This window comes from Rutidosis leptorrhynchoides, chromosome 8, assembly GCF_046630445.1.
Source record: "Rutidosis leptorrhynchoides isolate AG116_Rl617_1_P2 chromosome 8, CSIRO_AGI_Rlap_v1, whole genome shotgun sequence".
Taxonomy (NCBI): domain Eukaryota; kingdom Viridiplantae; phylum Streptophyta; class Magnoliopsida; order Asterales; family Asteraceae; genus Rutidosis; species Rutidosis leptorrhynchoides.
The window spans coordinates 367826167-367970345 of NC_092340.1; positions in this window are offsets into that span (position 1 = coordinate 367826167).

A 144179-nucleotide genomic window follows, 5' to 3' on the forward strand; every position below is an offset into this window, starting at 1 on the left:
GTGGAGATAAAGCTCTTCGTATACCACAAGGAGATAGTGAGCCACTGGTTATATACGGAGAGAGATGTAGTTCGAAACTGAACCTCATTAGTTGTATGAAAGTGCAGAAGATCATGAAGAAAGGACGTCTTGCTGTTTTAGCACACGTGAAGGCTTTAGAATCAGAGGAGAAGAGTGTGAATGATGTGCGAATCGTGAATGAATTCCCCGACGTCTTTCCGGAAGAGTTGCCTGGATTACCGCCAACAAGAGCAGCGGAGTTCCAGATCGATCTAGTGCTGAGAGCTGCACCCGTAGCTCGCGCACCTTATCGACTAGCACCTTCCAAACTGCAAGAGTTGTAGAGTCAACTGCAGGAATTGCTCGACCGAGGGTTTATCCAACCTAGCTCGTCGCCTTGGGGCGCACCTGTTTTATTCGTGAAGAAGAAGGATGGATCCTTCCGCTTGTGTATCGATTATCGTGAGCTGAACAAGTTGACGATTAAGAACCGATATCCTCTTCCCTGAATTGACGATCTTTTTGATCAGCTGCAAGGATCACACGTTTATTCTAAGATCGATTTGCGATTAGGTTATCACCAATTGAGGGTGAAAGAGAGTGATGTGATGAAGACTGCGTTTAGAACCCGCTATGGTCATTACGAGTTTCTCATGATGCCGTTCGGATTAACCAATGTACCAGCCGTGTTCATGGACCTCATGAATCATGTCTGCAAGCCTTATCTGGATAAATTCGTTATCGTCTTCATATATGATATCCTCATCTATTCCCGAAGTGAAGAAGAACATGAACAACATCTTCGGTTAGTGATCGAACTCTTGAGACAAGAGCAGCTTTATGCCAAATTCTGCAAGTGTGAATTTTGGCTGAAGGAAGTCCAATTTCTGGGTCATATTGTGAGTGATCAAGGTATCAAGGTTGATCCCGCCAAGATCAAGGCTATCAGAATGTGGAAAACCCCCACTACTCCGACTCACATCCGCCAATTTCTAGGTCTTGCCGGTTATTACCGAAGGTTCATTGAAGGTTTCTCTTTGATTTCGCGTCCTTTGACTGCGTTAACCCATAAAGAGAAGAAGTTTGTTTGGGAAAAAGAACAAGAAGCAGCATTTCAAACCCTGAAGCAGAAGTTAACCACCGCACCCATCTTATCTCTTCCCGAAGGCAGTGACGACTTCGTTGTGTACTGCGATGCTTCGAAGAATGGTTTTGGTTGTGTGTTGATGCAAAGAATGAAGGTCATTGCTTACGCATCTCGTCAACTGAAGGTCCACGAGCGAAACTACACTACTCACAATCTCGAACTTGGAGCCGTTGTCTTCGCATTGAAGCTGTGGAGACACTATCTTTATGAAACAAAGAGTACTATCTTTACCGATCACAAGAGTCTCCAACACATCTTCGATCAGAAGCAACTGAACATGAGACAGCGTCGATGGATTGAGATGCTAAACGACTACGATTGTGAACTTCGCTACCATCCGGGCAAGGCCAATGTTGTAGCTGACGCATTAATTCGAAAGGAGAGGACGGTACCTCTTCGTGTTCGGGCTCTGAACATCACCATCCATTCGAACCTTCACAGCCAGATCCGAGCAGCCCAAGAAGAGGCTCTCACGGAGGAGAACATATCTCGTGAATACCTGAACATCCTGGTCTTTAAATTCGAGGTTAAGGAGTCTGGACTCCGATGTTATGCCGGAATAATTTGGGTACCTCGTTATGGAGATTTACGAAGCCTTTTACTTGATAAAGCCCACAAGTCGAGATATTCGATTCATCCAGGAGCCTAAAAAATGTACCATGATCTTAAGGAACAGTATTGGTGGCTAAATCTTAAGAAGAATGTTGCAACTTATGTTGGAAGGTGTTTGACTTGTTCGAAGGTTAAGGCTGAACATCAGAGGCCATCTGGATTACTTCAGCAACCAGAAATCCCACAATGGAAATGGGAAGCAATTATAATGGATTTCATCACGAAGCTACCAAAGACGGTGGGCGGATACGATACAATCTGGGTTATCGTTGACCGTCTTACCAAATCTGCTCATTTTCTAGCAATGAAAGAAACAGATACAATGGAGAGACTTGCTCAACTGTACATCAAAGAGGTTGTATCACGTCATGGTGTGCCCTTATCAATCATCTCAGACCGCGATCCTCGTTTTGCTTCCAGATTCTGGCGTTCTTTGCAAGAATCCTTGGGAACCCGTCTCGACATGAGCACCACGTATCACCCCCAGACCGACGGTCAGAGCGAACGAATGATTCAGACTTTAGAGGACATGTTACGTGCCTGTGTTATTGACTTCAAAAAGTCTTGGGAAAGGCATCTGCCACTAGCCGAATTCTCTTACAACAACAGTTATCATTCAAGTATTAAAGCCGTGCCTTTTGAAGCGTTGTATGGCCGCAAGTGCCGTTCTCCTATTTGTTGGGCCGAGTTAGGTGAAGTGCAAATCACCGGACCCGAGATAGTCCATGAAACGAAGGAGAAGATTTCTCAGATTCAGGCAAGACTTAAGACGGCCCACGATCACCAAAAGAGTTATGCTGATCTTAAACGTAAAGACTTCGAATTCAACGTGGGTGATCGAGTAATGTTGAAGGTCGCACCTTGGAAAGGTGTAATTTGTTTTGGAAAGCGCGGAAAGTTAAGCCCGCGATATATTGGTCCTTTTGAAATTTTGGAACGTATTGGACCCGTTGCTTATCGTCTGGATCTTCCGACTCAGTTGAGTGCTGTTCATCCTACCTTCCATGTATCAAATTTGAAGAAGTGCCTTGCTCCACCGGAACTTATCATACCATTGATGACCAACTCCACTTTGTGGAAGAACCTGCCGAAATTATAGACCGTGAGGTCAAAACCTTGAAACGCAATAAGATTCCAATTGTCCGAGTTCGATGGAATGCCAAGCGTGGACCTGAGTTTACTTGGGAACGAGAGGATCAAATGATGCAGAAGTACCCTCACCTTTTCCCGACTCCAACACCTGCCTCAGCTTAAATTTCGGGATGAAATTTCCAATAACAGGTGGGTAATGTAACGACCCGACTTTTTCGACTTGCTTTTGTGCTTTGTATTTTAGCGAAACTGCGTATCTGTGCGTACTGTGTTACTTTATACTCTAGAAACTTGATATACGTATTTTACTTCCAATTATATGTTAAAACATGCCTTAGAGTACGTAGGATACTTAACTTGTACATTGGATGCTTTTATAACCGTTAGTGTTACTTGCCATTACGAATAAACCGCGGACTGAGCGCACGTTTGACTTTTGTCGGAACCGGAACTTTTGGACTGCTAAATATTAATTATTATTTTATAATAATAATTACATGGGCTTTTGGATGCTTAATTTTATTTATTTAATTGCTAAAGCCCAATAGTTAGTCTTGTTGGACTTTCTACCTTGTTGGACTCAAGCACACCCAACTCTAGCTAGTGACCCAATTAATTAGCCCAAGTATTATTACTAGTGGCCCATAATAATAAATAAATAATAAATTAATTAATTAATGAGTCATACTAGCATAATGGATAAGGATTATCAACTTTGTCACATGGAATTCTAGCATAAGGACACACTATAGACAACCATTATCCTAAAAAGCAAAGTGGTGTCTCCCTCCCCCTACCCAAAACCCACGGCCACCAAGGCCACCATGGCCTTGTCCATGTCATCAATCCTTGTCATTTCATTTGCCTTTAAATACTAGCCATTTACCTCCCATTTTACACTTGATCATTTTGGTTTTTCACACACTTGTTCTTTCTTTCTTTCCATACTTGTAAGTTTTCCTTTTTCTTCCTCTTTTCTTCATCACATTCTTATGGAGATCAAGTTCCTTTTAGCTTTGATCTTACTTATATCTTGTTGATACAAGCATGAATCTTTCAAGAATATGGAAGATTCAAGCTTTCTAGCTTGAATCTTCATATCTTTTGTAGATCTACTTCTTTTATACTTTAATCTTTCTATTTTGTGATAAAAATTCAAACTTTTGTTTGTAATCTTCATGCATCTTCAAGATCCAAGTTTTATGCTTCAAGATCTTCAAGAACAAACAAGATGCATGCTTTCTAGCTTGAATCTTCATATATGTTTGTTAGATCTAAGTTCTTTTTGCTTTGATCTTGTTATTTTATTGAAAAGATTTAAACTTTTGTTTGTAATCTTCATGTATCTTCAAGATCCAAGCTTTATGCTTCAAGATCTTCAAGAACACATAAAGGTTCAAGCTTTCTAGCTTTGTAACCTTGTAACTTGTGTGAAATGGATCCAAGCTCTCTAGCTTAGGGTTCCATCACCTCATTTGACTTAGATTGTGCTTATACTTGTTGAATTGATGTAAAGTTTGTAGCTTTAGTTGTTATTGTGAATTGAAATTGTGTTAAGACTAAGGATATGATGTAACCTTGGTTCATCATCCATCTAAGACTCATGAATGAGTTGTTTTCTTACTTGGTCTTAACATATTGTGTATTGATGGTGAATCTTGATCAAAAGTGATGCTAAACCATCAACGAGTTGTACACTTGAAGCTACAAGCATCAATGATGAGAACCGTGATGAGCATCATGCACCAAGAACCCCACCGGAGCACTTGTCCACTAATTTTCGTATCTTATCAGACCACATGGGCTACTGGAAAGTTGATTTTCAGTTAGTTCGGTTCGAGTAGATGATTTTCCGTTTATGTAGTGACCCGAACTTTTCCATGTTTATATATATTAATTGAGATTGATATTTACATGATTAAATGTTTCCAACATGTTAAGCAATCAAACTTGTTAAGACTTGATTAATTGAAATAGGTTTCATATAGACAATTGACCACCCAAGTTGACCGGTGATTCACGAACGTTAAAACTTGTAAAAAACTATATGATGACATATATATGGTTATATATATAGTTAACATGATATTATGATAAGTAAACATATCATTAATTATATTAACAATGAACTACATATGTAAAAACAAGACTACTAACTTAATGATTTTGAAACTAGACATATATGTAACGTTTATCGTTGTAACGACATTTAATGTATATATATCATATTAAGAGATATTCGTACATCATAATATCATGATAATATAATAATTTAAAATCTATTTTGATATTATAAACATTGGGTTAACAACATTTAACAAGATCGTTAACCTAAAGGTTTCAAAACAACACTTACATGTAACGACTAACGATGACTTAACGACTCAGTTAAAATGTATATACATGTAGTGTTTTAATATGTATTTATACACTTTTGAAAGACTTCAATACACTTATCAAAATACTTCTACTTAACAAAAATGCTTACAATTACATTCTCGTTCAGTTTCATCAACAATTCTACTCGTATGCACCCGTATTCGTACTCGTACAATACACAGCTTTTAGATGTATGTACTATTGGTATATACACTCCAATGATCAGCTCTTAGCAGCCCATGTGAGTCACCTAACACATGTGGGAACCATCATTTGGCAACTAGCATGAAATATCTCATAAGATTACAAAAAATATGAGTAATCATTCATGACTTATTTACATGAAAACAAAATTACATATCCTTTATATCTAATCCATACACCAACGACCAAAAACACCTACAAACACTTTCATTCTTCAATTTTCTTCATCTAATTGAACTCTCTCAAGTTCTATCTTCAAGTTCTAAGTGTTCTTCATAAATTCCAAAAGTTCTAGTTTCATAAAATCAAGAATACTTTCAAGTTTGCTAGCTCACTTCCAATCTTGTAAGGTGATCATCCAACCTCAAGAAATCTTTGTTTCTTACAGTAGGTTATCATTCTAATACAAGGTAATAATCATATTCAAACTTTGGTTCAATTTCTATAACTATAACAATCTTATTTCAAGTGATGATCTTACTTGAACTTGTTTTCGTGTCATGATTTTGCTTCAAGAACTTTGAGCCATCCAAGGATCCATTGAAGCTAGATCCATTTTTCTCTTTTCCAGTAGGTTCATCCAAGGAACTTAAGGTAGTAATGATGTTCATAACATCATTCGATTCATACATATAAAGCTATCTTATTCGAAGGTTTAAACTTGTAATCACTAGAACATAGTTTAGTTAATTCTAAACTTGTTCGCAAACAAAAGTTAATCCTTCTAACTTGACTTTTAAAATCAACTAAACACATGTTCTATATCTATATGATATGCTAACTTAATGATTTAAAACCTGGAAACACGAAAAACACCGTAAAACCGGATTTACGCCGTCGTAGTAACACCGCGGGCTGTTTTGGGTTAGTTAATTAAAAACTATGATAAACTTTGATTTAAAAGTTGTTATTCTGAGAAAATGATTTTTATTATGAACATGAAACTATATCCAAAAATTACGGTTAAACTCAAAGTGGAAGTATGTTTTCTAAAATGGTCATCTAGACGTCGTTCTTTCGACTGAAATGACTACCTTTACAAAAACGACTTGTAACTTATTTTTCCGACTAGAAACCTATACTTTTTTTGTTTAGATTCATAAAATAGAGTTCAATATGAAACCATAGCAATTTGATTCACTCAAAACGGATTTAAAATGAAGAAGTTATGGGTAAAACAAGATTGGATAATTTTTCTCATTTTAGCTACGTGAAAATTGGTAACAAATCTATTCCAACCATAACTTAATCAACTTGTATTATATATTATGTAATCTTGAGATACCATAGACACGTATACAATGTTTCGACCTATCATGTCGACACATCTATATATATTTCGGAACAACCATAGACACTCTATATGTGAATGTTGGAGTTAGCTATACAGGGTTGAGGTTGATTCCAAAATATATATAGTTTGAGTTGTGATCAATACTGAGATACGTATACACTGGGTCGTGGATTGATTCAAGATAATATTTATCGATTTATTTCTGTACATCTAACTGTGGACAACTAGTTGTAGGTTACTAACGAGGACAGCTGACTTAATAAACTTAAAACATCAAAATATATTAAAAGTGTTGTAAATATATTTTGAACATACTTTGATATATATGTATATATTGTTATAGGTTCGTGAATCAACCAGTGGCCAAGTCTTACTTCCCGACGAAGTAAAAATCTGTGAAAGTGAGTTATAGTCCCACTTTTAAAATCTAATATTTTTGGGATGAGAATACATGCAGGTTTTATAAATGATTTACAAAATAGACACAAGTACGTGAAACTACATTCTATGGTTGAATTATCGAAATCGAATATGCCCCTTTTTATTAAGTCTGGTAATCTAAGAATTAGGGAACAGACACCCTAATTGACGCGAATCCTAAAGATAGATCTATTGGGCCTAACAAACCCCATCCAAAGTACCGGATGCTTTAGTACTTCGAAATTTATATCATATCCGAAGGGTGTCCCGGAATGATGGGGATATTCTTATATATGCATCTTGTTATTGTCGGTTACCAGGTGTTCACCATATGAATGATTTTTATCTCTATGTATGGGATGTGTATTGAAATATGAAATCTTGTGGTCTATTGTTACGATTTGATATATATAGGTTAAACCTATAACTCACCAACATTTTTGTTGACGTTTTAAGCATGTTTATTCTCAGGTGATTATTAAGAGCTTCCGCTGTCGCATACTTAAATAAGGACAAGATTTGGAGTCCATGCTTGTATGATATTGTGTAAAAACTGCATTCAAGAAACTTATTTTGTTGTAACATATTTGTATTGTAAACCATTATGTAATGGTCGTGTGTAAACAGGATATTTTAGATTATCATTATTTGATAATCTACGTAAAGCTTTTTAAACCTTTATTGATGAAATAAAGGTTATGGTTTGTTTAAAAATGAATGCAGTCTTTGAAAAACGTCTCATATAGAGGTCAAAACCTCGCAACGAAATCAATTAATATGGAACGTTTTTAATCAATAAGAACGGGACATTTCAGTTGGTATCCGAGCGTTGGTCTTAGAGAACCAGAAAATTTGCATTAGTGTGTCTTATCGAGTTTGTTAGGATGCATTAGTGAGTCTGGACTTCGACCGTGTTTTCTTTAAAAATGATTGCTTAACATTTTTGTTGGAAACTATATATTTTTAACATATGAATATTATGTGATATATTAATCTCTTAACGTGTTTGATATTATGTGATAGATGTCTACCTCTAGAACAAGTCCCATTGACTCACCTAATAATAATGAAGAGTCAAATGTAAATTGGAATGATTTGTGGACTGATTCACAAGTTCCCGAAGAGGAACCGGAAGAAGAGTCGGAACCGGAAGAAGAATCGGAACCGGAAGAAGAATCGGAACCGGATGAAGAAATAGAACCGGTGGGGGAAATAATAAAACGGTTAAGTAAAAGAAAATCCTCAACCAACCGACCAAAGTTAATTATGGTCAATGGTGTTTCCGCCAAGGAAGCAAAATATTGGGAGGATTACCAATTCTCCGATGAATCGGATTCCGACGAGAATTCCGATGATGTTATAGAAATTACCCCAAATGAATTTAAAAAGGCAAAAGAAAATAATAAGGGAAAGGGCATAAAAATAGAGAAATCTAATTCCAACCCCGATGAACTTTATATGTATCGTCAACCCCCGAAGTCCTTAACTTGTAACAATGACCCGGGAACCTCTAAACCACCAGGTTTTTCTAAACCAATGTGGACAACGACGGCTCGTATTAGGGGAACATCATATATCCCTAGAAACTTGGCAAAACGAACCAAAACCGAAGAAGAAGAAATGAGCGAGTCGAAATAAGATAGTTGTATTCGTGTGGTGTAATATATGGAATATAGTGTTCTTATGCTTTATGATATATGTAAAAATTGCTTGTATTAATAAGTATTTTTTTATGAATCTAACTCTTGTCTATTTTACAGTTTAAAAACACAAAATGGATAGACAACCCAATATTTTAAGAGACCTACCCGGAGACATGATTGATGAAATCTTGTCTAGAGTCGGCCAGAATTCTTCGGCACAACTATTTAAGGCGAGATCAGTTTGTAAGACATTCGAAGAACGTTCCAAGAATGTCTTGGTTTATAAGAGACTTTCGTTTGAAAGATGGGGGATATCACATTGGGAAACCCATAAGTTACGATGTGTTTACTTTGACGCATATATTGCGGGGAACCCAAATGCTATTTTACGCAACGGGTTAAGAAATTATTTTGACTCAATATATCCGAATATTGGACTTCGTGATTTAGAAAAAGCGGCTAACATGCAACATAAAGAAGCATGTTATGCTTACGGATTAGTAATGTTCGCTTCTCACCAAAGTGAGAACAAGAACATCGGGCTACAACTATTAAACAAAACGTTTCCACAAGTGACGGAGTCGGTAATTGGGGTAAGAAATGAGGTTTTTAGATTATTACGGGACTGTTGGACATTACGTAACCCTCGTCCCTTTGATGACGTTACAACACGCTGTCTTATCAACGGCCATAACGGTTATGTTGCACAAGACCAAGGATGGGAAGTAGTCCTAGTAAAACCAGAATGCATGACTTGTTTCTGGACGTATGAATTACGTGTCTTTATTGCCTTTGCTGAACGACTTGTGTACTAGCTAGAATTGTCTTCACAACTATCTTGTATCAAAGTTATTGTGTGCTATATTTCATGCTTTATGTAAAATAAGCGGTATTGTAAGTTTGTAAAATATTGTATAAAAGTTTGAACGCGAAATATTATTATAATCAGTTTTTCATATAGAATTGTAGTAGTTGAATTGTATATTAGCTACTAAGTATGAACTTAACGGGTAGGTACTACCCGAATTTAAACTTATAAAACGCTAATATGAAGAAAAAGCTTTTATAAATGAGTTCATATTATGCTACGAAATACTATTAACTACTCTTAATATTCGGTATGATTAACTTGTTCCATTTAACTATTTTGAAGGAAATGGCACCGACTACTCGACACACTGTGAATATGAATGAAGAGGAATTCCGTACTTTTCTAGCTTCAAACATAGCCGCAGTACAGGCTGCGCTACATACCAACAATAACCTTGGATCTAGCAGTACAGGAAATCGTGTAGGATGCACCTACAAAGAATTCACTGCCTGCAAACCTTTGGAATTTGATGGAACCGAAGGACCGATCGGATTGAAACGGTGGACCGAGAAGGTTGAATCGGTGTTTGCCATAAGTAAGTGTACTGAAGAGGACAAAGTGAAGTACGCTACGCATACCTTCACAGGTTCTGCGTTAACATGGTGGAATACCTATCTAGAGCAAGTGGGACAAGATGATGCGTACGCACTACCGTGGTCAGCATTCAAGCACTTGATGAACGAGAAGTACCGTCCCAGAACCGAGGTCAATAAGCTCAAGACAGAACTTAGAGGGTTACGAACCCAAGGATTTGATATTACCACGTACGAAAGACGATTCACAGAATTGTGCCTATTGTGTCCGGGAGCATTCGAAGATGAGGAAGAGAAGATCGACGCGTTTGTGAAAGGATTACCGGAAAGAATCCAAGAAGATATAAGTTCACACGAGCCCGCCTCCATACAACAGGCATGTAGAATGGCTCACAAACTAGTGAACCAGATTGAAGAAAGAATTAAAGAACAGACTGCTGAAGAGGCCAATGTGAAGCAAGTCAAAAGAAAGTGGGAGGAAAACGGTGATAAGAATCACCAATACAACAACAACAGCAATTACAACAATAATCGCAATAATTATCCCAACAATCGCAACATCAATCGCAACTACAACAAACGACCCAACAACAACAACAACAACAACAACAACAACAGCAACTACAACAATCATCCCAACAACAATAATAACCGCAACAACAACAACAATCAGAAGCAACTATGCCAAAGGTGTGAAAAGAATCACTCGGGGTTCTGCACCAAATTTTGCAACAAGTGTAAAAGAAATGGTCATAGCGCGGCGAAGTGTGAGGTCTACGGACCAGGGGTTAATAGAACGAAAGGAACAAATGGTGTCGGAACGAGTAATGGCGGAGCAAGTAGTGTCGGAGCAAGTTATGCCAATGTAGTTTGTTATAAATGTGGAAAACCAGGCCACATTATTAGAAATTGCCCGAACCAGGAGAACACGAATGGACAAGGCCGTGGAAGAGTTTTCAATATTAATGCGGTAGAGGCACAGGAAGACCCGGAGCTTGTTACGGGTACGTTTCTTATTGACAATAAATCTGCTTACGTTTTATTTGATTCGGGTGCGGATAGAAGCTATATGAGTAGAGATTTTTGTGCTAAATTAAGTTGTCCATTGACGCCTTTGGATAGTAAATTTTTACTCGAATTAGCAAATGGTAAATTAATTTCAGCAGATAATATATGTCGGAATCGAGAAATTAAACTGGTTAGCGAAACATTTAAGATTGATTTGATACCAGTAGAGTTAGGGAGTTTTGATGTGATAATCGGTATGGACTGGTTGAAAGAAGTGAAAGCGGAGATCGTTTGTTACAAAAATGCAATTCGCATTATACGAGAAAAAGGAAAACCCTTAATGGTGTACGGAGAAAAGGGCAACACGAAGCTACATCTTATTAGTAATTTGAAGGCACAAAAACTAATAAGAAAAGGTTGCTATGCTGTTCTAGCACACGTCGAGAAAGTACAAACTGAAGAAAAGAGCATCAATGATGTTCCCATTGCAAAAGAATTTCCCGATGTATTTCCGAAAGAATTACCGGGATTACCCCCACATCGATCCGTTGAATTTCAAATAGATCTTGTACCAGGAGCTGCACCAATAGCTCGTGCTCCTTACAGACTCGCACCCAGCGAGATGAAAGAACTGCAAAGCCAATTACAAGAACTTTTAGAGCGTGGTTTCATTCGACCAAGCACATCACCGTGGGGAGCTCCTGTTTTGTTTGTCCAGAAGAAAGATGGTACATTCAGGTTGTGTATCGACTACCGAGAGTTGAACAAACTTACCATCAAGAACCGCTACCCACTACCGAGAATCGACGACTTATTTGATCAACTACAAGGCTCGTCTGTTTATTCAAAGATTGACTTACGTTCCGGGTATCATCAAATGCGGGTGAAAGAAGATGATATTCCAAAGACTGCTTTCAGAACACGTTACGGTCATTACGAGTTTATGGTCATGCCGTTTGGTTTAACTAATGCACCAGCTGTGTTCATAGACCTTATGAACCGAGTGTGTGGACCATACCTTGACAAGTTTGTCATTGTTTTCATTGATGACATACTTATTTACTCAAAGAATGACCAAGAACACGGTGAACATTTGAGAAAGGTGTTAGAAGTATTGAGGAAGGAAGAATTGTACGCTAAGTTTTCAAAGTGTGCATTTTGGTTGGAAGAAGTTCAATTCCTCGGTCACATAGTGAACAAAGAAGGTATTAAGGTGGATCCGGCAAAGATAGAAACTGTTGAAAAGTGGGAAACCCCGAAAACTCCGAAACACATACGCCAGTTTTTAGGACTAGCTGGTTACTACAGAAGGTTCATCCAAGACTTTTCCAGAATAGCAAAACCCTTGACTGCATTAACGCATAAAGGGAAGAAATTTGAATGGAATGATGAACAAGAGAAAGCGTTTCAGTTATTGAAGAAAAAGCTAACTACGGCACCTATATTGTCATTGCCTGAAGGGAATGATGATTTTGTGATTTATTGTGACGCATCAAAGCAAGGTCTCGGTTGTGTATTAATGCAACGAACGAAGGTGATTGCTTATGCGTCTAGACAATTGAAGATTCACGAACAAAATTATACGACGCATGATTTGGAATTAGGCGCGGTTGTTTTTGCATTAAAGACTTGGAGGCACTACTTATATGGGGTCAAAAGTATTATATATACCGACCACAAAAGTCTTCAACACATATTTAATCAGAAACAACTGAATATGAGGCAGCGTAGGTGGATTGAATTATTGAATGATTACGATTTTGAGATTCGTTACCACCCGGGGAAGGCAAATGTGGTAGCCGATGCCTTGAGCAGGAAGGATAGAGAACCCATTCGAGTAAAATCTATGAATATAATGATTCATAATAACATTACTACTCAAATAAAGGAGGCGCAACAAGGAGTTTTAAAAGAGGGAAATTTAAAGGATGAAATACCCAAAGGATCGGAGAAGCATCTTAATATTCGGGAAGACGGAACCCGGTATAGGGCTGAAAGGATTTGGGTACCAAAATTTGGAGATATGAGAGAAATGGTACTTAGAGAAGCTCATAAAACCAGATACTCAATACATCCTGGAACGGGGAAGATGTACAAGGATCTCAAGAAACATTTTTGGTGGCCGGGTATGAAAGCCGATGTTGCTAAATACGTAGGAGAATGTTTGACGTGTTCTAAGGTCAAAGCTGAGCATCAGAAACCATCAGGTCTACTTCAACAACCCGAAATCCCGGAATGGAAATGGGAAAACATTACCATGGATTTCATCACTAAATTGCCAAGGACTGCAAGTGGTTTTGATACTATTTGGGTAATAGTTGATCGTCTCACCAAATCAGCACACTTCCTACCAATAAGAGAAGATGACAAGATGGAGAAGTTAGCACGACTGTATTTGAAGGAAGTCGTCTCCAGACATGGAATACCAATCTCTATTATCTCTGATAGGGATGGCAGATTTATTTCAAGATTCTGGCAGACATTACAGCAAGCATTAGGAACTCGTCTAGACATGAGTACTGCCTATCATCCACAAACTGATGGGCAGAGCGAAAGGACGATACAAACGCTTGAAGACATGCTACGAGCATGTGTTATTGATTTCGGAAACAGTTGGGATCGACATCTACCGTTAGCAGAATTTTCCTACAACAACAGCTACCATTCAAGCATTGAGATGGCGCCGTTTGAAGCACTTTATGGTAGAAAGTGCAGGTCTCCGATTTGTTGGAGTGAGGTGGGGGATAGACAGATTACGGGTCCGGAGATTATACAAGAAACTACCGAGAAGATCATCCAAATTCAACAACGGTTGAAAACCGCCCAAAGTCGACAAAAGAGCTACGCTGACATTAAAAGAAAAGATATAGAATTTGAAATTGGAGAGATGGTCATGCTTAAAGTTTCACCTTGGAAAGGCGTTGTTCGATTTGGTAAACGAGGGAAATTAAATCCAAGGTATATTGGACCATTCAAGATTATTGATCGTGTCGGACCAGTAGCTTACCAACTTGAGTTACCTCAACAACTCGCGGCTGTACATAACACTTTCCATGTCTCGAATTTGAAGAAATGTTTTGCTAAAGAAGATCTCACTATTCCGTTAGATGAAATCCAAATCAACGAAAAACTCCAATTCATCGAAGAACCCGTCGAAATAATGGATCGTGAGGTTAAAAGACTTAAGCAAAACAAGATACCAATTGTTAAGGTTCGATGGAATGCTCGTAGAGGACCCGAGTTCACCTGGGAGCGTGAAGATCAGATGAAGAAGAAATACCCGCATCTATTTCCAGAAGATTCGTCAACACCTTCAACAGCTTAAAATTTCGGGACGAAATTTATTTAACGGGTAGGTACTGTAGTGACCCGAACTTTTCCATGTTTATATATATTAATTGAGATTGATATTTACATGATTAAATGTTTCCAACATGTTAAGCAATCAAACTTGTTAAGACTTGATTAATTGAAATAGGTTTCATATAGACAATTGACCACCCAAGTTGACCGGTGATTCACGAACGTTAAAACTTGTAAAAAACTATATGATGACATATATATGGTTATATATATAGTTAACATGATATTATGATAAGTAAACATATCATTAATTATATTAACAATGAACTACATATGTAAAAACAAGACTACTAACTTAATGATTTTGAAACTAGACATATATGTAACGTTTATCGTTGTAACGACATTTAATGTATATATATCATATTAAGAGATATTCGTACATCATAATATCATGATAATATAATAATTTAAAATCTATTTTGATATTATAAACATTGGGTTAACAACATTTAACAAGATCGTTAACCTAAAGGTTTCAAAACAACACTTACATGTAACGACTAACGATGACTTAACGACTCAGTTAAAATGTATATACATGTAGTGTTTTAATATGTATTTATACACTTTTGAAAGACTTCAATACACTTATCAAAATACTTCTACTTAACAAAAATGCTTACAATTACATTCTCGTTCAGTTTCATCAACAATTCTACTCGTATGCACCCGTATTCGTACTCGTACAATACACAGCTTTTAGATGTATGTACTATTGGTATATACACTCCAATGATCAGCTCTTAGCAGCCCATGTGAGTCACCTAACACATGTGGGAACCATCATTTGGCAACTAGCATGAAATATCTCATAAGATTACAAAAAATATGAGTAATCATTCATGACTTATTTACATGAAAACAAAATTACATATCCTTTATATCTAATCCATACACCAACGACCAAAAACACCTACAAACACTTTCATTCTTCAATTTTCTTCATCTAATTGAACTCTCTCAAGTTCTATCTTCAAGTTCTAAGTGTTCTTCATAAATTCCAAAAGTTCTAGTTTCATAAAATCAAGAATACTTTCAAGTTTGCTAGCTCACTTCCAATCTTGTAAGGTGATCATCCAACCTCAAGAAATCTTTGTTTCTTACAGTAGGTTATCATTCTAATACAAGGTAATAATCATATTCAAACTTTGGTTCAATTTCTATAACTATAACAATCTTATTTCAAGTGATGATCTTACTTGAACTTGTTTTCGTGTCATGATTTTGCTTCAAGAACTTTGAGCCATCCAAGGATCCATTGAAGCTAGATCCATTTTTCTCTTTTCCAGTAGGTTCATCCAAGGAACTTAAGGTAGTAATGATGTTCATAACATCATTCGATTCATACATATAAAGCTATCTTATTCGAAGGTTTAAACTTGTAATCACTAGAACATAGTTTAGTTAATTCTAAACTTGTTCGCAAACAAAAGTTAATCCTTCTAACTTGACTTTTAAAATCAACTAAACACATGTTCTATATCTATATGATATGCTAACTTAATGATTTAAAACCTGGAAACACGAAAAACACCGTAAAACCGGATTTACGCCGTCGTAGTAACACCGCGGGCTGTTTTGGGTTAGTTAATTAAAAACTATGATAAACTTTGATTTAAAAGTTGTTATTCTGAGAAAATGATTTTTATTATGAACATGAAACTATATCCAAAAATTACGGTTAAACTCAAAGTGGAAGTATGTTTTCTAAAATGGTCATCTAGACGTCGTTCTTTCGACTGAAATGACTACCTTTACAAAAACGACTTGTAACTTATTTTTCCGACTAGAAACCTATACTTTTTTTGTTTAGATTCATAAAATAGAGTTCAATATGAAACCATAGCAATTTGATTCACTCAAAACGGATTTAAAATGAAGAAGTTATGGGTAAAACAAGATTGGATAATTTTTCTCATTTTAGCTACGTGAAAATTGGTAACAAATCTATTCCAACCATAACTTAATCAACTTGTATTATATATTATGTAATCTTGAGATACCATAGACACGTATACAATGTTTCGACCTATCATGTCGACACATCTATATATATTTCGGAACAACCATAGACACTCTATATGTGAATGTTGGAGTTAGCTATACAGGGTTGAGGTTGATTCCAAAATATATATAGTTTGAGTTGTGATCAATACTGAGATACGTATACACTGGGTCGTGGATTGATTCAAGATAATATTTATCGATTTATTTCTGTACATCTAACTGTGGACAACTAGTTGTAGGTTACTAACGAGGACAGCTGACTTAATAAACTTAAAACATCAAAATATATTAAAAGTGTTGTAAATATATTTTGAACATACTTTGATATATATGTATATATTGTTATAGGTTCGTGAATCAACCAGTGGCCAAGTCTTACTTCCCGACGAAGTAAAAATCTGTGAAAGTGAGTTATAGTCCCACTTTTAAAATCTAATATTTTTGGGATGAGAATACATGCAGGTTTTATAAATGATTTACAAAATAGACACAAGTACGTGAAACTACATTCTATGGTTGAATTATCGAAATCGAATATGCCCCTTTTTATTAAGTCTGGTAATCTAAGAATTAGGGAACAGACACCCTAATTGACGCGAATCCTAAAGATAGATCTATTGGGCCTAACAAACCCCATCCAAAGTACCGGATGCTTTAGTACTTCGAAATTTATATCATATCCGAAGGGTGTCCCGGAATGATGGGGATATTCTTATATATGCATCTTGTTATTGTCGGTTACCAGGTGTTCACCATATGAATGATTTTTATCTCTATGTATGGGATGTGTATTGAAATATGAAATCTTGTGGTCTATTGTTACGATTTGATATATATAGGTTAAACCTATAACTCACCAACATTTTTGTTGACGTTTTAAGCATGTTTATTCTCAGGTGATTATTAAGAGCTTCCGCTGTCGCATACTTAAATAAGGACAAGATTTGGAGTCCATGCTTGTATGATATTGTGTAAAAACTGCATTCAAGAAACTTATTTTGTTGTAACATATTTGTATTGTAAACCATTATGTAATGGTCGTGTGTAAACAGGATATTTTAGATTATCATTATTTGATAATCTACGTAAAGCTTTTTAAACCTTTATTGATGAAATAAAGGTTATGGTTTGTTTAAAAATGAATGCAGTCTTTGAAAAACGTCTCATATAGAGGTCAAAACCTCGCAACGAAATCAATTAATATGGAACGTTTTTAATCAATAAGAACGGGACATTTCAGTTTAGGCCTCGTCTTAATCCGAGTTACGGTTTAGGATTTATGACCTTCCGAAAGTCAATACTCCTTTGTAACGTTGTGCTGAAAATTCGGACCTACTCGCACTTAGACCATCACCACGGTCAAACTAAGACGAGTTTGAGTCTAGAAATTGGTCAGAAACTAGAGGACACATATACGGAGCCATAGCCACTGATTATGCGTCTTTCTGATTTACGTAGAGGTCGTAGCAGCTGAACGAAGTCAACCTATTGTTTCGATCTCTATTCTTGACGAACTTACTTAGCTTTCATGATGATGAATGATGATGATGATGACACTTAAACTTATTTTATGCACTATTAGAATTTATAAAGACAACCTGCTGATCTAGTAACCTTTAATTTAGGTTGACGACCTTTCGGACCGACTTACTACTTGCGTACTTTCATTACCGACTTTACCGCTTTTATCACTGTGAGTTATAGCATCCCTTTTTACCACTTTTACTATTTTTGGGACTGAGATTACATGCGCTTTTACGTTTTACATACTAGGCACGAGTACTAAAAACTTTATATGTGTGTGGGTTATATAACGGCATAAACATTCCCTTTAGCACGGTAACGTTTAGTCATTGGTCTTTGAACCGGTGAACGCGAATCTTAGATATGGATCCATAGGGTTTGACATCCCCACTCGGGCTAGTCGCGCTAGCATTTAATGGGTGTTTAATACTTCATGAACATACGCACTCGCCAAGTGTACTTTCAGGGGGTTATAAACGTTAAGTCTAGTTACTGGGTGCACACGGTTATGCATATACTTTTCATACTGTTTTGTTACGCTGTTGCGGCACTGAAATCTCGTGGCCTATCTTACGTTACTATTACAACTTAAACTATAGCTCACCAACATTCGTGTTGAATTTTTAAGCGTGTATTTCTCAGGTGCCTAGAGGTTTATTTCTTCCGCTGTTAGACTTGATGTCATGCTGTTATTGAATTGCTGTTAAGGACCTGATGTATTAGTTATCTGCTGCATTACTAGAGATGTCTCAAATTATGAAACTTATGTTTTGCATTCGTAAACTTATGTTATTTTGGAACAATGGTTTGTAATAAGTCTTATGACATGTTATCTTTGTAAAACTTTATCTTTTTAATGAATGTAAATCGGTTTCCAAACAGCATATAGTGTTTGACCTTGTGATGATCCTATTGTTGATGATCCGTACACGATGGTTTTGTACGGGGCGTCACAGTTGGTATCAGAGCATTGGTTGTAGGGAATTAGGTTGTATTAGTGAGTCTAGAACCGGACCAAGTAGGATTCACTAATAGGACTAATCTACAACTTGCTAGTTTACTTGTTTCTGCATGCTGCTGATTACTTTTACTGCTATGATCTTACTGGATGCTATTGCTTATCTTCACTGCCATGCGAACTTGTTGAATGCTTATTTCCGCTATTGCATGATTACAATCTGCTTCTGCATGTTATTTCTGTTTAGCACTATTGTTATTACCATGCTAGGTTGCTATAGTGCCTAATACATGCTTGCTTATGACTTACTGATATGGAAAAGTTATTTTCCTTGTTCAGATGTCGGATATTCCATCTGTCTTCATTTTGGACAGCAATTCAGACTCGTCAGCCACCTTACCTACTGCTGCTACCGACACACAGATCCCGTTAACCAGTGACCCCGACGCTTCATCCACCGGAACCAGCATCCACACACCTGTACCAGTGGTTACCGCAGTCGGAGCCCAGGACCCTCCGGAGATTCCAGCTCCAGTTGTCCCGGTACCTCAGGAGCCGCAGCCTCGCCCCGGTGGTGTTATGATTCCCGCGGAATTCGGGGAAGGTCCATTCCGTAATCATTTACGCATGTGGTGCCGACGCGCTTCTGATGGACTTCTTGTGCCGATTCCACCCGGCAGATACCGACAGATGATGGCCGCCCGAGGATAGCCTGTTCAGCCACCCTTGCAGCCACCCCCAGCTGATTCATCATTTGAAGACTCATCCACAGACGACACTAGTGACGATGACTCCGACTAGGAGGACCCTGATGATGCACCTGTACAGCCACCCTCCACCCCGCCGAAGAAGCGGTACCGTTTCGACGGCACCGTTATTCCTGGGATCAATGGAGGTTGAGCGTTCACTAACGCACATGGTCAGCGTCGTAGGGTTACCGCCCGTAAGTGGGTCGTGCCTTACCCGGCTGATCCGTTCGTGCGTAAGCCTTACCGCCGTGCAGCATCTACCTCTGGAGCCGGACCATCTGCACCACCAGCACCACCTGCACCAGCAGCTCCGCCTGCTCTGCCAGCCCCTCCCTCTGTCGAGGAACTGACGAGGGAGGTAGAGATCCTCCGTGCTCAGGTAACTGAGCTCGAGGAGCAGATGTCCCATGTGCTGGACATCCTTTACCCACCGTCACCATAGAGATTTGTAGTAGGTTTCATTTTGTAATCTCGTTTGTAGTTCCATGTTTTCCTTATGAAATGTGCGAACTTATGCGAATGTATGCAACTCTTTATTAATTAATGGAACTTTGCATTGTTTAATCCTTGCATAGTGTTCTATTTACGTTACTGTATGTTGGTTTTGTTGTATTTGTACCTAGTTGCGTTACTATATTGGCATACGTTATGTTATTTCCTTGTTTACTATATACGGTATTATTGTATGTTGTATGCTGGATTTTGACTTAAGTCAAAACTTTTGTTTCGAAGGGCAATGGTAAACACACGAACAACACCCACATCAGCTCAAATCGAAGAGATGATTAATGAACGAGTCACCGTAGCCTTGGCAGAAATGAACCCTCAAGCTGAACCACCGCCGGGTATCCAACCCGTTCGAAACGGGTGCACCTACAAGGAATTTCAGAGCTGTAAACCACATAACTTCAGCGGAACTGAGGGGCCTGTTGGTGTCACAAGATGGTTTGAAAAGCTTGAATCAGTATTTCGAGTCAGCAACTGTTCCGAGTCCAACAAAACCAAATTTGCTTCCTGCACGCTATCTGATGGCGCCCTCACATGGTGGAACACTATGGCTCAGGCACAAGGTATTGATGAGGCGTATGCTACGCCATGGGAGGAGTTCAAAGCGGCTATGATTGATGAGTATTGTCCAAGAACCGAGATACAAAAGATGGAAATGGAGTTTATGCAATTGAAAGCTGTTGGCAACGATCTCAATGGTTACAATCGGAGGTTTCTTGAGTTAGCTCTTATGTGTCCTACCACGCTCACCCCGGAATTCAAGCGTTTGGAGAGATACTTTTGGGGACTCCCTAAGTCCATCAAGGGTAATGTCACCTCGTCCAAGCCACCGAATGTTCCAGAAGCAATGCGCATGGCGCATACACTCATGAATCAGATTCTCATCGATGAACCGGAAAAGTCCAAGTCTGAAGCGGGTAGTAGTGACAAGCGCAAGTGGGATAATAACAAGGGAAGAATCTACGATCAAACCCCTACCAAGAGGCACCACAACGGTGGAAACCCCAACCCCAGCACAAGTTCAAACCCAACTACAAGGGCACTCTACCGCAGTGCAAGAGGTGTTACAAACACCACACTGGGTACTGTAATGCGGTCTATGAAAAGTGCAATAGGATCGGACATGTTGGTAAGAACTGCAAGATTCCCTTCCCAGCTGCAAGGACAAACCCAAATGGGCCAAGGAAATGCTATGAGTGTGGACAGTAGGGCCACTTTAGGAATGATTGTCCCAATAAGAAGAAGGACGGTGGACCACCGCGTAGTAGAGCTTTCATTGTTAATGCAAGGGATGCGTGAAAGAACCCCGACTTGGTGACAGGTATATTCACTATCAACAATCTTTTAGCTTCTGTCCTATTTGATACTGGTGCCGATAGAAGTTATGTATGTAGACACTTTTGTGATAAGATAAATTGGTCATTAGTTCCTTTAAAAGAAAGTATGCTTGTCGAGGTAGCCAACGGTAAACTTGAAAAGGTTGACCAAATTGGCTGAGGAGCTATTATTAACATAGCTGGCGTGGATTTCAAAATTGACTTGATACCCATCAAATTGGGAAGCTTTGACGTGATTGTCGGCATGGACTGGTTTACTAAAGTAAGGGCCGATGTTATCTGTGAAGATAAAGCTCTTCGTATACCACAAGGAGATGGTGAGCCACTGGTTATATACGGAGAGAGATATAGTTCGAAACTGAACCTCATTAGTTGTATGAAAGCGCAGAAGATCATGAAGAAAGGACGTCTTGCTGTTTTAGCACACGTGAAGGCTTTAGAATCAGAGGAGAAGAGTGTGAATGATGTGCGAATCGTGAATGAATTCCCCGACATCTTTCCGGAAGAGTTTCCAGGATTACCGCCACCAAGAGCAGTGGAGTTCCAAATCGATCTAGTGCCGAGAGCTGCACCTGTAGCTAGCGCACCTTATCGACTAGCACCTTTCGAACTACAAGAGTTGCAGAGTCAACTGCAGGAATTGCTCGACCGAGGGTTTATCCAACCGAGCTCGTCGCCTTGGGGAGTACCTGTTTTATTCGTGAAGAAGAAGGATGTATCCTTCCGCATGTGTATCGATTATCGTGAGCTGAACAAGTTGACGATTAAGAACCGATATCCTCTTCCCTGAATTGACGATCTTTTTGATCAGCTGCAAGGATCACACGTTTATTCTAAGATCGATTTGCGATCAGGTTATCACCAATTGAGGGTGAAAGAGAGTGATGTGATGAAGACTGCATTTAGAACCTGCTATGGTCATTACGAGTTTCTCGTGATGCCGTTCGGATTAACCAATGCACCAGCCGTGTTCATGGACCTCATGAATCGTGTCTGCAAGCCTTATCTGGATAAATTCGTTATCGTCTTCATATATGATATCCTCATCTATTCCCGAAGTGAAGAAGAACATGAACAACATCTTCGGTTATTGATCGAACTCTTGAGACAAGAGCAGCTTTATGCCAAATTCTCCAAGTGTGAATTTTGGCCGAAGGAAGTCCAATTTCTGGGTCATGAATGATTACTAATATTTTTGTAATTTTATGAGATATTTCATGCTAGTTTCCAAATGATGGTTCCCACATATGTTAGGTGACTCACATGGGCTGCTAAGAGCTGATCATTGGAGTGTATATACCAATAGTACATACATCTAAAAGCTGTGTATTGTACGAGTACGAATACGGGTGCATACGAGTAGAATTGTTGATGAAACTGAACGAGGATGTAATTGTAAGAATTTTTGTTAAGTAGAAGTACTTTGATATGTGTCTTGAAGTCTTTCAAAAGTGTAAGAATACATATCAAAACACAACATGTATATACATTCTAATAGAGTCGTTAAGTCTTCGTTAGTCGTTACATGTAAGTGTTGTTTTGAAACCTTTAAGTTAACGATCTCAATTAATGTTGTTAACCCAATGTTTATTATATCAAATGAGATGTTAAATTATTATATTATCAAGATATTATGATGTATGAATATCTCTTAATATGATATATACGTTAAAATATCGTTACAACGATAATCGTTACATATAAGTCTCGTTTCGTAATTCTTGAGTTAGTAGTCTTGTTTTTACATATGTAGTTCATTGTTAACATACTTAATGATATATTTAAATATCATTTTATCATGTTAAATATAGTGTATCAATATCTTAATATGATACATATATATTTAGTAGACGTTATCATAACGATAATCGTTATATATATCATTTCGAGTTTCTTAACTTAGTAATCTCATTTCTTATGTATATCATACATTGTTAATATACTTAGTGAGATACTTACTCATAATAATCTCATGTCAACCATATATATATGTCTATATATACCACAACATGTAGTTTTTACAAATTTGTAACGTTCGTGAATCGCCGGTCAACTTGGGTGATCAATTGTCTATATGAAACTTATTTCATTTAATCAAGTCTTAACAAGTTTGATTGCTTAACACGTTGGAAACATTTAGTCATGTAAATATCAATCTCAATTAATTTATATAAACATGGAAAAGTTCGGGTCACTACAGTACGGGCCATTAACTACTAGTTAATCGAGCTAGAGTTTACCGAAAGTTCCTGTTACTGTCTCCCTCGCATAGTAATCCGGACACAGGGGATGCGTCCTTCAAACTATACTACATGAATAGTAACTCTTGAACCCAACCTGACAGCAAGGTTGACCTTATGCTCAGCTTTATACCCAAAGCTGATTACCGACTAGACATCATAGCCGATAATACCCAAGTGTACATAATCATCACATAAGCATAAACATCATATGCTAACTCATCAGGTATAACATGGTAGGAAAACAGTAGCATAACCCGCTACTACATACATATAACAGTTAAGATAGTCCCACTCACCTGATAAACAGCAAGAACTCAGAAGTCTTATTTTACTGAGCCTTATTCGTTCCCTTATTACCTGAGAATATCATATCTCAAGTTAGCACATATCCAATAAATAATATCATCAATTCATACTCTAAACAACATCATATAGCATAATATATCCATATATGACAAGTTTACATGGTTCCCCATCCAATTGCAACTATCCCACGCGTGTAGAACGAAGCATACACGCTATCCCATCATTTTGACCCAAATTAAAGTTTGATTCAGTGTTTCAAAACTTCCCCATTAGAAATTAAATCTCATTACATTTCCAACGGTAGTTTATTCATAAAAAACAGAGTTACAGTTTGAAAGTTATGGCCAAAACAAGTTTTCCAAAAAGCTGTCAGACTGCAACCGCGCGGGAGCACTTGCAACCGTCCAGTTGCATCAGAAATGGTCTGGATACACCCTGTAACCGTACGGATGCATCCTGCAATCATATGGGAGCTGTTCATCAGTACCAGGTCGCTATTTTTGTCATTTTTAACCCCAAATCTCGTTTTTGCACTATTTTGATACTAGAAATCACTTAGGAAACATATATAATGCATATACAAACGTTTTCTAACATCAATTTGACATAAATAACACATTCAAATCACTTTTTGATTCAAAACCCACTTTGACATAAAAACTAAGAAAATCACTGATTTTAACTCGAATTAGAACATGAAATCGCTTGTTAAATACCTTATGATGTTACTGAAATCACAAGGAATGATTTCCAGTTTAAAAATGAGATCAAGAACAAGATTAGGGATTAGGGTTTGTGAGATTTGGGAACGTTTGTGTATCTATGTGTTATTATTTCCAAAAATGGTGATAGTGCTCCAGATGAACATATATTTAGTAGCAATATCCTTCCAATATGTAAAGTTTTCAGTTGCAATTGTTCTATTTTCAAGTAATATTCGTTTAAATAAATAAGTGCGAAGACAAAAGGCAAAAACGAAGATTTGAAGACGCAAATGTCCAAAAAGCTCAAATGTACAAGATACAATCCAAGTGGTTCAATTTATTGATGAGAAACGTCTAAAAATGACAAGAGTACAAGTTGCGGAACGCAAAGTACAAGATATTAAATTATACGAAAGGACGTTCGAAAATCCGGAACCGGGACCAAAGTCAACTATCAACGCCCGACGCAACGGACAAAAAATTATGAGTCAACTATGCACAAGAATATAATATAATATTTAAATAATTATATAAATTATTTATATATTATATATATTTAAATAAAACGTTGACAAGCAAATGGCCAAAAATTTGTGAGCTGGATTCCTGACCTCCGCACTCGCGGAGCTGTGAAGGCTTAAACCTCTATGATCGTGGAGCACACCAGGATAAAAATTTCCTATAAATGCAACGAGCTTCTTCCGAGTTTTAATACATAAAAAATAATAATACTCCTCTGTAATAATATATATATATATATATATATATATATATATATATATATATATATATATATATATATATATATAGTATAGTTTTATATTAGATTAGTTTTGGGTTATGCATAGGTTATTTTACGGGTTTTAAAGTCGGAGCTCTGTCCGTGTAACACTACGCGATAAATAATCAATGTAAGCTATGTTCTCCTTTTTAAATTAATGTTTCGTACTTAAGTTATTATTATGCTTATTTAAGGCGAAGTAATCATGATGTTGGGCTAAAATACTAAAATTGGGTAATTGGGCTTTGTACCATAATTGGGGTTTGGACAAAAGAACGACACTTGTGGAAATTAGACTATGGGCTATTAACGGGCTTTATATTTGTTTAACTAAATGATAGTTTGTTAATTTTAATATAAAGATTTACAATTGGACGTACCTATAAATAACCATATACACTCAATCAGACACGATGGGCGGGGTATTTATATGTATGAATAATCGTTCATTTAACCGGACACGGGAATGGATTAATAGTCTATGGAATTATTAAAACAGGGGTGAAATTATGTACAAGGACACTTGGCATAATTGATAACAAAGTATTAAAAACTTGGGTTACACGCAGTCGATATCCTGGTGTAATTATTAAACAAAGTATTAAGACATTGTTACAGTTTAAGTCCCCAATTAGTTAGAATATTTGACTTCGGATATAAGGATAATTTGACGAGGACACTCGCGCTTTATATTTATGACTGATGGACTGTTATGGACAAAAACCAGACGGACATATTGAATAATCCAGGACAAAAGACAATTAACCCATGGGAATAAACTAAAAATCAACACGTCAAACATCATGATTACGGAAGTTTAAATAAGCATAATATATTTTATTTCATATTTCCTCGTACTTTTATTTATTGTCATTTTAATTATTGTTATTTATTTTATATTGTTAGTTAAATATCATCATTTACTTTACGCTTCGCTTAAAATATAAAATCGACAAACCGGTCATTAAACGGTAAACCCCCTTTTATATATTATTATATATAATTATATATATTTTGTACAAATATAGTTAATTAAAATATAGTGTGAAATAAGCCAGCTCCCTGTGGAACGAACCGGACTTACTAAAAACTATACTACTCTACGATTAGGTACACTGCCTATAATGTTGTAGCAAGGTTTAAGTATATCCATTCTATAAATGAATAAATATCTTGTGTAAAATTGTATCATATTTAATAGTTATTTCCTAGTAAAATATAAGCTATTTCATATACACCTCGCACGACATCAAGTTTTTGGCGCCGCTGCCGGGGAATCGGCGAAACGCTATATTTTTTATTTTTAATATATATTTGTGTAAATATTTTTATATATAATTTTTAGAAAAACAATATAAAATCCTAAAAAAAATAAAAATTTCAGAACCTGTCGAACGAAACCAGCACCTCATTTGAATTTTCACCCTCCGCGACTCGTGGAGTTCTCCTGGCACGTGGCACCGTACTCGCGGAGCCGTCTGACACGAGCCTGATCCAGCAATTAATACGATTTAGGTTTTAATTAATTATTATTATTATTATTAAACCTAATTAGGTTTTATATATAATATTATTTAGTTTAAGTTTTTAATTAATTTGTAATATTAAGTTTTAATTAGTTTTATAAAATATTTAAATTAATACTTTTATAAATTATAAATATAAAGATAATATTTTTATAAAAATAAATAATTTTATCATTTTTAGCTTCTTTTTATAAATTGTATATTTTTTTTGTTTAATTCGTATTTTTTTCGTTCGTAGCTAGTTTTAAGTTTAGTTTTGTCGGAGCTTATTTTTATTTAGATTTTTAAGACTTTTCCGTAAAATCCCTTAAGTGCCTTTTCTTTAGACTAAGATTTAGGTGCTTTAGAATTTTGCGACACCATTTTAAAATTTCAGTACTTTTTAAGTTATTACCGTTTTGGATATAGAATTCCTTTTAAGCTTTAATACCTTTAGACATAACTTTAAATATTTAGTTTTTAGAATACTAAGTTTCGACGCTTTATTTTCTTATTTTTATTTTTCGACTGTTTGTTTTTCGACATTTTATTTTTTTCAACGTTTTTCGACGCGCTCTTTTTCTTTCTTATTTCTCGACGCTCTAGTTTTTAGGACTTAGAATTTTTTCTATTTCTTCTCTAAAATTTCAAAACGAAAAATTATTTTAAGAGGTTAAATTGATAGACATCCAAATTTTCTGCTTCGTAGTAATAGTTAGATTTGTTAGTGGCTGAGTTGTGAGCTTCCGATTTAAAGGGTTCTGGCTCCCTGTTGCATCTATTGGCTATTCGAAATGTGGGCAAAAGCAGAAAAGTCTATTAATTTGATAACTTATATAATTTTTATTTTTATAACTAATAGGATAATTAAGTAAATGCACCACATTGTAGCTAAAATTTGGTAATAAGTGTAATATGGAAAACCTTGAAAACATCTTGGGAACTCTTTATGATATCCGAAATCAATTTAATCAATACTCTCAAACGGGTGTTGATGACAATTCGTTCGGTCAATCTTGGATCACGAATGACGAAACAATAACTGGTTGTGAAATATGTGGAGATTATCACTCAACATGGGAATGTTTTTATTACGTTCCTATGGAAAATTATGCACCCATAGAACCTGAATGGAATGTTTATGAAGAATACAATTCAAATTGGGATTATTCCCAAGAATATTTCCAAACTCAACAACTAGAAGGCGAGAAAAATTATGTGTCTGAAAATCTTTTAGACAATATGAAAATCAAACTCGAAGAACTCGATGCTCAAAATGAACAAATGAGAGAGTTTGTAAATCGGCAAGCTGAAACTCTATCAGATTACACACCTGTTGATCTGAGGAGTATTGTGCAAGAAAATCACATATCATCGAATTTTGATGAATTCGAGAGCTCCGAAATCACCAATTATCCCGATGATACTTTTTATTCAGTTTTACCAATTTCACAACATATCGACACATTAGCCTCTACCGATGAAATCATCGATCCATCAATGGATGAAGAAGAAGTAAGGGTGATAAATTGGTACTCTTGGGAAAATGATAACGTTGAAAATTTTACCCCCAAGACCAAAGTGGTGGGACCGATAAGTACCGTTAATGAAGAAGAATCTACTTCGATCCCGAAATTCACCATTCCACAATCTCCCAACCCAATATTCTTAATAGACGAGTCATCTACCGAAGATGAACTACGAGCTGTAATAGATAATGACACCTCAGATTTCACCCAATTGGGTAATAGAGGTGAAACCTTTGATCCCGAGAATGAATGGAAGGAAATGTTAGGAATTGTCCACCTATAATAGGTATGTCAGTGTATATCGATCCATTTGACCAAGACCCAGAAAAGAGACATATCCATTTACTAAAAGCTAAACTTAAAAAGGAATTAAGTAGTGATGATAGGGTGGGTCTAAACTTTAAACCCATTGATATATTTTATACCACCCGAGATGTAAATAACTAGCTCACTATTTTAATTCGTGGAACTTATTCTACCAACTTCACATGGCGTCAGCTAAGTGTGGAGAAGTCTAACCCCACTTAACGTTAAATTAGGGGTTCGGGTTAATGCATAACTCGTTAATAAAAATGCACGATTAGGGTAAAAGACGCATTTTCAAAAATTAGCAAACAGTTCAGAAAAGCAACCGTTTTTGAAGAAAAACATGTGTGATAAAACAAGAAGGAATGAACGGTGAGGCGCACCATCTATCATTCAACGAGCTTTGAAATTACAAACTGGGTATTTTTAATTATTTTTCTACACCAATTACCCTCATGAATTTATAATTATAGTCTGATTTCATGCAAATGAGGGCATTGCATGATCTCAAGTGTGGGGAAGGGTTATAAATTCTCTCGGGTTTATACTTGGTTTATTTTCTAAATATTGTGAAAATTTTAAAATTTTTCAACTAAATGAATTCAAAATCATGTTTATACATATTTATGAACGATAAAACTAGTTGTTAATACCGAAATTATTGTTACCCAAAAAAAGGACATAAATTAAGAAACAACTAAAACGCTTGAATTTATTTATTAAGACATAAAAAGACGCATGAAAAAAGCCAAGTGTGAGGAGAATGTACCAAGTTACTCAATTAAAAACTATCTATCACATGTTTCTGTAAAGTTATCGCAGGTGCTTTTGTTTTGGACTAAATTAACTGGTTTACCCGATTTACTGTAATGAAAGATGGATCTACACGATGAATCAATTCCATCATTAAAAGGAAGTAAAGTCTTTCGAAAAATACACGCGCTTCTTGATTTAGGTCAGGAAGTTGTCGTCCAGACCAGCTGTAGGTTGATGAAAAATCTAGAAAAGTCATCTCTAAAATCAGCAGGAAATCCACGGACCTCGGCATCAAACAGGGTCGCCAAGTGGTCAGACTTATCCTGACCATGAGAGGATCTGTCTTGTAAAATGGGGAGGACGCCGTGCAAATTAGCTTGATAAGACTAATGAATCAGATCTCCAGAAAGGATAATCTCCTTAAAGATCAAAAATTAGCTTTTAAGACTGATATTACTCAATCATTGAGATTGACCTTAAAGATTGAGAATTACAAACTCATGGAATTCAATGATATCTAAACTCGAACTTGAACGAGAAAATATTTTGATCAAATTACAAACCGATTTGTTTTCTGAAAACCCATTTTCAATGCGTTCATTACCATTGAACATAAAATCCTATGAATTCACCTGGAATTCATTAGGTCACCTGAACCAAATCGGGTGTCAACCGTAAGAACGGTGGTTGCCTAGCATGGTCAAAGACAGGACCTTGTGCCAGACTGAAAAATCATAGGTTGATCTTTACTATTGCTCCTACAAAGGATAGTAATAGCATCTGACACGTTTTTGGACCATAATCAAATGCATGTCATTAGACACTGCCTTAACAGTTGCTTGTTCATCGCTTTCCTTTATAACCGGAGGGTAGTTTGCCGAAAGGTAATATACGGGACAAGTAAACTGGACGTGTTGCTTTCCTAAATACAAGGTTAGCAAGTGGGTAACACAAAACCGCAAGTGTTGAGCTAAAATTTTCAAATCTGAAACCCACAAAACCCACAAAAATATTTTGTAAACACCGGTGAAGGGTTATTCCAGAAAACTTATCTAGGGTAAAATCTAGAATGAAATTTTTAAAAGATCAAATGTTTTCATAAAGATCAAATTTCCTTAAAGGATCTAAATTTTTATAGTCATGTGGGACTGTAAACCACATCGTTACTATCATTGTTTATACCATCGTATCAAAATCACTGATGTATAAAGTGTGAAGAATAAAGAAGTGATTCGTGTGATTTAATTTCAAGTTCTGTATTACTTGAGGACAAGCAACGTTCAAGTGTGGGGATATTTGATAATGCTCCAAATAAACATATATTTAGTAGCAATATCCTTCCAATATGTAAAGTTTTTAGTTGCAATTGTTCTATTTTCAAGTAATATTCGTTTAAATAAATAAGTGCGAAGACAAAAGGCGAAAACGAAGATTTGAAGACGCAAATGTCCAAAAAGCTCAAATGTACAAGATACAATCTAAGTGGTTCAATTTATTGATGAGAAACGTCTAAAAATGACAAGAGTACAAGTTGCGGAACGCAAAGTACAAGATATTAAATTATACGAAAGGACGTTCGAAAATCCGGAACCGGGACCAAAGTCAACTATCAACGCCCGACGCAACGGACTAAAAATTATGAGTCAACTATGCACAAGAATATAATATAATATTTAAATAATTATATAAATTATTTATATATTATATATATTTAAATAAAACGTCGACAAGCAAATGGCCAAAAATTTGTGAGCTGGATTCCTGACCTCCGCACTCGCGGAGCTATGAAGGCTTAAACCTCCACGATCGCGGAGCACACCAGGATCAAAATTTCCTATAAATGCAACGAGCTTCTGCCGAGTTTTAATACATAAAAAATAATAATACTCCTCTGTAATAATAATAATAATATATATATATATATATATATATATATATATATATATTATATAGTATAGTATAGTTTTATATTAGATTAGTTTTGGGTTATGCAAAGGTTATTTTACGGGTTTTAAAGTCGGAGCTCTGTCCGTGTAACACTACGCGATAAATAATCAATGTAAGCTATGTTCTCCTTTTTAAATTAATGTTTCGTACTTAAGTTATTATTATGCTTATTTAACACGAAGTAATCATGATGTTGGGCTAAAATACTAAAATTGGGTAATTGGTCTTTGTACCATAATTGGGGTTTGGACAAAAGAACGACACTTGTGGAAATCAGACTATGGGCTATTAATGGGCTTTATATTTATTTAACTAAATGATAGTTTGTTAATTTTAATATAAAGATTTACAATTGGACGTACCTATAAATAACCATATACACTCAATCGGACACGATGGGCGGGGTATTTATATGTACGAATAATCGTTCATTTAACCGGACACGGGAATGGATTAATAGTCTATGGAATTATTAAAACAGTGGTGAAATTATGTACAAGGACACTTGACATAATTGATAACAAAGTATTAAAACCTTGGGTTACACGCAGTTGATATCCTGGTGTAATTATTAAACAAAGTATTAAGACCTTGTTACAGTTTAAGTCCCCAATTAGTTGGAATATTTGACTTCGGATATAAGGATAATTTGATGAGGACATTCGCACTTTATATTTATGACTGATGGACTGTTATGGACAAAAACCAGACGGACATATTGAATAATCCAGGACAAAAGACAATTAACCCATGGGAATAAACTAAAAATCAACACGTCAAACATCATGATTACGGAAGTTTAAATAAGCATAATATATTTTATTTCATATTCCTCGTACTTTTATTTATTGTCATTTTAATTATTGTTATTTATTTTATATTGTTAGTTAAATATCGTCATTTACTTTACGCTTCGCTTAAAATATAAAATCGACAAACCGGTCATTAAACGGTAAACCCCCCTTTTATATATTATTATATATAATTATATATATTTTGTACAAATATAGTTAATTAAAATATAATGTGAAATAAGCCAGCTCCCTGTGGAACGAACCGGACTTACTAAAAACTATACTACTCTACGATTAGGTACACTGCCTATAGTGTTGTAGCAAGGTTTAAGTATATCCATTCTATAAATAAATAAATATCTTGTGCAAAATTGTATCATATTTAATAGTTATTTCCTAGTATAATATAAGCTATTTCATATACACCTCGCACGACATCAAATGGAAATAAAAGGAGAAGCAGAGGTTTTAACTAAAAGGGGTTTCCTTTATTGGAAGGAAATCTCTTCCATGATACACACGGGTATTTACCAGTTATCTGAAATACGAAACACCACATTAAGTGGTCCAAACGAGGTCCAAATTAAATAAACAAACCTGTTCTGTGACCCTTGTTACAAACTGGTCTCAACTATATAATTAAATAATTATAAACATATAATTATTAAAATAACATATAATAACACCCAAGGACATTTAGGACAATTACTACTAGGCCCAATGTGAGGTTGTTACAAACATAATCTACATCATTTTGTATTTGAGGCTGCAGTACATCGTATAACATGTAACAATAATTTTTTGTGTTGTTATTTATCTTATTTTTCTTTTTTTAGAATTGTCACATTCAATCTTTCATATCAGAATTTACTAACCGGCGTTTAATCTAACTAATGGATGTACAAGTTAATTTAGAATGAAACAATCGAGTTAGCCCACTTGTATCCATCATTAACATTTTCTCCAGAATTAACTGTCACATTAGTACCGTATTAACAATTTTTTCTCAAAACTAAAATGAGAATTGGACGCTGATATCCATAGACACACTATTTCAAAGAATCCGAGACTCATAATATTATTTAATTAATCAAAGTATAAATATTAGTTTGAATTTACAACTATTTAATGCACAAATTGAGAACTATCATCTCATTTATTTACTCACCATCACGAAGTGCATGGTGGATTATTGAGGGCGGAGAAAGACATATATGCTAATAGGCGCACTGTGATGACCCGTCCAAATCCACTTGGACGAATACATCATTCATTGATTTCATAGTGAGGTTTTGACCTCTATATGATACGTTTTGTAAACATTGCATTCTTTTAAAAAGGCACACCATAAATGAATATATAAATCTAAGGTTTTCGACGTCTAATTATTTCTACGTATAGACAATCACCGTATTTAATAGTTTACAATACTACATCCGTTGACAATGCAGTCAAAATAAGATACATGGTGATGATTTTGTGAATGCAAAGTTTTCTTGAGTAAAGCATGTATGACTCCATGCACATAGCTTGTATAACGTATAAGCAAACAGCGGAAGACTTCTAGGAATCTGAGAATAAACATGCTTAAAAGTGTTAACACAAAGGTTGGTGAGTTCATAGTTTTAATGTTGCGCATAATCTGTATATAAAGGTGGATCACAAGTTTTCAGTTGTTTCATCCAGAAAAATTTATCAAAATATTCTACAAGATTGAGCACCCTGGTAACTAAACTTTAACGTTATAATAAGTACCCCTATTTTAACATACATGCAACCAACATGTACAATACACGTAATCCAACGTGTACTAAACTTAAATAGCATACGTCTGTTTTATAGTTCAGGCTAGGGTTTCTATACCTGGAACAGACGGGGATGTCAAGCCCTATGAATCCATATACAACTACTCGCGCCCACCAGTTCTTATAACCGGTAGTTACTAGTTACCAAAGCTTAGGGATTTTCGATTCAAACTCAGTGTAGAATTTAGTATGTACTTGTATCCATTGCGTTTAAAATAAAGTGTATGTATTCTCAGCCCAAAAATATAGATTGCAAAAGCATTTAAAAAGGGATCTATAAACTCACCTTAGCAGCACATAAGGTCATTCACCGAAATGTGACCGAAACTCGGAATGCAAAATAACCGTAGATCTCAACCTAGAGAACATATGTTGGTCAATACACGTCTAACAAGCTACGTCAGGTCATAGTGTATCACAATCCTAATGCTCGAGACCGACATGCAAAAGTTAACAAAAGTCATCTCAAAAGTCAACCTGACTCAATATGATCTTTAAATCTATACATGTTTATTATCATAGTATAAGTCTTGATAATTGAACGAATTTATAGTTTATCAAACTCAAAATATTATTTATTTCAGGAACTATATTATATTTGAATTATCATGGCAATCAAAAATATTTTATTATTTCACATAGCTTTCCAATACTTGTAAAATCAGATTATAGTGTTTATAAAGCTTTAAAACATGATAAGACAGTCAACTTCGACAATTGTTCAACAAGACAAGACGTGATTTATATAGTAATTCATTTACTCAATTAGTAATATTTGAAAATCCAATTTATTATTCTCATAGACAAGTTGTTTAAATATTAATTTACAGTTTCAAATACAATTTCAACTAACGTCAAACATAATTCAGTTGACCATATCTTTTAATCCGTTCATCGAAATCACTCGATTTCTAAAAGAAAAGTTATTAATTTTTTGCCAGCTTTCCAATAACATGCATATCATATACCTTATATCAGTAGTATATGTATTAAATTCGTGATTCATCATAAAACTATCTAACGACGAAATTTAGCATACAAGCATGTATAAACATATGTACTCAAGCACTAGACATGGATACACTATTAATATATAAAAGATAAGATATGAATGCTCACGTATCAATATTGTGATTCAATATTGTAGGAAAGTACGTAGACGCAACGGAGATGATAAACACTAGTTTGACTCACAAGCAATACTCCCGAACTATACCCATAACCTCCATAGCTATAACCCATAATTTCCTTAGCTCTATCCCGCTCGAAAAACCCGTTTTGAAAACATGCGAGCAGAACCTCGTCGTAGTATTTTATGTATAATACTAATAATAATAATAATATTACTAATACTAATATTAATAAGATTAATAATATTATTAATCTTTAATATTAATAATAATATAAATAATATATAATATAAATATAAACAACAGAGGGAGTAATTATATCAGTGTATGTGTGTGTGTTCTCGAGCCAAAATGTCGAATTTATATATGTGTCCAGGAATCTCACCCCATGCGATCGCATGGGTTTCATACCCATTTGCCATGCGATCGCATGGCCAGCTGGTACACACCCAATATGTTTTGTTTTCTTGTTTTTCGACATATTTTTCACTGTAGCAAATAGTTTACACTGTAGCAAATAGTGATTTTCGAAAACACTGTAGCAAAATGATTTTTACTGTAGCAAATAGTGATTTTTGAAAACACTGTAGCTTTTCAGGTACTGTAGCAATTCGAAAATACTGTATTAAATTAGTGTTTTACTTGTTCATCTTAAACGTTTTAGTTAATTTATCTAAATATCAATCGAATCAATAAACGAATGTTACTATCGTTTACTAAATAACTTGAAATTATATATATATATATATATATATATATATATATATATATATATATATATATATATATATATATATCTTTATTCAATATACATAAATCAGTTTTTAAATACACATTGCAAGTTATTTATGAATAATTAATATTCCAACTTATTGTATATATATATATATATATATATATATATATATATATATATATATATATATATATATATATATATATATTTACAAATAGATGTTCGTGAATCGTCGGTCAATAGTCAAAGGTTAACTGAATATATAACATTAGTTCAAAAAGTTTGAGAATCAATATTACAGACTTTGCTTATCGTGTCGGAAACATATAAAGATTAAGTTTAAATTTGGTCGGAAATTTCCGGGTCGTCACACGCACTTTTTCAGATGTTTCTTTTAATGTTTCTTTTAATGTCTAAACATTAAAGAGCTAGTAAGACGCCAAGTAAAGTACAAACAAAACCATTGAGTCTTTCCACCACAAGGTCCATTGATCAACAACGTGACTTTTTCTAAATGTACTATTACTAGAAAGTGTGAGGGCGGCCAACAAAGACCACCGATATCAGCAAATACTTAACAGGAAATAATGATAATGGGGTAATAATGATGCCTAAACTGATTAGTGCTCCATTTTAGGAATGATTAATGACTCCTAACAAGACTTGATAAACACTTGGTTATCAAACCCACTGACAATAAACAAATCAAACTAAGTAATGCAAAAATAAATTCAAGAATGTAAAATCACATGAGAATATAACGTGGTTATATCCAATATTGCATTTGGTTTAATCTACGACCAACCAAAGAGAATTCTTATTAAAATTTGTTCTTAATGGTACATGTTACATGAAGGTTTTATTTATATTGAAAACTACAACGAATTAAGAGCAAACAAGGAATCCAAATCGAACTCAAACTCCAGTTGACCATAACCTCGCGATCGCGATCAGAGGTCTCATGCCCTCGATCCCACCAACATAAACGAAGTTCCTCTCAGTCATGCATCTCGCGATCGTGACTTGCTTTTGTCGATCACGAAATTTATCAGCTACAACATTTTAATCTTTATTAAAACGACTTCACATTCCCAGCAATCTCCCACTCGAAGGAGAATTTAAACAAACCCATCTTCTACATTTTATAGAATTTAAACAAACCCATCTTCTACATTTTATACTCCCACAATAACATCTGACTCGCTGATTGCGACTCCTTTTGATACCGCCAGACACCCGAGTCATGCTGCACTTCACTCATTAACCTATGAGGAATGAAGTCTTTCGACATCAAAAAATACCGGAGAGCAATAATTTGATCTATGCTAATAGCTTGGGATCAAGAACCTCTCTTTAGATACAGCACCCATCTCTTTTGTTTGGGAGATAATGGTTCGGAGCCCGACCCGACTCTAACGCCCTTATTAGCCAAACAATCTATCTGTACACCACACCATCCACCCAATCTATCTCTCCAACAAAGAATAAACCCGCTGGTAGAACAAACACATGGACATTATCGATCAAAACCTTATACGAGAAAACAATCGCACCTTTAATCATCCACCTTACTGCTTCTGCTTTCACCGTTAGAACACCGACCACATATGTGCGCACGACTTTTGACAAACCCAAATTTTCATCCCCAAGCCAACTCTCACCGTACATATGTATTACTAACCGTGACACCACGCAAAACCTCTTTTTTATCTTCCTTAGCCAGTCGCAACAAAGTTGCCATTAGATAAGAACCACTTAAAGTATCGAAGACTCAAGTGTAACCAATTCTTCTCGAATCTCCACTAGTTTCGACCCTTCCCAAGCTACCACTTGAGCAAGACCCCTCAACAATACAAGAAACCTTAAACATATTAGGGTTTTCAAAACCTAGCCATTTCCTTGAAAGAACATCTACCGTATACATGGTTCCTGTCTTGTACCCGGGAGCAGCTACCTGACTGCCTTTAAACACCTTCCGCAATTAATCTCCAAACAAAACAAGACACCCATTATCATCTAACTGCCCAATAGATATTAATCTTTTCGTGATCTTGGGGATGAACCTCACGTTCCTCAAGATCCAAACATAATTCAAATGTCTTATGGCAAGGTCACCAAAACCCATAATATCTAGTAATTTCCTGTCCACAACACGAACCCTACCCAAATACCACCTAAATTTAACCATCTCCCTCATGTAGGGAGAATCATGATACGAAGCACCCCAATCCAAAACCCAAGATCCGAAAAGAACACCCTTTTGGAACATCAACGCATCTTCGATCACCGTAGTTATTGGGCCCTCACCTAATTAAACTTGAGCACTTTGACTTATAGTGAACAACTTGTTGACAGTTCAAACACACCACGTTCTTACTCCTTGATGGACTTCTTGATCTACTCTCTCCCGACTGACATTCAAAACTGAACCTGAATTCTCACACGGATCTTTTCTCCTAATTCCTTCACTAAGAATTAAATATCGGATTCCTCCAAAAGTAAGCTTAGTAGTTCCAGATGAACCACTAACCGTTGTTACAGTGCCAAATCAACTATCGGTTAACGAAGATAGCAAAAACAACGCCTTCAACTCATACTTGAATTTAACCCCAATAGATTTCAATCGGGTGAAAATAACCCCAAAAAATTTTAACTAGGTTAAAATCAAGTTAAACTCTAACATGATCTGCTACCGAGTCACCCTCCATCATCTAAACATTAACCAAATGCCGTATCAGAAAAACCTTATTCAAAGCAGAAGCCTTTTCATACATTTTAGACAAAGCCGCAATCCATCCCGCATTTATGGTTTCACCCAAATTGTTGTAAGCAACATTTTTGGCCAGAAAGTCGAGCAACCCTTAAGACTTGTCTATCTAACAAATCTCATTCACCTTGCTCCATTTCTTCTGGTTTAACCCTTAATAACAGCTGATAAAGCTTCATTTGATAGAGGACACCTTCAATTTGCATTTTCCAGAAACTAAAATTGGACCCATCAAACCGATCAATCTTCACCTAACTTTTTCCTGCTATTATTTCGTAAACACGTAGCCTAAGCTCTGATACCATTAGTTAGTAATGATTAATGGGCCCTAACAAGACTTGATAACACTTGGTTATTGATAATGCTAAAAACGAACATATATTTCATAGCATTATCCCTCAAGAAAGACAAGCTTTTAGTTGCAATTGTTCTATTTGCAAGTGATATTCGTTTAAATAATAAAAGGGGAAGACAAAAGACAGATTCGACGAATTGAAGACGCAAACGACCAAAAAGCACAAAAGTACAAAATACAATCAAAGTGGCTCCAATTATTGATAAGAAACGTCTCAAAATTACAAGAGTGCAAGACGCGAAACACAAAGTACAAGATATTAAATTATACGCAAGGACGTTCAAAAATCCAGAACCGGGACCAGAGTCAACTCTTAACTCTCGACGCAACGGACTAAAAATTACAAGTCAACTATGCACATGAATATAATATAATATATAATTAATTCTTAAAATTAATATATATATTATATTATATTATAATAACCGTCGGCAGAAGAAAACAACAACATGTGAACCTCCCCAGCTGGCCATGCGATCGCATGACCTGGAGGAGCAAAACTCATGCGATCGCATGAGCCCCTTTTCCAGTCCACATTGCCTATAAAACTCGCGTTTTTGGTGAACATCAAACACATCTTTTTCTCCTCATTCATCAACGTATATGTATATATATTTATATTATAATTATAATTTTAATTTTAATTTCTAATAATAAGGGTGTGTTAGCGAATATTGTAAGGGTGTAAGTCGAAATTCTGTCCGTGTAACGCTACGCTATTTTTAATCATTGTAAGTTATGTTCAACCTTTTTAATTTAATGTCTCGTAGCTAAGTTATTATTATGCTTATTTAATACCAAAGTAATCATGATGTTGGGCTAAAAATATTTAAATTTGGGTAATTGGTTTTTGTACCATAATTGGGGTTTGGACAAAAGAATGACACTTGTGAAAATTAGACTATGGGCTATTAATGGGCTTTATATTTGTTTAACTAAATGATAGTTTGTTAATTTTAATATAAAGATTTACAATTGGACGTACCTATAAATAACCATATACACTTGATCGGACACGATGGGCGGGGTATTTATATGTACGAATAATCGTTCATTTAACCGGACACGGGAATGGATTAATAGTCACTAGAATTATTAAAACAGGGGTGAAATTATGTAAAAGGACACTTGACATAATTGATAACAAAGTATTAAAACCTTGGGTTACACGCAGTCGATATCCTGGTGTAATTATTAAACAAAGTATTAAGACCTTGTTACAGTTTAAGTCCCCAATTAGTTGGAATATTTGACTTCGAATATAAGGATAATTTGACGAGGACACTCGCACTTTAAATTTATGACCGATGGACTGTTGTGGACAAAAACCAGACGGACATATTAAATAATCCAGGACAAAGAACAATTAACCCATGGGCATAAAACTAAAATCAACACGTCAAACATCATGATTACGGAAGTTTAAATAAGCATAATTCCTTTATTTTCATATTTAATTGCACTTTTAATTATCCCACTTTTATTTATTGTCATTGTATTTAATTGCACTTTTAATTATTGTACTCTTTAATTACCGCAATTTTATTTCATCGCACTTTTATTTATTGCAATTTCATTATCGTTATTTATTTTACGCTTTAAATTAAGTCTTTTATTTATTTAATATTTTATATTAGGTTTTAACTGCAATTAAAGTTTTAAAAATCGACAAACCGGTCATTAAACGGTAAAAACCCCTTTTTATAATAATAATAATATTACTTATATATATATTTATATTTTTATAAATTAAAACTAATATAGCGTTAAGCTTTGTTTAAAGATTTCCCTGTGGAACGAACCGGACTTACTAAAAACTACACTACTATACGATTAGGTACACTGCCTATAAGTGTTGTAGCAAGGTTTAGGTATATCCATTCTATAAATAAATAAATATCTTGTGTAAAATTGTATCGTATTTAATAGTATTTTCCTTGTAAAAATATAAGCTATTTCATATACACCTCGCATAACATCAAGTATTTTTGGCACCGTTGCCGGGGAGAATTTCTGCTAAAACGCCGGAAGCACAACGCTATTAAAAAAAAGAAAAAATTTAATAGTTTGTTAAAAATATATATATAATAAATATAAAGTTTCTTTATTTTTATTTTTGTAAAAATATTAATTTTATTTAAATATTTTGTAATTATATAAATCAGAAATTAAAACAGAAAAAAAATAAATATAAAAACACTCGGCCCGTACTGTAGCAGCCCACTCACTGGCCCGAAACCCTAGCCCATGCGATCGCATGGCTGGGTAACTTAGATCTCATGCGATCGCATGAGGTCTTCTGACATGCCATAGAAAACCTTAGTTCAGCATTAATTACGGTAATTATTATTAATATTATTTAATTTAAACCCTAATTAGGTTTTGTTTATTTAATTATTTAGTTTAGTTTTTAATTAATTTATATTTTAAGTTTAATTAGTTTTTATAAATTATAAAATTAATAGTTTTATAAAATAAATAATATAAAAATAATATTTTTATAAAAATTGTACTTTTTACAACTTTAAGTATATTTTTATATTTTGTACCTCTTTTTATTTGTTTTAGCGTAATATTTGTATTTTTCGCTCGTATTTAGTTTTAAATCATAGTTTTAGCCATAGTATTTTTATTTCTAGATTTTTAGGCTTTGCCGTAAAATCTCTTAAGTGCTTTTTCTTTAGACTAAGATTTAGGTGCTTTAGAATTTTGCGACGCCGTTTTTATATTTTAGTACCCTTTTTAAGTTATTGCCATTTGGGATATAGTTTTTCTTTTAAGCTTTAATATTTTTAGACGCAACTTTTTAGTTTTTAGTTCCGTTTTAAGTTTCGACGCCTATTATTTTTCGACCTTTTATTTTCTCGACGTTTTTCGACGCGCTCTTTTTCTCTCTTATTTCTCGCCATTCTAGTTTTTAGGACATAGAATTTTCTACTTCTTCTCTAAATTTCTTTAAATTACGAAAATTTATTTTAAGTGGTTAAATTGATAGACATCAAAATTTTCTGGTTCGTAGTAATAGTGGAATTTGTACGTGGACCGGGTTATTGGAGCCAAACAGTACTCAATTATATTGAGACCAAACGAATCCTGCGCCTCTGCTGCATCTTTTGGCTATTCAAAACGTGGGCAAAATCAGAAAAGTCTATTAATTGGATAACTTATATAATTTTTCTTATTTTTAAAAACTAATAGGATATTCAGTGAATTCACCGAGCAAAACGTTCACCACCTTTTGTACGTTCACCACCTGTAACTCGATCAAGACATCTAGCTAATATTACCGCCGTTGATTTTTCTTTAGAATCGTCATCCAGTCGACCAAGTACTCTAATTCAAATTTCCGATAATCCATTTTTTGAACACGACCTCACAATTGAGAATTCGGAGAATATTCAGGGACAATTCATAGATCCTGAACCATTAATCTTTCCTCCGGAACCACCAATCATTCAAACAGAGATTATTGAGGAACGAACCATTAAATCAGAATCCTCTAGTGATTCAGATTCAACAAATTCAATCATGGAAAATCTGGAACCTCTAAGTATGGAAGACCGAATGAGAGCTAAACGCACTGGCCAAGGTCACGCAATTACTCAACCTGACATTAATGCGCCAGATTATGAAATCAAAGGACAAATTCTACATATGGTGACTAATCAATGCCAATTTAGTGGTGCGCCGAAGGAAGATCCAAATGAACATCTTCGTACTTTTAATAGGATCTGCACTCTATTTAAAATAAGAGAAGTGGAGGATGAACAGATATATCTCATGTTATTTCCCTGGACTTTAAAGGGAGAAGCCAAAGATTGGTTGGAATCGTTACCTGAAGGGGCAATTTATACATGGGACGTTTTAGTTGAAATTTCTTAAACAATTCTTTCCGGCATCTAAAGCCGTGAGACTTCAAGGAGAAATTGTTACATTCACACAGAAACCAAATGAAACTCTATATGAGGCGTGGACCAGATTTGGAAAGTTATTGAGAGGATGTCCGCAACATGGTTTAGACACCTGTCAAATAGTACAAATATTCTAACAAGGATGCGACATCACTACAAGAAAAGACATAGATATAGCAGCTGGTGGTTCCATTATGAAGAAAACAGAAACTGATGCTTACAAAATTATTGATAACACTGCTTCCCACTCACATGAGTGGCATCAAGAAAAAGATATCGTTAGATCATCTAAAGCAGCTAGAGCCGATTCTAACCATGACTTAGATTCCATTTAGATGCTGTCGAGAGACGAATGGAAAAGATGACTAAGGATATTCACTATATACAAATTAGTTGTGAGCAGTGTGGAGGACCACATTTGACAAAAGATTGTCTCAGTATTGAACTAACAATGGAACAAATAGAGAATATTTCATACATAAACCAAAGGCCTGGAAATAATTATCAGAATAATTATCAACCGCCAAGACCAATTTACAATCAAAACCAGAATTATAATCGCAATGTTTCATACAACAACCAACAAGGTCCTAGCAATCAACAAGTATCCAATAATACTTACAATCAGCAAAGACCTAATTTTCAAAACAAACCACAACAAACCGATGATAAAAAGCCAAATTTAGAAGATATGATGACGAAGCTAGTTGAATCTCAAACTCAATTTTTCACATCTCAGAAACAAACCAATGAACAAAATGCTCAAGCATTTAGAAATCAACAAGCTTCTATTCAAAATCTGGAACAAGAAGTGAGCAATCTAGCAAGGTTGATAGGTGAAAGAAAACCGGGAAGTCTAGCTAGTGATACAAATGCTAACCCCCGGAATGAAACAGCTAAAGCCATTACCACAAGAAGTGGTATTACACTTAAACCACCTGAAATACCTGTAATTTCTAATGAAGATATTCCTACTCCACAAGAACCACAACCTGAGCAAGATAAGGAAACAGAACCGGTAGTTGAAAAGGTTAATGAAGATAACACAGTTAAGGCTAAACCTTATGTTAAACCATACCAACCACCACTTCCTTACCCGAGTAAAATGAGAAAAGAGAGACTCGAAGCCGAGCAATCTAAATTCTTGGATATGTTTAAATAGATAAATGTAAATCTTTCTTTCATTGATGTGATTTCAGGAATGCCTAGATATGCTAAATTTCTGAAAGATCTAATCTCAAATAGAAAGAAAATGGAAGAACTCTCGGCTGTTACTATGAATGCTAATTGTTCTGCAGTGCTGTTGAATAAAATACCAGAAAAACTATCTGATCCAGGAAGTTTCACAATTCCATGTTTTCTGGGTAGTATTAGTTCAATAAAAGCATTGACAGATTTAGGTGCTAGTATAAATTTAATGCCGTATTCACTATACGCTAAACTAGACCTTGGAGAATTGAAACCAACAAGAATAAGTATACAACTAGCCGATAGAGCAGTAAAATATCCTAGAGGGATAATAGAAAACATGCTAGTTAAAGTTGGTACTTTAGTATTTCCAGTAGATTTTGTTATTCTGGACATGGAAGAAGATTATCAAGTTCCTCTCATATTATGAAGACCATTCTTAAACACGGCTAAAGCAATGATAGACGTGTTCGGTAAGAAATTGACCCTAAGTATAGAGGAAGAGAGTGTTACCTTTTCAGTTGATAGAGCAATGCAACAACCGCAATCTGCAGATGATACATGTTATTATATTCAAACTATTGATTCACATGCAGAATTGTTAGAAGAATTTCCAGAATTACAAGGAACAGGAGAATGTTCTTTAGGAGAAGGTACTGAACCAATTGATGAAACTGAAATGTTAGCTACACTTATGGCTAATGGATATGAACCAACAACAGAAGAAATTCAAATGCTAAAAGAAGGAGACAGATATCGATATAAATCATCGATAGAAGAACCACCGACATTAGAGTTAAAGCCACTTCCAAACTATTTGGAATATGCTTATTTACATGGTGAATCTGAATTACCTGTAATAATATCGTCTTCTCTTACTGAAAATGAAAAATCTCAACTTATTTCTGTGTTAAAAGCTCATAAACCAGCCATTGCATGGAAGATTCATGATATTAAAGGAATAAATCCTTCGTATTGCACACATAAAATCCTTATGGAATAAGGTCATAAAATGTATGTGCAACGCCAACGAAGACTAAATCCTAATATGCAAGATGTTGTTAAGAAAGAAATTATTAAACTGCTAGATGCAAGTTTAATTTATCCAATTTCTGATAGTCCATGGGTAAGCCCAGTTCAATGCGTACCTAAGAAGGGTGGCATGACTGTCATCACAAATGAGAAAAATGAGCTTATTCCTACTAGGACTATAACAGGATGGCGTGTTTGTATTGATTATAGAAAATTAAATGACGCCACCAGAAAAGATCACTTTCCCTTACCTTTTATTGATCAAATGTTGGAAAGATTAGCCGGAAATAGTTACTATTGTTTCCTTGATGGTTTTTTCGGATATTTTTAAATTCCAATAGCACCCGAAGACCAAGAGAAAACCACACTCACGTGCCCTTATGGTACTTTTGCTTACAAACGCATGTCATTTGGACTTTGCAACGCCCCTGCAACCTTTCAAAGGTGCATGATGGCGATTTTTCACGACATGATAGAAGAATGCATGGAAGTTTTCATGGATGACTTTTCAGTCTTCGGTGATACATTTGAATCATGTCTAGTTAATCTTGAACGAATGCTTATTAGATGAGAACAATCAAATCTAGTTCTTAATTGGGAGAAATGTCATTTCATGGTTAAAGAAGGCATCGTTCTTGGACATAAAATTTCAAAAGAAGGAATTGAAGAGGATAGAGCTAAAGTAGATGTAATTGCTAAACTTTCACATCCCACCAATGTTAGAGGAGTTAGGAGTTTTCTAGGGCATGCCGGTTTTTACCGACGTTTCATACAAGATTTTTCTAAAATTGCCACTCCTATGAATAAACTCCTAGAAAAGGATGCTCCATTCATCTTTTCAGATGACTGCATCAAATCTTTTAATATTCTTAAAGAAAAACTTACTAATGCGCCGATCATGATAACTATAAATTGGAATCTACCATTCGAACTTATGTGCGATGCAAGTGATTTTGCAATGGGAGCCGTTTTAGGACAAAGGATTGAAAAACGATTTCAACCTATATATTATGCTAGTAAGACATTACAAGGAGCACAAATGAATTACACAACTACTGAAAAAGAACTCCTTTCCATTGTCTTTGCTTTTGACAAATTTCGATCATATCTCGTTCTAGCTAAAACGGTGGTCTATACTGACCATTCTGCTCTTAGATACCTATTTTCGAAACAAGATGCTAAACCAAGATTAATTCGTTGGATCTTACTCTTACAAGAGTTTGATATTGAAATCCGAGATAAAAGAGGAGCAGAAAATCTCGCCGCTGATCATCTTTCTCGTCTTGAAAATCCCGAATTAGAAGTTCTAAATGAATTGGCCATACAAGACAACTTTCTTGATGAATATCTATTGAAGATAGATTATAATGAAATTCCATGGTTTGCAGACTATGCAAACTACTTAGTATGTGGATTCCTTGAAAAAGGATTATCGTACCAAAAACGAAAGAAATTCTTTAGTGATATAAAACACTATTTCTGGGAAGATCCACATTTGTTTAAAAGTTGTCCCGATGGAATAATACGCCGATGTGTATTCGGAGATGAAGCAAGTAAAATTTTAAACCATTGTCACACAGGACCAACAGGAGGGCATTATGGGTCTCAGCTCACAGCAAGAAAAGTTTATGATGCTGGATTCTATTGGCCTACAATTTTCAAAGACGCACACCTTCTTTGTAAATCCTGTGATGCTTGTCAAAGGGCCGGAAAAATAAGTCAACGTGATGAAATGCCACAAAATGTCATTCAAGTATGTGAAGTATTTGACATTTGGGGTATTGACTTTATGGGTCCATTTCCAAAATCTCATAATAATCTATATATTCTCGTAGCCATTGATTATGTATCTAAATGGGTGGAAGCACAAGCTCTCCCGACTAATGATGCACGAGTTGTAGTCAACTTTTTAAAACGTCTTTTTGCAAGGTTTGGAACACCGAAAGCTTTAATAAGTGATCGGGGAACTCATTTCAGTAATAATCAACTTGAGAAAGTTCTTAAAAGATATGGAGTAACTCATAAAATCTCCACCGCATATCATCCACAAACAAGTGGACAAGTTGAAAATACCAACCGAGCTTTAAAACGTATTCTAGAAAAAACCGTAGGATCAAATCCAAAGGAATGGTCCATTAAATTGGAGGATGCACTCTGGGCTTTTAGAACAGCCTACAAAACTCCAATTGGAACCACACCTTTTAAACTCGTTTACGGAAAAGCATGTCATCTTCCAGTAGAAATTGAACACAAAGCATTTTGGGCTTTGAAGACATGTAATCTTGATTTACATGAAGCTGGACGTCTACGGTTAAGTCAATTAAACGAACTAGAAGAATTAAGACATGAAACATACAAAAATTCGTTAATCTATAAGGAAAGAACGAAGAAATGGCATGATAAAAGAATCAGAAGTTCAAAAGAATTTAAAGAAGGAGATAGAGTTCTTCTTTTCAATTCACGATTCAAGCTATTTCCTGGAAAATTGAAATCAAGATGGTCTGGACCATTCATAGTCAAAAGAGTTTTCCCATACGGAACAGTAGAATTGATAAATTTAAATGGGATTGAATTTAAGGTTAATGGTCACAGAGTTAAATATTACATAGATAGTCCGATGGAAGTCGACAACGAAGTTAATCACAATTTCGACACCACAGCTAACTAAGTGTGGGGAGAATCAAGTCTTTTAAAGGATAATATGTATTTCTGTTAGAGTTAGATTTTCTGTTTTCGTGTAGTTCTCGAAAATGGAACCCGAATGGTCTTTCCCTAGCAGACCCTAAAGAACTAGTCTTCTCCCCCCATTCTGAATTTTTATTTTTTTTAGGTTTTACGAAATGAAGACTTCCTGTGAACTAAACCATGGTCTAATGCTAAACGCTTTGATCACTAAACGTAATAATGACACCCTTCCAATTGAAATAGTATCATTAATCAGAGGTAAATTGGATGAAGTAAGAAAAGAATCCAGAAACGAAAATAATAAGTTACAGTTTGGTAAAGGAAAATCAAAATCCGCAGCGAAAAGGAGAGCTCGGCACCTTAAAAGATGTCACAAATGCGGAAAATGGTCACACGAAGGAAAATGCTCGACGAATCAGACATATTCCAATACCGAGTTCGTTACTTTATGCAGAGATGGACCGTTCATATGTTTAGAAGAAAAAACGTTGAATGCTCGAGGTTACGCCTATGTAGCCATGGAAAACCAATTAGTCCGACTATCTTATGAGTGGGCTAGAGCATATCACTAAGAATACTATTTCACAGGTAAGTATGTACAGTTTTCAATTTTTATTTTTATTTTTATTTTTAACCTTTTGATTATAAACGCTAATTTGTTCGCTATAAAGTATTAAATTGGTATTCGATAAAATTAGGTCTTGCGACCGAAATTATTGATATCATACAAAAATTTATTACATCACTGCGAAATTTACCGTTTATTCTTAAGGTATAAATATCGTTAATCAATCAACCCAAAATATTTCAAAAATTCGTCATGAGTTAAACTAGGTTATGAACCGAAATTACTTTACCGAAAAGAGGGGCGTATGTTTTTGATAATATTTGATTGATTAAAGTGGGATAAAAGACCAAAAAGATTTTTAATTTTACTTTGTTTTTTTAAAATTAATATTAAAATAATATTGTAAACTTTTTAAATCAATATATTTAAAATTGTAAATATTTAAAAAATTAATATTTTTAATATAAATTTGTATGAAAACAAAAATATAATTTAAGTTTGGTGTGAATTTTTAATATGAATTTTTAATTTTATGCATTTTAAATTTAAGTTTGGTGTGAATTTAAAAACAAAAATTTACTTTATTTCATTAAGTTAAAAATTTGATTTTAAAAATTCATCGTGAGTTGAAGACTAGGTCGTTGAACCGAAATTGCTCTACCCAAGGGAGGGACGAGAACTTTTATTATCATTATTTTTTTTAATCTTATTGAATTAAAGTATGCCAAAAACATTAAAAAAACCCAAAAATCTTTACTTTTAAAACCGCGTTTTGAATTGACGAAATTTTAAAATTTTGTCGAGGGACGGACTAGGACAACGTTCCGAAACGCCCTCATCCTAAAAAAGAAACAAATTTTTAAAATTTTATTAATTATATGTTTTATAAAGTATAAGGTTTTTATAAAAAAAAAAGGCAAAAATACTGTACCCGGGACTCCATGCGATCGCATGGAGTTTGGCCTTTGCAGCCATGCGATCGCATGGCCATAAAAATCAGACCAGAAACAAAAGGGCAGCGAGCTGTTCTTCACACCACAACACACAACACATACGAAAACACACTCAAATTCTCTCTAAAATTCATCATTTTTCAACCGTAATTCATCAAATTTCTTGCTCTAATCATGCCTAGATTCTCATTCTTCAGCAAAAAGGTAAAAATTACACCCATAAACTCTATAAATTCCTAGTTTTTGTGATAATTACCAATATTTTACCTAATACAATTTTGTTAATTTCTAGTGTAATTAGTGATAAATTGTTAGTATTTTATGCATGTATAACCTAGATTGATGATATTTAACATGATTTGAAGCCAAAAACTTCAAAAATTTTAGAAATCTAGGGTTTGTGTTCTTGAGCAATTTGGGGCTTTTTGATATAAACAGGTTATGGCCGATTTTTGTCATGAATTATTGCTAAATTGAGTAGTGTAACATGTTTAGGTAGTTAAATGATCCAAACATTGATCCTAAACATGATTTTTGGAGATTAAAGTGGACTTTTTAGGTGCAAAATTCATGAACTTGATTAATTTGATATAATTGCCATTTGAGACTTGTTTAATTATTAGTAATGACTATTTTGACATGTTATTTGAGTTAAATGCTTATGAACTTTATATACATTTTCATATGTGCTCATTTGAAAAAGTATAAAATTGTAAAAAATGTGAAAATGTGTATAAGTTTAATTTTGATTTAACATGTTATTGTGATTGTTTTAAGTTGTTATTTTGCTAACACTAATGCATATTTGGATGCACAAATTTTGTGTTTAATGTGTTTTGCAGAAAGCCGATACTGGAGGTTCATCATCATCATCATCTAGACGACCTGCTCCAGAACCAGAACCAGAAATGCAATACGAGCCAGAACCTGAACAAGTACCACAACAGGAACCACAACAACAGCCTGATCAACATGTACCCTATTATGATCCGCTACAGTTACCTAATGAATTCATAGTATTTTCGCCACATCCGCCTGTAGAATACCCAACGATTCCTAAACACACGTTGCATCCTAATCTGAGATTCGATAGACGATGGAGAGATTACCCATCATATTAAAGTAATAAATTCAAATTAGTAACAAAAGAGGTAGAGGTGCCGAGGGTAATTGATTGGAATCCTTTAGAAACGGTCCATCTAGCTGACCGTGTTAGACAGCATTTGATTCAAAGGTATGGCAGTTCTTCTTTTACAGATTGGGAACGTCTTTTCACCATTCGTAGACCTGTATATAAGGAATGGTGTATTGAGCTGATGAGTACTATAGCGTTAAATGTAGATGTAGATAGGTTAGATGATAGAAGTTTTCTTAGATTTATCCTTGGCGGTAGGATGTACAGAATGTCCATGATGGACATGGCCAGGGCATTACAGATTTACACTCCTAGTGAATTGCTACTACCCGATTGTATGAGTTTGATTTATCGTGGTGAAAGGGTAGATAGGAACTTTGACGCGAACGCCGTTTGGAGGCGTATGTGAAACTATAATGTTTTTACACTGGGAGGAAAACACTCCTACTTACATATTAACAAAGCCGAGCTTCGTGTAATTCATAGATTTTTGGCTAACTCGATTACACAGAGAGGTCACAATAAGGAGAAAATGACCTTACATGATTTATTTTACCTAAAGTGTATTCGAGACCCGAGAATCTTTCTTAATATCCCTTACTGTGTTGATTTTTATTTATCTAAAATGGTAGAAGGAATGCAGGACGGGAGTATAATAGGAGGAGGTATTTTTGTTACTCTCATTGGAGAGTATTTAGGTGTTGATAGGAACCAAGGGGGTCCATTACAGGTTTGTAGAGAACAGGATGAGACCATAGGATTGCGGGTTTATGTGGGTGCTAAGGTATTAAAGAGTAGACGCAACCAGGCATTTCCCTATGAAGGTAATCATCCTCAGGTAGAGAGAGGCTCAGACGAGGAAATGGAGGAAGCGGAAGACATTAGGGATGTCTTTCGAGATGCTATTCTTGACGTCCACGTTCGTATAGATGAGGAAGCAATGATGAGCGCAGCCAGACATAGTATGTATGAGCAATGGAACTCCGAGCGAGTATATGAGGATTATAGGCGACGCCAACACGATAGCTGGTTAGTTCATCAGCACCAAATCATGAGCCAGCTATCATATCAGGTACTAAATAATTACGTGCCTACTCGACCTGCTCATTTTTCGCCACACAACCCCGACATCCGACCACCCTTTAACCGGTATGACTATAACCAAGCCTATCAGAACACCTATAACCAACAATGGAACCCACCTGACGAGATGAACTGGAACACCTATCCAGACTGATTTAGTTCCATTGGTTATATTTATGATTTTTATGTTTTTATCTTTTTAATTATTCATGTTTAAACTTATGTTATTGGATATATTTATGTAATTTTTATCATTTTTATTATTATTGTGTACTAATATTTCACATTTAGGATTTGAAAGTGGGATATTAAGTCCCATTTCAAATTGTCATGCATGTTTATATTTGTATGTATGTATATTGTCGATTGTACAAAACAAGGTAAAACAGCGCATTTTCAAAGACTGACATTAAGTTCAGCAAAAGCTAGTAATTTTGACGACGAGATGAAAAATAAATGTGATGTAACAACAAGATGGAATGAACAAATGATATGCACCATTTATCATTCAGCAAATAAACGCCAATATGTTTGGAAACTTTGGTAAAATTTAATCATTTTTCTACGCTATTTACCCTCAATAATTTAAATTGTTACTGATTTCTTGCAAATGAGGGCATTGCAAGATCTTAAGTGTGGGAAGGGGTTAAATTCTTTCGGAATTTTAAAAATTTTTGATTTATACACTTGGTTACCATTAGAAATACTAGTAAAGCAGTAGTTGTATTAGAATCTAGTGCTCTCTGATAATAAAGAACAGCCATAGTCTTATATACTGACTACCCAATTCTAGTAAAATTTTTCAAAATTTTCAATTAAATGAACTCAAAATCATGTTTATACATATTTATGAATGATAAAACTAGGTGTTAATACCGAAATTATTGTTACCTTGGAAAGGACATAAATTGAGAAACAAATCAAAATATTAAAATTCATTTAAAATGGAATAGAGGACAATAAAAAGGAAAACAAAAGCCAAGTGTGGGAAAATTTACTAAGTTATCTTAAACATATGTCACATATTTCTGTAACAAATAATTGAAGATACTTTTGTTTTGGACTAAACTAAACAGTTTTACCCGATTTATGTAATATATTTGAAAGAAAGATGGATCTACAGGATGAATTAATTCCATCATTAAAAGGAAGTAAAGTCTTTCGAAAAAGAAACGCGCTTCTTGATTTAGGTCATGAAGTTGTCGTCCAGACCAGCTGTAGGTTGACGAAAAATCTAGAAAAGTCATCACTAAAATCAGCAGGAAATCCACGGACCTCAGCATCAAACAGGGTCGCCAAGTGGTCAGACTTATCGTAACCATGAGAGGATCTGTCTTGTAAAATGGGGAGGACGTCGTGCAAATTAGCTGGATAAGACTAATGAATCAGACCCCCAGAAAGGATAATCTCCTTAAAGATTAAAAATCAGCTTTTAAGACTGATATTACTCAATCCTAGAGATTGACCTTAAAGATTGAGAATTACAAACTCATGGAATTCGATGAAATCTAAACTCGAGCTTGAAAGAGAAAATATTTTGATCAAAATTAAAACCGATTTGTTTTCTGAAAACCCATTTTCAATGCGTTCATTACCATTGAACGTAAAAAATCCTAGGAATTCACCTGGAATTCATTAGGTCACCTGAACCAAATCGGGTGTCAACCGTAAGAACGGTGGTTGCATAGCATGGTCAAAGACAGGACCTTGCGCCAGACCGGAAAATTATAAGGGTGAGCTTTACTATTGCTCCTACCAAGGATAGTAATTGCATCCGACACGTTATAGACCATAATTAAAAGCATGTCAGGGGACATTGCCTTAACAGTTGCTTGTTCAACGCTTTCCTTTACAACCGGACAGTAGTTTACTGAAAGGTAATATACGGAGCAAGTATACTGGACGTGTTGCTTTCCCAATACAAGGTTAGCAAGTGGGTGACACAAAACCACAAGTTTTGAGCTAAAATTTTCAAATCTGAAACCCACCAAACCCACAAAAACAATTTGCAAACACCGGTGAAGGGTTATTCCGGAAAACTTATCTAGGATAAAATCTAGATTGAATTTACAAAAGATTAAATGTTTTCATAAAGATCCAATTTCCTTAAGGATCTAAATTTTTATAGTCATGGGGGCTGTAAACCACATCGTTACTATCATTGTTTATACCGTCGTATAGAATTCGCTGATGTACAAAGTGTGAAGAATAAAGAAGTGATTCTAGTATATTTCAAGACTATATTGCTTAAAGACAAGCAACGCTCAAGTGTGGGAATATTTGATAATGCTAAAAAGGAACATATATTTCATAGCATTATCCCTCAAGAAAGACAAACTTTTAGTTGCAATTGTTCTATTTACAAGTGATATTCGTTTAAATAATAAAAGGTGAAGACAAAAGACAGATTCGACGAATTGAAGACGCAAACGACCAAAAAGCTCAAAAGTACAAAATACAATCAAAGTGGCTCCAATTATTGATAAGAAACGTCTGAAAATTACAAGAGTACAAGACGCGAAACACAAAGTACAAGATATTAAATTATACGCAAGGACGTTCGAAAATCCGGAACCGGGACCAGAGTCAACTCTTAACGCTCGACGCAACGGACTAAAAATTACAAGTCAACTATGCACATGAATATAATATAATATATAATTAATTCTTAAAATTAATATATATATATATATATATATATATATATATATATATATATATATATATATATATATATATATATATATATATATATATATATATATATATATATTATATTATAAAAACCGTCGGCAGAAGAAAACAACAACATGTGAGCCTCCCCAGCTGGCCATGCGATCGCATGACCTGGAGGAGCAAAACTCATGCGATCGCATGAGCCCCTTTTCCAGTCCACATTGCCTATAAAACTCGCGTTTTTGGTGAACATCAAACACAAATTTTTCTCCTCATTCATCAACGTATATGTATATATATTTATATTATAATTTTAATTTTAATTTATAATAATAAGGGTATGTTAGCGAATATTATAAGGGTGTAAGTCGAAATTCTGTCCGTGTAACGCTACGCTATTTTTAATCATTGTAAGTTATGTTCAACCTTTTAAATTTAATGTCTCGTAGCTAAGTTATTATTATGCTTATTTAATACCAAAGTAATCATGATGTTGGGCTAAAAATATTTAAATTTGGGTAATTGGGTTTTGTACCATAATTGGGGTTTGGACAAAAGAACGACACTTGTGGAAATTAGACTATGGGCTATTAATAGGCTTTATATTTGTTTAACTAAATGATAGTTTGTTAATTTTAATATAAAGATTTACAATTGGACGTACCTATAAATAACCATATACACTCGATCGGACACGATGGGCATGGTATTTATATGTTCGATTGATCGTTCATTTAACCGGACACGGGAATGGATTAATAGTCACTAGAATTATTAAAACATGGGTGAAATTATGTACAAGGACACTTGGCATAATTGATAACAAAGTATTAAAACCTTGGGTTACACGCAGTCGATATCCTGGTGTAATTATTAAACAAAGTATTAAGACCTTATTACAGTTTAAGTCCCCAATTAGTTGGAATATTTGACTTCGGATATAAGGATAATTTGACGAGGACACTCGCACTTTAAATTTATGACCGATGGACTGTTATGGACAAAAACCAGACGGACATATTAATTAATCCAGGACAAAGAACAATTAACCCATGGGCATAAAACTAAAATCAACACGTCAAACATCATGATTACGGAAGTTTAAATAAGCATAATTCCTTTATTTTCATATTTAATTGCACTTTTAATTATCGCACTTTTATTTATTGTCATTGTATTTAATTGCACTTTTAATTATCGTACTCTTTAATTATCGCACTTTTATTTATTGCAATTTCATTATCGTTATTTATTTTACGCTTTAAATTAAGTCTTTTATTTATTTAATATTTTACATTAGGTTTTAACTGCAACTAAAGTTTTAAAAATCGACAAACCGGTCATTAAACGATAAAAACCCCCTTTTTATAATAATAATATTACTTATATATATTTGTATTTTTATAAATTAAAACTAATATAGCGTTAAGCTTTGATTAAAGATTTCCCTGTGGAACGAACCGGACTTACTAAAAACTACACTACTATACGATTAGGTACACTGCCTATAAGTGTTGTAGCAAGGTTTAGGTATATCCATTCTATAAATAAATAAATATCTTGTGTAAAATTGTATCGTATTTAATAGTATTTTCCTTGTAAAAATATAAGCTATTTCATATACACCTCGCATAACATCAGTTATCAAATCCGCTGACAATTAACATCAGTTATCAAATCCGCTGACAATTAACAGATCAAACTAAGTAACGCAAAATAAATGCAAGAACGTAAAATCACACAAGAATATAACGTGGTTATATTCAATATTGCTATTGGTATAATCCACAGCCAATCAAAGAGAATTTTTTGTTAAAAATGTGTGCTTAATGTTACAGGTTACATGAGGATTTTATTTATAGTGCAAACGATAACGAATTAGAAGCAAACAAGGAATCCAAATCGAACTCAAATTCCAGTCAACCATATACTCGTGATCGCGGCTAGAGTTCTCGCAGTCGCGAGCCCATCAACTCTAACGAAGTTGTTCTCTATCATGCATCTGACGATCGTGACTTGCTTCTTGTGGTTGCGAAATTCATCAGCTGTAGCATTTGAATCTTTGTTTAAACGACTTGGCATTTTTAACACCCCATTGCTCAATTTTATAGGCAACGTGGTTGTAAATGCTTTGTCTATGTAAATCCGAATGGGTATTCAAAACAAGATTGAGAAAACTAGTAAGGGTCATTATTGAATTAAGTATAAACATGGATATTTTTTAAATAAGTTGATACTGATTTGACAGATACTGTTGAATGGGTTATCTTAGAAAGCAATTTGTGGGTTATATTGGTAGTTTCATCAGAATGCACAAATTAAATTGCACATGCAACAAGTGTATGGTAAGGAGGCATTGGGGTCTAGTTTGTGTTATTTATCTTGATGAACTAATAATTAAACATTTTAATATAACTTTGGGAAGTAATTAAGCGGCCATTATTTTCATCCACGGGATAAATTACATAATTTAATTCGAAGTTTTGATTTATATTGATTGACTCTATACTCTATACTCTAAGTCCGGCTCGAAACAGTCGAAACATCATCGGCTCGAAACAGTCGAAACATCATACTTCCATATTCAACTCAACTAAAATTTAGTTAGAAATATGGTAGATATTGTGAATATCTTCTATTACATTTAATGAAAATTTGTTCACTATATATCAGTGTTGCAAAAGTCGGCCGACTTGACCGACGCGTACGCCGACGAGTCGTTTTTTAGGCATGGCCGATGCGTCGTTGCTAAAAAGTCGGCCAAAGGTAAAAAGTAGGTCAAAGTCGGAAAAAATCGGTCAAATTCGGAAAAAGTCGGTCAAATTCAAAAAAAGTCAGTCAAAGTCGGTCATTTTTAAAAAAAAAAAATAATATTGTTAATAATTGTTAATTGATCATGTTTATAGTAAACATTGTTTATATTTTAAGATTCTATCTATATAATATTATATATAAATATATATTTAATAAAAATATTTTAAAAAGTCAACGTTAGTCAATGCCTGTTGCGTCGCCGTTGCGTCTGACGCGTCGTTTTTTAGGCATATCACGTCTTTTACAACCTTGCTATATATACATATACTTTATATATACAACTTTAGTACAAAAAGTTTTTTTGCCTAATCCCGCGAATTCACGAGACTTAAGCTAGTTACATATATTAAATCATTAAATAGATTTTCATCTATAGTATTTGCTAATGTTAAACATTGTAAATCATGTAAAGAGTATATTATCATAATGTGATATTTATATGTTTAACAGCTACTGTAAGTAATCTAAGTTGAGTAGTTAAAAGTTAAATATCTTAAAATTAAATGGTAAACATGTCCAATGAAGCATATAAAAAATCATCGTTGAACATGCACGATGATCATGAGGAAGCTAGGGTTATTTTGGTCCCGTGTGATGGATGGTGAAGCTTGTGCAACTCTATGATTATGTTCCTAATGTTAAAAGGTAAAAATAATAATAAAACGTACATAACATTTATGCAATTCAAAAGTAAAATTTTAAATATTAATTTTAAAATATTTCCTTCTTATTTTCTTAAATTAACACCTTATTAATCAATGTGGATGTGAAAACATATAATATAATATATAATATATAATAAAATTAAACAAAAAAAACTATAAGCTTTATAAAACTAGTGAGGTTAAAAAGTAAATAGAAAAAAAAAATAGGGAAATGAAAGGTGAGCGTGAAATGTTTTTCAATGATGGAAGTCACTTTTGTTTAGATGACTACCAATTAATCATAATATTGCTCCCTCGTTTTAAAGCCTTTGATGAGGGGCTCAATAACACATATACTACACGAATTTTGCTGCAAGTATGCATTGGTTTACAATTTTGTAATACAGCCTCAACCTTCAAAACTGTTAAAAATATATATGATACATAAGAAATATTAGAACAGTAGAAAAAATCTAGGGACTCAAACCCATGATCTCTTGTACAAGGTAAAATCACTTAAAGAATTTGACTACATGAGTAATTGTTCTATTAGTGCAACATCAATTTATTAAAACCATTAAAAAGGGATTAAAAAAGGCCATGTAACTAAGTTAGACAAAATGAATAGTAGATTAGCACTTTACTAATATATATAAATTTTGTAATATTTAAGTCACTTGTACCAATTAATTATGGATAAAGGTTATATGTGCAGTTGCTAATAAATGGAGAATGTTCACATCGTTCAAACAATTTGAAGAGTGCAAGTATATTAATAAATGGAGAACGTTTACCTTGTTCAAACTTTATGGAGAGTGCAAGTGCTTTTTTACATATTTGTACATGGCATAACCAAATTTTGAACCTTTTCATCACATTAATTTAAGATGTGTTGCTTGTGAGTTTAAGCCTGAAATTCTTTGTAAGGATATCATGAATAAAAGTTAGTTATCTTGTGATGACTACATGTAAACATATGAACACTTAGAGGACTAACTTTGTAAATATTTATGTGTTAATATTATTCAATAGCATCTTAACAATTGTATGGTTAATAAAAATATAAAATAGATATGGTTAGACCACCATTAAAGCGGCTTCAGAGGGGTCCCGTTTGAGCCCTCTGACACCTGTAACGCAACGTCACCACAAACGCCTTCGGGGCATCAGTCGGCAGGGAAACGAAAAATAACACGTCAAAGCCACGTGGTGTGTCTGATTGGCCGTTTCCCGTCACAACGGCTATATGACCGTTTGATTTTTTTTTAATTACTCCGTAAATTTGTATGTTTATATCCTTCCATCCATATCTTATCTTCACATTCATACTCATCTTTCTCTCTTTTCTTCTTCAATCTTCTTTAATTTTTATATAATAAAAAAAAACATGTCGCATCTAAATAAACGACCACCCAACTCAAACGAATTCGGAAACTCGAATCGAATACCACCCTCTCAAAACGAATTCGGAAATTTCATCGATTATATGCGGTACGGAGGTTATCTCGTTGGCGGTTCATCAAACCCGAGTAATCTTCAAGATTCTACCTCAATTACGCCCGATGACACCCGAAGAACAACATAAATTTTATATGCAACAATAATATCTTTTGGAGCAAGCTCAACATAATATCAATTTCTAAAATCCGATGATCCGATCACGCCGATGACTCCGATGAATCCGAGGACTGCGATCACACCTCGTCTGGAAACTCAAGTTGATACGATTCCGGAAACTCAAGAATGTCAATAACGCAAACTTAAAAAAAACAACGTATAATTTATTTATTTATGTATATTTTGATCTCTCTCTCTCTCTCTCTCTCTATATATATATATATATATATATATATATATATATATATATATATATATATATAATGTGTATAAAATATGTATATAAAATATTTAAAATATATATGTAGGTAATGTGTATAATATATATATATATATATATATATATATATATATATATATATATATATATATATATATATATATAATATGTATCTTAAATATGTATATATTTAAAGTATATTTATTGTGTATAATATATATATATATATATATATATATATATATATATATATATATATATATATATATATATATATATATATATATGTGTATAATGTGTATAAAATATATATATTTTAAATATATTTAAAATATGTAATGTGTATAAAATATATATATAATGTGTATAAAATATGTATCTTAAATATGTGTGTGTATATATATATATATATATATATATATATATATATATATGTGTGTGTGTGTGTGTGTGTGTGTGTGTTGACATATGTTTATGTAATAGTTTAGTGGCGCACGGTTTTAACCTTAGTTTGTAATGTATTTACTAGTATTTACCATTGTAACAATGTAACTTATGTAACTTGGGAGGTTGTCATATATAAACAACCTCCCCACATCTTTTGTATCTAGTTATCCATTTTGCACCTACAAACCTTATCTTATTTCTCTCAAGTGTTCATGAATAACTAATACCTCTAACCCACTAATCACCATACAAACCGGTCGATCTAGGCATCATTAGGGACTAACAATTGGTATCAGAGCGAGACTTGATATCTTGCTTGTAGATCCAAGGATTGAAGCCTCTAGATTCGTGTTTTGAAGTGTTTGGTGCTCTTCGGTTTAGGTATTTCGATAACTCGTTATTTAGTCACTGATTTACTTGATATTTGTTAACTACATCTGTTTTCTCTGCTTGAAATCTGTCTAAAATACTTAACAAGAACTGAAAATGTCATGCTTTAACTCAGATTAAATTGTTTCTTAAAGTTCTATGCATGAAAATTTATATAAAGTCCTAATCTATCGAGATTATCTTTTATGTGAAAGTGAGTTTAACATGTTTTATCTCATGAAATCGATATGTATGTCAAAATGGTCTGAAACTCATGAAGTTTTCTGTTAATTTATTGTTTAGTTTACGTACTTTGTTTATATTTCATGTTTAAATGTTCATGTTTCTGCTGTCATGACTGATTTACTATGAACTTGTCACTTTATAACATGATTTAATCGAAACTTGCATGATAATAATTACTCCATATGTGTTAAGATTAATTAAAGGCCCTAAATCTACTTGATTCATTATAGTTTTACCTTCAAATCTTGCTAAATCTGCTTAAATTCATTCGTTTCTCTTATGTTTTTGTCCAAGATCATATGCTCGAAAACCCCTTCTGGGTTTAGTTCTGCTCGAAAACCTCCTAAGGTTACATCACAACAGTGAAACCCTAAGGTTTTTGCTCGAAAAGTCTGTTCATTGACCCACGTGTTGACTTAGTTTTGGCTCCAAGTTTTGGACCTCTAGTTAATGCCCACCGAATAAGCTTTTATCCTATAGTCTTTAGAAGTGAAAAGGACATGTCCTTGACATAATCCCTTGATTTATGTCATAAAGGACAAAGGACTTGTCCTTTTGTGCATAAGCATGTACTATTGTGTAAGAAATCACGTGCATAGGTATTCTCTCTCATATAAGTCAAACTCTTTGAATTTGTATTGAAAAATCTGATTAAGTTGTTTTCAATCAAGAAAACGCTCGAAAACAGTGAGAAAAGTGAGACTTTTGCTCAAAAACAGGTTGTAATTTGATTCTTAGTTTGAAAATTGTGTCCTAAATTTATAAGAGTGTCTGAAAACAGTTATTTTTACTGCTCGAAAACCTTGCACAAAAAACTCTTAGCTGCTCAAAATTCTTAGACTTTGTCCCATAGTGCTCGAAAACTTAGATGTCAGAAAACCTGGCTTTGCTCGAAAACCACCCTGTTTTGAAGACTTGGTTTTTGTTTGAAACCCTAGTTGTCTGCTTGAAAACTTAACTGCTCTAAATCTATGTCACTGCTCTAGAACTAGGATTGTGCTCGAATACCTTAGCTGCTCGAATACTTTGCCTGCTCGAAAAAAAATAGACTAGTGCTTAGCTATCTTGCCTGCTCGAAATCTAGGTTTTGCTCTCATAACTGCTCTGCTCGAAAACCTTCCTTTTATAACTATTTTGTTACTGCTCGAAAACACTGTCTGTTTTGAAATTTGGCTTTGCTCAAAAACCTCTCTCTTCTTAAAAGTGGTTTTACACCAAAACCCTAATTTCACTAACTCAATACTCTTGATCCCCCACAATCAAAATTTCTACTTGACATTTTCTTGTTAAACCCCCTCCCTTTTGCACCACTATGTTTCCATTCTTAGTTAAGATGGCTACTGCAAACCATGATGCTTTGGTCGTGGGCTCGGATACTCATCCTCCCATGCTGTTCGAGGGACTGTTTGACGAATGGAAAGGAAGATTTGACAACTTCATCGATGGAAAGGGAGAATAAACCAAATACCTCTGGAATTCATTTCTCAATGGACCTAAGGTCTCACTTCATCCTGACACCGGCGTGGCTCTAAAACCCTATGAACTCCAGGGTGAAGAAGCCAAGAGAGCTCAAGCCGATATTGATTCCAGGTCCATTATCATGCAAGCTCTTCCTCACGATATGTACAAATCCGTCAGCTCTCTAAAATCTGGAAAAGAACTTCTAGATGAAATCACTCGTCAACAGGAAGGATATAGTCAATCAGAACAAACAAAACTTGACATTGCTCTCTCCATGTACGAGGACTACTTTCAGAAACCTGACGAACCGCTAAAGGACTGCTACAAACGCTTCTGTGAAGTCATCAATGGGCTGAAAAAAGGTTGGAGTGAAGAAAGAAAATCAAGAGCTGAACATGAAATTCCTGAAGAAGCTAAATGCCACTTGGACACCATATGGAAACAACTTCCGTGCTTCCAAAAACACCAAGAAGTACAACATCCATGAAGTTGTAGGCAAACTAATGAACCATCAATATGATGTTCAACCTGTTCAAAACCCTAAATCCAACCCTACCGAAACCAGTGATCTAATGGCTCTGTACATCAACAAAAGCTCCACCAAAACCACTTCCAACCGCACCAATTCACTCAAAGCAAAACAAACCGTGGCATCTGATGAGGACACATACTCGGATGTTGATGAAGAACATCGAGATCTTGTCAAGGCTGCTGCAATGTTCAGCAAGCAACTGAACCTTAGGAGATCATCCAGAGGGTTCAGCAGAAACAATAACAATCGAACCTCATCTAGCTCCTCGTACTACAAAAAACCCGAAACCTCAACCACTCAAAAGTGAGCTCCTAACAACAAGGACTCCGATAATGTGTGTTTCAACTGTGGTAAAACAGGTCACTTTGCACGAGAATGCAGACTACCCAAATATAAGGATGCCAAGTACTACAAGAAAAAGATGCTACTCACTCAATATGCTGAAAAGGGGAAGGTTCTCAAAGCCTCAGATGATGTCTGGCTAAACTGGTCAGACAATGAACAGGAGCCTGAACGTGCTAATGTAGTCAAACTCACCAACATGAATCATGCTCCTGATAATGTTTCTTCCGACGATGAGGAAGAGGTACAAATTTACTCTGACATAATTCATGAATACCATAACTCCGTAAATAATAATTCTGAATTTATCTCTGATGTATTGCATGCTCCCTCCGAAAAACCTAATGACCACACTGCCCAACATAGTATGTCCATTAGTGTTGAACCTGCCTCTAACAATCATGATAGAATACTCTCTGAACTGCCTGATATGTATATTGACACGTTTGATAAAATGAGTAAGGACCTTAGATTTTTTGCTAGTCAAGTTAAGGGACTACAAAATGAGAACCATAGGTTAAAAGCTGAATTAAAAATCAAAGTGTCAAACAATGCATACTTAAACCTTCAGAAGGATCTAGCTGAAAAAGTAGCACAACTGAAGGAGCTAGAATCTAGTGTGAGACCGTTATGCATAGAAACTGAAATGTCCCGTTCTTATTGATTAAAAACGTTCCATATTAATTGATTTCGTTGCGAGGTTTTGACCTCTATATGAGACGTTTTTCAAAGACTGCATTCATTTTTAAAACAAACCATAACCTTTATTTCATAAATAAAGGTTTAAAAAGCTTTACGTAGATTATCAAATAATGATAATCTAAAATATCCTGTTTACACACGACCATTACATAATGGTTTACAATACAAATATGTTACATCGAAATCAGTTTCTTGAATGCAGTTTTTACACAATATCATACAAACATGGACTCCAAATCTTGTCCTTATTTTAGTATGAAACAGCGGAAGCTCTTAATATTCACCTGAGAATAAACATGCTTTAAACGTCAACAAAAATGTTGGTGAGTTATAGGTTTAACCTATATATATCAAATCGTAACAATAGACCACAAGATTTCATATTTCAATACACATCCCATACATAGAGATAAAAATCATTCATATGGTGAACACCTGGTAACCGACATTAACAAGATGCATATATAAGAATATCCCCATCATTCCGGGACACCCTTCGGATATGATATAAATTTCGAAGTACTAAAGCATCCGGTACTTTGGATGGGGTTTGTTAGGCCCAATAGATCTATCTTTAGGATTCGCGTCAATTAGGGTGTCTGTTCCCTAATTCTTAGATTACCAGACTTAATAAAAAGGGGCATATTCGATTTCGATAATTCAACCATAGAATGTAGTTTCACGTACTTGTGTCTATTTTGTAAATCATTTATAAAACTTGCATGTATTCTCATCCCAAAAATATTAGATTTTAAAAGTGGGACTATAACTCACTTTCACAGATTTTTACTTCGTCGGGAAGTAAGACTTGGCCACTGGTTGATTCACGAACCTATAACAATATATACGTATATATCAAAGTATGTTCAAAATATATTTACAACACTTTTAATATATTTTGATGTTTTAAGTTTATTAAGTCAGCTGTCCTCGTTAGTAACCTACAACTAGTTGTCCACAGTTAGATGTACAGAAATAAATCGATAAATATTATCTTGAATCAATCCACGACCCAGTGTATACGTATCTCAGTATTGATCACAACTCAAACTATATATATTTTGGAATCAACCTCAACCCTGTATAGCTAACTCCAACATTCACATATAGAGTGTCTATGGTTGTTCCGAAATATATATAGATGTGTCGACATGATAGGTCGAAACATTGTATACGTGTCTATGGTATCTCAAGATTACATAATATACAATACAAGTTGATTAAGTTATGGTTGGAATAGATTTGTTACCAATTTTCACGTAGCTAAAATGAGAAAAATTATCCAATCTTGTTTTACCCATAACTTCTTCATTTTAAATCCGTTTTGAGTGAATCAAATTGCTATGGTTTCATATTGAACTCTATTTTATGAATCTAAACAGAAAAAGTATAGGTTTATAGTCGGAAAAATAAGTTACAAGTCATTTTTGTAAAGGTAGTCATTTCAGTCGAAAGAACGACGTCTAGATGACCATTTTAGAAAACATACTTCCACTTTGAGTTTAACCATAATTTTTGGATATAGTTTCATGTTCATAATAAAAATCATTTTCTCAGAATAACAACTTTTAAATCAAAGTTTATCATAGTTTTTAATTAACTAACCCAAAACAGCCCGCGGTGTTACTACGACGGCGTAAATCCGGTTTTACGGTGTTTTTCGTGTTTCCAGGTTTTAAATCATTAAGTTAGCAGCTAGTCCTAAAAACTGGCGTATGTGTTTCGGAGTTTTCGGGGTTTCCCACTTTTCAACAGTTTCTATCTTTGCCGGATCCACCTTAATACCTTCTTTGTTCACTATGTGACCGAGGAATTGAACTTCTTCTAACCAAAATGCACACTTTGAAAACTTAGCGTACAGTTTTTCCTTCCTCAATACTTCTAACACCTTTCTCAAATGTTCACCGTGTTCTTGGTCATTCTTTGAGTAAATAAGTATGTCATCAATGAAAACAATGACAAACTTGTCAAGGTATGGTCCACACACTCGGTTCATAAGGTCCATGAACACAGCTGGTGCATTAGTTAAACCAAACGGCATGACCATAAACTCGTAATGACCGTAACGTGTTCTGAAAGTAGTCTTTGGAATATCATCTTCTTTCACCCGCATTTGATGATACCCGGAACGTAAGTCAATCTTTGAATAAACAGACGAGCCTTGTAGTTGATCAAATAAGTCGTCGATTCTCGGTAGTGGGTAGCGGTTCTTGATGGTAAGTTTGTTCAACTCTCGGTAGTCGATACACAACCTGAATGTACCATCTTTCTTCTTGACAAACAAAACAGGAGCTCCCCACGGTGATGTGCTTGGTCGAATGAAACCACGCTCTAAAAGCTCTTGTAATTGGCTTTGTAGTTCTTTCATCTCGCTGGGTGCGAGTCTGTAAGGAGCACGAGCTATTGGTGCAGCTCCTGGTACAAGATCTATTTGAAATTCAACGGATCGATGTGGGGGTAATCCCGGTAATTCTTTCGGAAATACATCAGGAAATTCTTTTGCGACGGAAACATCATTGATGCTCTTTTCTTCAGTTTGTACTTTCTCGACGTGTGCTAGAACAGCATAGCAACCTTTTCTTATTAGTTTTTGTGCCTTCAAATTACTAATAAGATGTAGCTTCGTGTTGCCCTTTTCTCCGTACACCATTAAGGGTTTTCCTTTTTCTCGTATAATGCGAATTGCATTTTTGTAACAAACGATCTCTGCTTTCACTTCTTTCAACCAGTCCATACCGATTATCACATCAAAACTCCCTAACTCTACTGGTATCAAATCAATCTTAAATGTTTCGCTAACCAGTTTAATTTCTCGATTTCGACATATATTATCTGCTGAAATTAATTTACCATTTGCTAATTCGAGTAAAAATTTACTATCCAAAGGCGTCAATGGACAACTTAATTTAGCACAAAAATCTCTACTCATATAGCTTCTATCCGCACCCGAATCAAATAAAACGTAAGCAGATTTATTGTCAATAAGAAACGTACCCGTAACAAGCTCCGGGTCTTCCTGTGCCTCTACTGCATTAATATTGAAAACTCTTCCGCGGCCTTGTCCATTCGTGTTCTCCTGGTTCGGGCAATTTCTAATAATGTGGCCCGGTTTTCCACATTTATAACAAACTACATTGGCATAACTTGCTCCGACACTACTTGCTCCACCATTACTCGTTCTGACACCATTTGTTCCTTTCGTTCTATTAACCCCTGGTCCGTAGACCTCACACTTCGCCGCGCTATGACCATTTCTTTTACACTTGTTGCAAAATTTGGTGCAGAACCCCGAGTGATTCTTTTCACACCTTTGGCATAGCTGCTTCTGATTGTTGTTGTTGTTGCGGTTATTATTGTTGTTGGGATGATTGTTGTAGTTGCTGTTGTTGTTGTTGTTGTTGGGCCGTTTATTGTAGTTGCGATTGATGTTGCGATTGTTGGGATAATTGTTGCGATTATTGTTGTAATTGCTGTTGTTGTTGTATTGGTGATTCTTATCACCGTTTTCCTCCCACTTTCTTTTGACTTGCTTTACATTGGCCTCTTCAGCAGTCTGTTCTTTAATTCTTTCTTCAATCTGGTTCACGAGTTTGTGAGCCATTCTACATGCCTGTTGTATGGAGGCGGGCTCGTGTGAACTTATATCTTCTTGGATTCTTTCCGGTAATCCTTTCACAAACGCGTCGATCTTCTCTTCCTCATCTTCGAATGCTCCCGGACACAATAGGCACAATTCTGTGAATCGTCTTTCGTACGTGGTAATATCAAATCCTTGGGTTCGTAACCCTCTAAGTTCTGTCTTGAGCTTATTGACCTCGGTTCTGGGACGGTACTTCTCGTTCATCAAGTGCTTGAATGCTGACCACGGTAGTGCATATGCATCGTCTTGTCCCACTTGCTCTAGATAGGTATTCCACCATGTTAACGCAGAACCTGTGAAGGTATGCGTAGCGTACTTTACTTTGTCCTCTTCAGTACACTTACTTATGGCAAAAACCGATTCGACCTTCTCGGTCCACCGTTTCAATCCGATCGGTCCTTCGGTTCCATCAAATTCCAAAGGTTTGCAGGCAGTGAATTCTTTGTAGGTGCATCCTACACGATTTCCTGTACTGCTAGATCCAAGGTTATTGTTGGTATGTAGCGCAGCCTGTACTGCGGCTATGTTTGAAGCTAGAAAAGTACGGAATTCCTCTTCATTCATATTCACGGTGTGTCGAGTAGTCGGTGCCATTTCCTTCAAAATAGTTAAATGGAACAAGTTAATCATACAGAATATTAAGAGTAGTTAATAGTATTTCGTAGCATAATATGAACTCGTTTATAAAAGCTTTTTCTTTATATTAGCGTTTTATAAGTTTAAATTCGGGTAGTACCTACCCGTTAAGTTCATACTTAGTAGCTAATATACAATTCAACTACTACAATTCTATATGAAAAACTGATTATAATAATATTTCGCGTTCAAACTTTTACACAACATTTTACAAACTTACAATACCGCTTATTTTACATATAGCATGAAATATAGCACACAATAAATTTGATACAAGATGGTTGTGAAGATAATTCTAGCTAGTACACAAGTCGTTCAGCAAAGGCAATAAAAACACGTAATTCATACGTCAAGAAACAAGTCATGCATTCTGGTTTTACTAGGATTACTTCCCATCCTTGGTCTTGTGGAACATAACCGTTATGGCCGTTGATAAGACAGCGTGTTGTAACGTCGTCAAAAGGACGAGGGTTACGTAATGTCCAACAGTCCCGTAACAATCTAAAAACCTCATTTCTTACCCCAATTACCGACTCCGTCACTTGTGGTAACGTTTTGTTTAATAGTTGTAGCCCAATGTTCTTGTTCTCACTTTGGTGAGAAGCGAACATTACTAATCCGTAAGCATAACATGCTTCTTTATGTTGCATGTTAGCCGCTTTTTCTAAATCACGAAGTCCAATATTCGGATATATTGAGTCAAAATAATTTCTTAACCCATTGCGTAAAATAGCATTTGGGTTCCCCGCAATATATGCGTCAAAGTAAACACATCGTAACTTATGGATTTCCCAATGTGATATCCCCCATCTTCCGAACGAAAGCCTTTTATAAACCAAGGCATTCTTGGAACGTTCTTCGAATGTCTTACAAACTGATCTCGCCTTAAATAGTTGTGCCGAAGAATTCTGACCGACTCTAGACAAGATTTCATCAATCATGTCTCCGGGTAGGTCTCTTAAAATATTGGGTTGTCTATCCATTTTGTGTTTTTATACTGTAAAATAGACAAGAGTTAGATTCATAAAAAAAAAAATACTTATTAATACAAGCAATTTTTACATATATCATAAAGCATAAGCACACTATATTACATATATTACACTACACGAATACAACTATCTTATTCCGACTCGCTTGTTTCTTCTTCTTCGGTTTTGGTTCGTTTTGCCAAGTTTCTAGGGATATATGATGTTCCCCTAATACGAGCCGTCGTGATCCACATTGGTTTAGAAAAACCTGGTGGTTTAGAGGTTCCCGGGTCATTGTTACAACTTAAGGACTTCGGGGGTTGACGATACATATAAAGTTCATCGGGGTTGGAATTAGATTTCTCTATTTTTATGCCCTTTCCCTTATTATTTTCTTTTGCCTTTTTAAATTCAGTTGGGGTAATTTCTATAACATCATCGGAATTCTCGTCGGAATCCGATTCATCGGAGAATTGGTAATCCTCTCAATATTTTGCTTCCTTGGCGGAAACACCATTGACCATAATTAACCTTGGTCGGTTGGTTGAGGATTTTCTTTTACTTAACCGTTTTATTATTTCCCCCACCGGTTCTATTTCTTCATCCGGTTCCGATTCTTCTTCCGGTTCCGATTCTTCTTCCGGTTCCGACTCTTCTTCCGGTTCCTCTTCGGGAACTTGTGAATCAGTCCACGAATCATTCCAATTTATATTTGACTCTTCATTATTATTAGGTGAGTCAATGGGACTTGTTCTAGAGGTAGACATCTATCACATAATATCAAACGCGTTAAGAGATTAATATATCACATAATATTCACATGTTAAAAATATATAGTTTCCAACAAAATTTGTTAAGCAATCATTTTTCAAGTAAACACGGTCGAAGTCCAGACTCACTAATGCATCCTAACAAACTCGATAAGACACACTAATGCAAAATTCTGGTTCTCTAAGACCAACGCTCTGATACCAACTGAAATGTCCCGTTCTTATTGATTAAAAACGTTCCATATTAATTGATTTCGTTGCGAGGTTTTGACCTCTATATGAGACGTTTTTCAAAGACTGCATTCATTTTTAAAACAAACCATAACCTTTATTTCATAAATAAAGGTTTAAAAAGCTTTACGTAGATTATCAAATAATGATAATCTAAAATATCCTGTTTACACACGACCATTACATAATGGTTTACAATACAAATATGTTACATCGAAATCAGTTTCTTGAATGCAGTTTTTACACAATATCATACAAACATGGACTCCAAATCTTGTCCTTATTTTAGTATGCAACAGCGGAAGCTCTTAATATTCACCTGAGAATAAACATGCTTTAAACGTCAACAAAAATGTTGGTGAGTTATAGGTTTAACCTATATATATCAAATCGTAACAATAGACCACGAGATTTCATATTTCAATACACATCCCATACATAGAGATAAAAATCATTCATATGGTGAACACCTGGTAACCGACATTAACAAGATGCATATATAAGAATATCCCCATCATTCCGGGACACCCTTCGGATATGATATAAATTTCGAAGTACTAAAGCATCCGGTACTTTGGATGGGGTTTGTTAGGCCCAATAGATCTATCTTTAGGATTCGCGTCAATTAGGGTGTCTGTTCCCTAATTCTTAGATTACCAGACTTAATAAAAAGGGGCATATTCGATTTCGATAATTCAACCATAGAATGTAGTTTCACGTACTTGTGTCTATTTTGTAAATCATTTATAAAACTTGCATGTATTCTCATCCCAAAAATATTAGATTTTAAAAGTGGGACTATAACTCACTTTCACAGATTTTTACTTCGTCGGGAAGTAAGACTTGGCCACTGGTTGATTCACGAACCTATAACAATATATACGTATATATCAAAGTATGTTCAAAATATATTTACAACACTTTTAATATATTTTGATGTTTTAAGTTTATTAAGTCAGCTGTCCTCGTTAGTAACCTACAACTAGTTGTCCACAGTTAGATGTACAGAAATAAATCGATAAATATTATCTTGAATCAATCCACGACCCAGTGTATACGTATCTCAGTATTGATCACAACTCAAACTATATATATTTTGGAATCAACCTCAACCCTGTATAGCTAACTCCAACATTCACATATAGAGTGTCTATGGTTGTTTCGAAATATATATAGATGTGTCGACATGATAGGTCGAAACATTGTATACGTGTCTATGGTATCTCAAGATTACATAATATACAATACAAGTTGATTAAGTTATGGTTGGAATAGATTTGTTACCAATTTTCACGTAGCTAAAATGAGAAAAATTATCCAATCTTGTTTTACCCATAACTTCTTCATTTTAAATCCGTTTTGAGTGAATCAAATTGCTATGGTTTCATATTGAACTCTATTTTATGAATCTAAACAGAAAAAGTATAGGTTTATAGTCGGAAAAATAAGTTACAATTCGTTTTTGTAAAGGTAGTCATTTCAGTCGAAAGAACGACGTCTAGATGACCATTTTAGAAAACATACTTCCACTTTGAGTTTAACCATAATTTTTGGATATAGTTTCATGTTCATAATAAAAATAATTTTCTCAGAATAACAACTTTTAAATCAAAGTTTATCATAGTTTTTAATTAACTAACCCAAAACAGCCCGCGGTGTTACTACGACGGCGTAAATCCGGTTTTACGGTGTTTTTCGTGTTTCCAGGTTTTAAATCATTAAGTTAGCATATCATATAGATATAGAACATGTGTTTAGTTGATTTTAAAAGTCAAGTTAGAAGGATTAACTTTTGTTTGCGAACAAGTTTAGAATTAACTAAACTATGTTCTAGTGATTACAAGTTTAAACCTTCGAATAAGATAGCTTTATATGTATGAATCGAATGATGTTATGAACATCATTACTACCTTAAGTTCCTTGGATAAACCTACTGGAAAAGAGAAAAATGGATCTAGCTTCAATGGATCCTTGGATGGCTCGAAGTTCTTGAAGCAGAATCATGACACGAAAACAAGTTCAAGTAAGATCATCACTTGAAATAAGATTGTTATAGTTATAGAAATTGAACCAAAGTTTGAATATGATTATTACCTTGTATTAGAATGATAACCTACTGTAAGAAACAAAGATTTCTTGAGGTTGGATGATCACCTTATAAGATTGGAAGTGAGCTAGCAAACTTGAAAGTATTCTTGATTTTATGAAACTAGAACTTTTGGAATTTATGAAGAACACTTAGAACTTGAAGATAGAACTTGAGAGAGATCAATTAGATGAATAAAATTGAAGAATGAAAGTGTTTGTAGGTGTTTTTGGTCGTTGGTGTATGGATTAGATATAAAGGATATGTAATTTTGTTTTCATGTAAATAAGTCATGAATGATTACTCATATTTTTGTAATTTTATGAGATATTTCATGCTAGTTGCCAAATGATGGTTCCCACATGTGTTAGGTGACTCACATGGGCTGCTAAGAGCTGATCATTGGAGTGTATATACCAATAGTACATACATCTAAAAGCTGTGTATTGTACGAGTACGAATACGGGTGCATACGAGTAGAATTGTTGATGAAACTGAACGAGGATGTAATTGTAAGCATTTTTGTTAAGTAGAAGTATTTTGATAAGTGTATTGAAGTCTTTCAAAAGTGTATAAATACATATTAAAACACTACATGTATATACATTTTAACTGAGTCGTTAAGTCATCGTTAGTCGTTACATGTAAGTTTTGTTTTGAAACCTTTAGGTTAACGATCTTGTTAAATGTTGTTAACCCAATGTTTATAATATCAAATGAGATTTTAAATTATTATATTATCATGATATTATCATGTATGACTATCTCTTAATATGATATATATACATTAAATGTCTTTACAACGATAATCGTTACATATATGTCTCGTTTAAAAATCATTAAGTTAGTAGTCTTGTTTTTACATATGTAGTTCATTGTTAATATACTTAATGATATGTTTACTTATCATAGTATCATGTTAACTATATATATATATATCCATATATATGTCATCATATAGTTTTTACAAGTTTTAACGTTCGTGAATCACCGGTCAACTTGGGTGGTCAATTGTCTATATGAAACATATTTCAATTAATCAAGTCTTAACAAGTTTGATTGCTTAACATGTTGGAAACATTTAATCATGTAAATATCAATCTCAATTAATATATATAAACATGGAAAAGTTCGGGTCACTACAGTACCTACCCGTTAAATAAATTTCGTCCCGAAATTTTAAGCTGTTGAAGGTGTTGACGAATCTTCTGGAAATAGATGCGGGTATTTCTTCTTCATCTGATCTTCACGCTCCCAGGTGAACTCGGGTCCTCTACGAGCATTCCATCGAACCTTAACAATTGGTATCTTGTTTTGCTTAAGTCTTTTAACCTCACTATCCATTATATCGACGGGTTCTTTGATGAATTGAAGTTTTTCGTTGATTTGGATTTCATCTAAAGGAATAGTGAGATCTTCTTTAGCAAAACATTTCTTCAAATTCGAGACATGGAAAGTGTTATGTACAGCCGCGAGTTGTTGAGGTAACTCAAGTCGGTAAGCTACTGGTCCGACACGATCAATAATCTTGAATGGTCCAATATACCTTGGATTTAATTTCCCTCGTTTACCAAATCGAACAACGCCTTTCCAAGGTGCAACTTTAAGCATGACCATCTCTCCAATTTCAAATTCTATATCTTTTCTTTTAATGTCAGCGTAGCTCTTTTGTCGACTTTGGGCGGTTTTCAACCGTTGTTGAATTTGGATGATCTTCTCGGTAGTTTCTTGTATAATCTCCGGACCCGTAATCTGTCTATCCCCCACTTCACTCCAACAAATCAGAGACCTGCACTTTCTACCATAAAGTGCTTCAAACGGCGCCATCTCAATGCTTGAATGGTAGCTGTTGTTGTAAGAAAATTCTGCTAACGGTAGATGTCGATCCCAACTGTTTCCGAAATCAATAACACATGCTCGTAGCATGTCTTCAAGCGTTTGTATCATCCTTTCGCTCTGCCCATCAGTTTGTGGATGATAGGCAGTACTCATGTCTAGACGAGTTCCTAATGCTTGCTGTAATGTCTGCCAGAATCTTGAAATAAATCTGCCATCCCTATCAGAGATAATAGAGATTGGTATTCCATGTCTGGAGACGACTTCCTTCAAATACAGTCGTGCTAACTTCTCCATCTTGTCATCTTCTCTTATTGGCAGGAAGTGTGCTGATTTGGTGAGACGATCAACTATTACCCAAATAGTATCAAAACCACTTGCAGTCCTTGGTAATTTAGTGATGAAATCCATGGTAATGTTTTCCCATTTCCATTCCGGGATTTCTGGTTGTTGAAGTAGACCTGATGGTTTCTGATGCTCAGCTTTGACCTTAGAACACATCAAACATTCTCCTACGTATTTAGCAACATCGGCTTTCATACCCGGCCACCAAAAATGTTTCTTGAGATCCTTGTACATCTTCCCCGTTCCAGGATGTATTGAGTATCTGGTTTTATGAGCTTCTCTAAGTACCATTTCTCTCATATCTCCAAATTTTGGTACCCAAATCCTTTCAGCCCTATACCGGGTTCCGTCTTCCCGAATATTAAGATGCTTCTCCGATCCTTTGGGTATTTCATCCTTTAAATTTCCCTCTTTTAAAACTCCTTGTTGCGCCTCCTTTATTTGAGTAGTAAGGTTATTATGAATCATTATATTCATAGATTTTACTCGAATGGGTTCTCTGTCCTTCCTGCTCAAGGCATCGGCTACCACATTTGCCTTCCCCGGGTAGTAACGAATCTCAAAGTCGTAATCATTCAACAATTCAATCCACCTACGCTGCCTCATATTCAGTTGTTTCTGATTAAATATGTGTTGAAAACTTTTGTAGTCAGTATATATAATACTTTTGACCCCATATAAGTAGTGCCTCCAAGTCTTTAATGCAAACACAACCGCGCCTAATTCCAAATCATGCGTCGTATAATTTTGTTCGTGAATCTTCAATTGTCTAGACGCATAAGCAATCACCTTCGTTCGTTGCATTAATACACAACCGAGACCTTGCTTTGATGCATCACAATAAATCACAAATTCATCATTCCCTTTAGGCAATGACAATATAGGTGCCGTAGTTAGCTTTTTCTTCAATAACTGAAACGCTTTCTCTTGTTCATCATTCCATTCAAATTTCTTCCCTTTATGCGTTAATGCAGTCAAGGGTTTTGCTATTCTGGAAAAGTCTTGGATGAACCTTCTGTAGTAACCAGCTAGTCCTAAAAACTGGCGTATGTGTTTCGGAGTTTTCGGGGTTTCCCCTTTTCAACAGTTTCTATCTTTGCCGGATCCACCTTAATACCTTCTTTGTTCACTATGTGACCGAGGAATTGAACTTCTTCTAACCAAAATGCACACTTTGAAAACTTAGCGTACAGTTTTTCCTTCCTCAATACTTCTAACACCTTTCTCAAATGTTCACCGTGTTCTTGGTCATTCTTTGAGTAAATAAGTATGTCATCAATGAAAACAATGACAAACTTGTCAAGGTATGGTCCACACACTCGGTTTATAAGGTCCATGAACACAGCTGGTGCATTAGTTAAACCAAACGGCATGACCATAAACTCGTAATGACCGTAACGTGTTTTGAAAGCAGTCTTTGGAATATCATCTTCTTTCACCCGCATTTGATGATACCCGGAACGTAAGTCAATCTTTGAATAAACAGACGAGCCTTGTAGTTGATCAAATAAGTCGTCGATTCTCGGTACTGGGTAGCGGTTCTTGATGGTAAGTTTGTTCAACTCTCGGTAGTCGATACACAACCTGAATGTACCATCTTTCTTCTTGACAAACAAAACAGGAGCTCCCCACGGTGATGTGCTTGGTCGAATGAAACCACGCTCTAAAAGTTCTTGTAATTGGCTTTGTAGTTCTTTCATCTCGCTGGGTGCGAGTCTGTAAGGAGCACGAGCTATTGGTGCAGCTCCTGGTACAAGATCTATTTGAAATTCAACGGATCGATGTGGGGGTAATCCCGGTAATTCTTTCGGAAATACATCAGGAAATTCTTTTGCGACGGGAACATCATTGATGCTCTTTTCTTCAGTTTGTACTTTCTCGACGTGTGCTAGAACAGCATAGCAACCTTTTCTTATTAGTTTTTGTGCCTTCAAATTACTAATAAGATGTAGCTTCGTGTTGCCCTTTTCTCCGTACACCATTAAGGGTTTTCCTTTTTCTTGTATAATGCGAATTGCATTTTTGTAACAAACGATCTCTGCTTTCACTTCTTTCAACCAGTCCATACCGATTATCACATCAAAACTCCCTAACTCTACTGGTATCAAATCAATCTTAAATGTTTCGCTAACCAGTTTAATTTCTCGATTTCGACATATATTATCTGCTGAAATTAATTTACCATTTGCTAATTCGAGTAAAAATTTACTATCCAAAGGCGTCAATGGACAACTTAATTTAGCACAAAAATCTCTACTCATATAGCTTCTATCCGCACCCGAATCAAATAAAACGTAAGCAGATTTATTGTCAATAAGAAACGTACCCGTAACAAGCTCCGGGTCTTCCTGTGCCTCTGCCGCATTAATATTGAAAACTCTTCCGCGGCCTTGTCCATTCGTGTTCTCCTGGTTCGGGCAATTTCTAATAATGTGGCCCGGTTTTCCACATTTATAACAAACTACATTGGCATAACTTGCTCCGACACTACTTGCTCCGCCATTACTCGTTCCGACACCATTTGTTCCTTTCGTTCTATTAACCCCTGGTCCGTAGACCTCACACTTCACCGCGCTATGTGTAAGACCTGTGTAATTATTGTACATAATGTTTGTATGTGTAATTATATGACTAGAGTTGTGGAGTTCATGTTTCATACATTTAAAAAGGGGAAAATCATTGCTGAACTGGGGTCTGCGCGCCGCGCAGATGAGGCGCGCGCCGCGCAACGCGGCTGCCAGCTATTCCTTGTTTTTATTTAAATTTAAACGTGGGTATTTTGGTAAATTCACATCAAGGCCGAGTTTAATGCTTGGTTCAGTAGTTTGGGAGCTCATTTACTCCCTTGTTCACCAACCTTATCACCTCCCAATTTATTTTAGTGAGAGAGTGAGTTTTAGAGAGGGAAAGCTCACTTTGAAGAGGAAGAAGAGGGTTTCTTGCTAAAGTCCAAGTTCTAAAGTTGTTCATCTCGTCATTCGTTACATTTTGATAGTTGTGGTATGCCTTAACTTTCAATTCTTGTTTTGATTTCGTGTATGGGTTAGGGTTTGTGTGAAGATGAACATTAAGACCCATTTTTGGGTAAATTGGGTGTTCTTGGGTAAATTGGGTCATGTAGGCTCAATAATGGGTTAGCTAGGGTTTTAAAAGTATTAATTGTTGTCATGAAACCCTAATTGGCTAATAATTTGTTAGAACACCTTAAGGAAGAGTAAATGGGTGTGATTTGGGTATAAATGACCCAAAATGGGTGTATTGACTTTTATTGAGTCAAATGGGTCAAAATTGGACCAAGGTTGGTAAATGGTTGTGTTTTGTGATAAAACCTAGTAATCTAATGTGTAGAAAGGCCTTGAGTGCCAAGCGTTAGGGTTTTTGGTGAAAATGACCCAATTTAGGGTTAAGTGTCCAAATGGGTCAAGATGACCTAGGAGGGTGTGGGTTGTAAGATTAGACCAAGTTGATTGATTATATGCTTGTGAAAATAGGTACGTTACCTCGGAACTCAAGCTTGGTTTAATAATCACCGAAGGCATAAAGTGAGTGGAATAATTATGCGTATGTGTATATAATGTATTTATTTGTGTCGTATGAATGTGGCATTGTCGCGTTGCTTAAGACACCACATTGTAAAGAAGTGGATGTCGCGTTGTTTAAGACACCACATGGTAAAGAAGTGGATGTCGCGTTGTTTAAGACACCACAATGTAATGGAGTGGATGTCGCGTTGTTTAAGACACCATCCATCGTATTGAATGGCATGTGGAATCGTCGCGTTGTTTAAGACGCCACATTGTAAAGGGTGAGTGAGTCGCATTGTTTAAGACATCACCCGGGGGATTAGTGACTACGCGTTGATTAAGTAGCACTAACGGATGTTATGAACTCCAACGGTCTTGTATGTACCGTTTCCCTTGTTCGAATTGGTTAACCAAGGTTGCGTGAGTTATGTATTGAAAGTATTTATTTATGAATCGTATGCTTTTGTATTATTAGCTACTTGTGGATTTGCGGTTTATGGTATATGCATAATATTGTTGCATGATTGTCGAATTGTTAAACCGAGTATGATGTTGTGTAAGTGATGCAAGTAAGTAGATTATATATGTGTATGTATAATTATTGTGCTCACTAAGCTTTTCTTACCCTCTCGTTGTTTACCTTTTTATAGGTTCGTGTGTGGATAAGGGTAAGGGCATTACCTTGGATTGAGTTTCCTGCTTCGATGAATAAGAAGCGCTTTTGGTTTTGGCTTGGAGTTTGACCGAGACTTGGGTAGTTTAACCCCAAACACCATGCTCGTTGTGTCGTTTGGCAATTAAACTTTTGTGATCGAAACTCTAATTTGTATTAAACTTGTATTCTTACACTTAGTGGCAATTTGGGCACGTGTGGGCCCTACTTTGTAAAACTCGCTCAAACCTTAGTTATGTGCTAGTTTTACATATATTAATGTACGGTTAAAAGCGTTTTGGCTAAATGTGTCGGGAAGTCGCTCATCTTTTTCGCATTAAAGGCAACCGGCAACAGCCAGCTTTTGCGCGGCGCGCAAGCCGGGGCGCGCGGCGCGCAAACAGTCTGCCAGCAAAAATTTTTTTTTAGCTAAAATTTAACGAGGTTTAGTGGTGGTTGGTTTGGGTTGTTACAAGTGGTATCAGAGCATGGTCTAAGGGATTTAGGTGACTTAAGATAGGCGCCTAGACTTAGACTTTTGTGTGTGCATTGTGCGGGACTTGTAGGACTTTGGGTCGGACTGGGTCTTGGTTAGTACATAGGTTTATGTGAACTAATCATGCATTATTGGTTGTGTTGTATAGTAATCATCGAGCGAAATGGACATTGTACTAGCGCGTTAGCGCGACGTGCTCGCGTAGTAATGATTAGCTACCCTTACTACGGGTGCAAATCGTGTCAAACAAGCGATGTACGATGATCGTCGAGCGAGATGCGTATTGTCATGTCTTTCGTTTCGTTATTTAATCTATTCCGTTTTATAGAATGAGGACGCGAAACGGACACGACACCGAACTTGATAATGGGGGGCACGAGCGAGGACCCCGAGTTCACGGCCAAGGTTGAGGCCATCTTTGAACGCCAAAAGGCGGAGTTTCGCGAGGATGTTAAGAAGATGTTTTTAGAGACGATTGACGAACACGTCGTCACTATGGTTAAGGAGCAAATTAAGATTGCTCTTCAAGAAGAAAATGTGGGAAGACGAGACTTTTTCTTCAAGAACTTTAAGGACGCTCAACCTCCTACTTTTGAGGGCGATAGGGACCCACTCAAGAGTGCCCGATTCATCTCCGATATGGAGGGGGCCTTCCGTACTTGTGAGTGTCCACCCGATAAGAAGACTAGGTACGGTTGTAGCATGTTAAGGGGTGACGCGAAATTGTGGTGGGATGCTAAGATCCAACTTTATGGTGAAGAACAATGTATGGACTTCACTTGGGATGAATTTAAAGCGGAGTTCTTCGATGAGTACCGAACTTCGGCCGATCTTACAAGGCTTAAGGACGAGTTACGCACCTTAAGGCAAGGGTCGATGGACTTGAACACTCTCAAATCCGTGTTCTTGTCCAAGACGCAATTTTGCCCGGAGTATGTCGGGAATGATAAAATGTTGAAAGAAGACTTCTATCGAACCTTGAATGACAGTTATCAAGAAAAGATTAGCGTAAATGTGGTAAAGAGCTTCGATGAGTTGTTTAATATGGCGAAAGGGTTTGAAGCGATTGTGTTGAGGAAGAGAAAGTTTGAAGGTTCTAGTCATTCAAATTTTTCAAGCAAGAAGTCAAACTTTTCAAAGAAGGGTGCAACCGAGAGTGTCGGAAGTGTCAAGAAGAGTGCGCCGGGAGAGTTTCGTTATACTTGCCATAATTGTGGGCGAAAGGGACATATGGCCCGTGATTGCACCAATCCCTCTACTACACCCAAGTTTACTTGTTTCAATTGCGGTAAAGAAGGGCACAAACGGCCCGAGTGTCCCGAGTTGCGTAATGATAATGCTATGAGGATCGAGAAAGCGGCGGGTACGGCTAGGGGTCGTAATTATTTGATGACTAATGAAGAAGCTAAAAAATCGAATGAAGTCGTTTCAGGTACTTTCATGGTTAATTCTAATCCGGCACGGATACTTTTTGATAGTGGTGCTAATTTGTCTTTCGTATCTCCAAGATTTGTGCCTAAGTTAAATAAACCGCTAGTAAAGTTGAGTCGTCCGGTAGAAGTTGAAATAGCGGATGGCAAGACGGCGCTAGTGGTTGATGTGTGTAAAAATTGCAATGTTGTGTTTGGCGCCGAAAGTTTCGAAATTGATCTTATTTCGATGACTTTGGGTGATTTTGATGTTGTCGTTGGTATGGATTGGCTCGATCGTTATAGAGCCGATATTGCATGCCACGACAAGTTTATTCGTGTAAAGACCCCTAGTGGGGGAGAGATGATTATTCATGGTGACAAACGAAGGAGATCGGTGCCGATATGCACTTTTGCTCGGGCACGACGTCACGTTGTTACCGGTGGTATGGCTTTCCTTGCTCATGTTGTCGACACTCGTAATGAGCCACCACCAATTCGTGAAATTCCAGTAGTTAATGAGTTTGAAGATGTCTTTCCGGATGAGTTACCGGGTGTCCCGGCGGAAAGAAAAGTCGAATTTCGCATCGAGTTGGTTCCGGGGGCTACCCCCATTGCTAAAACTCCTTATCGTTTAGCACCAACGGAGATGCAAGAGTTATTGAATCAAATTCAAGAATTGCTCGGGAAGGGTTTTATCCGACCAAGTGCGTCGCCATGGGGCGCTCCGGTTTTATTTGTAAAGAAGAAAGACGGTAGTATGCGTATGTGCATCGATTACCGTGAGTTGAATAAAGTGACGATCAAGAATCGTTATCCGTTACCTAGGATCGACGATTTGTTTGATCAACTTCAAGGCGCAACGTATTTCTCTAAGATCGACTTACGGTCCGGCTATCACCAAATGCGGGTCCGTGAGGAAGATATTGAGAAAACGGCTTTCCGAACGCGTTACGGGCATTATGAATTTGTAGTTATGCCCTTCGGTCTTACGAATGCACCGGCGGCATTCATGGATCTTATGAACCGGGTGTGCCAACCTATGTTGGACAAGTCGGTTATTGTGTTCATTGACGACATACTAGTCTACTCGAAGAGTATGCACGAACATGAACGTCACTTGCGTGAAGTTTTGAAGACGCTAAGAAAAGAGAAGTTGTATGCAAAGTTCTCTAAATGTGAATTTTGGCTAAGGGAGGTTCAATTCCTTGGTCACATTGTGAACGAAAGCGGTATCCAAGTGGATCCGGGGAAGATTGAGACGGTGAAGAGTTGGGGACGACCGACTACGCCCACGGAGATCCGAAGTTTTCTCGGATTGGCCGGTTATTATCGTCGGTTTATCCAAGACTTTTCTAAGATTGCTTCTCCATTAACAAAGTTGACGAGGAAGAGTGCTAAGTTCAATTGGGAAAACGAGCAAGAAATTGCTTTTCAATTATTGAAAGAGAAGTTGTGTCAAGCTCCGGTGTTAGTGTTACCGGAAGGCGTCGAAGACATGGTGGTTTATTGTGATGCTTCCTTAAATGGGCTCGGGTGCGTTCTTATGCAAAGGGGTAAAGTCATTGCTTATGCCTCTCGACAATTAAAGGAACACGAAACGAGGTACCCGACTCATGATCTTGAAATGGCGGCGGTTGTGCATGCGTTGAAAATTTGGCGCCACTACTTATATGGTGTCAAGTGTACGATATATTCGGATCATAAGAATTTGAAACACCTTTTTACTCAAAGGGATTTGAATTATCGTCAACGTAGATGGATGGATGTGGTGAAAGATTATGATTGTGAGATACTTTACCATCCGGGTAAGGTGAATGTGGTCGCGGATGCGTTAAGTCGGAAGACTCAACATCCGGCGATACGTGTAGCATCGTTACGTTTGATTATCACTAATGACTTTCTTGAAAAGATGGGTGAAGACCAAATAGAGGCTTATGTTCACGATAAGCACGCGGAACGAATTGTGGGCCAATCAGAGTTCATTACAATGGGCCCGCGGGGTTTATTGTCGTTTCAAGGAAGGGTGTGGGTGCCTAAGACGGGTGATTACCGACGGGTGCTACTCGATGAAGCACATAAGTCGAAATATTCCATTCATCCGGGCGCGACGAAAATGTATCATGACTTGAAGAAAGATTATTGGTGGCTGGGCATGAAACGCGATGTTGTAAAATACGTTGAACGATGTGTTACTTGTTTGCAAGTTAAAGCCGAACATCAAAAGCCGTATGGTAAGTTGCAACCGTTAGAGATCCCGAAATGGAAATGGGAGCACATTACCATGGATTTCATCACTAAATTACCTAAGACGGCGAGAACTCAATATGATTCGATTTGGGTTATAGTTGATCGGTTGACGAAAAGTGCTTTGTTTCTTCCCATTAAAGAAGCAATATCGTCGGAGGCCTTGGCTAAGTTGTTTATCAAGGAAGTGGTCTCGCGACATGGCGTTCCTATATCTATTATTTCGGATCGAGATACCCGTTTTACATCTCGATTTTGGGAAAAGTTTCACGAAGATATGGGTACACAATTAAAGTTGAGCACGGCGTATCATCCTCAAACGGACGGTCAAACCGAACGTACGAACCAAACTTTGGAAGATATGTTACGGGGGTGCATTATCGATTTCAGTGGTAGTTGGGATGAGCATCTACCTTTGGTGGAATTTTCGTACAATAATAGTTTTCATACTAGTATCGGGATGCCACCGTACGAGATGCTTTATGGTCGAAGGTGTCGAACTCCCATTTGTTGGGGAGAAGTGGGACAAAGGGAAATCGGGAGTACCGATTTGGTTCTAGAGACGAATAACAAGATTGATATTATCCGGGAGCATTTGAAAAAGGCTCAAGATAGGCAAAAGTCATATGCCGATAAACGTAGACGGACGATCGAATTCCAAGAGGGCGACATGGTCATGCTTAAGGTTTCGCCATGGAAGGGTATTATTCGATTTCGAAAACGGGGAAAGTTAGGTCCTCGGTTTATTGGGCTGTTTAAAGTCTTAGCTCGTGTTGGTGAAGTTGCATATCGATTGGAATTACCCGAAGAACTTGCAGGGATCCATAATACATTTCATGTTTCCCATCTCCGTAAGTGCCTTGCGGATGATTCTTCATGGATGCCATTAGACGAAATCGAGCTAAACAATAAGTTGGAGTATATTGAAGAGCCGATTGCTATACTTGATGAAAAGGTCAAGAGGTTGAGGCATAAGGAGGTTAGGACTTTTAAAGTTCAATGGCGGCGGAATAAGGGTTCCGAGTTCACTTGGGAACCTGAAGAGTTTGTGTTGGTTTATCTTCCCGCTTGTCATGCAGCATGGATTGCGAGGACGCAATCCGAATAAGTGGGGGAGAGTTGTAAGACCCGTGTAATTATTGTACATAATGTTTGTATGTGTAATTATATGACTAGAGTTGTGGAGTTCATGTTTCATACATTTAAAAAGGGGAAAATCATTGCTGAACTGGGGTCTGCGCGCCGCGCAGATGAGGCGCGCGCCGCGCAACGCGGCTGCCAGCTATTCCTTGTTTTTATTTAAATTTAAACGTGGGTATTTTGGTAAATTCACATCAAGGCCGAGTTTAATGCTTGGTTCAGTAGTTTGGGAGCTCATTTACTCCCTTGTTCACCAACCTTATCACCTCCCAATTTATTTTAGTGAGAGAGTGAGTTTTAGAGAGGGAAAGCTCACTTTGAAGAGGAAGAAGAGGGTTTCTTGCTAAAGTCCAAGTTCTAAAGTTGTTCATCTCGTCATTCGTTACATTTTGATAGTTGTGGTATGCCTTAACTTTCAATTCTTGTTTTGATTTCGTGTATGGGTTAGGGTTTGTGTGAAGATGAACATTAAGACCCATTTTTGGGTAAATTGGGTGTTCTTGGGTAAATTGGGTCATGTAGGCTCAATAATGGGTTAGCTAGGGTTTTAAAAGTATTAATTGTTGTCATGAAACCCTAATTGGCTAATAATTTGTTAGAACACCTTAAGGAAGAGTAAATGGGTGTGATTTGGGTATAAATGACCCAAAATGGGTGTATTGACTTTTATTGAGTCAAATGGGTCAAAATTGGACCAAGGTTGGTAAATGGTTGTGTTTTGTGATAAAACCTAGTAATCTAATGTGTAGAAAGGCCTTGAGTGCCAAGCGTTAGGGTTTTTGGTGAAAATGACCCAATTTAGGGTTAAGTGTCCAAATGGGTCAAGATGACCTAGGAGGGTGTGGGTTGTAAGATTAGACCAAGTTGATTGATTATATGCTTGTGAAAATAGGTACGTTACCTCGGAACTCAAGCTTGGTTTAATAATCACCGAAGGCATAAAGTGAGTGGAATAATTATGCGTATGTGTATATAATGTATTTATTTGTGTCGTATGAATGTGGCATTGTCGCGTTGCTTAAGACACCACATTGTAAAGAAGTGGATGTCGCGTTGTTTAAGACACCACATGGTAAAGAAGTGGATGTCGCGTTGTTTAAGACACCACAATGTAATGGAGTGGATGTCGCGTTGTTTAAGACACCATCCATCGTATTGAATGGCATGTGGAATCGTCGCGTTGTTTAAGACGCCACATTGTAAAGGGTGAGTGAGTCGCGTTGTTTAAGACATCACCCGGGGGATTAGTGACTACGCGTTGATTAAGTAGCACTAACGGATGTTATGAACTCCAACGGTCTTGTATGTACCGTTTCCCTTGTTCGAATTGGTTAACCAAGGTTGCGTGAGTTATGTATTGAAAGTATTTATTTATGAATCGTATGCTTTTGTATTATTAGCTACTTGTGGATTTGCGGTTTATGGTATATGCATAATATTGTTGCATGATTGTCGAATTGTTAAACCGAGTATGATGTTGTGTAAGTGATGCAAGTAAGTAGATTATATATGTGTATGTATAATTATTGTGCTCACTAAGCTTTGCTTACCCTCTCGTTGTTTACCTTTTTATAGGTTCGTGTGTGGATAAGGGTAAGGGCATTACCTTGGATTGAGTTTCCCGCTTCGATGAATAAGAAGCGCTTTTGGTTTTGGCTTGGAGTTTGACCGAGACTTGGGTAGTTTAACCCCAAACACCATGCTCGTTGTGTCGTTTGGCAATTAAACTTTTGTGATCGAAACTCTAATTTGTATTAAACTTGTATTCTTACACTTAGTGGCAATTTGGGCACGTGTGGGCCCTACTTTGTAAAACTCGCTCAAACCTTAGTTATGTGCTAGTTTTACATATATTAATGTACGGTTAAAAGCGTTTTGGCTAAATGTGTCGGGAAGTCGCTCATCTTTTTCGCATTAAAGGCAACCGGCAACAGCCAGCTTTTGCGCGGCGCGCAAACAGTCTGCCAGCAAAATTTTTTTTTTAGCTAAAATTTAACGAGGTTTAGTGGTGGTTGGTTTGGGTTGTTACACTATGACCATTTCTTTTACACTTGTTGCAAAATTTGGTGCAGAACCCCGAGTGATTCTTTTCACACCTTTGGCATAGCTGCTTCTGATTGTTGTTGTTGTTGAGGTTATTATTGTTGTTGGGATGATTGTTGTAGTTGCTGTTGTTGTTGTTGTTGTTGTTGTTGTTGGGCAGTTTGTTGTAGTTGCGATTGATGTTGCGATTGTTGGGATAATTGTTGCGATTGTTGGGATAATTGTTGCGATTGCTGTTGTTGTTGTATTGGTGATTCTTATCACCGTTTTCCTCCCACTTTCTTTTGACTTGCTTCACATTGGCCTCTTCAGCAGTCTGTTGTTTAATTCTTTCTTCAATATGGTTCACGAGTTTGTGAGCCATTCTACATGCCTGTTGTATGGAGGCGGGCTCGTGTGAACTTATATCTTCTTGGATTCTTTCCGGTAATCCTTTCACAAACGCGTCGATCTTCTCTTCCTCATCTTCGAATGCTCCCGGACACAATAGGCACAATTCTGTGAATCGTCTTTCGTACGTTGTAATATCAAATCCTTGGGTTCGTAACCCTCTAAGTTCTGTCTTGAGCTTATTGACCTCGGTTCTGGGACGGTACTTCTCGTTCATCAAGTGCTTGAATGCTGACCACGATAGTGCATACGCATCGTCTTGTCCCACTTGCTCTAGATAGGTATTCCACCATGTTAACGCAGAACCTGTGAAGGTATGCGTAGCGTACTTTACTTTGTCCTCTTCAGTACACTTACTTATGGCAAACACCAATTCGACCTTCTCGGTCCACCGTTTCAATCCGATCGGTCCTTCGGTTCCATCAAATTCCAAAGGTTTGCAGGCAGGGAATTCTTTGTAGGTGCATCCTACACGATTTCCTGTACTGCTAGATCCAAGGTTATTGTTGGTATGTAGCGCAGCCTGTACTGCGGCTATGTTTGAAGCTAGAAAAGTACGGAATTCCTCTTCATTCATATTCACGGTGTGTCGAGTAGTCGGTGCCATTTCCTTCAAAATAGTTAAATGGAACAAGTTAATCATACAGAATATTAAGAGTAGTTAATAGTATTTCGTAGCATAATATGAACTCGTTTATAAAAGCTTTTTCTTCATATTAGCGTTTTATAAGTTTAAATTCGGGTAGTACCTACCCGTTAAGTTCATACTTAGTAGCTAATATACAATTCAACTACTACAATTCTATATGAAAAACTGATTATAATAATATTTCGCGTTCAAACTTTTACACAACATTTTACAAACTTACAATACCGCTTATTTTACATATAGCATGAAATATAGCACACAATAAATTTGATACAAGATGGTTGTGAAGATAATTCTAGCTAGTACACAAGTCGTTCAGCAAAGGCAATAAAAACACGTAATTCATACGTCCAGAAACAAGTCATGCATTCTGGTTTTACTAGGATTACTTCCCATCCTTGGTCTTGTGGAACATAACCGTTATGGCCGTTGATAAGACAGCGTGTTGTAACGTCGTCAAAGGGACGAGGGTTACGTAATATCCAACAGTCCCGTAACAATCTAAAAACCTCATTTCTTACCCCAATTACCGACTCCGTCACTTGTGGGAACGTTTTGTTTAATAGTTGTAGCCCAATGTTCTTGTTCTCACTTTGGTGAGAAGCGAACATTACTAATCCGTAAGCATAACATGCTTCTTTATGTTGCATGTTAGCCGCTTTTTCTAAATCACGAAGTCCAATATTCGGATATATTGAGTCAAAATAATTTATGGATTTGGGTTCCCCGCAATATATGCGTCAAAGTAAACACATCGTAACTTATGGATTTCCCAATGTGATATCCCCCATCTTCCGAACGAAAGCCTTTTATAAACCAAGGCATTCTTGGAACGTTCTTCGAATGTCTTACAAACTGATCTCGCCTTAAATAGTTGTGCCGAAGTATTCTGACCGACTCTAGACAAGATTTCATCAATCATGTCTCCGGGTAGGTCTCTTAAAATATTGGGTTGTCTATCCATTTTGTGTTTTTATACTGTAAAATAGACAGGAGTTAGATTCATAAAAAAAAAATACTTATTAATACAAGCAATTTTTACATATATCATAAAGCATAAGCACACTATATTACATATATTACACTACACGAATACAACTATCTTATTCCGACTCGCTTGTTTTTTCTTCTTCGGTTTTGGTTCGTTTTGCCAAGTTTCTAAGGATATATGATGTTCCCCTAATACGAGCCGTCGTGATCCACATTGGTTTAGAAAAACCTGGTGGTTTAGAGGTTCCCGGGTCATTGTTACAACTTAAGGACATCGGGGGTTGACGATACATATAAAGTTCATCGGGGTTGGAATTAGATTTCTCTATTTTTATGCCCTTTCCCTTATTATTTTCTTTTGCCTTTTTAAATTCAGTTGGGGTAATTTCTATAACATCATCGGAATTCTCTTCGGAATCCGATTTATCGGAGAATTGGTAATCCTCCCAATATTTTGCTTCCTTGGCGGAAACACCATTAACCATAATTAACCTTGGTCGGTTGGTTGAGGATTTTCTTTTACTTAACCGTTTTATTATTTCCCCCACCGGTTCTATTTCTTCATCCGGTTCTGATTCTTCTTCCGGTTTCGATTCTTCTTCCGGTTCCGACTCTTCTTCCGGTTTCTCTTCGGGAACTTGTGAATCAGTCCACGAATCATTCCAATTTACATTTGACTCTTCATTATTATTAGGTGAGTCAATGGGGCTTGTTCTAGAGGTAGACATCTATCACATAATATCAAACGCGTTAAGAGATTAATATATCACATAATATTCACATGTTAAAAATATATAGTTTCCAACAAAATTTGTTAAGCAATCATTTTTCAAGTAAACACGGTCGAAGTCCAGACTCACTAATGCATCCTAACAAACTCGATAAGACACACTAATGCAAAATTCTGGTTCTCTAAGACCAACGCTCTGATACCAACTGAAATGTCCCGTTCTTATTGATTAAAAACGTTCCATATTAATTGATTTCGTTGCGAGGTTTTGACCTCTATATGAGACATTTTTCAAAGACTGCATTCATTTTTAAAACAAACCATAACCTTTATTTCATAAATAAAGATTTAAAAAGCTTTACGTAGATTATCAAATAATGATAATCTAAAATATCATGTTTACACACGACCATTACATAATGGTTTACAATACAAATATGTTACATCGAAATCAGTTTCTTGAATGCAGTTTTTACACAATATCATACAAACATGGACTCCAAATCTTGTCCTTATTTTAGTATGCAACAGCGGAAGCTCTTAATATTCACCTGAGAATAAACATGCTTTAAACGTCAACAAAAATGTTGGTGAGTTATAGGTTTAACCTATATATATCAAATCGTAACAATAGACCACAAGATTTCATATTTCAATACACATCCCATACATAGAGATAAAAATCATTCATATGGTGAACACCTGGTAACCGATATTAACAAGATGCATATATAAGAATATCCCCATCATTCCGGGACACCCTTCGGATATGATATAAATTTCGAAGTACTAAAGCATCCGGTACTTTGGATGGGGTTTGTTAGGCCCAATAGATCTATCTTTAGGATTCGCGTCAATTAGGGTGTCTGTTCCCTAATTCTTAGATTACCAGACTTAATAAAAAGGGGCATATTCGATTTTGATAATTCAACCATAGAATGTAGTTTCACGTACTTGTGTCTATTTTATAAATCATTTATAAAACTTGCATGTATTCTCATCCCAAAAATATTAGATTTTAAAAGTGGGACTATAACTCACTTTCACAGATTTTTACTTCGTCGGGAAGTAAGACTTGGCCACTGGTTGATTCACGAACCTATAACAATATATACGTATATATCAAAGTATGTTCAAAATATATTTACAACACTTTTAATATATTTTGATGTTTTAAGTTTATTAAGTCAGCTGTCCTCGTTAGTAACCTACAACTAGTTGTCCACAGTTAGATGTACAGAAATAAATCGATAAATATTATCTTGAATCAATCCACGACCCAGTGTATACGTATCTCAGTATTGATCACAACTCAAACTATATATATTTTGGAATCAACCTCAACCCTGTATAGCTAACTCCAACATTCACATATAAAGTGTCTATGGTTGTTCCGAAATATATATAGATGTGTCGACATGATAGGTCGAAACATTGTATACGTGTCTATGGTATCTCAAGATTACATAATATACAATACAAGTTGATTAAGTTATGGTTGGAATAGATTTGTTACCAATTTTCACGTAGCTAAAATGAGAAAAATTATCCAATCTTGTTTTACCCATAACTTCTTCATTTTAAATCCGTTTTGAGTGAATCAAATTGCTATGGTTTCATATTGAACTCTATTTTATGAATCTAAACATAAAAAGTATAGGTTTATAGTCGGAAAAATAAGTTACAAGTCGTTTTTGTAAAGGTAGTCATTTCAGTCGAAAGAACGACGTCTAGATGACCATTTTAGAAAACATACTTCCACTTTGAGTTTAACCATAATTTTTGGATATAGTTTCATGTTCATAATAAAAATCATTTTCTCAGAATAACAACTTTTAAATCAAAGTTTATCATAGTTTTTAATTAACTAACCCAAAATAGCCCGCGGTGTTACTACGACGGCGTAAATCCGGTTTTACGGTGTTTTTCGTGTTTCCAGGTTTTAAATCATTAAGTTAGCATATCATATAGATATAGAACATGTGTTTAGTTGATTTTAAAAGTCAAGTTAGAAGGATTAACTTTTGTTTGCGAACAAGTTTAGAATTAACTAAACTATGTTCTAGTGATTACAAGTTTAAACCTTCGAATAAGATAGCTTTATATGTATGAATCGAATGATGTTATGAACATCATTACTACCTTAAGTTCCTTGGATAAACCTACTGGAAAAGAGAAAAATGGATCTAGCTTCAATGGATCCTTGGATGGCTCGAAGTTCTTGAAGCAGAATCATGACACGAAAACAAGTTCAAGTAAGATCATCACTTGAAATAAGATTGTTATAGTTATAGAAATTGAACCAAAGTTTGAATATGATTATTACCTTGTATTAGAATGATAACCTACTGTAAGAAACAAAGATTTCTTGAGGTTGGATGATCACCTTACAAGATTGGAAGTGAGCTAGCAAACTTGAAAGTATTCTTGATTTTATGAAACTAGAACTTTTGGAATTTATGAAGAACACTTAGAACTTGAAGATAGAACTTGAGAGAGATCAATTAGATGAAGAAAATTGAAGAATGAAAGTGTTTGTAGGTGTTTTTGGTCGTTGGTGTATGGATTAGATATAAAGGATATGTAATTTTGTTTTCATGTAAATAAGTCATGAATGATTACTCATATTTTTGTAATTTTATGAGATATTTCATGCTAGTTGCCAAATGATGGTTCCCACATGTGTTAGGTGACTCACATGGGCTGCTAATAGCTGATCATTGGAGTGTATATACCAATAGTACATACATCTAAAAGCTGTGTATTGTACGAGTACGAATACGGTGCATACGAGTAGAATTGTTGATGAAACTGAACGAGGATGTAATTGTAAGCATTTTTGTTAAGTAGAAGTATTTTGATAAGTGTATTGAAGTCTTTCAAAAGTGTATAAATACATATTAAAACACTACATGTATATACATTTTAACTGAGTCGTTAAGTCATCGTTAGTCGTTACATGTAAGTGTTGTTTTGAAACCTTTAGGTTAACGATCTTGTTAAATGTTGTTAACCCAATGTTTATAATATCAAATGAGATTTTAAATTATTATATTATCATGATATTATCATGTATGAATATCTCTTAATATGATATATATACATTAAATGTCTTTACAACGATAATCGTTACATATATGTCTCGTTTAAAAATCATTAAGTTAGTAGTCTTGTTTTTACATATGTAGTTCATTGTTAATATACTTAATGATATGTTTACTTATCATAGTATCATGTTAACTATATATATATATATATATATCCATATATATGTCATCATATAGTTTTTACAAGTTTTAACGTTCGTGAATCACCGGTCAACTTGGGTGGTCAATTGTCTATATGAAACATATTTCAATTAATCAAGTCTTAACAAGTTTGATTGCTTAACATGTTGGAAACATTTAATCATGTAAATATCAATCTCAATTAATATATATAAACATGGAAAAGTTCGGGTCACTACAGAAAGGACAGACTTTAGGTTAAGAAATGAAGTTCTTAGTGAGAAAGTAGACAATGCCGAGAAAGAAATTAAGAAACTCACTGCCTCTAAGAAAACTCTTCTAGGTACCTTAGAGCAAAAGATAAGAGAACCCCTTTTCGACCTTGCTAAGAAAACCTCTGAATGTTCTAAACTTGCTGCACATAATCTAGAGATTCAAACTTGCCTAGGTCAATTCGAATAGAAACTTTACAGGATCGAACAGTCTAAGGTTGTTTTAGCTGGACATATCTCGAATCAACTGTGTTCATGAATTGACCAAAGGACTCCTTCCGTGAAAACAAAGGATTAGGCATTGAAAATCCTCTCACCTTGACCAATATGGCTAAAGCTGAGCCCTGTCTGTATGATAGTAGATACTTGATGATTGGCCTACCTGCACGACTCACATTTGCATCCAACAGTGAGGTTGACGAAGCATTGGCTAAAAGATCAACCAAAATGAAACGAGAAATTGCGCTAATCTATGATAAAATCAATGCTCTTTACTTGAAAAAGAAAATCTCATTTTCACACGAAAGCTTACCTGATTTGTTTAATGAGTGCGAAAGTTCAGAAGGTCAAAAACGTGTTGTCTACTTACCAACCCTGGTCTTAGAAAAATACATCATCAGTTTAGAAAAGGAATTTTTTGAAAACAAAATGAAATCTTTTGACAATGAACGAAAATTTCTGATGATCATAAAGGCCTTGCAACACCAAATCTCACTCCATGTGTCCACAAATGATCGATTTGCTCATGATGTGCATGAACTTGAAAAACAGATTGCTATTCAAGCGACTACTTTCTGTGAAATGATTTCAAAGTCCAAAGCCCCTCAGGAACCGCCACCCTGCCACCTTGAAGAATCCTCAAATGCCCTTATTGATTCTCTCAGGGAAGAAATCGTTGACTTAAAACTTGAACTAAAAGGCTATAAAAAACATGTTGCTCTTATTGAAAAAGACAACATTGACTTGCAAATAAAAGTTTTAATGACCCGTGATTTTGAAAAAGCCGAAAAGAATTTTGGTCCAACATTAACGCAAAACTCTTTACAACAAAAGAACTCAAAACCAACGCAAGAGAAATTTATTCCATGGGTACCCACTTATTCTCAACGAGTTCTTCCACCACATCACCAAGGGCTTCCTTACACTACTGTAGTGAACTCAAGGAAACCTGTCATTCCTGCTGTTACCATCTTAAAAAACCCTAATCATGGCTCTCGTTTAGAAATGATTGTTACTAAAATGGGTGATGATCCCAAACCACCACATTCCGCAACATTGATGAGAAAGCCAAACAACCCTGCTCGAAGAATAATCCAAGAACAGGGTTGTATGACCACTCAGCAAGAAATTTACATAACCACCCTGCACCGTCTATTCCAGACAGGAGGGGTGGTTCAAGCAACACTCGTGCCCACCAAAATATCAACCACCTTAACTCTATCCAGAGCAACAGTGGTAGACCAGTGAAGCGCAACCCCGAATTTATCAAGAATCCGTAACGACCAAATTCTGATCATGTTGCAAAGCGGGTCTCTGATAGATTAACTAAGACTCAAAAGCGAAATCATCGCAAAAGAGCACAAAGGGCTAGACAATCATTACTTAAAAACATGAATCGTTTTCAATCTGAGTCTAAATTTGGTGTTTTAAATTCCACAGGACCCAAACCAAAACAAAGCATTTTGAAAGCATGGAAACCCAAGACTGAAACTGTCCAAGCATCCTCAAGTCTTGCTTCTCAGTCAGGGTCATTAAATTGTATTAGATGTAACAGACGTCTATATTTTGGTCATCAAAACCATGATTCGTGTGTTGTAATGAATGTTCAGACTTTGTTGAATGAACCATCTGATGAACTTAACACTTTAAATTCTCTGAATCTGTCTTCTTACAAGGAACCCGAGATAACTAGGGTATCTAAGATCTGTGCTTAACTCTGTTTTGCAGGTTATCCCAGCATGTGTTTGGTATTTGGATTCTGGGTGTTCCCGACACATGACTGGTGATAAATCTATGTTGATAAACTATGTCAACAAATTCTTAGGTACTGTTCGCTTTGGAAATGACGAAATTGCAACCATCGAAGGATATGGAGATTATGTGTTCAACGGAGTCACCATCAAGCGCGTGTCCTATGTTCGGGGCCTTGGATGCTGTCTCTTCAATGTTAGCCAATTCTGCGACAGTGATCTTCGTGTGATCTTTGAAACATCCATGTGATGTGTCCAAACCATGAAGGGAGACAATCTTCTCGAAGGGAAACATGAATCCACTCTTTACTCTCTTGCCATGAAAAACATGTCTGCAAACACTCAACCCCTCTGCCTGGTTTCAAAGGCATCCTCTGAAACCTCACGGCTGTGGCATCACCGAATGTAGCACCTACACTCTCAGAACCTCAACAAATTGGTTTCCAACAATCTTGTTGACGGTGTTCCACTCATCTCATTCGACTCCACTCACGTGTGCCCTTCTTGTGCTATGGTAAAAATTCATAAATCCTCTCACAAGTCAAAAACTGAATATAACACCACCAGTCCACTGCATATGCTACATATGGACCTTTGTGGACCAATGCGTGTTTCCAGCCTTGGAGGCCGAAAACACATTCTGGTGATAGTTGATGACTACTCACGTTACACCTGGGTCAGATTTCTGAAAAACAAGTCTGAAACTCCCAAAATAATCATTGTCTTCCAGAAAAGAATCCAACTGTCCACCAACAAACTTGTACGCATCCTCAGAACTGATAATGGCACCGAATTTCAAAACTCAGTTCTCAATTCATATCTAGATCATGCCGGTATCACCCATCAAACCTCTGTCGCTCGGACTCCATAACAGAATGGTGTTGATGAAAGACAAAATCGCACACTTGTTGAAGCAGCAAGAACAATGCTTGTTTATTCCAAATTACCTCCGTCCCTATGGGCTGAAGCTGTCAACATTGCGTGTTTCACCCAAAATCGGTCCATCATTAACCGTCGGTTTGATAAAACTCCATATGAACTTCTTTTCGATCGTCGACCTAATGTGAAGTACTTTCGCATCTTCGGATGTGTCTGCTATGTCCTAAACGATGAAGACAACCTTGGAAAGTTTGATGTTCGCGGTGATGAAGCAATTTTTATTAGCTACTCTCAGGATCGTGTGGCATATCGTGTATATAATCGTCGAACTCGAATCATTAAAGAAAGCACCAATGTTAAGTTTGACGAGATGTCTGGAATGGTACTTGGACATAATGGCTCTCGCCCTGGTCTCAATTCTGATTCTCACTTCCGACATGTTTCACTGGCCACCTCTAATGATCTAGATGTGTTGTTTGAACCCATCATCCCTCCAATGACGTCAAACCCCACGGTACCCTCTGAACCTGTTCTCCCCGAATCAATCACAGTTGATTCCTCTACTCCTGCGGTTGTGGGTGAATCACCATCCGATGAAAGAAATTCATTAGAGTTTCTTCTTCTGGATGACCTTGACACTGGAGTGTCTTCCTCAAACAACGCTCTCATTACCAACTCTCATACTCCAGCCGTTGAATCCTCTCCTCTTGAAACTAGTGAAGCTTCTCCTTCAAATGAAACAAATACTAGAATCTTCGATGCTACAACTCCTCCCATACTTTCCACTGGTCAAAATGTAGATACCCTTGTTCCACTGTGGGAAGAAAATGCCACCTACCCTACTGCCAACACTGAACCTACTGGATCTTCATCCTCTTCGTATGTCGACACCTCTCTTGATGATGGATCCAATTCACCTCTTCTACATACCACGAAATGGACTATAAATCATCCAATTCATTAAATCATTGGTGATCCAGATGCTCCTGTCCGCACTCGTAAGGCTTCCAACAATGAATGTCTCTTCGCTGCCTTTCTGAGCACGATCGAACCTAAAACTGCTTATGATGCCCTTCAAGATCCTGACTAGTCTATTGCCATGCAAGAAGAAATTTATCAATTTGATTATCTTGATGTATGGGAACTTGTTCCTCGTCGATTTGGCAAAACCATCATTGATACCAAGTGGATCTTCAAAAATAAGAAGGATCCTCACGGCATCATCATTCGTAACAAAGCACGTCTTGTATCAAAAGGATACAGACAACAAGAAGGAATTGACTAGAACAAAAAATTTGCTCCTGTAGCTCGATTAGAAGCCATCCGTCTGTTCCTATCATATGCTGCTCACAAGTGATTTATCGTTTATCAAATGGACGTAAAAACTGCTTTCCTGAATGGCATTCTTCAAGAAGAGGTCTATGTACGTCAACCTGAAGTTTTTGTAGACTCCAAACATCCCAATCACGTGTATCTCCTTTTAAAGGCTCTTTATGGTCTAAAACAGATGCCCATGGCATGGTATGAAACTCTGACCGCATTTCTTCTCAAGAAAGGCTTCTCTCGTGGAACCATCAACACGGCTCTATTCATCTGAAAACAGAATGACCACATCCTGTTAATTCAAGTCTATGTTGATGACATCATCTTCGGTTCCACTTCTCCCACTTTGTGCTACGAGTTCTCTGAACTTATGAAAAACAAGTTCGAGATGAGCATGCTCGAAGAACTTCATTTCTTTCTAGGATCAGAAGTTAAACAACTTCCAATGGGGATTTTCATCGGACAATCAAATACATTTCCGACATGTTCAAAAAATTCAACTTTCCTGATATGAAAATCAGCCCCACCCCAATGTCAATCAACATTTCATTACATGCCGATCTGGATGGTCAACCTTTTGATCAGACTCTCTATAGGAGCCTAATTAGCTCATTGATGTATCTCACTGCTAGTAGACCCAACATCATGTTTGCTGTATGTCTCTGTGCCCGATTTCAAGCCAACCCTAGATACTCTCACTACAAGGCCGTAATGAGAATTTTTAGCTATCTCAAAGGCACGCCCAACCTTGAACTCTGGTATCCCTTCGGGACCGGATTCAACCTTACGGCATTAACGGATGCTGATCATGGTGGTGACCAAGTAAACAGGAAATGTACCTCTGGTGGTCTCCAATTCCTAGGTCATAAATTGGTTAGCTGGTTCTCCCGCAAGTAAAACTGCATCTCTCTCTCTCCACAGCTGAGTCTGAATACATTGTAGCTGCAAGCTGTTGCTCCCAAGTGTTGTGGATGCAGACCCAACTTCTTGCTTATGGATTCAAATTCCACAAAATCCTGATCTACTGCGACTCTCAGAGTGCCATTGCTATCACTAGCAATCCGGTTCACCACTCTCAAACTAAACACATTGACATTCGCTACCACTTTATTAAGGATCATGTTGAGAAAGGAAATGTTGAATTGTACTTTGTACCCACCAAAAGTCAACTAGCTGACTTACTGACCAAGGCCCTAGATGAACCCACATTTAAAAATGTGGTTGGTAAAATTGGCATGGTTAATTTCTTTTCCATTTAGGATCCTGGCAATTGCCTAGGGAGAGTGATGCACTTGCCTAGGGGGAGTATTGTGTTTTTCAAAATTTGATGCATCACATTTTGAGGGGGAGATGAGAACAATGGCTCTCATATAAATTACAGTGTGAGATCCGGTGTCAATATGATTTTCAAAATCTAAACTAACTTTTACATAAATAACAGTATAAAACTCGCTTTTTCAAACATAACTCTCCTAAACCCTACAACTATCTAGGGGGAGTTGAGATTAAAATGTCAGTAATGATGGAGGATGTGTCCCAGTGACTGCCTCAGGAGGATGTGTCTAAATGACTGCCCCAATCCAATCAGTCAGCAATGACGAAGGATGTGTCCCTGTGATTGCCTCAAGAGGATGTGTCTAAATGACTGCCTCAAAATCACAGTCAACAAATGACGAAGGATGTGTCCATGTGACTGCCTTAAGAGGATATGTCTATATGACTGCCTCATGGTTCCTGGTCTCAATAGTTGTTAAAATCTGAGAAAATTAAATTTTGAAAAATAATTAAAGTTTAAACTTTAACTTGGTTATTTCACATAATTTCTTAGAATTCTTAAAGGTTAATCCCATTAAAATCCAAATTTGCTTGAAAAACTGAACATTTTCGAGCAAGTTCAAACTCTGAAGGTTTTTGAGCAATTTTGTATGAAATCTCAAGTTTTCGACCTATCCATTTATGATTTAAGGTTCTCGAGCAAACATGACTGAAAAAAAAGTTTTCAGTCATCAAGTGCCTATAAAAGGATAAAAGTTTACTTTTAACCCCATCACTTTCAAATCTCACTTTCAAAATGAAGGTCCACTTACTCTCAGGAGAACCATCTGCATCATTACTGTTCATCGTCCCTTTCCTTTAACTAAATTGGTATTTTCCTTTAATTTGTGTGTTTATGATTCAATTCGTAGTCTCATAGGAGATTAATTGCCTCTGTAATCATTTAAATATATATAAAAAAAATTTCATGATTTGTATGTCTAGTTGCTTAATCTCTGTTTTACTGTGCAATGGTGTTTCGAACCCTAGAACCGATTAACTGACTCGATTACACCTGAAAACATAAAATTGTTAGTTAAAACGACTTAGGATTCATGCTATGTGATGATTTGAACATGTTTACTTCCATTAATCCCCCTTTATATGCTTTCGTCTTCATGATTACGAATAAGTGACGAATTTAGGGCTTTTAACTTTGCTCGAGCATATCTGGTATTTAGTCATGATTCACACTTCTAACTTGTTAGGTTTGATGTAGATTTTTCACGTTAAAGATTAATTCTAGCCTAATTTGATGATCCCTTTACTTCATCTTCAACATGTGCTCAAACAGACAGGTTTTCGAGCACTCGAAAACACACTGCTCGAAAATGTGTAGTGACTGAAAACTTACTGCTCGAAAAAGTTTTGTCTGAAAAACCTGTTTGTGTTCGAAAAGGTTTGTTGTATGAAAAACCCTTGATGCTCGAAAATGTTTACTGAAAATTCTTGTTGTATGAAATGCTTGAATAGTGCATGCTCGAAAACCCACTATTGCTCGAAAACCAATATTGCTCGAAAAATGTTTCTGCTCAAAATTTTGCTAAGTGTTGGTGTTAGTTCAAAGCTTCTGGCAAATTTTAATTAAAACAATTAAATGTTTTTGACACAACCTTTACAAACACACCATATGAACTGTGTTTTAACTAACCATACTCATGATACAACAGCAATGTCGAACAATGCCTTTTTCAATGAAGATGTCCCCACTCCATGTGACTACTGGATCCCCATCTTACTAAACCACCCGATGCACAATGTATTTACTGAGTTCGAGCATGCTTCTGAACGTCAGCTTCTCTTAATGCGGGACACCATGACATACCATCCATCTGTTGACGATGCTCCTGACTACTTTTCTTTTCTAGCCTCCCAAAACCCTGATCAGAGAGTTTCTTTCACCCTAACCGACATGAGACGATTCTTAGCCATTCCAGTTAGAGCACAATATGATGAATTTCCTTCCGAAAATGAGATGCTAGCTGCCGTACAACAACTTAGATATGATGGAGAGGTCACAAAGATAAGGGAATTCAAAAAGCAATGTATGGCACAACGATGGGCAGTACTGTACACTTTTGTTAACCGATGTTTCAATCCGATGCAGACTGGATCCGACCACATCACCATATTCCTGCTGAAAATCTTCTATGGAATCATGTTCTTGCCGACTGGTGATTTTGGCCGAGTTATCTGGGATCTCATGATAGAAATACACTTAGTGCCTCTCCTTTCATACATTCAATTCCAGAGATTCTACGCAAACATTCTTTCAGGCATTATTGATGACAGCGACAAAACTCCCGAACCTATTCCTAGAGATTGGGTTGAACCATTTGTGAAGCAGGAATGTATCTCGTTCATTCAAAAGAGAATAGGATCCAAAAATGTACAAGCTCAACACATACCTTCTCATTTACTAAATCTCATACCAAGAGACGATCCAAGAATAATGAGCTACTTAAGAGAGATAGGAGCTCCTATGGATCCCCTACCACCCGGGGAACCTGTCCAAGGAGCTGATAGGACACCTGGTAAGGGATCTAGCTAGCGAGGGTCAATGAAAAGAAAGTCTGAGGGGAAAAGAACTGAGGGTGATTCTAGGCCGAAAAAGAAAACTAAACCAAAGAAAGTAACCTCTGAACAACTCTAGAAGGTTCTACATGATATTGATTGGAGTGATAAGGATGGTAATGAGGGCGGGGTTGAAAAATCAAGAGAGGATGTGCGGACCGGGAGTGAGATAGGGAAAAAAGAAAACGTTAGCCCTCCACGAACACTAGGAAGCCACTCAGATGCACAAACATCTGTTTCATATGAGTTAGAGTCGGCGACTTTAGATGAGATTCGCCAAAAACAATTTGAAAATGTGTCTAGTGCTCGCAGGGACTTGATGTAGTCCTATACGGAACGTTCAGTGTCTATACCTCAGACTGCTACAACAAGCGTAGAGACATGCAAATCTCCAGACTTTGCTTCTCTAAGATCGCTTGGAAGTCCTATTCCAACAGGCCTCACTGCTCAGCTTTCAAGCTCAACAGTGGTGACAACTGAGTTTCGTCAAGAATCTCAGGCTGTTTTAACTAACGTTTCTATGCAGGGCCAAATTATCTCATCACCAATAACAACAACACAGCAACCATCTCTTAAATTCACATCATTCCCTCCTGATCTCAATGCATCACCACCACCACTCTCACCACCTATCATGACATCATCACCAATCACTCAATCGGTCACACATCAACCGAACCTCACTTATCTTCAACGAAAGAACGAATTTCATGCTCACCTTCTCCCTGTTAATATTTCGGAGGATGACTACATCAGAAAAGTAATTCTTGGCCTTCTCAACTCTCTCCAACTCATCCCGAATTATCCTCATGTACTTGAACTGATTCCATGTCGTGTTGATCAAACATCTTCCTCCCGGCGACATGATGACCCCGACGTCGGCGGCCAACATGAGGGGGAGAATATCGGAGGAAGATCCACTGTGCATATCACTCAAACTCCCAGTCAAACACAAACTCCACCCAACTCTTCCAGAAAAGGGAAAGAAATTGTCGATGACTCTGATGTGCCTGAAGGAATGGTCGAAGGGATTGAGTACACAGTAGAAGAAGATGATGTTGCCCTCGAAGGACATGATGTGATTACAATAAACTCTGATGATGAAGATGATTTGATGATGTTTTGTTTGCTGATGTCAAAGAAGAAGTAGAAACCAAAATTTAAATGTCTGAAGCAATGGTTACCTTAGGAGAATCCACTCTTGCTATGGTGGTATACACGAGTCCCGAAATCGAATCCATCACCTCACGTTTTGAAACAATCATTACACCTGCACCGCAGCTTATTATTCTAAAATCTGAAGAAGAATAAGAAGAAGAAGAAGAAGAAGAAGAGTACTTCAGAAACCTGAAACCCCAACCGACTGTTACCATTGAAGGAGCATTCTCAAAAGAGAATTCCGTGACCTTAGAAGCTCCTGACGAGGAAGAGCTCAATGAATTTGATCATTTTGTCACTCAAGAATACACCGGTGAACCCGCTCCTAGATTTCCCAAACCTACCACTCAACCGATTCCTGAACAATCCACGTCATCTGATCCACAACATGGAGAATTCAACAAACATAGAGCACTGCCAATCAAAATTGGTGAACCTCAATCTGAAGAGGTACTACAGGGCTGTTGGCTGGAAGAGCAAGCGTACAGGATCTTTGTGAGTGAAGATAAACTTAAAAACTTGCCAGTTGCTGAAAGGTTCAAGCCAGTGGGGTGCTATGATTTTCTTAATGACAAGGACAAGTTGATAATGTACCGTTATCAAAGGCAGGTTTATAAGAACTGGGATGAGTTTGACATGGAGGACCAGAAAGAGTATCCGATTATTGTCATAAACAGTGTGTTCTGCAGGTCATTGTCAAATAGAGTGTTTACCCCATTTTTTAGAGTGATTCGTTCAAAAGACCAAGAGTACACGTTCTCGGAGTATGATCTGATTGAACTCAAACCGGTTGATGTGTTATTCCTATACAATTGGTTGAAGGACAAAATAAGAAAGACTTGGGTTATCGAAACGACAATCGAAAGGGTGAGAAGGTTTATGAAAGACAGAATTAAACTTGCCTCTCAATATGATCTTTAGCTAGGTGTCAAATCGATTCGAAAGAAGATCCTGCTCTCCGTGCCAAATCAAACCATCGACACTCTGGATTTGTCTCAATTTAAGATATGCTATTGCTTGGACGCCCCTGAAGAAGGCTTCAACTTTCGCAACAAAATCAGAAAGCCTATATTCATTCGTAAATCTGAGCTGCCAAAATACTCTGATGGAACCCTCAAGCGTGCTCTAAAGTTCTTCGACATTTGCAAACGAACAGAGAACATAGGAAACTATCAAAATTTGATGACAAACGAGATGGCGAATCACATCAATGAACCCCTTGAGTTTAGGCTGTACATGAGGCAATTTGATACTTCGTTAGGGATTAACAGGAAGAAGAACTACTTCACAGGTTCTCAATATGTACCACGATTTGAATAAAAAATCACCAGCCTCAAACAGTTCATCATTCCCAAACACTATGAAAGGAACTACACACCGGGAAGTGACGTGATTAAGGTGATGAAAGCTGAGGAAGAAGCAAAGAAGAAGACCTCAGAAGGTGCAAGCCAAAGCTGATGATTGGGAGGTGATATTTTTTGAAAACCACACGCCAAGGGGGAGATTGTTGACATATGTTTATGTAATAGTTTAGTGGCGCACGGTTTTAACCTTAGTTTGTAATGTATTTACTAGTATTTACCATGGTAACAATGTAACTTATGTAACTTGGGAGGTTGTCATATATAAACAACCTCCCCACATCTTTTGTATCTAGTTATCCATTTTGCACCTACAAACCTTATCTTGTTTCTCTCAAGTGTTCATGAATAACTAATACCTCTAACCCACTAATCACCATACAAACCGGTCGATCTAGGCATCATTAGGGACTAACAATATATATATATATATATATATATATATATATATATATATATATATACATATACATATATATATATATACATATACATATACATATATATTGTTAGTCCCTAAAATATATATTTCCGATTTATATATAAATATATATGTAAATTTATGTTTCGGATATATATATATATATATATATATATATATATATATATATATATATATATATATATATATATATATATATATATATATATATATATATGTATATATATATATATATGTATATATATATATATGTATATATGTATATATATATATATGTATATATATATGTATATATATATATATATGAATAATATGTATTTGTGTGTTTAGTTGTAGGTGACGAACATGTTCTATATATATATATATATATATATATATATATATATATATATATATATATATATATATATATATATATATATATATATATATATATATATATATATATATATATACGAATAATATGTATTTGTGTGTTTAGTTATAGGTGACGAACATGTTCCGACATAACTCGTTCTTTATCTAGTTCATCGAAAGCGGAGGAGGTTTTGGGAGCTATTTCAAAACATAAAAAGGAAAGAACATCGGGTGTGCGACATGTGAAAAAGAAGAAACATTACGAACTGCTTTTCAAGGAGCTATCATTTTAACCATCGATCCCTCGGGAATCAACGAACAAGCCCGCAAATATATGATCGAAGGGCTTCAAAAAGTACTTGCTCGATCCACCACCACCGCAGCAAAATGAAGAATCATCCGATGACGAATAGTTTTTTTTATCTATTTTATTTTATTTTTCTGCATTTTTTTAATGTCCCGTTTTTTTCAGTTTTTTTATTCCGAATGTACTTTTTTTTATTTTATGAATATTAAATTTAGGTTTATTAAATAATGTATTAAATTTAAATAATAAAATGTTAAAATATAAAATACGTGAACCCTACTGAATTTTAACACAAAACCTTGACATTTTGTGTTAATGAGTGTCAAATTCTAACCCTGCCTAGTCACAGTCAAATTACACTTTTTGGCCAAAAAGTGCACTCAATGTCTGTGACGTCACGGGTAGAGTTAATGGTGGTCTTAAGGAACAACTATTAATAAAATCGTCCAAGCAATTGTATGTCATAAGGTGAAACATTGATGATTATGTGCTTTTTAAAGGTGTGTTTAGATGATAAGTTTATGTGAATCTTAATGAGTTTATGTTTTTGACAAACTCAAGCTAAAGAATTAGTTTGGTACATAAAATCAAAGTAGATTATTAAAACATAAGCTCTACAAATAACAAAAATATAAGTTAATTTACAATTATATGCTTATAAGTTCAGTATAATGGCCGAGCCTAGGAGATTCCTGGGTGCAACAATCCAATTACATCGTTACCCCGTAGGATGATATTGTACGCTTTGCTTGCCGGCACACGAATTTTTTCTTGGAAACTACACACACGACAAGCACTTTCCTGGAAGGTCACCCATCCCGGTAGTGCCCTCATCTGAGAACGCTTAACTACAGAGTTCTCATGGGATTCGTTGAGCTTGTAGTGTCGAAAAGCGTCATACTAGGAAATGTCTTCACACCCTTATAAGGCATGCTTCATTCCCATCTCCAATCGATGTGGGACGGATGTTACAATCCTCCCCCTAATGGGACACAACGTTCCCGCAGTGCAAGTTTTGTCTGGGCCTGGCTCTAATACCACCTATAACGCCCGAGCCCAAGGGATTCATGGGTGCAACAATCCAATTACCTCGTTACCCCGTAGCATGATATTGTCTGTTTTGCCCCCAGGCGTACGACTTATTCTTGGTGACTACACACACGACGAGAACTTTCCTAAGAGGTCACCCATCCTGATAGTGCCCTCGCTCGAGCACGCTTAACTGCGTAGTTCTCATGGGATCTGCTATGCTTGTAATCCTAAAATGCGTCATGCTAGGAAAGGTCTCCACACCCTTATAAGGCATGCTTCGTTTTACTCTCCAAACGATGTGGGACAGATTTTATATTCAACCATCTTGTTAAACACTTACGATAAAAATAAACTTAAAATATCTACTTAAGCTTTCATCTCAAGTTCCAACATTCAGCTCGAGTTATCAACTATCCAAACATACCCTTAAGTTAATACAGTCTTAAATTAAATAATCTTTCGAACTACGGAGTATTAGCATTGTCAGCTCAATAATATGCCATGCTATAAGTTCATGGGATCTCCAAAAACTGTAAAATCAATTGATGATAGAAGTATTAGCCCAAGAGGTTATATAAATATATTAGTTTCATTCAATCTTCGATTGGACTTTGGTTTGCAGACCTAACAAATCTCACATCAAAACCATATCCATATGGGCCTCCCCCTCAACGATAGTCAGAATCCAACATGCATTCAGTCTTGTTAAAGCCTTGGAACTCTCAACCTGACCGAAGCGCATCAGGGAGACATTCAGTATAATTGATCAACTCATCATTGCACTAGCTAGGGGTGTGCCACTCTGCATCATCCACATATTCGGGCCACAACCATGTCTCTGATACCATTTGTTAGGATCATTGTCATTGTCAGTTCAATAATATGTCCTACATATATGATCATGAGTTCTTTAATGCTCTAAACCAATTATTGTTAGATGAAGTACTCCAAAAACTTATGCATACATTAGTTTTAATCAATTTTTTTGATGCGAAACATTGATTTGCAGACATTTCGTATGTTTCTATTAACGATGCATCATTATATCAGTTGGAATTATTTCTTGACCTACTATTTTGACGATATTTGTTTTGTTAATGTTATATTATTTAATACTAACTTTAACCTATTTTTTATATTGTCTTTTTATCTCATTATAAATGTTTGCATCTTTTACTTTAGATTAACTTCTTATTATAAGTGCTATATTTTTTATTTTGTTAATCAACTAAAAGAGATTTTTGAGTGGTCATGTAATAGTAAAATTGGGACATACGAAGTTTTTTTTTTTTTTTGTTTGCGAAAATAACGAATAACTTTTATATAATAAAAAAGGTTCATAAACAATGAAACCTCCTAATAACGAGCAAATCATACAACCCAACAAACTAAAACAAAAAACCAAACTAAGCTCGCGTACACTTATGAAACGCCTTCAAACCGATTTAACAATTAACTTGTAAAAATATGACATTTTTTTTAACAATGACATTAACCACAACAACACAAGATTTAGTACATTACTTGTTCAAATGTTGCCACAAGTTTCAAAATACAAGTTAAGAGTTACATCATCGGGTACAAAAGACCCATAAGTTTAACCAATTGTTTAACCAAAATGACCCAATGGTGAGCATGATCGTCTGGTCCATTACCAAGAAGCGCCTTTCAAGAATCTACCGCAAGCAAGTTAAGCCAAACCCTTACCTTTATCCTTCGACGTGCCACAATCTATAAAAATGTAAACAACGAGGGACTAAGCTACAATGCTTAGTGAGTGCAAAACTTATATGTATACATACATAAACCACTTACTTGCGCAACTTACACATAACCGCATACAAGCTAGCATCACTAACGCCAATATACACAACCAAGTACATCAAGCTATAAACACTAGTGTGGATGGGTGGCAGTAAAAACACCCCCACTTAGGATTAAGCTCCACCTTCTCACCGCCAAGATGATAACATCTCGCGGAATTGTCATTCCTTGACACACATTTAACGACCCGTCAAAGTACACTTGATGACCATCGTTATCTTGGTCCCACAGCTTGATCATAACTCTAAATGAATTTAATAAATAACCTTGCATTCTTTATTTAAAAATGATTTCCTATAAAGGAAACCTACCAAAATATGTAAGTTTAGAAAAACATACATAAATACTTAACCAAAAGTTGACCAAAAGAAAGTCAACAAACACCCACAATTTAATGTATCAAAATAGAATGCAAGTTAATGTTTAACAAAAGCTGCCATCATAAATATGCAGACTCTCTAAGCACAGGGGAAGCAATCAATCATGAACCTGAGAAAAAAAATGCGAGTAACTGTCAACAAAAATGTTGAGTGAATTATAGGTTTAATCTTTGCAAACAATATTTAATTTAAACCATAAAATTTATGTTTGAAAACATAAAGACCCATTTTGGACCACAAAATTATATGCTCGAAAACATATAAAAATATTATTCCATTAACCCATGAACCACCTGGTAATCACTTAACCATTTCCATACCCTTACCAAACAATAATATACACTGAACAGGTGTATCTTCAAAAATAACGAAGTACTAATACATTCCGCTTATAAACTACTAGCGCGACTAGCACGAAATGGGGTTGTTAGACCCGATAGATTGATCCATAGGATTCTCGTTCACCAGTAGAAACCAGTGATTAAAATTACTAGATTAGGGAATATTTTCGTTCGACTCACAATGAATAATTTAAACCAATTTCCACTTGTGTCCAAAATATAAAATAAATAGTATGTATTCTCATCCCAGAAGATTTAAAATAGAAAAATTGGACTATAACTCACCTTAACGTAAACGATGTAACAACACAAAAACGTGAACTGCAAATGATAAAGTGATCAAGAATTATCACAATGCTGACCTATAATCAAAGCATGTTGATATAAATAACTAACGTAGGTCAAGTCTTAGTATGATAGCTATAGTACTTGTTGCAACTATACATAGAACAACACTCAGTATGCTTCAGTTTGATCAGGACAGCGTAAGGACACGTACTTTCTATTTTTAGCAGGTTTTCATTTTAGGAAAGTTTCTATATTAGGAAAGTTTCTATTTTAGAAAAATTTCTATTTTAGGAAAGTTTCCATATTTAGAAAGTTGCTATTTTTGGAAAATTTATAACTTGGGAAGTTTCCTTAATTAGAGAAGTCAACAAAAGTCAACTAAAAGTCAAAGTCAATCGAAAGTTAACTCAAAAGTCAACCTTGGTCAAACTTAGTCAACCTTGAATTTTAGAGTAAAAATTATATTAATAATATAAGTTATAATATTATTTAAAGTCATATATGTATAATTATGTCATATTATAAGTTTAATTAAATTGAATTATTAAAGTTAACATAAGTTTAAATGATATAATTAATATAACATAAGTATTTAATTATTTAATTAAATATTATTCATAATATAAGTATTATTAATTAATAATAAATTTTAAATCATATCATAAGTATTATTAATTAATAATGAATTATTAATCATATCATAAGTTAAAATTATAATCATTAAATCATAAGTATTTAATAATTATATTATAATTAAATAATAACTAAGTCTTATAATAAATAAATGATTAATTAATCCTTATTATAAGTCTTATTATAAAAATCTCATAATATAAGTTTAATACTTATCATAAGTATTTTTCATTAATAATAAAAGTATTATTAATCATAAGTTTAATTAAAAGTTTAGTTAAATCAAAATGTAATTAATAAATGATATAATAACTTTATATATCATAAGTCTTAAATTAAAATAATTACTTTTATATCATAAGTAATTTAATAATAATGAAAATCATTATTTATATCATAAGTTCAAATTTTATAACCATAAGTTTAATTAAACGTTCATCGGGTCATAACTTGAGCCCCTAGTGTCGGTTTTCGGCGAGTCTTATATATATATCCTCGCCTAACCAAACCACCCGACACATTAGTGTACTCAAAAACACCCTAAAATCAGTCTCCAAGTCATGACCTACAGCCATGAATCAACTTGGAACTTTAATCCATTCAAAATCTTGTTTTAGTCATTCCAGGTGATCTGTGGCTCGGATTTCGATGACCCGAACTTGAGTGTTCATACCATCATTAATCCTAACACACTAGTACACCCTAGAGACTCCAAAAATGGTCACAAAGTCGGAACAAAACTGAATACATTCGTTTTTAAATTTTAATCCCATGAAAACACCAATTTAAGCATAACTTTTGATCCGGGACTCGAATTAACATGAATCCAAAGTCCAAAATTATTGTCTTGATTAGAGGAACTCATCTAAATACTTTATTTTATCATAAACAACATCCAAGTGTACAAAAATCAATAAAAATCCTGCTGTCCCAAATCAATCAAACCGAAAACATACACTAATGAGCGTTTCTATGCATACAATCAACAATCCAACAATACACAAGTACTATATAATCATAATAACATTAAAAATAGAAAAATTAAATGAAAATCAAAAAGATAGGGTTAGAGTTTATACCCTAATCAAGAATCAAGTGATATGAACGTGTAGAGATCGAAGAGTAGAATCTGGAAATGATAAAAGCCCTAATTCTTTAAGCTTGAAAAATGAAGATGATGATGATTGTATGTGGTGGTGGTGATAGCATCAAGAGGAGGGAAGGACAAGAGAGAGAGAAAAAAGAGATTTGGTTTAAAATGAAAGGAAGTAGTGATGTTATGAACTAAGTGTACTAGTTTCAACAATTGACAAAACCAACCCTCCCCATGGGGAGCTTGGCCGAAAATGGGTGGGAGTGGGCTCCCATTTAGCCCAAATTGATGTATTGTACAATGGCTTGTGGCCCAAAAGCCCTAATGAAAGCCCGAATGAAAGCCGAAACGCGAAAATGCTACTACGCGATTAATTATTCGGAGAGATAACGTATACGAGACAAATAAAATATATAAACACTATATATATTCATATGACATAAAAATATCATATTTAAAATAATTAGGATTTGAAAATCTCAAAAGTCTGACCATTGGTTTGAAAATCGAAAAGATTCGCCGGATAGAAATCCACGACACGTAGAAACGTACAATTTAAAATATGAATACAAATATTCACATAACACATAATAATTAATATATTAATACTAAAATAATAATATAGGTCATAGAAATGACATGGCATGAATAACAATTAACGGACGTTAAATAATAAATAGTAAAAGATAATGAAAAAAGTAGGGTCGTGACAGTACCTACCCGTTACGAAAATTTCGTCTCGAAATTTAAGTAGGTGCAGGGGTGACTCGTCATTTGGGAACAAATGCGGGTACTTCAGCCACATCTAATCTTCACATTCCCAAGTGAACTCGGATCCGCGTCTGGCATTCCATCTAACTCGGACGATAGGAATTCGACTCTGCTTGAGTGTCTTAACCTCTCGATCCATAATTTCAACAGGTTCCTCAATAAAATAGAGTTGTTTATCAACATGAAGTTCATCAAGAGGAATGGTCTCATTGGCGTCGGCCAAACACTTCTTCAAATTAGATACATGAAAAATGTCATGAACAGCACTAAGTTCTTGTGGCAATTTCAAACGATAAGCCACGGGTCCAATTCTTTCGATAATCTCAAACGGTCTAACAAAGCGAGGATTCAACTTTCCCCTCTTACCAAAATGTACCACACCCTTCTAAGGTGATACCTTCAACATGTCACGATCACCAACTTGAAATTCCAAATCTTTCCTTCTAACATCGGCATAACTCTTTTGCCGACTCCTGGCGGTTTTCAACCTTTCTTTAATCTGTACGATCTTCTCGGTAGTCTCATGAATAATTTCTGGGCCTGTGAGTTGAGCATCTCTAACCTCATTCCAACAGATAGGAGACCTACACCTTCTACCTTACAGAGCTTCAAACGGTGTGGATTTAATACTTGCATGATAGCTGTTATTATAAGAAAATTCAGCCAGTGGCAAATATCTATCCCAACCATTACCAAAATCAATAACACACGCTCGTAACATGTCTTCCAACGTGTGATGACCTGGAAATTTCTGACCAAATTTAAACTTAATCTTTATATGAATTCGACACGATAAGCAAAGTCTGTTATGTTGCGTCTTAAAATTTTTGAACAATTTACGAGGATTCATTTAACATTTGACTGCTTTCGATGATTCACGAACAATTAATTGTAAATAGAATTGTGTGTGTGTGTGTGTATATATATATATATATATATATATATATATAAATAATAAATATATAATTTGAAGTATTATATGTTGTTGTTATTAAAATGTAATAAAATAAAAATAAGATATTATAATAATTAATATTTAAAATATATCTCTATATATAAATAAAGTATATTAAAAATAAATATTAAATAATTGTAATACTCATTTGATGTTCCAATTAATATTAAGCAAGTCTAAAATGAACTTATATGATTTTAAAATAAACGGTGATTTGAAAATGAGATATATAAGTTATAGGCTTATTAAAAATGTATTTAGGAACAATTTGTTAAGTTTTAATTTTTTTTATATTTTACTTTGGATCGGGAGTGGACAGTGAGTTAATTTTTATTTATTTATTTAATGATCGAATTTTATACCATAATGACTGAAATAAATAAAGACATTTAATCTAAAAATATGGGATTTTTCCGAAGACATTTATCCGCCACTGATTAACAATGGAGCTCGATATAACAGTCCGTAAAGCTGTTGGCAGATATTTCTTTTTCAAATCATGATACAACTTTTAAATTAAACGTAGTCATTTGAATATTTAAATGTGACTACGGTAATATTTTTAACATTATATAATCACACTTGCATCCTTGTATTATTAAAATGAAAATTTTGCCAACTTTATATGTTTCCTTTTTTAATTCATAACAACCACGTTAAATGTGGGATTCCATCGTCTAAGAAAAATGAGCTGGATTCCATGTTTTCACAAGAAGAATAGTAGGCTAGTTAAATTGTTTAACATCTATCCCCATCAAACTAGATATATGGATCTGTTTCCTTTCACTCTCAAACTTTTATAATTTTGTTCATGTCTGCAAATTATTGTACGAATATTGCTTTCTATTAGCCATCTAATCTACGTATCTCATCTATTATACCTTCCTATCTCTCTGTACATTCATATGAGGAAATTCCTCTGCAACTCTCATCACTATCTTCTTCTTCTTCTTCTTGAGTTCTTCTTCTTCTTCTTCTTCTTCTTCTTCTTCTTCTTCTCCTTCACTATCTCAACCCGTCGTCACCCTATACCACCTCGATCACCACACTACTACAAGAATTCAACTAATGTTCTATTTTGTGAACCAAAGACCACACATACCTGGAAATATATTAACCGAACCACACCACCTTCGAACAACCGCCTTCAACATGAGTAAGTTTCCTGTTTTGATTACCACATTCCTTAAACCATCAACGTAAGTCTACATATTTTATGTCGATCACCATGTACACCCACATCCAAAAACCGAATGATAATCAAGTACTTGCTCCTATTGAACAATCTGTTTTCTGTTTTTACTTCCTGTCGAAACCATATTACCATCACCATGAGCACCCTTTTTATATTTTTTTTCTTTCGAACACCACAACCAAGAACCCACCCAAATAATCACCACCTTGAGCTACTACAGCTGTAAATTATTTTCCTGTGAAACTATTCGATCAGACCCTCACCTTCTACCCTCACCCTATGGACCAAACTCACCACAATTCACCATTCAATCACCACTACTGCCTGTAACCACCATCTCTCTAACGTCTCTCTCTCTTGAAAATCGCCATAACAGCCACCACCCATAACCTATATTCTCCTACTTCCTGTACAACTTGAAACAAACCATTATCACCACCTGCAAACCCTTTTAATCACTGTTGCAGCTGCTGTACTTTTGTTACTGTTTCAAGCCGATGAAAAACCATCACAACCCTTCATGATTTCTAGTCGATCAACATGAAACCCTAACCGCCACCACCATATATTTTTTTACTATAGACATGGTGATCGATTTCAGTGACTACTGCTGCAGTAAATTGTTTTTGTTTTGCAACACAATAATCACTAATAGTAGTCGGTTTTGCAGCCATAAAACACCACGAGATTCAACAAACAATTATATGCTTCTGTTCCAAATATTGAGAAACCACCACAGGTCATCTGTTATTCAACTTCTATTCGATCAACACTAAACCAAACACCTGATAATAGTGCTGCAACCGTTTAGATCTCCATCTCTTTTTCTGTTCTGTAACCCAGCTGCAACCGAAGGAGAAATTTAATAAAAGAATGATGATGATGAAGCAATGAAAAGGATGATACTTATAATCACACTCGATTATTTATTTATTCATTCAATGTATTGTTAATCAAACTGTCGGTGAGTTGCCCTTTATGATATTGTTAATGGAAGATGATGTGATGATGAGAGTTTGATGATGGGATAATAATAAACCGTAATCTCTCGAATTGTTTAATAAACTTCCTGATGTCAATACACCCATTTACCACAATGATGATGTCCATAGATCAAATTATTTCGTGGATTGGATTTCACTTGACTGTCTACGGTTCCATTGCGTGTGCTCGGGGTAGAAGTTTTGTATAAATTTATCGCCATGCTATTAAGTATTTTGATTAAATACCGTATGGGCTTATTGAAATAAATGGATTTGTTAATTGGACTTATGAAATGAATTGGGCCAAATAACAATGGGGAAGAAGAAGAAGAAAGTGGAAACCGTTTTATTACGGGTTAAATAATATTTCACTTGAGTTTAAATCAGAAAAGTAGCGAGCAGAGGGATGGTTTAGGGGTGTTTTGTGTAAGCGAGAGGTCGTGGGTTCGAGCCCGGACAGTGGCGTTTTATTTTTAGAGCTCCTTTCTTCAAAGGTTGTAATCTTTTATTATTATTACTTTCATTAATATGATTATTTTTATTATTATTATTATTATTGATATTATTAGAATTATTATTATAATTATAAAAGTATTATTATTAGAATTATCAGTATTTTTATTATCTTTATTATTATTTTTATGAATATTATAATTTTTATTAATTTTTATAAAGATCATAATAATTATTATTATAATTATTATTTTAACATTTAAAATTATTATTTTTAACATTATTATCATTAATATCATTATTATTATTAAAATAAGTATTATTAGTATTAATATCATTATTATTATCATTATTAGTAAAAGTATTATTATTATAGTTATTATAATTATTATTACTACTACTATTATTATTGTCATTTTTATTATCAAAAATATTAAAATTATCATTTTTATTATTGTTATCATTTTATTATTATTATCAGTATTAGAAAAATTATCATTTTTATCAAAATTATTATTATGATTATCATTATTATTATTAGTATTATACTTAGTGACATTATTATTATTACTATAAGTATTATTATTATTATTATTACTATTAGTATTATTATTATTAATCAAATATACCTTTTATTTATTATTATTAATATTATTTTACTAGATAAATATTTGTTATATAAAAATATATTTAAATACATATGACATAACTATATAAATATTTTTATAATAAATACTAATTATGTATCTAAAGTATATAGAATAAAAATAGATAATTAAGTTATTAATGAAACATATAAGTTAATAAAATAACAAATAATATATAAATTTGTTTGATTACAATTATGTATATTAATATATATATATATAAATGATATAGGTTCGTGAATCCGAGGCCAACCCTGCATTGTTCAGTTCCGTCGTATGCATATTTTTACTACAAAATATCGTATCGTGAGTTCATTTGATTCCCTTTTACTCTTTACATTTTTGGGACTGAGAATACATGCGCTACTTTTACAACTGCTTTATTAAATGCTTTTGAAATACATTTTGAACTGCGAATACATGAAATGCTTTTATAAATGTTTGACGAGATAGACACAAGCAAAACATTCCTCGAATGAATTATGTGGACGTGATAATTGCCACCATTGAATTATGTGGACGTGATAATTGCCACAATTGATATGAATATTTTTCTCCTGATTATTATTGCTTGGTAACCTAAGAATTTGGGAACATCACTAATTTTGAGAATTAGTGCACGCCTAATTGACGCGGATCCTAAAGGTAGCTACCGGGTTTAACACCCCCACCCAGAATGTTCACTAGACGGAAGGGCTAGTGGGCGTGGTGTTTAGTACTTCAAAGTTTATATGATTATTATACAGACGAGATGTTCTGTTTTGGGGATATTATTATGCACATTATATGTTAAGGTCGGTTACCAAGCCAAGCTATGAAAGCAATGAAAAGTGAATGTTATGTATAGAGAGAATGATTTTATACACAGGTTATGTGTATGTTATTTTTGTGCACGAAATATGTGTACGGTTACTAAGATTTATGAAAGATGATTTCGTACACGAGAAAGGTGTACTGTATTTAAAATATATCGCATGTACATTACAGGTGGGTATAGGATTCGGGCCCATTTGTACCATGCAGCATTTAAATCTTGCGGTCTATCAAAATGATGAATTTTATTGTTTATGATAAACTTATGGACTCACCAACCATTTGGTTGACACTTGAAAGCATGTTTATTCTCAGGTATAAAAGAAATCTTCCGATGTGCATTTGCTCATATGACATGGAGTCGTTCATGGCATATAGAGGTCAGAACCTCGCGATGGGACCAACTGTTAAAGACTTCGTCCAGATGGATTAGGACGGGTCACTACACAATGTTTGAATGGTCCTTTCATTCTGACCATCCGGCTGTGGATGATAAGCGGTGCTCATATCCAACTTTGTCCCTAAAGCTTCCTGTAAGGACTGCAAAAACCTCGATGTGAATCGACTGTCTCTGTCTGAAATAGATACAGGAACACCATGTCTTGAAACAATTTCTTTCAAATACAAACGAGTAAGCTTCTCCATTAAATCTGTTTCCTTAATTGGCAAGAAATGAGCTGACTTTGTGAGTAGGTCAACAATAACCCAAATGGTATAATAACCACCCACTACTCTCGGTAACTTCGTAATAAAATCCATTGTAATACCTTCCCACTTCCACTCGGGAATCTCAGGTTACCCCAAAAGTCCGGACGGTTTTTGATGTTCAGCTTTAACCTTAGCACAGGTCAAACACTTAGCCACATAAGTAGCCACATCAGTTTTCAAATTAGGCCACCAATACAGCTCCTTAAGATCATGATACATCTTTCCTGAACCAGGATGAATAGAGTACCTAGACTTATGAGCTTCATCTAAAATGTGTTGTCACAGATCACCAAATTTCGGAACCCAAAGTCGTCCTGCAAAATACTGAGTACCATCGGCTCGTACCTAGAATTTCATACCCATGCCTCTGACCTTCTCGTTCACAAAATTCTCCTCCTTCAAGGCTTCTTGTTGTGCATCAAGAATCTGCCTAGCGAGGTTAGTTCGAATTGTCATATTCAAGGCTCTAAATCTACGAGGTTCAACCCTCTCTTTACGACTTAACGCGCCACAACATTGGCCTTTCCTGGGTGATATAAAAATTCACAATCATAATCATTCAACGTCTCAACCCATCATCGCTGCCTCATATTCAACTGCTTCTAATCAAGGATATGTTGAAGACTTTTGTGATCAGTGTACACTGTACTTTTGACCCCATATACATAACGTCTCCAAATCTTAAGCACAAACACAACAGCTCCCAACTCTAGATCATGGGTTGTATAATTCTGTTCATGGATCTTCAACTGACGTGATGCGTAAGCGATGTCTTTCTTTCGTTGCATCAAAACACAATCAAAGCCCTGACGCGATGCATCACAATAGACAACAAAATCGTCATTACCCTCGGGTAGTGACAATATCAGTGCAGAAGTTAACTTCTTCTTCAGAATTTGAAAAGCATTCTGTTGTTCATCCTTTCACTCATGCTTCTTTCCCTTGTCGTAAAGTAGTCAGAGGTTTCGCCATACGAGAGAAATCTTGAATGAACCTTCTATAGTAGCATGCCAACCCTAAAAACTGACGAATCTGAGTAGGAGCCTTTGGAATTTCCCACTTCTCAATTGCCTCAATCTTGGCAGGATCAACTTGAATTCCCTGTTTACTAACAACGTTCCCAAGGAATTGAACTTCTTTCAACCAGAACGCACACTTAGAAAAATTTAGCATCCAACTCTTCTTTTCTTAACAAGTCAAGCACTAATCTCAAATGCTCTTCACGTTCTTGATCACTCTTGGAATATATAAGAATATCGTTGATGAAAACAATAACGAATTTGCCCAGATAAGGTCTACACGCACGGTTCATGAGGTCCATGAACACAGTAGGTGCGTTAGTCAATCCGAACGGCATAACAAGAAATTCGTAGTGACCATAACGGGTACAGAAAGCGGTTTTCGAAATGTCAATTTCTTTAACGCGCAATTGGTGATAACCAGAACGAAGATCAATCTTAGAATAAATGGACGAACCTTGAAGCTGATCGAACAGATCATTAATTCTTGGAAGAGGATAACGATGCTTAACAGTAAGCTTGTTCAACTCGTGATAATCAATACACAATCGGAACGAACCATCTTTCTTCTTAACAAACAAAACAGGAGCTCCCCAAGGGGACAAACTGGGACGAATGAAATATAGTTGCAACCAACAAAGAAAACATTATATATAGTGGCCACATCAGTGGTATAGATGTTTAAGACAATTCCTTCAAAGGGGATAACGAGGATCATGGACTTCAAAGTAAATTTTCATTACATTTCTGAAAGGAAGACGTATGAAAGGTGTGATCTTTCAGCAAGAGTGAACTTCCTCGCACAATGAGCGAGTCAATCTAGGAATCATCCTTATTCTTAAATTTATGTGCGGATTGAAAAGAAACGCTAATCATGAGTTATAAAGAATGGTCAACTCCAAAAGAATGAAAATTTTATGAGCGCAAAGAATTCCCAACAAATTTTATAAAACCGCCATCCAAAGTGGCGTAAGAGTTTTTATCACCGAACTTAATGGTAAATTTCATCCTTAAACGGAGGATGAGAAGAATTGTGATCCAAACACACTGCAGAGTAATGCGAAAATTTTAATGTAATCAACCAAAGAAGTTTTGAGAAAGCTTTAGACGTCTGATGTAACCCCATAAACGGAACGAAGTTCTTAGTAAATTTAGAAGTATGTACAACGTGTACCATTTTACGTAAAACAATTTGACTTAACTATACAACTCAATAAATGAGTGGTTTTAAAATAATTTTGAAGGTATAATTTAGTATGTACTAATCAAAATAGGCTAAGGTAAACTTATTTATTTGATCTTATGCGTACATATATGATTTTATAAATTGCATACGCGACAGAAAATCTTATTACTTCTATTCGTCCATAAAACTCGTGAGGGCCGCACAATTAAACAAATGTGTAAGAAACCTGATAAACAGAGTATTCGTATTTCAGAGGTTACGAGTTGAAATAAGATCGTAGAAGATCGAGTGGAGAACTTGGATCGTCGTACGACATTGACCAACAAATGTTATTAGGTCATGAAAACCAATGAATTAAATGTCGTTTTGACTATCGTCAGGACATAAGTCCTTGGGCCAACACTGTTCGCGTGCGAAGCTATTGCTAACAAGTGAGGTATGAAGGATAAAGCATGAGATAGGTAGTTTGGTTAAAATGAGTTTCTCGTATATCAAAAAATAAGAAAATGAGTATTTTCCTTACTCATGTAATAACATTGGAATTTTTGAATGAATAGCGTGAGGATTTTCTTTGATTCACTTTCTATTCCTCATGTCACAATATTGGAATTTCTATATGAACTACCTTAATATAACCACGTTGGCCTGGCGTCATTATATTATACTAATTCATAGTTCCATTCCAATAGCACTACATGAGGTCAGGACACGCGATCAATCTCGAATTTCCATACAATATCTCTAAATCGATTTCTTAAACAATGTGCTAAGGATAGCACAAGAGACAAAAACATCAAAAGTAATGAACAAGAGTAACGATGACATAAAAATGTCTTTGAAGCATCAAGAATCTTTAAATGTCAAGAATGACGTTTCCGATTCGCAACCCAAAGCACAAAGGCACAATGGCACAAAGGCACGTAATATAATAAGAATGTTATATACCTAAACATAATAGTTGACATTGAAATGCCGAGCCCCTAGAAGTCAAGAATGACATCTCGCGTAATATAACTAAAACGTTATACATAACCATAATAGATGACATAGAAATGTCGAGAATTTCAGAAGTCCTGAATGACATCTCACGTAATATAACTCAGACGTTATATCCATAAACATAATAGCTGACATAGAAATGTCGAGAATTTCAGAAGTCAAGAATGACACCCCTCGGTTTCACTAACCGAGGTGTTCTTATAAAGATAAACTCGCATGAGTTGGAGAATACGTTTAAATCGGAATGGGAGTTCCTCTCGGATTCAGAATATAACAGAGATATATGTATGATAACAATATACATACCATAGAATACAAATAATCACATATATTAATACATTATAGGTCAGGTTGTAGACTAGACTCACTAATGCACCCTATTGACTCGGGGTGACGACATCAATGCAGGCTAATTCCCTACAACCAAGGCTCTGATACCAACTTTAACGACCCGTCAAAGTACACTTGACGACCATCGTTATCTTGGTCCCACAGCTTGATCATAACTCTAAATGAATTTAATAAATAACCTTGCATTCTTTATTTAAAAATGATTTTCTATAAAGGAAACCTACCAAAATATGTAAGTTTAGAAAAAACATACATAAATACTTAACCAAAAGTTGACCAAAAGACACCCACAATTTAATGTATCAAAATAGAATGCAAGTTAATATTTAACAAAAGCTGTCATCATAAATATGCAGACTCTCTAAGCACAGCGGAAGCAATCAATCATGAATCTGAGAATAAAACATGCGAGTAACTATCAACAAAAATGTTGAATGAATTATAGGTTTAATCATTGCAAACAATATTTAATTTAAACCATAAAATTTATGTTTGAAAACATAAAGACCCATTTTGGACTACAAAATTATATGCTCGAAAACATATAAAAATATTATTCCATTAACCCGTGAGACACCTGGTAATCACTTAACCATTTCCATACCCTTACCAAACAATAATATACACTAAACATGTGTATCTTCAAAAATAACGAAGTACTAATACATTCCGCTTATAAACTGCTAGCGCGACTAGCATGAAATGGGGCTGTCAGGCCCCATAGATCTATCCATAGGATTCACGTTTACCAGAAGAAACCAGTGATTAAAATTACCAGATTAGGGAATATTTTCGTTCGACTCACAATGAATAATTTAAACCAATTTCTACTTGTGTCCAAAATATAAAATAAATTACATGTATTCTTATCCCAGAAGATTTAAAATAGAAAAATGGGACTATAACTCATCTTAATGTAAACGATGTAACAACACAGAAACGTGAACCACAAATGATAAACTGATCAAGAGTGATCACAACGCCGACCTATAATCAAAGCAGGTCGATATAAATAACTAACTTAGGTCAAGTCTTAGTATGATAGCTATAGGACTTGTTGCAACTAAGCATAGAACAGCACTCAATATGCTTCGGTTTGATTAGGACAGCGTAAGGACACGTACTTTCTATTTTTAGAAAGTTTCTATTTTTAGCAGGTTTTCATTTTTGAAAAGTTTCTATTTTTGGAAAGTTTTCATATTTAGAAAGTTTCAATTTTTGGAAATTTTATAACTTAGGAAGTATCCTTAATTAGAAAAGTCAACAAAAGTCAATTGAAAGTTAAAGTCAACCGAAAGTCAACTCAAAAGTCAATCTTGGTCAAACTTAGTCAACCTTGAATTTTAAAGTATAAATTATATTAATAATATAAGTTATAATATTATTTAAAGTCATATATGTATAATTATGTCATATCATAAGTTTAATTAAATTGAATTATTAAAGTTAACATAAGTTTAAATGATATAATTAATGAAACATAAGTATTTAATTAATTAATTTAATATTAATCATAATATAAGTATTATTAATTAATAATAAATTTTAAATCATATCATAAGTGTTATTAATTAATAATGAATTATTAATCATATCATAAGTTTTAATTATAATCATTAAATCATAAGTATTTAATAATTAAATTATAATTAAATAATAACTAAGCCTTATAATAAATAAATGATTAATTAATATTTATTATAAGTCTTATTATAAAACTCTCATAATATAAGTTTAATACTTATCATAAGTATTTTTCATAAATAATAAAAGTATTATTAATCATAAGTTTAATTAAAAGTTAGGTTAAATCAAAATGTAATTAATAAATGATATAATAACTATATATATCATAAGTCTTAAATTAAAATAATTACTTTTATATCATAAGTAATTTAATAATAATGAAAATCATTATTTATATCATAAGTTCAAATTTTATAACCATAAGTTTAATTAAACGTTCATCGGGTCATAACTTGAGCCCCGGGTGTCGATTTTCGGCTAGTCTTATATAAATCCTCGCCTAACCAAACCACCCGACACATTAGTGTACTCAAGAACACCCCAAAATCAGTCTCCAGGTCATGACCTACAGCCATGAATCAACTTGGAACTTTAATCCGTTCAAAATCTTGTTTTAGTCATTCCGGGTGAACCGTGGCTCGGATTTCGATGACCCGAACATGAATGTTCATCCCATCATCAATCCTAACACACTAGTACACCCTAGAGACTCCAAAAATGGTCACAAAGTCGGAAAAAACTGAATACATTCGTTTTTAAATTTTAATCCCATGAAAACACCAATTTAAGCATAACTTTTGATCCGGGACTCGAATTAACATGAATTCAAAGTCTAAAATTATTGTATTGATGAGAGGAACTCATCTAAACACTTTATTTTATCATAAAAACATCCAAGGGTACAGAAATCAACAAAATGCCCGCTGTCCCAAATCAATCAAACCGAAAACATACACCAATGAGCGTTTCTATGCATACAATCAACAATCCAACAATACACAAGTACTATATAATCATAATAACATTAAAAACAGAAAAATTAAATAAAAATCAAAAAGCTAGGGTTAGAGTTTATACCCTAATCAAGAATCAAGTGATATGAACGTGTAGAGATCGAAGAGTAGAATCCGGAAATGATAAAAGCCCTAATTCTTTAAGCTTGAAAAATGAAGATGATGATGATTGTATGTGTTGGTGGTGACGGCATCAAGATGAGGGAAGGATAAGAGAGAAAAAAAAATTAGAGATTAGGTTTAAAATGAAAGGAAGTAGTGATATTATGAACTAAGTGTACTAGTTTCAACAATTGACAAAACCAACCCTCCCCATGGGGAGTTCGGCCGAAAATGGGTAGGAATGGGCTCCCATTTAGCCCAACTTGATGTACTGTATGATAGCTTGTGGCCCAAAAGCCCGAACGAAACCCGAAACGCGAAAACGCTACTACGCGATTAATTATTCGGAGAGATAAAGTATACGCGACAAATAAAATATATAAACACTATATATATTCATATGAGATAAAAATATCATATTTAAAATAATTAGGATTTGAAAATCTCAAAATTCTGACCGTTGGTTTGAAAACCGAAAAGATTCACCGGATAGAAATCCACGACACGTAGAAACGTACAATTTAAAATATGAATATAAATATTCACATAACACATAATAATTAATATATTATTATTAAAATAATAATATAGGTCATAGAAATGACGTGGCACGAATAACAATTAATGGACGTTAAATAATAAACGGTAAAATATAACGGAAAAAGTAGGGTCGTGACAACACATGACCATTCTCATTGTTGGTCATACACACCAAATCACTGCAAATTCACTTTAGGCTCTCAGAGCAGTCATACACAATCACTAAAGATGTCATACATGCGACAACATCGCACCTTCATACCACAATTCACAACTAACAGTCCTTCATCATTCGCAAAGCGAACCCCACCCAAGTCTTACATACGCCTCTAAGCCTAGGCATATGCCACTCCGCTTAATTAGTCATGCATCTCAGTCGAGATCACCCGACCTTTCACTCAACGAACCTTTATCAACACTTGCTCACTCTCATGGAGAAGAGTGACCAATCCGACATAATAATTGCATTGACCACAATATTAACACTTCATCATAACCTTCGGCCTAACCGACCATTAAGTCAATTATCGGCTCACTGGTCATCTTTACCCATCTATCACTTAAGAGCAACAAGATTCGCTCATCCGTCACTTCATAAGAAGTATTTACTACAATGCTCTTAACCTTCGAATTTCACAACCGTCAAATTACTATCACCCGTCAATCACTATTATAATCTTCGATGCTTCCAAGGGTATCTCACGGGAACCCTAAGCACAAAGTGATCACACCATCACCGAAGTTGAACATTACACTAGCAGGCATAAGGGGGCACCTGACGGAGTGTCATGCAGACTCCCACCAAAATCTACCAAGATTTAGAAACTCGATCTTTGAGTTCCATACACCCGATGTCACTCGTCTCTCCACAATAATGACCCGAAGTCATACTAACCCGACAAACCTTACGGTTTATTATCTTGTAAAAATTTACTAGCGATCACACGCTACCCGCAATTCCCAAAAGGCCAAACGTTATAGCCTAATGAAGCCCTTCAACTAACACTAAGGAGATGCTCAAGAACACCAAGTCTTACACCCTTCCACATATTGGCACAACTACAACTATATGGGATATTCCGTTAGGAATGTTCCCCTATAATCCACAACACACTAATGCAACCATTGGCATATGGGTCCCACTCCCATGAGTTTAACGACCCAAAGACTCCTCTATTCGCCAATTCCAAGGAGACCCACAACTAGAATCCTTACACGATTCTCTAACCACACAATCTACCGAATGTAACCCAATTCTACAATCATTAGACTCGTTTGTGACAACCCGGAAATTTCCAACCAAATTTAAACTTTAATCTTTATATGTTTCCGACATGATAAGCAATATTTGTTAAGTTAAATTTCAAGAATTTTAAACTATGTTCATACATTCATTCAACCTCGACCAAGTTCCAACGATTCACGAACCATTAAACGAATATGATTATATATGTGTATGTGTATATATATTATAACTTGAAACGTAAACAAAATATTAGATTAAATACTTTATATGATTGTATCTGTTTCAAAATATTTATCAATGGAATTAGAAGATAAGATCAAATGATTGAATTATCATATATATTGAATTATGATTACAAGTCTCTGTTGAAAGGCCCACGTTGATTTGAGAAATCTTTCCATTTTAACATTATTCGGAAAATGGTAAAGTGATTTATAAATAAGAACAAATTGTCAATCATTGAGAACTAGACAAAGGATAGTGGAATATTGAATCTCATAAAGATTCGATTGATCTATTTAGTTTCAAACGTACAAAAACGTTTTCAGTTTAAAAAGAACTTTATTATTAAAACGTATATAACTTTTATAAATATCTAGAACCACTTTTGACAACTCATTACTTAACTAGTATGATAAAGATAACGATATTTATATTTTATTTTATTAAATATATATAACGATTTAAATTAATATTATATATATTTATACGCGTATTATACGTACATAGTTTTATACTTTTACTATACTTAAACTTTACCTTTACTTTATTTTTACTTTACTTTAACTTTAATAATTCATACTTTAATAATTCACTTTAATAATTCATACTTTAATAATTCACTTTAATAATTCATACTTTAATAATTCACTTTAATAATTCATACTTTAATAATTCACTTTAATAATTCATACTTTAATAATTCACTTTAATAATTCAAAAATCTATTATAAATAGAATTCAATAGGTTTCATTATTTCATAGAAACTTGAAAATATTTTTCTCTAAACTCTCTCAATCGATTTACATATATATATTTACTCCGTATTATTTCAAGATATTATTAGTATACATAAAATATTACGACGGAGTGCTGTCCGAGTGATTTCGAAATTGTTTTTCGAGTAGGATAGGATTAAGGAAATTATGGGTTATAGCTATGGAGGTGATTGAGTATGGTTCATGGGTATGCTCGTGAGGTCAATATAGTGTTTATCATTTCCGTTGCGTCTACGTACCTTTCCTGCAATATTGAATCTCAATATTGATACGTGAGTACTCATAATTTAACTTTTACATACTAATAGTGTATCCCTGACTAGTGCTCGAGTATTTAGGATTATGCATGCTTGTACTTTTGATATTGCCCTTAGACAGGTTAGGTTGAATCTTGAATTAGTTACACTTGCGGTTGAGATAAGGTATAAGATATGCATGTCCTTGGAAAGCTAGCGAAAAATTAAGAACTTTTCCTTTAGATATCGAATGGTTTCGATGAATGGATTAGAAGTTATAATCAATTGAATTTTCGATATTTTTACTAAAAATGATTATTATTATCGTCGTTTTTATCGTCGTTCTAGTTTTATCTTATTATTATCATTATTATTATCTTTATCAATAAAAGAGATTTATCATTAAAAATTGTTATTTTTTTTATTATTACTATCGTTATTATCGTTAAAGTTATAATTAGTATTATTATTATTATCTAATTATTATTATTATTATTATTATTATTATTATTATTATTAGTATTATTATTATTATTATTATTATTATCATTATTATTAATATATATCATTATTTAAAAATGGTTATTGTTATTGTTATTATTATTATTACTATATTATCATTAAGATAATTATTAGTATTATCGTTAATAATGTTATAGTGACTATCATTATTAATATTAGTGTAATTAAAACAAATATTTGTAACACCTAATTATTTTGATTACTATTATTATCATTATTATGAACACGATATAAAAGACGATTAAAAGCTATTAAATGAAACGATTAGGAAATAATGAATAAGAGTATCATGATGAAATTAAAATATTATAAGATATTGATTTAGATAAAATTATCGTTCTTATTATTTTTTATTATTATTAAAAGTATCGTTAGTATTAAAACTATCATTTTAACAAAAATTATCATTTTAATAGAAATGTCATTGTTACTATAAAATATCATTATTATTATTATTTTAAATAGAATTATTATTTTAAAGATAATATTAAAAATTATCGTAAATATTAAAGTTATCATAATTAGAATTATCGTTTTATCATAATGTCATCTTAGTAATTATAAATATTGATATTTTTATAATAATAATTATTATTACAAAATAATACAACTTTTACTTACTATCATTATAGATATTATTTTATCAAATAAATATGTGATACAAACATATTTTACTACGTGTAATAACTTACTTTAATAATACCTATCATATTATCTTTATGATATTAAATGAACCCTATAAATTTTATTACTTAATATATATAAAAGTATATTTTATTATATAAATTTAATATAAAATTTTATTTATTAATAAATAAATTATATTATTTACTCTAATAAATCTTTTAAAAATATTTAAAAATATAAAACGACGATATTTAAACTATATATTAATCATGTATAAATTTTTGGAAATTATTTTGAGTCAAATTTACTTTTGTTGACTTTTGCATATTAGTCTCGAGCATTAGGATTGTGGTACACTATGACTTGACCTAATTTGTTAGACAAATATTGACCAACACATAAATATATATATATAATTAATTTAGGTTCGTGAATCCGAGGCCAACCTTGCACTTGTTCAATGACGTTATATGTATTTTTACTACGAAATACAGTATGGTGAGTTTCATTTGCCTTTTTACCCTTTATATTTTTGGGACTGAGAATACATGCGCTTTTATAAATGTTTGACGAAATAGACACAAGTAATTGAAACTACATTCTATGGTTGAATTATCGAAATCGAATATGCCCCTTTTTATTAAAGTCTGGTAATCTAAGAATTAGGGAACAGACACCCTAATTGACGCGAATCCTAAAGAAAGATCTATTGGGCCTAACAAACCCCATCCAAAGTACCGGATGCTTTAGTACTTCAAAATTTATATCATGTCCGAAGGAGGATCCCGGAATGATAGGGGATATCCTTATATGTATCTAGTTAATGTCGGTTACCAGATGTTCACCATATGAATGATTATTTTTGTCTCTATGCATGGGACGTATATTTATGAGAACTGGAAATGAAATTCTTGTGGTCTATTAAAATGATGGAAATAAATGATTATGATAAAATAATGAACTCACCAACCTTTTGGTTGACACTTTAAAGCATGTTTATTCTCAGGTGTTAAAGAAATCTTCCGCTGTGCATTTGCTCATTTTAAAGATATTACTTGGAGTCTTTCATAGCATATTTCGAAGAACGTTGCATTTGAGTCATTGAGTTCATTAAAGATTATTATTAAATCAATTTATAGTTGGATAGTGGATATTATGAAATGGTATGCATGCCTGTCAATTTTCAATGTAAAGAAAGTTTGTCTTTTAAAAACGAATGCAATGTTTGTAAAATGTATCATATAGAGGTCAAATACCTCACAATGTAATCAACTATTGCGAATCGTTTATAATGTATATGAATGGGTCCTTTCAGTTGGTATCAGAGCGGTGGTCTTAGCGAACCAGGTCTGCATTAGTGTGTCTAACTGATAAGTCGATAGGATGCATTAGTGAGTCTGGACTTCGACCATGTCTGCATGTCAAAAGTTTTGCTTATCATTTTGTGTCGAAAGTTAACAACTTATCATCCTCAGGAAATTACCTGCTTATCATTTTTAGTCTTAAGACACGTCTTGCTGCATTGATTGCATGAATAGTGTATAGACAAAAATTCATATCTTAGCATATCTGCTAAATCATATCTTATCGTATCTGTTACTTTAAACTTTGCCTGACATGTAGTGACCCGAACTTTTCCATGTTTATATATATATTAAATGAAATTGTTATTTACATGATTAAGTGTTTCCAACATGTTAAGCAATCAAACTTGTTAAGACTTGATTAATTGAAATAGGTTTCATATAGACAATTGACCACCCAAGTTGACCGGTGATTCACGAACGTTAAAACTTGTAAAAACTATATGATGACATATATAAGGATATATATATAGTTAACATGATGTTATGATAAGTAAACATATCATTAAGTATATTAACAATGAACTACATATGTAAAAACAAGACTACTAACTTAATGATTTTGAAACGAGACATATATGTAACGATTATCGTTGTAACGACATTTAATGTATATATATCATATTAAGAGATATTTATACATCATAATATCATGATAATATAATAATTTAAAATCTCATTTGATATTATAAACATTGGGTTAACAACACTTAACAAGATCGTTAACCTAAAGGTTTCAAAACAACACTTACATGTAACGACTAACGATGACTTAACGACTCAGTTAAAATGTATATACATGTAGTATTTTAATATGTATTTATACACTTTTGAAAGACTTCAAGACACTTATCAAAATACTTCTACTTAACAAAAATGCTTACAATTACATCCTCATTCAGTTTCATCAACAATTCTACTCGTATTCGTACTCGTACAATACACAGCTTTTAGATGTATGTACTATTGGTATATACACTCCAATGATCAGCTCTTAGCAGCCCATGTGAGTCACCTAACACTTTTGGGAACCATCATTTGGCAACTAGCATGAAATATCTCATAAAATTACAAAAATATGAGTAATCATTCATGACTTATTTACATGAAAACAAAATTACATATCCTTTATATCTAATCCATACACCAATGACCAAAAACACCTACAAACACTTTCATTCTTCAATTTTCTTCATCTAATTGATCTCTCTCAAGTTCTATCTTCAAGTTCTAAGTGTTCTTCATAAATTCCAAAAGTTCTAGTTTCATAAAATCAAGAATACTTCCAAGATTGCAAGTTTAATTCCAAGTTTTCTAAATCCATTCCAAGTAATCATCCAAGATCAAGAAACCTTTATTACTTACAGTAGGTTATCTTTCTAATACAAGGTAATAATCATATTCAAACTTTAATTCAATTTCTATAACTATAACAATCTTATTTCGAGTGGAAATCTTACTTGAAATTATTTTCGTGTCATGATTCTGCTTCAAGAACTTTCAAGCCATCCAAGGATCCTTTTAAGCTAGATCTATTTTTCTCATTTCCAGTAGTTTTATCCAAGGAACTTGAGGTAGTAATGATGTTCATAACATCATTTGATTCATACATATAAAGCTATCTTATTCAAAGGTTTAAACTTGTAATCACTAGAACATAGTTTAGTTAATTCTAAACTTGTTCGCAAATAAAAGTTAATCCTTCTAACTTGACTTTTAAAATCAACTAAACACATGTTCTATATCTATATGATATGCTAACTTAATGATTTAAAACCTGGAAACACGAAAAACACCGTAAAACCGAATTTACGTCGTCGTAGTAACACCGCGGGCTGTTTTGGGTTAGTTAATTAAAAACTACGATAAACTTTGATTTAAAATTTGTTATTTTGGGAAAATGATTTTTATTATGAACCTGAAACTATATCCAAAAATTATGGTTAAAATCAAAGTGGAAGTATGTTTTCTAAAATAGTCATCTAGACGTCGTTCTTTCGACTAAAATGACTACCTTTACAAAAACGACTTGTAACTTATTTTTCCGACTATAAACCTATACTTTTTCTGTTTAGATTCATAAAATGGAGTTCAATATGAAATTATAGCAATTTGATTCACTCAAAACGGATTTAAAATGAAGAAGTTATGGGTAAAACAAGATTGGATAATTTTTCTCATTTTAGCTACGTGAAAATTGGTAACAAATCTATTCCAACCATAACTTAATCAACTTGTATTGTATATTATGTAATCTTGAGATACCATAGACACGTATACAATGTTTCGACCTATCATGTCGACACATCTATATATATTTCGGAACAACCATAGACACTCTATATGTGAATGTTGGAGTTAGCTATACAGGGTTGAGGTTGATTCCAAAATATATATAGTTTGAGTTGTGATCAATACTGAGATACATATACACTGGGTCGTGGATTGATTCAAGATAATATTTATCGATTTATTTCTGTACATCTAACTGTGGACAACTAGTTGTAGGTTACTAACGAGGACAGCTGACTTAATAAAATTAAAACATCAAAATATATTAAAAGTGTTGTAAATATATTTTGAACATACTTTGATATATATGTATATATTGTTATAGGTTCGTGAATCAACCAGTGGCCAAGTCTTACTTCCCGACGAAGTAAAAATCTGTGAAAGTGAGTTATAGTCTCACTTTTAAAATCTAATATTTTTGGGATGAGAATACATGCAGGTTTTATAAATGATTTATAAAATAGACACAAGTACGTGAAACTACATTCTATGGTTGAATTATCGAAATCGAATATGCCCCTTTTTATTAAGTCTGGTAATCTAAGAATTAGGGAACAGACACCCTAATTGACGCGAATCCTAAAGATAGATCTATTGGGTCTAACAAATCCCATCCAAAGTACCGGATGCTTTAGTACTTCGAAATTTATATCATATCCGAAGGGTGTCCCGGAATGATGGGGATATTCTTATATATGCATCTTGTTAATGTCGGTTACCAGGTGTTCACCATATGAATGATTTTTATCTCTATGTATGGGATGTGTATTGAAATATGAAATCTTGTGGTCTATTGTTACGATTTGATATATATAGGTTAAACCTATAACTCACCAACATTTTTGTTGACGTTTAAAGCATGTTTATTCTCAGGTGAATACTAAGAGCTTCCGCTGTTGCATACTAAAATAAGGACAAGATTTGGAGTCCATGTTTGTATGATATTGTGTAAAAACTGCATTCAAGAAACTGATTTCGATGTAACATATTTGTATTGTAAACCATTATGTAATGGTCGTGTGTAAACAGGATATTTTCGATTATCATTATTTGATAATCTACGTAAAGCTTTTTAAACCTTTATTTATAAAATAAAGGTTATGGTTTGTTTTAAAAATGAATGCAGTCTTTGAAAAATGTCTCATATAGAGGTCAAAACCTCGCAACGAAATCAATTAATATGGAACGTTTTTAATCAATAAGAACGGGACATTTCAGTTGGTATCCGAGCGTTGGTCTTAGAGAACCAGAAAAATTTGCATTAGTGTGTCTTATCGAGTTTGTTAGGATGCATTAGTGAGTCTGGACTTCGACCGTGTTTTCTTTAAAAATGATTGCTTAACATTTTTGTTGGAAACTATATATTATTAACATGTAAATATTATGTGATATATTACTCTCTTAACGTGTTTGATATTATGTGATAGATGTCTACCTCTAAAACAAGTCCCATTGACTCACCTAATAATAATGAAGAGTCATATGTAAATTGGAATAATTCGTGGACTGATTCACAAGTTCCCGAAGAGGAACGGGAAGAAGAGTCGGAACCGAAAGAAGAATCGGAACCGGAAGAAGAATCGGAACCTGAAGAAGAAATAGAACCAGTGGGGGAAATAATAAAACGGTTAAGTAAAAGAAAATCCTCAACCAACTGACCAAATTTAATTATGGTCAATGGTGTTTCCGCCAAGGAAGCAAAGTATTGGGAGGATTACCAATTCTCTGATGAATCGGATCCCGACAAGGAATCCGATGATGTTATAGAAATTACCCCAACACAATTTAATAAGGCAAAAGAGAACAATAAGGGAAAGGGCATAAAAATAGAGAAATTTGATTCCAAACCCGATGAACTTTATATGTATCATCAACACCCGTATTTCTTAAGTTGTGACAATAACCCGGGAACCCCTAAACCACCAGGTTTTTCTAAACCAATGTGGAAAACGACGGCTCGTATTAGGGGAACATCATATATCCCTTGAAACTTGTCAAAACGAACCAAAACCGAAGAAGAAGAAACGAGCGAGTCGGAATAAGATAGTTGTATTCGTGTGGTGTAATATATGTAATATAGTGTGCTTATGCTTTATAATATATGTAAAAATTGCTTGTATTAATAAGTATTTTTTTTATGAATCTAACTCTTGTCTATTTTACAGTATAAAAACACAAAATGGATAGACAACCCAATATTTTAAGAGACCTACCCGGAGACAGGATTGATGAAATCTTGCCTAGAGTCGGTCAGAATTCTTCGGCACAACTATTTAAGGGGGGATCAGTTTGTAAGACATTCGAAGAACGTTCCAAGAATTCCTTGGTTTATAAAAGGCTTTCGTTCGAAAGATGGGGGATATCACATTGGGAAATCCATAAGTTACGATGTGTTTACTTTGACGCATATATTGCGGGGAACCCAAATGCTATTTTACGCAACGGATTAAGAAATTATTTTGACTCAATATATCCGAATATAGGACTTCATGATTTAGAAAAAGCGGCTAACATGCAACATAAAGAAGCATGTTATGCTTACGGCTTAGTAATGTTCGCTTCTCACCAAAGTGAGAAAAAGAACATCGGGCTACAACTATTAAACAAAACGTTCCCACAAGTGATGGAGTCGGTAATTGGGGTAAGAAATGAGGTTTTTAGGTTATTACGAGACTGTTGGTCATTACGTAACCCTCGTCCCTTTGACGATGTTACAACACGCTGTCTTATCAACGGCCATAACGGTTATGTTCCACAAGACCAAGGATGGGAAGTAGTCCTAGTAAAACCAGAATGCATGACTTGTTTCTGGACGTATGAATTACGTGTCTTTATTGCCTTTGCTGAACGACTTGTGTACTAGCTAGAATTATCTTCACAACTATCTTGTATCAAATTTATTGTGTGCTATATTTCATGCTTTATGTAAAATAATTGGTATTGTAAGTTTGTAAAATATTGTATAAAAGTTTGAACGCGAAATATTATTATAATCAGTTTTTCATATAGAATTGTAGTAGTTGAATTGTATATTAGCTACTAAGTATGAACTTAACGGGTAGGTACTACCCGAATTTAAACTTATAAAATGCTAATATGAAGAAAAAGCTTTTATAAATGAGTTCATAGTATGCTACGAAATACTATTAACTACTCTTAATATTCTGTATGATTAACTTGTTCCATTTGACTATTTTGAAGGAAATGGCACCGACTACTCGACACACCGTGAATATGAATGAAGAGGAATTCCGTACTTTTCTAGCTTCAAACATAGCCACAGTACAGGCTGCGCTACATACCAACAATAATCTTGGATCTAGCAGTACAGGAAATCGTGTAGGATGCGCCTACAAAGAATTCACTGCCTGCAAACCTTTGGAATTTGATGGAACCGAAGGACCGATCGGATTGAAACGTTGGACCGAGAAGGTCGAATCCGTGTTTGCCATAAGTAAGTGTACTGAAGAGGACAAAGTGAAGTACGCTACGCATACCTTCACAGGTTCTGCGTTAACATGGTGGAATACCTATCTAGAGCAAGTGGGACAAGATGATGCGTACGCACTACCGTGGTCAGCATTCAAGCACTTGATGAACGAGAAGTACCGTCCCAGAACCGAGGTCAATAAGCTCAAGACAGAACTTAGAGGGTTACCAACCCAAGGATTTGATATTACCACGTACGAAAGACGATTCACAGAATTGTGCCTATTGTGTCAGGGAGCGTTCAAAGATGAGGAAGAGAAGATCGACGCATTTGTGAAAGGATTACCGGAAAGAATCCAAGAAGATATAAGTTCACACGAGCCCGCCTCCATACAACAGGCATGTAGAATGGCTCACAAACTAGTGAACCAGATTGAGGAAAGAATTAAAGAACAGACGGCTGAAGAGGCCAATGTGAAGCAAGTCAAAAGAAAGTGGGAGGAAAACGGTGATAAGAATCACCAATACAACAACAACAGCAATTACAATAATAATCGGAACAATTATCCCAACAATCGCAACATTAATCGCAACTACAACAAGCGGCCCAACAACAACAACAACAACAACAACAACAACAACAACAACAACAACAACTACAACAATCATCCCAACAACAATAACAACTGCAACAACAACAACAACAACAATCAGAAGCAGCTATGCCAAAGGTGTGAAAAGTATCACTCGAGGTTCTGCACCAAATTTTGCAACAAGTGTAAAAGAAATGGTCATAGCGCGGCGAAGTGTGAGGTCTACGGACCAGGGGTTAACAGAACGAAAGGAACAAATGGTGTTGGAACGAGTAATGGCGGAGCAAGTAGTGTCGGAGCAAGTTATGCCAATGTAGTTTGTTATAAATGTGGAAAACCGGGCCACATTATTAGAAATTGCCCGAACCAGGAGAACATGAATGGACAAGGCCGCGGAAGAGTTTTCAATATTAATGTGGCAGAGGCACAGGAAGACCCGGAGCTTGTTACGGGTACGTTTCTTATTGACAATAAATCTGCTTACGTTTTATTTGATTCGGGTGCGGATAGAAGCTATATGAGTAGAGATTTTTGTGCTAAATTAAGTTGTCCATTGACGCCTTTGGATAGTAAATTTTTACTCGAATTAGCAAATGGTAAATTAATTTCAGCAGATAATATATGTCGGAATCGAGAAATTAAACTGGTTAGCGAAACATTTAAGATTGACTTGATACCAGTAGAGTTAGGGAGTTTTGATGTGATAATCGGTATGGACTGGTTGAAAGAAGTGAAGGCAGAGATCGTTTGTTACAAAAATGCAATTCGCATTATACGAGAAAAAGGAAAACCCTTAATGGTGTACGGAGAAAAGGGCAACACAAAGCTACATCTTATTAGTAATTTGAAGGCACAAAAACTAATAAGAAAAGGTTTCTATGCTGTTCTAGCACACGTCGAGAAAGTACAAACTGAAGAAAAGAGCATCAATGATGTTCCCGTTGCAAAAGAATTTCCCGATGTATTTCTGAAAGAATTACCGGGATTACCCCCACATCGATCCATTGAATTTCAAATAGATCTTGTACCAGGAGCTGCACCAATAGCTTGTGCTCCTTATAGACTCGCACCCAGCGAGATGAAAGAACTGCAAAGCCAATTACAAGAACTTTTAGAGCGTGGTTTCATTCGACCAAGCACATCACCGTGGGGAGCTCCTGTTTTGTTTGTCAAGAAGAAAGATGGTACATTCAGGTTGTGTATCGACTACCGAGAGTTGAACAAACTTACCATCAAGAACCGCTACCCACTACTGAGAATCGATGACTTATTTGATCAACTACAAGGCTCGTCTGTTTATTCAAAGATTGACTTACGTTCCGGGTATCATCAAATGCGGGTGAAAGAAGATGATATTCCAAAGACTGCTTTCAGAACACGTTACGGTCATTACGAGTTTATGGTCATTCCGTTTGGTTTAACTAATGCACCAGCTGTGTTCATGGACCTTATGAACCGAGTGTGTGGACCATACCTTGACAAGTTTGTCATTGTTTTCATTGATGACATACTTATTTACTCAAAAAATGACCAAGAACACGATGAACATTTGAGAAAGGTGTTAGAAGTATTGAGGAAGGAAGAATTGTACGCTAAATTTTCAAAGTGTGCATTTTGGTTGGAAGAAGTTCAATTCCTCGGTCACATAGTGAACAAAAAAGGTATTAAGGTAGATCCGGCAAAGATAGAAACTGTTGAAAAGTGGGAAACCCCGAAAACTCCGAAACACATACGCCAGTTTTTAGGACTAGCTGGTTACTACAGAAGGTTCATCCAAGACTTTTCCAGAATAGCAAAACCCTTGACTGCATTAACGCATAAAGGGAAGAAATTTGAATGGAAGGATGAACAAGAGAAAGCGTTTCAGTTATTGAAGAAAAAGCTAACTACAGCACCTATATTGTCATTGCCTGAAGGGAATGATGATTTTGTGATTTATTGTGACGCATCAAAGCAAGGTCTCGGTTGTGTATTAATGCAACGAACGAAGGTGATTGCTTATGCGTCTAGACAATTGAAGATTCACGAGCAAAATTATACGACGCATGATTTGGAATTAGGCGCGGTTGTTTTTGCATTAAAGACTTGGAGGCACTACTTATATGGGGTCAAAAGTATTATATATACCGACTACAAAAGTCTTCAACACATATTTAATCAGAAACAACTGAATATGAGGCAGCGTAGGTGGATTGAATTGTTGAATGATTACGACTTTGAGATTCGTTACCTCCCAGGGAAGGAAAATGTGGTAGCCGACGCCTTGAGCAGGAAGGACAGAGAACCCATTCGAGTAAAATCTATGAATATAATGATTCACAATAACCTTACTACTCAAATAAAGGAGGCGCAACAAGGAGTTTTAAAAGATGGAAATTTAAAGGATGAAATACCCAAAGGATCGGAGAAGCATCTTCATATTCGGGAAGACGGAACCCGGTATAGGGCTGAAAGGATTTGGGTACCAAAATTTGAAGATATGAGAGAAATGGTACTTAGAGAAGCTCATAAAATCAGATACTCAATACATCCTGGAACGGGGAAGATGTACAAGGATCTCAAGAAACATTTTTGGTGGCCGGGTATGAAAGACGATGTTGCTAAATACGTAGGAGAATGTTTGACGTGTTCTATGGTCAAAACTGAGCATCAGAAACCATCAAGTCTACTTCAACAACCCAAAATCCCGGAATGGAAATAGGAAAACATTACCATGGATTTCATCACTAAATTTCCAAGGACTGCAAGTGGTTTTGATACTATTTGGGTAATAGTTGATCGTCTCACCAAATCAGCACACTTCCTGCCAATAAGAGAAGATGACAAGATGGAGAAGTTAGCACGACTGTATTTGAAGGAAGTCGTCTCCAGACATGGAATACCAATCTCTATTATCTCTGATAGGGATGGCAGATTTATTTCAAGATTCTGGCAGACATTACAGCAAGCATTAGGAACTCGTCTAGACATGAGTACTGCCTATCATCCACAAACTGATGGGCAGAGCGAAAGGACGATACAAAAGCTTGAAGACATGCTACGAGCATGTGTTATTGATTTCGGAAATAGTTGGGATCGACATCTACCGTTAGCAGAATTTTCCTACAACAACATCTACCATTCAAGCATTGAGATGGCGCCGTTTGAAGCACTTTATGGTAGAAAGTGCAGGTCTCTGATTTGTTGGAGTGAAGTGGGGGATAGACAGATTACGGGTCCGGAGATAATACAAGAAACTACCAAGAAGATCATCCAAATTCAACAACGGTTGAAAACCGCCCAAAGTCGACAAAAGAGCTACGCTGACAATAAAAGAAAAGATATAGAATTTGAAATTGGAGAGATGATCATGCTTAAAGTTGCACCTTGGAAAGGCGTTGTTCGATTTGGTAAACGAGGAAAATTAAATCCAAGGTATATTGGACCATTCAAGATTATTGATCGTGTCGGACCAGTAGCTTACCGACTTAAGTTACCTCAACAACTCGCGGCTGTACATAACACTTTCCACGTCTCGAATTTGAAGAAATATTTTGCTAAAGAAGATCTCACTATTCCGTTAGATGAAATCCAAATCAACGAAAAACTTCAATTTATCGAAGAACCCGTCGAAATAATGGATCGTGAGGTTAAAAGACTTAAGCAAAACAAGATACCAATTGTTAAGGTTCGATGGAATGCTCGTAGAGGACCCGAGTTTACCTGGGAACAAGAAGATAAGATGAAGAAGAAATACCCGCATTTATTTCCAGAAGATACGTCAACACCTCCAACTGATTAAAATTTCGGGACGAAATTTATTTAACGGGTAGGTACTGTAGTGACCCGAACTTTTCCATGTTTATATATATATTAAATGAAATTTTTATTTACATGATTAAGTGTTTCCAACATGTTAAGCAATCAAACTTGTTAAGACTTGATTAATTGAAATAGGTTTCATATAGACAATTGACCACCCAAGTTGACCGGTGATTCACGAACGTTAAAACTTGTAAAAACTATATGATGACATATATAAGGATATATATATATAGTTAACGTGATATTATGATAAGTAAACATATCATTAAGTATATTAACAATGAACTACATATGTAAAAACAAGACTACTAACTTAATGATTTTGAAACGAGACATATATGTAACGATTATCGTTGTAACGACATTTAATGTATATATATCATATTAAGAGATATTTATACATCATAATATCATGATAATATAATAATTTAAAATCTCATTTGATATTATAAACATTGGGTTAACAACACTTAACAAGATCGTTAACCTAAAGGTTTCAAAACAACACTTACATGTAACGACTAACGATGACTTAACGACTCAGTTAAAATGTATATACATGTAGTATTTTAATATGTATTCATACACTTTTGAAAGACTTCAATATACTTATCAAAATACTTCTACTTAACAAAAATGCTTACAATTACATCCTCGTTCAGTTTCATCAACAATTCTACTCGTATGCACCCGTATTCGTACTCGTACAATACATAGCTTTTAGATGTATGTACTATTGGTATATACACTCCAATGATCAGCTCTTAGCAGCCCATGTGAGTCACCTAACACATTTTGGAACCATCATTTGGCAACTAGCATGAAATATCTCATAAAATTACAAAAATATGAGTAATCATTCATGACTTATTTACATGAAAACAAAATTACATATCCTTTATATCTAATCCATACACCAACGACCAAAAACACCTACAAACACTTTCATTCTTCAATTTTCTTCATCTAATTGATCTCTCTCAAGTTCTATCTTCAAGTTCTAAGTGTTCTTCATAAATTCCAAAAGTTCTAGTTTCATAAAATCAAGAATACTTCCAAGATTGCAAGTTTAATTCCAAGTTTTCTAAATCCATTCCAAGTAATCATCCAAGATCAAGAAACCTTTGTTACTTACAGTAGGTTATCTTTCTAATACAAGGTAATAATCATATTCAAACTTTAATTCAATTTCTATAACTATAACAATCTTATTTCGAGTGGAAATCTTACTTGAAATTGTTTTCGTGTCATGATTCTGCTTCAAGAACTTTCAAGCCATCCAAGGATCCTTTTAAGCTAGATCTATTTTTCTCATTTCCAGTAGTTTTATCCAAGGAACTTGAGGTAGTAATGATGTTCATAACATCATTCGATTCATACATATAAAGCTATCTTATTCGAAGGTTTAAACTTGTAATCACTAGAACATAGTTTAGTTAATTCTAAACTTGTTCACAAATAAAAGTTAATCCTTCTAACTTGACATTTAAAATCAACTAAACACATGTTCTATATCTATATGATATGCTAACTTAATGATTTAAAACCTGGAAACACGAAAAACACCGTAAAACCGAATTTACGCCGTCGTAGTAACACCGCGGGCTGTTTTGGGTTAGTTAATTAAAAACTATGATAAACTTTGATTTAAAAGTTGTTATTCTGGGAAAATGATTTTTATTATGAACATGAAACTATATCCAAAAATTATGGTTAAACTCAAAGTGGAAGTATGTTTTCTAAAATGGTCATCTAGACGTCGTTCTTTCGACTAAAATGACTACCTTTACAAAAACGACTTGTAACTTATTTTTCCGACTATAAACCTATACTTTTCTATTTAGATTCATAAAATGGAGTTCAATATGAAATTATAGCAATTTGATTCACTAAAACGGATTTAAAATGAAGAAGTTATGGGTAAAACAAGATTGGATAATTTTTCTCATTTTAGCTACGTGAAAATTGGTAACAAATCTATTCCAACCATAACTTAATCAACTTGTATTGTATATTATGTAATCTTGAGATACCATAGACACGTATACAATGTTTCGACCTATCATGTCGACACATCTATATATATTTCGGAACAACCATAGACACTCTATATGTGAATGTTGGAGTTAGCTATACAGGGTTGAGGTTGATTCCAAAATATATATAGTTTGAGTTGTGATCAATACTGAGATACGTATACACTGGGTCGTGGATTGATTCAAGATAATATTTATCAATTTATTTCTGTACATCTAACTGTGGACAACTAGTTGTAGGTTACTAACGAGGACAGCTAACTTAATAAAATTAAAACATCAAAATATATTAAAAGTGTTGTAAATATATTTTGAACATACTTTGATATATATGTATATATTGTTATAGGTTCGTGAATCGACCAGTGGCCAAGTCTTACTTTCCGACGAAGTAAAAATCTGTGAAAGTGAGTTATAGTCTCACTTTTAAAATCTAATATTTTTGGGATGAGAATACATGCAGGTTTTATAAATGATTTACAAAATAGACACAAGTACGTGAAACTACATTCTATGGTTGAATTATCGAAATCGAATATGCCCCTTTTTATTAAGTCTGGTAATCTAAGAATTAGGGAACAGACACCCTAATTGACGCGAATCCTAAAGATAGATCTATTGGGTCTAACAAACCCCATCCAAAGTACCGGATGCTTTAGTACTTTGAAATTTATATCATATCCGAAGGGTGTCCCGGAATGATGGGGATATTCTTATATATGCATCTTGTTAATGTCGGTTACCAGGTGTTCACCATATGAATGATTTTTATCTCTATGTATGGGATGTGTATTGAAATATGAAATCTTGTGGTCTATTGTTACGATTTGATATATATAGGTTAAACCTATAACTCACCAACATTTTTGTTGACGTTTAAAGCATGTTTATTCTCAGGTGAATACTAAGAGCTTCCGCTGTTGCATACTAAAATAAGGACAAGATTTGGAGTCCATGTTTGTATGATATTGTGTAAAAACTGCATTCAAGAAACTAATTTCGATGTAACATATTTGTATTGTAAACCATTATGTAATGGTCGTGTGTAAACAGGATATTTTAGATTATCATTATTTGATAATCTACGTAAAGCTTTTTAAACCTTTATTTATAAAATAAAGGTTATGGTTTATTTTAAAAATGAATGCAGTCTTTGAAAAACGTCTCATATAGAGGTCAAAACCTCGCAACGAAATCAATTAATATGGAACGTTTTTAATCAATAAGAACAGGACATTTCATGACATATCCCGCAAAGTCCTCCGTAATCTACGAAATCTTTTGATCTATATATATATATATATATATATATATATATATATATATATTTATATATATATATTTATATTCATATTCTATGTAATTAGAATACCATCCGTTAGCCAAAATCATTTCATATTGAAAAAAAAATCCTTTATCCAATCGTACGAAATGGAATTCGTCATCAGTTCAAGTCACTCAGATTTCGAAATGGAATCCCATTCAAGCTCCAAAAGCAGTGTGACCGGAATAGATCAACCAATCAGTCATCACCTATTCTGGATGAATGGGGGATGGGTTCGTAGCCTCCTCAATCATTGGAGACAAGAAGAAGGTGATCCCTTCCATCTACCACATTGCCCTCTTGAAGAAGAACCTGAAGCACTTACCGGCGAACCTATCCGAAACACCATTTTCTCGCTCATTTCCAGAGTATCTCGTCACGATTATATATTACATCAAATTTTAGATTTTATTTATCCGCTCGTCCGAACCGACAATCACCCCAGTGTAATAGAAGAAGTCAACGAGCTTTGCGCTCGGGTAGTGGCTTTGGAGAATATGGTGCAGAGATTACAAACACCGGCAGCAGCATCAGCAGCATAACCAGTACCACCATCATCAACGCCAACAGTACCATTACCACCTCCAACCACAACCGCGTCGTAAACCTCAACTTCACAATCTGTCCCACGAGCATCAACGTCATACGCACCACAGATACCAAGGAGTACCAACAACAATAACTGACGAAGTATTAATTCATAACTTCATTGGAGAAACATTCCGCGGCTATTATGTAATCTCTAAAGTCTTAGAGATTATCTAATCTAGCCCTAACCATAAATCAGTTAAGCGAACCAAAATGATAGAAGAAAGAGTAGAAACCCTGACAAAAATGGTGTGTGATTAACAAGCTAAACTTGCTTTACCAACAGCATCAACAGTACCGTCAGCGTTACCAACATCGTCAGTACAGTCAACATTCGAATCAACAACACCGATAACATCACAAACTCCGTCAGTTTAAGAATCACTGTGGACATCATTACGAATCAATAACGTGTATATTGTATCAACGAGTTATGAAGAATTAACTCATTCCCTCTAAAGAAATTATATGTATATTAATATATATATATATATATATATATATATATATATATATATATATATATATATATATATATATATATATATATATATATATATATATATTGAAATAAATCTTTCCGTGCTAAGCTATTGTGTGTGAATCTTAACTACTCGGTTAATTCATATTACAAATATGCAATAATGTACGTCCTTCGGCCACAACTTAACCAGCGTTAACTACAATCTCTGTCGCAATTCAACAAATTCCAATTCATAATAAATCAAGTATATATTTGATTTTACACTTTCATCATCGATGTACCCGAAACTTTTCAGATAACATCATTAGTACTTTGCGAAATTCACAAGAATTCCACGAACCGAACATCATACATCAACAAATAACGAAGTATTGATTCATAATTTCAATGTCATTAAAGAAATACTGCGTAAAAGTTATGTACTTTTTTAAAGCCTTTAGGGATTATTCAATTCTAGTTTCAACCGTAAATCAAATGAGTTTAATTTAACATTAACTCATTAAATCTATGTTACATCTGAAGAAAATATACATATATATATATATATATATATATTTTCATAAAGACTGCAATAAAATTCTTTTGTACAAAATATTAATTGTGAAATTTTTTTTAACGGGTAGGTAATACCCGAGAGATATATAAATTCATAATTAATATGTTACATTCTTCGAATCTGATTCAGCAAATCATCCATTATACTCCCTACTTTCACAACAATATACATTCTTTTATAGAAATCAAAACAACCATACTCATTCAAAATTTAATTACATATTCTGATTTTGAAATCTCAAAATTCAACTTGAGATATGACCAAAATCATCACTCTTAGATCCTTACATCTTTCACAAGCTATATTTTAACTTCAAAACTGTGTTAGAACATCAAATGTATGTTAACAATTACAATCTGTGTTCAAACCCTTCGAAAATTTTTGAAGACACTTCGAATGATGAGCAATCGAGATGATGATCCAACCACATGTTACCCACAGTTATGTACCCGAAAAACTCTTGAAACCAAAGTAAAAGTTTAAACAACGTATCCGCGTCAGATTCTTTGGCATTTATTAGCAAAAATAACTTTGCGACTCCTATTCAAAGTAGCCAGTTTTGTCACAGCTCCAGCAAGTCAACTTCGACTTTTCAGTCAGACTAACCTTATTATAACCTTGAGATATACACCATCGTTACTAGGGAACCTTTTACATTCCACCACATTATTAGCAGATGTATCAACAACTTCATTACCCTTTGACTTTAGCCTCTCCAAAAAGTCATTATAATTATTTATTGAAACCCCATCATTTACTCATTCGCATCTTGTAATGAGAATTGCCATACGAATTATTAGGAATTAGCAATCAGTATTTTGAAATCTCGCAGCATGTCTACGCCAACAGTTATATGTGTATATATAACGTCTATCTTCTGGACTTAATTTGAATGTGAAGTTTCTGAAAAACACTCCGAACTACGAATTGGTTCTCCGAAAATGGAAAAAATGCTGATGAAGCAGCAAAAACTATAAACGACTTTAAACGGTAAAAGCTGGATGATAATGATGAAGTGTGCTGGCAAAGCGCAGAAAAAGAGAAGTTTTGGAACTGGAAAACGGATTGAGCCAAGTAGGAAGGAGGCTGTGGACAAATTACAAAGACTGAACCTGACTTCAAAGGATCCAAATGATTCAGTACCTGCTGAAGTCATTAACGAATACCTTGCTCCTGACTCTAAACCCCTGCGGACAATATTTTTCATCATCCTCTGATATTAGAAATTCTAAAATATCATCATATCTTTCATTATAAATATCCTCCATATTTCTGAAGATATTTTCTTAATTTTTCTTATTTGAAATCATTTACCTC